The sequence below is a fragment of the Phaseolus vulgaris genome, chromosome 8 (genome assembly GCF_051622355.1).
Source record: "Phaseolus vulgaris cultivar YP4 chromosome 8, ASM5162235v1, whole genome shotgun sequence".
Classification (NCBI taxonomy): domain Eukaryota; kingdom Viridiplantae; phylum Streptophyta; class Magnoliopsida; order Fabales; family Fabaceae; genus Phaseolus; species Phaseolus vulgaris.
Window position 1 is genome coordinate 31472329 of NC_143505.1, and position 144179 is coordinate 31616507.

The following is a 144179-nucleotide window of genomic DNA, read 5'->3' on the forward strand; positions in this document are numbered from 1 at the left end:
CAAGACTTGAATGACTTGATTCAACTTTGCATTAAAGTTGAGCAACAAATTTTATGCAAAACATCAAGTCAAAAGGTGAGCCCTTACTCTAACTTTTATCCCAAGAAAGAGTTTAGAAGGGAGGGTAGTACATCAAAAGAAAAACCAAAAGAACCTACCAAACCTTTCACCAAAGAAACCTCCACCCCACCCATCCGAGCTCGAGATGTTAAGTGTTTCAAGTGCTATGGTAGAGGGCATGTGCAAGCACAATGTCCAAACCAAAGGACTTTGTTTCTTAAGGGTGTAGATGAGTACACTAGTGGCGAGGATGAGCCTAGTGAGAGAGAGGAGGGGGAGAGGATGAGAGGGTAGCTCCACTAGAGGGAGAATTGCTTATGATTAGGAGAACCCTCAACAATCACCCTAGCACATCCATTGAAACACAAAGAGAGAACATATTTCATACAAGATGCAATGTTTTAGAAAACATATGCTCTCTCATTGTGGATAGTGGATCTAGTTGCAATTGTTGTAGTGCTAGGATGGTGGAGAAGCTTAAGCTACAAGTAGTTCCTCACCCAAAACCTTATAAACTTCAATGGCTTAATGAAAATGGGGAACTGCATGTAGACAAGCAAGTGGAAATCAAGTTTTCCATAGGGAACTACAAAGATAAGGTTTTATGTGATGTAGTACCTATGGAAGCTTGTCATATCTTATTAGGGAGACCATGGCAATTTGATAAGAAAACCTTGCATGATGGTCTCACTAACGAGATTTCCTTCACCCACAAGTATAAAAAGTTTGTACTTAGTCCTTTACCACATTCTCAAGTGGTAAAAGACCAAATACAAATGAAGCAAAAGAGGGATGAGGAAAACAAAAAAAAAAGAGCGTTAGAAAAAGAGAAAATCCTTAGGGATAGGAAGGCGTGGGAGAAGAGTGTTCCTTCCCACAAGGTTGGTCAACAAGAAAAGCCTCTTGAAAACGTTTTTGAAAATTTGCTTCTTGTTGAACAACCAAGCCTTATCTTTTGTAAAGGAGCACTTACATGCACTGCCACTAGTAGTGAACTTGTGAATTTACCTCCTCAAATAGAAAACCTTTTAAGTGAATTTGAAGATCTATTCTCTAATGAGGGTCCCATTGGGCTTCCTCCCTTTAGAGGTATAGAACATCAAATTGACTTCATTCCGGGGGCAAGCCTACCAAATAGGCCTGCTTATAGAACCAACCCCGAGGAAACAAAGGAGATAGAATCACAAGTTCAAGACTTGTTGGAGAAGGGTTGGGTTCAAAAGAGCCTAAGCCCTTGTGCTGTACCTGTCTTGTTGGTGCCCAAAAAGGATGGAAAATGGCGCATGTGTTGTGATTGTCGAGCAATCAACAACATCACCATCAAGTATAGGCATCCAATCCCAAGGCTTGACGATATGCTTGATGAATTGCATGGGTCAACTCTATTCTCCAAAATTGACCTTAAAAGTGGATATCACCAAATTCGAATCAAGGAGGGTGATGAGTGGAAAACCGCTTTTAAGAACAAATTTGGATTATATGAGTGGTTGGTGATGCCCTTTGGGCTTACTAATGCCCCAAGTACATTCATGAGGCTTATGAATCACACCTTGAGGGATTGTATAGGTAAATATGTAGTAGTTTATTTTGATGATATCTTAGTATATAGTAAAACCCTAGAAGACCATCTAAGTCACCTTAGGGAAGTTCTTCTAGTGCTGTACCGCCCTGGTGGTCGGATCCGATGACGTGGCATCCTGTTACAGTGTAGGCGTGTTGACAAGGCGCCAGGTTGACAGTTGGGAAGGAAGTCGGGAGGCACGTGTAGTCGCTGATGGTTAAGTTGGTGTGTTCCGATCTCCAGCTTACCAGAATAGGCGATCGCCAGGTTGAGGACGAAGTCGCCAGATGCAGACTCAGGCGACCAGGCAGTCGGAGATCGCCAGAACAAGCACATCGCCGAAGTTAAAGGAGAAGCAGATTATGAAGGCGGCCGGCGAGACCACAGGGAAGGTGTATGAAGGCCCTACCTCGCCAGTTTCAGTAGAGATCGCACTCCTGAGTTAGCTATGCACTGGGCAGCACCATGCATAGGTAACTTAGCCAAAATGAGAGTAGAAGTAGCGCCAAGTCAGGGAGCCTCCAGATGATGGCACGTGTACAGTTGGATACGAGCCACGTGTCCAAGTCTGTAACTGCCAGGAGAGAGAAAACCACCAGGTATATAAGAGTTCCTAACAGATTTTCTAAGGTACGCACGTTCAGTTCATACACTTTACGCTTGCGAGTGACAGAGCTGTTTGTGAGAGAGATTTGCACGGTTCCAGTTCTTAGTATTTGGTGATACCGCCACTGACTTGAGCGTCGGAGTGCGATCGGCCGCAGCGGCGCCGTATCGTTTCTTTGCAGGTTCTTGAGATAGATCCAGAGGAGGAACGGAGGTGAGAAGCGGCGCGCACGTCGATCCTTTGACGAGGCATTCTCCAGCGCTCCGGTCAACAGGCAGGATCAAGTGCTTAGGAAAAATAGTCTTTTTGCAAATAGGGATAAGTGTACCTTTTGTGTAGATAGTGTAGTTTTCTTAGGCTTCATAGTAAACAAAAAGGGGGTGCATGTAGATCCCGAGAAAATCAAAGCCATCCGCGAGTGGCCCACTCCACAAAATGTAAGTGATGTGAGAAGTTTTCATGGGTTAGCTAGCTTCTATAGAAGGTTTGTGCCTAATTTTTCTAGTCTAGCTTCTCCTTTGAATGAACTTGTTAAAAAAGATGTTGCATTTTGTTGGAATGAAAAGCATGAGCAAGCCTTCCAAAGGCTAAAAGCTCAACTCACCAATGCACCAATTCTATCTCTCCCAAATTTTTCCAAAACTTTTGAGATAGAGTGTGATGCATCGGGGGTAGGCATAGGTGCGGTTTTGTTGCAAGGTGGACACCCCATTGCTTATTTTAGTGAAAAACTCCATGGTGCCACCCTCAACTACCCCACCTATGACAAAGAGCTTTATGCTCTTGTGCGAGCCCTAAAGACTTGGGAACACTACCTTGTGTCCAAAGAATTTGTCATCCATAGTGATCACGAGTCTTTAAAATATTTAAAGGGCCAACACAAGCTCAACAAGAGACATGCTAAATGGATGGAATTTCTTGAACAATTTCCTTATGTAATCAAATACAAGAAAGGAAGCACCAATATAGTGGCCGATGCTCTTTCAAGACGGCATACACTCTTTTCAAAATTGGGTGCCCAAATTCTTGGATTTGACCACATAAGAGAGCTTTACCAAGAAGATCAAGAACTCTCATCCATCTATGCCCAATGTCTACATAGAGCGCAAGGAGGTTACTATGTGTCCGAGGGATATCTTTTTAAAGAGGGAAAACTTTGCATTCCCCAAGGAACACATAGGAAACTCCTTGTCAAAGAATCACATGAGGGGGGACTCATGGGCCATTTTGGAGTTGATAAGACTCTAGACCTTTTAAAAGCAAAATTTTGTTGGCCACACATGAGGAAAGATGTCCAAAGACATTATTCTAGATGCATCTCATGTTTAAAAGCAAAGTCTAGAACAATGCCTCATGGACTCTACACCCCTTTGCCGATTGCAAATGCTCCTTGGGAAGACATTAGCATGGATTTCATTTTAGGACTTCCTAGGACTGCAAGAGGCCATGACTCTATCTTTGTGGTAGTGGACCGTTTTAGCAAAATGTCCCATTTTATTCCATGCCACAAGGTAGATGATGCTCAAAATATTTCTAGACTCTTCTTTAGAGAAGTGGTGAGACTTCATGGTCTCCCTAGGAGTATAGTATCCGATAGAGATCCCAAGTTTATTAGCCACTTTTGGAAAACTCTTTGGGGCAAACTTGGAACAAGACTACAATTTTCAACTTCTTGTCATCCTCAAACGGATGGTCAAACCGAAGTAGTCAATAGATCTCTTGGGACTATGCTTAGGGCTATCATGAAGGGCAACCATAAATCTTGGGATGAGTATCTTCCCCACATTGAATTTGCTTACAATCGAGTAGTTCACAAGACTACTAATGCTTCTCCTTTTGAAGTAGTATATGGTTTTAATCCTCTCACACCCATGGATTTGATACCTCTTCCTAATCCACAAGATTTTGTGCATAAGGAAGGAGTAATCAAAGCCGACTTTGTAAAGAAAATGCATGAGAAGATTAAACTCCAAATACAACAACAAAATGAGAAGTACACAAAATACAACAATAAAGGGAAGAAAGAAATAATTTTTGAGGAAGGAGACTTAGTTTGGCTTCACCTTTGCAAAGATAGATTTCCAACTCAACGGAAGTCCAAACTAAGTCCCCGAGGTAATGGACCCTTTCAAGTCCTCAAGCGAGTCAACAACAATGCATATAAATTGGACCTACCTCTTGAATATGGAGTTCATGACACTTTTAATGTAATTGATCTTTCTCCATTTGTAGGTACCAATGACGATGACGAGCTGGATTTGAGGACAAATCCTTTCCAAGGGGGAGGGGATGATGGAGGAGGGCCAAGCACATCCCACCATGAAAGCCAAGACCCAAAGCTAGACCATGATGAGCGTCTAGACTCAAGGAAGGAGCGTCTAGGACGTGAAGAGGGAAGGCTACACATGGAGCGTCTAGGGGGAGACCTAGACCGTCTAGGCCCAATTACAAGATCAATGGCTAAGCACATTCACGCCCAATTGAATGAAGCCACGGATGGAAGAGAGAAAGCCTTGTACATGTTACATGGAGGCCCATTAGGGGTGCTTAGTAATTAGAGTAGTGTAGAAAGCATAATTGTGTGAACATTCTAGAATCTTTTTAGCTTTGGCCGGTCATGAGCACATGGCACATGTTCTTGGTGATTTGCATCTCATTTGTCTTTCATTTCATTAGATATTAGCTTAGTTTATACGGCCATCTAGCTTATAAATAGGAAGGCCTACACCTTGTATTTGCAAGTTTATTGTGAGTAAAGTTATGCTGCCATTTTGTGCCAAGCTTTGCTTCTCCCTAGAACTCTAGGCTTTAAACTTCACATCCTTCACCTTTCCTTGGGCTGGCCGAACCTCCCTATATTCATACCTATCATGCACCTTCAAGATCAACACCACTCTTAGGAGGATCTTGCACACACTCATACATAGCTTCCGCACCATATCTTACATGATTCAAGAAGACCTTCATGAAATTTGCCATCACCTTACATACAACTACATTATCATTTGTAATTTGTACCACATTTTATGTCCAACCTCCATAATTGCATCATGTGTTTAACAATAAAATCTTTGTCATTTATCTCACCAGATCCATCTATTAACTTTAAAAATATTGATCCACTCTTAGTGATAACCATGAAATTTATAAGTGGTCTTCTTTGAGGATCACTCCACCCATCACTAATAATTGTCAAACCTTTTTTATTCCATGGGTTTCTTATAGGTTGTAGAATTTTTTCTACGTGACTTCTTTCTTTTGAAAGTAAAGGACCTCTCAATTTATTATACATCGACATTACATATCCACTAAAATTAGAAGTATTAGCAGCATAAGAAAATGCACTACTATAATAAGTACTTCTTACTAAATTAAATGAAATGATAGTTCTAAAAACTACAACATTCTTGCAATTTCACAATTAAGAGTATCTCTAGCTTGAATATTATTTCTAGTACCAGGAGTGTTTCTTAACTTTAAAACATATCTTCATTACAAGGAGTGTTTCTTAACTTTAAAACATATCTTCCTGAAGATTTTGTTTCATTTTTTATTTGGTAGCTTGATTAGGAATATTCTTCTTAATTTTAAATCACAACATAAATTAAATATAAAAAATAACTTCAATACAAAAATTAAATATAAAAATCAAATAAATTTATTTGATAGAAACTAATTTAACTCAATATAAACAATAAAAAAATGTCACAAATTAAAAATTAATTTTAGTATAATATATCATATATTTTAAAAATAATATTAAATTGTTATTCTATTTAATATTACGCTATATTTTTAATTTTAGTATGATTATTGTAAAAAATATTATCTATAAGATTTAATTTTTTTTCTTAAGTTTAATTTATCTTTTTTGTATTACTCATCTCTAAAAATATTTTAATTCACCACTTAAAATAATAAATTCAAATTATTAAACAAACATAATTTTATGTTCGTAGCTTAAAAAAAATAAAAACATATGATTCAAATTAAAAAACACAATATATCATAATTATATAACAAGTTCCATTTAAATTTAAATTGAAAAAAACATAAATTAAATTAAAAAAGATATGATTCAAATTTTAAATTTAAATGGAAAACAAACGTCTAATGCAAATAAGAAAAACATAATCTAAATAAATTTGTAATATAAATGTAATCGAAATTCAGTAAAATAATAAATTATCAATTAATATAATAGCAACACTTTATTTCTTGTGCTGCAAAATTTCCTTTTTTTTCCTTCCTTACTTCTGCAATTTCTACAGTATATCTGTCTCTTTTTTTCTTTTAAAGCAAGATACCCGAAAATCATCAAAATCATTGATAAATAATAAATAGATTATTTGTTCATCTTTTCTTTCTTTATTTTTACTTTTTAATTAAAATGAATTTGTGTATGATTTGTGTTTGAGATACGTATGTTTAGAGAGGTTGGATCGTATCATCTTCGGTATATTTAATAATCAGACCATGCTCGACTCAAAATAGTATATCCAACAATAATTTATGTCCTAAAAATAATAATTAAATAGAAATTAATTTAATAATTAAAATAATTAGTTATTATATTAATTAAATTAAAGATTATTTTATAAACTAAAAATATTATTTATATCGAAAGTAATATTTATTACTAATAAAAAGGTTTAATTACATTTTTCGTCCCTATATTTATAGTTAATAGTCAATTTGGTACAGTGGTTTTTAAAAAATTCAATTTGGTCCCTAAGTTTTTTAAAATGTATTCAAAATGGTCATTTCTGTTAAATATCACCAAACGGCGTTAAGTGGTGCTTATGTGGCAGACACATGTAAGTTACGTGGATGGTGCTTACATTACTTTAGTGAATACTGAATTAGGGTTTAGGTTATTCAAATTGGGGATTTTGAATTTCTGATTTAGGATTTCTAATACAAGGATTGCTCCCCTGGTTGGATTTTGTGGTGCGCTTCCCTGCTTCGATTCCATTCGGAGGTGTGCTGATGTGATTCCACTAGCCATATAGAGAATGATTCTTGACATTCTTAGGAATCACCTTGAGCTGGACATTATAGAGGCACTTTTCTTAGAGTTGGATCATTGTTCTAAGACAAGAACTCACCAAAAAATAGTACCAAATCCCATACTCGTTTGGATGCTCCACATATTGTCAAATTGAATCAACAAAGAGAGATAAAATTAAAAGGACCGAACAGAATTGAATAAGCAAACATATGAACCGAACAAAAGTGTAATTAAAAGACAAGAACAGAACATAGGTGCTGGAAAAAATAGAAAAAGCCGAACCAAACAACTCAAGAACACAAGACAACATGAACAATTGAAAGAGAAGGAAGGAAGGAGAAGAGAGTGCTCATGAAGATGGAAGAATTTTGGATGATCTCGCCACTAGAAGTGTGGAATGCTCCTAGATAAGAGTGATGCCGCCACTTGAGGACTCCATTGATCCATCAAGATAAGACTAGAGAAGAAGGCTCCAAAAGCTCTCCAAAGTTCACTCAAAATTTGAGTAGAGTTTTCTTAGATTAATTCCAATCTGAATTTTACAAGGAAGGCACCTCTATTTATAGCCTAAGGTGCTGAAAATGCAAGCTAAAACAATTCAAAATTCCCTCCTAAAACTAGCTAAAACTGGCGCCTAAACCATGCATGAGGAAGGTGTGACTCTTTCCTTCACTTTGGCACCTCCTATTCTACTCCTACACCTATCTACTAATACACCCCCCCTCCTAAAGCTCCTAACTAAAGCCTAAAAGATGCTAAAACAAAAGAGGTTTCTAATGTTTCCCTCTAAGCACCTTCAACTAAAGAAATTACAAAAAGAGAAAATAAATGTCCTCTAGCTCCCAAAGCTTTGAACATGCTTCTTGTAATCCTTTGAGGTGGACTTTGACCTCCATGGGCGTCCTCCATTTGTGCCTCCACCTCGTCTTGATCTTGTTGATTGGCCTCCATGTCCTCTTGAGCTTGATCTCCATCATGTGCTCCCCTCATTCGATTTTGTGGTGCGATCATGAGTTACGATGGTGAGATGCGTTCCCATGGTCGATTTGGAGGAGCAATTATGTGGTGCGGTCCAGAGCTGGTGAAGGGGCAGCGATTGCGATCCAGACCGTGGTGTCGTTTTGTGGTTACTCCTTTATAAGGTTAGTAATTTTTTACTTAGTTTCAGAGTGGTTCTGTTTTTTATTACTTTTAGAGAACATATACAGAGTTGTTTATGATGTAGGGGATCACAGAATCGAATGAGGGGAGCACACCTCCGAATGGAATCGAAGCAGGGAAGCGCACCATAGAATCCAACCAGGGGAGCAATCCTCGTATCAGAAACCCTAAATCAGAAATTCGAAATCCCCAATTTGAATAACCTAAACCCTAATTCAGTATTCACCAAAGTAATGTAAGCACAATCCACGTAACTTACATGTGTCTGCCACATAAGCACCACTTAACGCCGTTTGGTGATATTTAACAGAAAGGACCATTTTGAATACATTTTAAAAAACTTAGGAACCAAATTGAATTTTTTAAAAATCACTGTACCAAATTGACTATTGGCTATAAATATACGGACGAAAAAGGTAATTAAACCCTAATAAAAATTTATAGAGTAGTTTTTATATTGGTATCTAACCATTAGCTATCAAGGTTTTAGCTACTAACAACTTTATATTCTAAATTAGTATGTTAGTCTTTTAGAGATGAATTTAAGATATAAATTATTAGTAGTTAAAATCTTGGTAGCTAATTTAGATACTAATTTAAAAAATATTTTACAAAATTTTATTAATAATAGAAACTACTTTAGATACCAATAAGATTTTAGTCTCTAAAATAGTATCTAATTTAGTCAATATAGTGACTAATTATTTTTTGTCTTTAAATTTGGTTGTTATTTAATGATTTTCTTGTAGTGATGCAAACACTGCTTATTTATGTCAACAATGTGTCTGAAGTTTGGAAACACGGTTTCCAAGCCGTCAAAGCTTAATAGTGGTAATTCATTGTGTGATTGAAGTTCTAATTAGAACTCACTATAATGATTTGTTTGGATTAGACAGTGAATGTGTGAAGATTTGAGGGAATGGATTTGAAGTGATTTGAGAGAAAAAATAAGAAAGTAAGGTTGTTTGGATTAAGGTATGTAGAGTGAATTTGTGAGAAAAGTTTATTCAAGTTTTTGAGTGATGTGATGGTTGTGGGAGAATTTTAAGTTTACAAATTTACCCATGTCTTTAAAAATATTTGAAATATGAAATATTTTTGTGTAAAATTTAGCTAATTAAAACTTTGTATATTAAGATTATGGTTAGGATTTAAGCCTTGGAGTTTAGAGTTAAGACTATGATTAATATTAGTGTTTGGATTAGGGTTAAAAGTATGTGTACAATTAGGATCAGGGTTTAGGGCTAATAAAACTAAACGTAAAAAGAAATGTATAACTAATATTACAAATTCATATGTAAATGTAATTATATTACACAAATGTTCTTCATATAAACATAAAAACACATTGAATAGAAACATAAAAGTATACTATGAAAAAGACTTTTTTTTCATTACATAAATTTTTTAACGTTTGGATAATCAATTATGTTACTCATACAAGAGTATCCACAATCAATTATGGCTTAAAAACATTTGCATAATCAATTATGCTAGTAATAAAATGTTGTCCAACATCACTTATGTTTTCAAAACATAGACATAATCAATTATGTTTTGCTTACATTGATTTTCAACATTGATTATCGTAAAAAAAACATAGGTATATATAATCTATTATGGCAAAACAAAGACTACAACATCGATTATGTATTACAGAAGAATGTTTGGATAATCGATTATGTTGAGAAAAATATTGCTTAATCGATTATTGGCTTAGTTCAATATTGAAGGTAATTGATTATGCTAACTTCAAAGGACACTTTACGCCATGCACCACAACTATGTCCCTCGTTCTTCCTCCAATACTTTGCTCTCCTCTCATCCAACTCATGACTTTTTATGAAAAGTGCACCGTGTTTGTCAAAAGTAATAATTGTCCCTAAGGACGGATATCGATCCCACAAGGAACAGTAAATTATCAAGTACAATATTCGCTAAATATAACAACATAACAATAAAAAGAGTTTAGAAGTGATTGTGTTGGCACTGATCAATAAGAAAACAAACAAATAATTAGTTGCTTCAATTGGAAAAATAGGGATTAGGTTTCATCTCTCCCACTCTCATGTATTTTGATTAGCATGTTAATATTGAGTTCTTTGATTGAAAATGATGCTCGTAGAAAATTCATTTATATCGATCTCTCGCATATAAAATCCTTAAGAATGTTTCCTAAATATCGATCCCTCGAATATTTATAAAAATAACTTAGAATCAAACTCAGACGTTAATGGCAATTAACATTTCAAGTCTATCCCTAGCACTCTAATATGCTAAGTATTGATGTTTAGGTCCAAACCCTAAAAATACCTCTCGGTCAGATTTAAGATTCTCAATTTGTCACGGAAAGTTAAAAGTAAAACAACAATACCAATAATCAATCAAGAACTAAATATTAATATATAAGATATGACCTCAATACATAAGAGTTTGAGCAGATTACTCTCAATCCCAAAGGGTAGCATTAGTTACGCATACTTCTAGCACCTTCCATTCTCCCAATTGGTTACAATTTGTTTTCCTCTCAATCTGGCACACTAGAGTTGAGCCTCTAGCCCTCTATTTATCCTAGTTTTTTAGGGTTAGGTTGCTTCCTATGTCGGGCTAATGGGCTAAATAATAAAACATAAAAAAGGATCAATCTTTCTTTGCATCCTTTTCCATTCTGGGACCTTCCAGCTTTCTCTTTTTGGCTCAAATTATTCTCCTTTACTCTAAATCTTCAATCCTCCCTAGAAATCTGCAATTAACACCAAATTTGGGAATAAAATACTCTTATTCAAATAAATATTATAAAAAATGTAAAAAGGTATAAATTCATAAATTAAGGATTATTTTATATGTAAATTAGCAATAAATCCTTATAGGTGTCTATACTTTAATATGAAATATTACTGAAATTAGACACTTATCACTCTCACCAACTTAGAATCTTGCTTGTCCTCAAGCAAAGTAAATGAATATATTTGAATTTAAATATCAAACAGCTCAATTCACTAAACAACAGATCAAATTAGAAACTTATGATGCTTCTAAATTCAAATATAGAAAAATATTGAGACAATCAACTTTCAGGATCAAATCAAAACAAACAAATGACAATTCATCCCGGAATATCTTCTCATATGCTCACAGGTAAGTGTTTCTCTCTATTTTCACTGAATCATAACAAATCACAGTTGCTTTTCATTTCATCTTCAAATCACAAACATATTAGAAACATGAATCTTGAGGTCTTTTCCAGGCTTGTAATGAGGCTGGGCTTCCAAAATATATTGGTTTTTCTTAGATAACAAAATGCACATCTTAAAGAAGAAGAACATACCTACAATTCAATTATAGAGAACATATATGTTATCTAAGTACCACTTTCTTTCGATGTCACCTTTTTCCTCATTTTCTTTCTTTTCATGATTTTCATGAAATTTTTTCTATCTTTCTTTTCTATTACTTTTTCTTCTTCTGTTTCTCTTTCTTTTTTTTTTCTTTTTTTTGTTTTCAATAATAGGAAAAAATTCTTCCTATTTTCAACTTTTTGAACTTTCACAATTAGAACCAACCATTCCCTTTTTCTATATGTATTGCATCTATGTTCTCCTTCCTTAGACATACTAAAGGGTAGGAAATTATATCAATAAAGGTTAAGGTGCAATATTAACAAAAAATTTCTTGGCCCAAAGGGGATATAAAAAAAATGGAATTCTAATATAAAGGTTGGCTTTTTGGCCCTGACTCCTAATTAACACAAACAAATGCCTCAATCAACTTCATGCTCTTTTATGATGCAACAAAAATAAAAATTAAGCAACCACAATTGTCAATTCATCAGTAAAACTCTCAAAACTGTTTAAGGTTCACACACTCACTTGGTTTAAATGGTATCATTCCTTTTTGTCTTGTCATTATCTGTCTTAATCAATCATCCTGTTAAATTTTCATGTATCATAATTTTAACTACATTTGAATAGGAATTCAATCTAATTTTCTTTTCTAACCTGTGTCTAATTCATCTCACTATTTAATATTTAAACACAAATTCTTTTTTCCTCAATTCAAAATTAATATTCTAGTTCTTTTTTATTTGAAAAAAAAATAAACTAGAAAACAAACAAATTAAAACTAAAATTTAGTCAAGAAAGATAATTCAAGACTTAAAACTACCAAACTAACAAAACAGGAAATTTATTTAAAATAAGCAATAAAAAAAACTAAACAAATAAGCAAATAAACAGAGAACAAAATAACCGAAAAATAAAATAAATAAAATAAGACAAAATTCAAATAAATGAAAAGAAAAGAGAATTAGAAAGATAAAACCATATTTTTGTTCAATCCTCTCTTCTTAAGAAGACATCCAGCATTTTGTTAAAATCTTTATCTACAGTCTTGCCTCATTTGCTGGATTTGCCCCCTGAATAATAGAACCTGTCCTCAGGTCAAAAATACATAACCTGCAAAATGATTAGGAGGCATATAGGATTTTTTATTTTTTTTATTATTTACTTCTTCTTCTTCTTCTTTTAAATAAAATCAGCAAAGGTAATAAAACAACATAAAACTAAAATGTGGATTGGGTTGCCTCCCAGTAAGCGCTCGTTTAACGTCATCTAGCTTGACGCCTGTTTATTTCAAGATGGACAACTCTCTTTGTTGCATCATGTTGTATGCATTCTTCCTTGTTACAAGAACATCTTCAACCACACCATAAGGATCTTTGATGGATTTGTCTACCAACTGCACCTTGGTGGATTGAACCTCCAAATCGCCTAAATACAGTGCAACCTTGTCCACAGATAAAGCACTTATAGACACAGGAAGATTAAAACCTCCTAAGTTCTTGGAATTTTGAAGCAAGTCCCTTTGAGTCATGACACTGCATCTAGCCTCCAGCTCTCTATTTCTCTCTTCAATATAGCTCTTATTCTTCAGAAATCTCTCAAATGTTGAATCTTGCATCAGATTTCCTACAAAATAATTCCTAGGGAGCAATTTGTCAAAGAATTTTCTATCATTCTCTGTTTTTGAAGGAGGATGAGGATATGATAAATCTTTTTCAAGAACACTTCTCTCCTTATTTTTAATTTTTTTCTTCCTCACTTCTTTTCATTTCTCTCTCTAACTCCTCAGTCTCATCTTCTTTTTCAACTATTACCTTATTGCAATGCTCTTTTGGGTTGGTTTGGTTGTCAACTGAAAACTGACCACTTTGTATTTCTTCAAATTGTTTCGCCACTTTTCCCATTTGGATCTCTATATTCTTGATCGTTGCCATGTTATTTTCTTCCATTATCACAAGCTTTGTTAGGGCTTCTTCAACTTTACTCATTCTTTCAAGCATAAATGGATCCTCAACTTCAGGTGAATTGTTTAGATAAGAACAATGACCATTAGGATGATCACCTCCATAAAAATCACACATGATTGATTGACTCTAGCTTTGAGATGAATGCACAACATATAACTATTGGGGCAATTTAGCCATTTGTGCAGTTAGTTGCCCAATCTGCAGAATTTTATTTTGAGCCAAGAGTGCATCTTCTAACAACCCATCCTTCTGAGTATTTTTTCTATCATGTTGGGCTTGATAATCAGCACCAATGCAACAATAATCCTTATCGCTTGTTCTACATCAAGAGCCATCATTCACTAGTGCAGAAATGTAAAACAACGACCCTTTATTTAGTGCGGCTTTGCGCTTAAACGCATTTGTAAAAAACGCGGTGGCATTTTTGAAATTAAATTGTTTTACAAATGCGGTTGTAGAGTAAGACCGCATTTGTAAATCAATTCAAATGATTTACAAATGCGGTCATATTACCCTACAACCGCATTTGTAAAACAATTTTACCCTAAAAAATTGAAGCGCGCCACTAGTTTCACTTTCACTTTCACTTTCCTCTTCTCCGCTCTTCGTTTCAACGTTTTGCGCTCAGTTCAGTTTCTTCTCTCTGCGTTTTGTAAGTTTCAGTTTCACTCATTCGTTTTCGTTTTCGTTTTCGTTTTCGTTTTCGTTTTCGCATCATTCATTATTCACTTCGTTGCCATTGTCATTTTCGTTTCCTAACTTCGTTTGTGGCACTTAGGTTACTGTTCCATTGGTGTTCGCTGCTGTTTTCCTGCTCCGCCACCGCCACAGCTTCCGCCGCCGCCTTCGCCTTTGTCTTCCACTCCGATCACCATCAAGCTTCTTCACGACGGAAAGGTTGGTTTTGTATTTAATATTTATTTAATATTTTGAATTTATATTTAATATTTTGAATTTATATTTAATACTTTGAATTTATATTTAATATTTTGAATTTATATTTAATATTTTGAATTTTTATTTAATATTTTGAATTTTTATTTTTTTGTATTATAATATATATTTAATTAATAACTAATACAACTTGGAATTTATAACTAATAACTAATTATTTATATATTTCTGTGTATTTTGAATTTTTGTTTATTATAATTTATATATAATTTAATAAATTAGTTAAGGAAACAATTAATTTATATATTATTATATATAAATTTGTATTATATAATTTGTACTTTCTTAAATTTATATTATATATATATTTAGTTAGTTGTTAATTACATTTGAATAAAAGTTTTATGTTATGTTAGTTATTGTTACTTTTAGAATAGAATTATCGTGTTTGGATTGAGTCCGGGGGTGTTCGACCCTCGGCAAATGTGTGAGATAGAATAGAATACTAATTATTAGAAAATCCTAACTATTCCAGAATATATAATGGATCGAGGTTGGATTAATGTTGTTCGTATAAGTGATGAGTACGAAAGGGGAGTAGAGGAATTTATACAATTTCCACAGCATAACGCGATTATTAGTGGTCATGATGGAGCAAAGATCAGGTGTCCGTGTGTTAACTGTTTGAATGGAAGGATACTGGATGTGAATATCATGAGGGAACACCTGCTATGTGATGGGTTTCTTCAATCTTATAAAACTTGGACATGGCATGGTGAATTATTAAATTTACCACGTGTTTCCGTAACTGAAGAATATGTGGGTTCTACCATGGATGAAGCAGTACACGATGATGGAGATGATGATCGATTGGAGGACATGATTCGTGATGTGGGAGCTGAGTGTTTTGCAAAAGCGCATGGATATGAAAGTATGTCAAAAGATGCAGAGACTCCTTTGTATCCTGGATCAATTAACTTCACACAGTTGTCGGCGGTGTTAAGATTGATGAATTTGAAGGCAATAAACGGATGGACTGATAAAAGCTTCACGGAATTGCTCCAGTTGTTGAAGGATATGCTTCCAGAGGGAAATAGTGTACCTAATCGTAATTACGAGGCCAAAAAGATTCTTTGTCCAATGGGTATGGAGTACAAAAAGATACATGCATGTCCTAATGATTATATATTATACCGGAAAGATTTTGAATTGTTGAAAAGTTGTCCGAGGTGTGGGTTATCACGTTATAAGTTGAAACAAAAAGATGATGATTCTATTGATGAAATGGAAAAGCATGGACCCCCAATGAAGGTTATGTGGTATCTTCCCATCATTCCAAGGATGAAGCGTTTGTTTGCAAACCCAGACGATGCTAAGAATCTTATATGGCATGCAGATGAGAGGAAATGCGATGGCATGTACCGACATCCAGCTGATTCTATTCAATGGAAGAAATTTGATGATGACTTTCCAGAATTTGGTAAAGAATCAAGAAATATTCGACTTGGTTTAGCTACAGACGGAATGAATCCGTTTGGTAATATGAGTACAAATCACAGTTCATGGCCTGTATTACTAGTTATTTACAACTTACCTCCTGGATTGTGCATGAAGCGAAAATACATGATGTTGTTTATGATGATATCCGGTCCGAAACAACCAGGGAATGATATTGATGTTTATCTAAGTCCCCTAATTGAAGATTTGAAGTTAATGTGGGACCAGGGTGTTGAAGTATTTGACGGATTTGCTAATGAAACTTTCAAGCTTCATGCCATGTTATTTTGCACCATCAATGACTTTCCGGCATATGGTAACTTATCAGGTTATAGTGTTAAGGGTCACAAAGCGTGTCCAATATGCGAAGAAGACACTGCTTCTCAACAATTGAAACATGGAAGGAAAACAGTATATCTTCGGCATCGGAGGTTTCTTAGAAGTCATCATCCTTACCGGAGGTTGAAAAAAGCCTTTAATGGACACCAAGAGGGTAGTGGTCCACCAACTCCATTAACCGGTGTTGAGGTTTACGAAAAGGTAAATAACATAGACCACACCTTCGCTAAGTCAAAAAAAAGTCATATGTGACAAATATTTGGAAGAAGAAATCAATCTTCTTTGATCTTCCATACTGGTCGAGGTTAGAAGTCAGACATTGTATAGATGTAATGCATGTTGAGAAGAATGTGTGTGATAGCTTAATTGGTACACTTCTTAACATTAACGGGAAGACGAAGGATGGTCTAAATGCTCGTTTAGATTTGATTGAGATGAACATACGCGACGAGTTGGCACCCATAGAAATGGGTAAGCGTACATATTTGCCCCCAGCCTGTTACACAATGTCAAAAGATGAAAAAATTAGTTTTTGTCAATGTCTAAAAGGTGTGAAAGTGCCACAAGGACATTCCTCAAATGTGAAGAGCCTAGTGTCAATGCAAGATTTGAAGTTAATTAGGTTGAAGTCTCATGATTGTCACATCTTGATGCAACAGTTGTTGCCGGTAGCTATCCGTGGGATCTTACCAAAAAATGTTAGACATACCATAACCCGTTTGTGCTCATTCTTCTCTTCCATCTGTTGTAAAGTCATTGATCCCTCAAAACTAGATGAACTTCAAAATGAAATTGTTGTTATCTTGTGTGAATTGGAGATGTTTTTTCCTCCGTCTTTTTTTTACATCATGGTTCATCTAGTTGTGCATCTGGTAAGAGAGGTTAGATTGTGTGGACCAGTGTACTTAAGATGGATGTATCCTGTTGAGCGGTATATGAAAATTTTGAAAGGTTATGTGAAAAATCATTATCGTCCAGAGGCTTCAATGATTGAAAGGTACATAGCTGAAGAAAGTATTGAATTTTGTTCAGAGTACATGACAAAAGCAAATCCAATAGGTGTTCCAGCTAATTCATGGCACCACAGGTGTTCTACAAGTAAATGTTTACGTGGTGTGAATATTGTAAGCAAATCTCGATCAGAAGTCTTGCAAGCACATTTGTACATATTGAATAACACAGATGAAGTTGTACCATACATAGAAGCTCATAAAGCCATTGTGAAGGAAAATAACCCAAGACAAGCAGAGAAATGGGTCTTGATGGAACATAATAGAACTTTCATGCCTTGGTTTAAAGACGAGGTGTTCAAGGATTCAACGGCATCAGAGACCTTGACCTGGTTGGCTGCTGGATTGAAGTTTGATGTCATCTCATGTACAGCGTACGAAGTGAATAATTGTATATTTTACACGAAGTCCATGGATGAAAAGAGTACAATTCAAAATTCTGGTGTTACTCTTGAAGCCGAGTCAATGCAGTTTTCGACTTCGAAAGATACAAATCCAGTACTTGGATCAATGGCATACTATGGGTTTATAGAAGAGATATGGGAGATTGACTACACTAAGTTTTCTGTTCCAGTTTTCAAGTGTAAATGGGTTGACAATAAAAGTGGGGTTAAAATTGATGATTCAAGATTCACACTAGTGGACTTTCGAAAGATAGGGTATCGAGATGAGCCATTTATAATGGTTCAACAAGCATCTCAAGTTTTCTACGTGAAAGATCCTACGTCAGAACATTGGTATGTCGTTTTACACGGCAAAAAACAAGGGGAGACCATAGAAGATATTGAAAATGGTGACCCCTGTTCATTCACACCAAAGATAATTAATAAAGATGACGATGTAGTTGATGATGTACATGCATCCCGTAAAGACCATAGTGAAGGAATTTACATATGAACTTTCAACCTCCATGCAACCTGTAAATAAGCATTTTTTATTTACATTTTTATGTATTATTTTTATAAGATTTTAACTCGATGCAGATTAACTAATGTTTGTTACCTAATTTTTTTAACAGAGACATGGATGATGATCAGACCCCAATCAAACCTCGATACGGACGAGGCAGTAGAGGACCTACTAGATTGAAGCGTCTCACATTGAGACGTGCTGCTGGTGAGAAGACACGTGTTGACATTGACGTCAACATTGGAGTGGCTTTTGGTCCTAAGGCAGATGAGTTTATGAGCTATCTTGGAGTTGTTTCTCGTGAGAGGCTCTCCATTCTGATTAATTCATGGGATGAGGTGTTAGAGGTCGATCGGAACATGATCTGGGAGGATGTTCTGGTAAGCTTTACATTTTGATATAATGTTTTTTAATATTCATTGATTAATTTTAATTTGCTGATGTTATTTTGCAGGCAAACTTTGAAATTCCTAATGTGGAACCGCTTCGATCAAAGATTATATCCAATATCGGACTCAAATTTCGTACCTTTAAGTCAAGACTGACTTCGAGATACATTTTTGGCGACCTTAAAGACAAAAATCCATGTTTAAAGTACCAACATATTGATGAAGAGACATGGCGTCTTTTTAGAGAAAGTCGTGAAAATGAGGCTTGGATGGTAAGTGAAGTAACTTTTTTGTTTATATAACATTAATAAGTTTATCTTATTTACTTCAGTTTGTTTATTTCAATTATGACAGGATCGTCGGAAGAAAGCTCAAGAGATAGCTTTGAAGAATCATACCCCGCACGTTATGTCTCGTTCGGGGTATCGAAAACTTGAGCAAACACTGATGTAGAACCGCTTCGATCAAAGATTATATCCAATATCGGACTCAAATTTCGTACCTTTAAGTCAAGACTGACTTCGAGATACATTTTTGGCGACCTTAAAGACAAAAATCCATGTTTAAAGTACCAACATATTGATGAAGAGACATGGCGTCTTTTTAGAGAAAGTCGTGAAAATGAGGCTTGGATGGTAAGTGAAGTAACTTTTTTGTTTATATAACATTAATAAGTTTATCTTATTTACTTCAGTTTGTTTATTTCAATTATGACAGGATCGTCGGAAGAAAGCTCAAGAGATAGCTTTGAAGAATCATACCCCGCACGTTATGTCTCGTTCGGGGTATCGAAAACTTGAGCAAACACTGATGTAGAACCGCTTCGATCAAAGATTATATCCAATATCGGACTCAAATTTCGTACCTTTAAGTCAAGACTGACTTCGAGATACATTTTTGGCGACCTTAAAGACAAAAATCCATGTTTAAAGTACCAACATATTGATGAAGAGACATGGCGTCTTTTTAGAGAAAGTCGTGAAAATGAGGCTTGGATGGTAAGTGAAGTAACTTTTTTGTTTATATAACATTAATAAGTTTATCTTATTTACTTCAGTTTGTTTATTTCAATTATGACAGGATCGTCGGAAGAAAGCTCAAGAGATAGCTTTGAAGAATCATACCCCGCACGTTATGTCTCGTTCGGGGTATCGAAAACTTGAGCAAACACTGATGTGGAACCGCTTCGATCAAAGATTATATCCAATATCGGACTCAAATTTCGTACCTTTAAGTCAAGACTGACTTCGAGATACATTTTTGGCGACCTTAAAGACAAAAATCCATGTTTAAAGTACCAACATATTGATGAAGAGACATGGCATCTTTTTAGAGAAAGCCGTGAAAATGAGGCTTGGATGGTAAGTGAAGTAACTTTTTTGTTTATATAACATTAATAAGTTTATCTTATTTACTTTAGTTTGTTTATTTCAATTATGACAGGATCTTCGGAAGAAAGCTCAAGAGATAGCTTTGAAAAATCTTACCCCGCACGTTATGTCTCGTTCGGGGTATCGAAAACTTGAGCAAACACTGATGGTGGAAAAGGAGAAATCTCAACAGGGGACGTTGTCTGAGAATGTGGAAACAGGGGTCACTTCTCCTCCATCACCACCTTTTCGTCATGTAAAATGGAAGAGGGCTCGAATTAAAAAGTCGGGTGCACCAAGTTCTGAGCAATCCGGGGTTATAATCGAAAAAATTGTAAGTTATTTTTGTTATTTTCTTTTTTTTAAAGCATTAATTATATTAAAGATTGAAAATATGATTTTTGTGTACTCTTGCAGGATTCCTTGGAATCCGATGGTAAATTTGTTGCTAAAGGTCGTCACGATATCCTGGTTGAAGCAATTGGACGACCTGAACACTCTGGTCGTGTTCGTGCAGCTGGACAAGGGGTCGGAATTAAACTATATTTTGGAGTTTCAGAACGACAGCCATCCTCCTCCTCCAAGAACGAAACTCAACTGAAGACTAAGTTACATGAAGAAATAATGGAGGAGATGAGAAAGGAGACTGATTTGATGTGGCTAGAGATGAAAAAGGAGAATGATCGAATGCGACAAGAGTTTCTATCGCACAACAAAAGGGAGTTGTGCGGCTCCTCCAACATCAGGGGATGATATCAATGGGCAGACGGAGGATTGTGAGCTACTGGTAGTGGGCGGCAAACTTCCTCAGGTGGTGGCACTTGGAAAAGTCTATAAAAACGCCACCACCTTACATAACGTTCCTCTCTCCCCTGATGTGGCGAAGGTAACAGTTGAAAAAGTACGATTTCCTGATGCTCGTGTTCCACTACCTTCAGATGAGGTAACCACTGTGGTCGATGCATTTCAGACATTCGTTGCCTGGCCCAGAGAGCTCATTCGATCTATGCCCGAACCTCATGTAATAATTTCATTTCATTATATTATTTTTTATTTATATTTATATATTACATATAATTTAATACAAATGTTGTTTATCTTGTAGAAACCTTTTCAGCCACCAAGTCCGGAAAAGAAGCGTGAGGTTCCAGTTGACGATCCTATAGCTTCCCTACGTCTCATTGCTAGTCAGATTGGCAATGATCCTTTTCCAGTTCCGTGGGATAATACATTTTTTCAAATAAACACTGAACTGCCACTGATGATTTACAACACAGATTTATCAGAATTTATATCTGGGAAACAGGAGCTCAATATAAGTATAATTCAATTTTTTATGATGTAAGTATCTTTACCTATTATTCAATTTACTTTATGTTAAATTATTATTGATTATTCTTTAACTAAAAACTTGTAGGTTTTTGCATAGAGTCTGTATCACTGAGGGGAAGGAAAATATGTATGGATTCTTAGATCCTGCATATACTAATCCCGTTGGACCAAACTCATATGAGACTCAAGCATACATCACTAACACCCTGGAAAAAGAGGGAAAACAAATTTATTTATGCCCTTATATTAATGAGTAAGTTTAATTATATGTCATCAATTATTATTATTTCATGTTTTAAATATTTACTAACTCTTTTCATTGATGATATAGGCATCATTGGCAGTTACTTGTCTTATCAATGGTTGATAAGACTGTTGTGTGGTTCTGTTCCCTACACAAGAAGATTCCCAGAAAATTTAAGGATATCATTGATACGTAAGTACATTATAAACTGAACTTTGTATATGTTACTAATTAACCATCTACTAACGAGGTTTTTTGTATTAACCAATTCATGGCGTGGATATAACATCCTAAAAGGTCGATTAAATTCAAATAATTTGAACTGGATAAGAATAAAGGTTTGTAATTTTTTTCTTTCTCTATTATCATTGTTTATCAATATACTAACATATTACTTTTTATTGAATTATAGTGTAATAAACAACCAGGAAGCTATGAGTGTGGCTATTACATTGTGCAATGGATGATTACCATTATAAGACTAGGTGTTAAAACTGGTTGGAAAGAGGTACTATATATGTTAAATCATTTTTATAATTCTTGAACATATATATATCTAAAAACTAATTTATGTCAACTTTGCAATGCAGTTATTCACAGAAGAAACACCAATGAATGAGGAAGGCATTTCATATGTTAGAGATTCTTGGTCCACATATTTCATTAATTTTTATAACTCTAGCATAGGTAAACAATAGTGGTTTTATTATATGTAATTTGATCACTTGTAAATGTACATTTTGATGATTTCAATTGATTACTATATTTCTGTATTTGTCTGGCTGGGTTTGATCATTATGCAGGTTATTAAATTATATGGTTTCTGCACAATACAAACTGCACTTTAAAAAAAAACACTATTTACAAATGCGGTCTTGGTAAATGACCGCATTTGTAAATGTGATTTATGAATGCGGTTTTTACCAAGACCGCATTCATAAATCCTAAACCCCTAACCCTCATCCCTCATTCAGAATAATATACAAATGCGGTTATTTTAAGTAACCACATTTGTAAATGTGATTTATGAATGCGGTCCTATGACCGCATTTGTAAATGCCCGATTTACGAATGCGTGCTGATCAAATGCGGTTCTATGACCGCATTTGTAAATGTAAAATAGCCGCATTTGTTTTACATTTCTGCACTAGTGATTGTCTCACCAGCTGCAGCATCTAGGAGCATCTTTATGTCAGATCTGAGACCATTCAGGAATATGCTCAGTTAAGCAATATCTTCAAACCCATGATTTGGGCATTTTCTAAGCATCATTTTAAATCTTTCTCATGTCTCACATAATGATTCATCTGCTCCTTGTCTAAACACAAAAATTTCAGACTTTGCTTTGATGTAGCGAAAGATTGTAAAAACTCTTTGCAGAAATTTTTCCTCTACATCCTTCCAACTAGTGAGACTCTGATTTGGATGTGATCTAAGCCAATCTTTAGCATTTCCTGCTAATGAAAAACGAAACAAGCGCATATAAACAATTTCAATATCAGCGCATTAAAAACCTATTGTTCCCATGAATTCATAAAATGTGTCCAAATGTGAATATGGATCCTCATGTTCCATTGCTGTGAATTGATGGGTACTGATGAGTGAGAAAATTAAGATTTATTTTCAAGGCCTTAACGGTAGCAGGTATTGCGATACTAGAATAACGTCTTGGTCCTTGGTACATGACATAATCTCCAAGTGTCCTCCTAAGGTGGTGCTTGTTCTTTTGCCATGTTGCTTCCTTCCTAAAACATATTAGTGGAGAAAAAAAAACATAGTATTTTTCTTCTTTAAAACGAATAAAATAAAATAAAATAAATTTGAAGATAAAAATAAAAACAAATATGCAAAATAAAATAAAAATAAAACAAAAACAAAAGTAAAACACTAAAATGACGTTAAGAGAAAAATAACAAAAATATTCAAAAAAAAATATAGATAAAATAAAAACTAAAATCAAAATAAAAAAAACACTAAAAACAAGAAATAACGTACTTAAAAATAAAAAATAAATACTAGAAATAAAATAAAATAAAAATAAAATAAAATAAAACTAAAAAAAAGAATAAAACTGAAAACTATAATGTAAACAACTAACTAATATTCTAACTAACTAGCTTACGTAGAAATAAAAACTAAAACTAATAATAAAATATAATTAAAACAAATAAATAACAGTTACGGAAACCTAAATAAAACTACCTAAATAATACTACGTAAACTAATCCTAAAAAACACTAAAATAAAATAAAATATAATAAAACAAAACAAAATCAAAACAAAACAAAATAAAATAAAAATAAAAATAAAAATAAAATAAAATAAATAACGTAAAGAAAAGAAAAGAAAATAATATCAAAACTAACAACTTTCTTTTTTTAAAAGAGCAAATCTATAATAAAATCAAATCAAATTTAATTTTAATAAAATCAAAAAATCAAAAAAAAAAAATATTTATAATATTTAGGAATTTATACTCAACAAATCAAATTTGTTCATCGGCAACGGCGTCAAAAACTTGATGACTTCTTACGGCGCACCGTGTTTGTCAAAAGTAATAATTGTCCCTAAGGACGAATATCGATCCATAAAGAACGGTAAATAAATTATCAAATACAATATTCACCAAATATAACAACATAACAATAAAAAGAGTTTAGAAGTGATTGTGTTGGCACTGATCAATAAGAAAACAAACAAATAATTAGTTGATTCAATTGGAAAAATAGGGATTAGGTTTTATCTCCTCCCACTCTTATGTATTTTGATTAGCATGTTAATATTTAGTTCTTTGATTGAAATTGATGCCCGTAGAAAATTCATTTATATCGATCTCTCGCATATAAAATCCTTAAGAATGTTTCCTAAATATCGATCCCTTGCATATTTATAAAAACAAATTAGAATCACACTCAGACGTTAATGGCAATTAACATTTCAAGTCTATCCCTAGCACTCAAATATGCTAAGTATTGATGTTTAGGTCCAAACCATAAAAATACCTCTCGGTCAGATTTAAGATTCTCAATTTGTCACGGAAAGTTAATAGTAAAACAACAATACCAATAATCAATCAAGAACTGAATATTAATATATAAGATATCACCTTAATACATAAAAGTTTGAGCAGATTACTCTCAATCCCAAAGGGTAGAATTAGCTACGCATACTTCTAGCACCTTCCATTCTCCTAATTGGTTAGGATTCACTCAATGGTGTTTTCCTCTCAATCTGGCACACTAGGGTTGAGCCTCTAGCCCTCTATTTATCCTAGTTTTTTAGGGTTAGGTTGCTTCCTATGTCGGGCTAATGGGCTAAATAATAAAACATAAAAAAGGCTTAATCTTTCTTTGCATCCTTTTCCATTCTGGGACTTTCCAGCTTTCTCTTTTTGGCTCAAATTATTCTCCTTTACTCTAAATCTTCAATCCTCCCTAGAAATCTGCAATTAACACCAAATTTGGGAATAAAATACTCTTATTCAAATAAAGATTATAAAAATGTAAAAATGTATAAATTCATAAATTAGGGATTATTTTATATGTAAATTAGCAATAAATCCTTATAAGTGTCTATATTTTAATATGAAATATTACTGAAATTAGACACTTATAAGTGTCTATATTTTAATATGAAATATTACTTAAATTAGACACTTATCACCAACACAACACTTATGTTTTTCTTTCCCAATGAAAATTGAAATGCTTTCATGGCAGTAGGTTTAGCACATGCAAACTACAAGCCACAACTTTACACTATGAAAGAACAGTGCATAAAGAAAAGACACTCAGGTAAATTCGTTCATGCCTACGTGACTTTCGTCTCAAATCATTGCATGTGAGAGAGAAAGATAATGGGGAGCTCACTCAAATTCGCGCTCTCACTCACCCACTATCACCCTGAAGCAAACAACCAAGTTAATCATTCTTCTATTGGTTGCCACAATAAATTGTAAAAAACAAATAGTGTTGTAAGCTTTTTGGGTTGTGTGTGTATTCCTTCATAACCATAAATGTACCATATGTGCTAACATTTTTTAGAGATAGTTGGCATTTCTGCCGAAGAGAGGATCTCCTTAACATTTTGTTTGTTACTAGACATGAGTGGAAGGTTCCATTTCTATTGTAAACATCAGTGGGTTTCCATTTCTAGATATTAGTAATAAGGGTGGGCAAAAAATCAAAATTGCCAAATCCAATCCATAATTATCCAAATCCATATTACTTTTAATCCATTTAAATGAATTTATCTCAAATCCAAATCCATATTTTTGGATTTTAAGTCCACTCCATTTAATTGATTATGGATTAGATATATATTGGATTATCCAAAATAAATTTTGGGTTGAATTTGACTTGGTCGCGGCCTAGGTTGAGTCGAGGGTCAAGGAAAGTTAGTCTGAGTCCCTGCCAAACTCGAGCGAGTCAGCTCAGGTAAAAGTCAAGCAGAGTCGGCCCAAGCCAAAGTTGAGCCGAGTAAACCCTGGTCCAAGTCGAGCTAAGTGGGCCAAAGCCCAAGTCAAGTCGGCATCTGGACCATGTCACGCCAAGTCGACCGAGGCCATGTCGAACCTAGTTGTCCTACCTCCCTCTCTAGTCAAGTCTGCCTAGGCCGATGTTGACTTAAGTCGTTGGTGTCAAGCTGAGTCAGTTCGGGCCGATGACAAGTCGAGTCGACCCGGGCCCATCTTAAGTCGATTCGGTTTAGGCTGATGTCAAGCCGTTGTCGAGCTGAGTCAGTTCTAGCCGATGTCGAGTCGAGTTGGTCAGGGCTAAAGTCAAGCCAAGTCGGGTCGGGCCCATGGCGAGCCGATTTGGCCCGGGCCCATGTCGAGTCGAGTTGGTCCAATGTCAAGCCGAACTCTCCTGGGCCCATGTCGAGCCGAGTCGATCCGGACCCATGTCAGGCTGAGTCGGCCCGTGTCCATGTCGAGCTAAGTTAGTCTTGGCTGATGTCGAGCCGAGTTCGCCATCGACCGATGTCAATCTAACTCATTTAGGCCGATATCAAGCTGAATTGACCCAACCTAATGTCGAGCCGAGTCAGTCCAGACCGATGTCGAGCTGAGTCAATATAGGCCGAAGTCGAGCTAAGTAGGTCCTTCCAAGTCGAGATCGACCTGGGCAGATCGATGTTGAACCGAGTCGACCTGGGCCTATGTCGAGTCGAGTCTGTCATGGCCGATGTCAAGTCGAGTCGGTTCTGGCTGATGTCGAGTTGAGTCAGTCTAAGCCGATGTCAAGCCGAGTTGGCCCATGTAGAGCCGAGTTTGCCCGGGCTCATGTCAAGTCGACGGGCACAGGTTGAGCCAAGTCGGGCACATGTTGAGCAGAATCGGCATATGCCCATGTCAAGCTAACTGGACTCGGGCTCAAGAAGAATGGCCACCGAGCCCAGGTCAAATTGAGTTGGCTCGAGCCAATGTCAGACTGAGTGGACCATGGCCCATGTTGACTCTGTCGAAGTAGAGTTGAGTCGGCCCAAACCCATGTCGAGTTGAGTCAGTTCATACCCATGTTGATTTGATTTGGCCCAGACCCATATTGAGTCAAGTCGACTCAGGACCATGTCGAGCTAAGCTTTATTGGTACCAAGTGGAGCCTAGTCTGCCCGAGTCCAAGTCTATGCGAGTCGCCCGAGTCCAAGTCGACTAGATTCGGCACAGGTCCAGGTCGACCCGATTCTATCCGGGTTCACGTCTAGCCAAGTGGGTTCAGGTCCAGGTCTAGCTAAGTGGGCCCGAGTATAAATCTAACCAAGTCGATCCAGATCCAGATCGAGTTGGCTTAGACCAAGGTTGAGTTAGGTTAGCCCGAAATGGATTTAATCTAATTAACAAAGTAAATTTAATCTAAATTTAATTCATTTTAAATAGACTTAAAAAAATCCAAATAAATTTGATTTAGTTAAAATAATACAAATTCTAAATCAAATCCATTTATTTAGATTTAGATTGGATATAAATTGGATTTTAAAAAAAATTTGAATTTTAAAAAAATCGAATCCATCTGCATCCTAATTGTTAAATATGTTCCCGATCTTTCCTTCCTCTTCAAAAATGTTATATGAAGTTTGATTTTAGTCCCATATTATATAATATTGAGATATATTGTTTTATATATTGTTATATAAATAATACATTGCAATTAAAGGTTTTAAATACATCAAAATTAAATATTTTGTAGTATTTTCATGTAGATCTTAACTATATTTTCATACGATATAGCTTTATACGTGTGTGGAGAAGGTCACTTTCAGCCTACATTTTTACCCTATGTGGGTCTGCTATCAGTTGGTATTCTTCATTTCAAGCCATTGCGGCTTTGTCCACCACTGAAGCAGAACATATCGCTGCTACAGAAGGTATGAAAGAGGCTATATGGCTTCGAGGCTTGGTAAGTGAACTTGGTTTTCAACAAGATGTTCTTGTTATATTTTGTGATAGTCAGAGTGATGTCCACTTAACCAGGAACAGCAAGTACCACTCAAGGACCAAGCACATCGAAATTAAACACCATTTTATCCGAGACATTGTTGATACAGGAGATATAATTGTTGAAAAAATTTATACGGCCGAAAATCCTGCAGACATGTTGACCAAGCCACTTCCATCGGCTAAGTTCGATCATTGCCTGAACTTAACTGATATTATCCATACTTAATCAAGGTCTCATGGCGAGAGAGTGTTCCAGTCAAAGGCAAGTCAAGGTGAAGATTTGTGGGTTATGACTCACCTTTCCATTTTCTTGTCATAATTGGGAGGTTACTTGCCACAATTAATTGTAATCAAATGGAGGTTTCTTACTACAATTAATTGTCATCAAAGGGAGGTTAATTACCATTAATTGTCTTTATTATTGTTGTCTCCTAGAACCACTATATATAGTGACTTCCTTCAAGCAATGTATAACACAACAAACAGCAACATACTCTTGCTTCCTCCCTCTTTTCCTATACTCTCTATTTCTTCACTTGGGTGTAAGTGTTTAACCCATATAGAGAGAATTTGTTTTGGGGCTATTTATCTATTAGCCTGAAATTATTACGCTTCCGCACACCATATCCCTACACTTTATACGTGTGTTGTTTACCTTGAAAACCTAATGCAGGTTTTAGCAACTCTTACTAGTGCTTTTGCCATCCTTTTCTTTTACAGTGTTAACGTTGCTCCCTCTTGTGCTTAAGAATGTTAACAAACATTTTTATTCACAATGACTATCTTGTCAACTTAATTTCATGCCCTTCAACTTTTACATCCTTAAAACTAACAACTCTCTTCCTCCTCTTAGAGATAAAACTCTTCCAAACTTGCTTCCACTGTAAAAGATCTTCGAGTAGTTTTGAATGCCTCTAAAAATCTGAAGAAGAATTTAGAAATGTCTTTGTTGATCCTGTTCCTTTTTCTATCACTCCACTTCTCATGCTCTATTAAAATTTTTACAGTATCACATAAATCATGACTCATGTTGTACCTTTTTTTTTAAAGAACAAGTTAGATCGATAACCATTTTGGAATCATATACTCGTAAATTTATTTCAAATTTGTTAGTTTCATACTTATATATAAATTTCTGTTTATTAAAAGATCTATTAAACATAATTAAAATATGTATTTAAAATCAAACTTTTGAAAAGTAAAAAGTACATTATTAAAGATTTTCATCGGCATTCTTGACATTTCCTGATACTGCACAAATCTTTCCTTTTTTTTTATTCTATTTTCACACGGCCTTTTTAATATCAAACTAATGTTCTTTATGTATTACATTTATTTTCCTTAGTTTTTAAAACATCATATTATATCTTTTTTATAAAAGAGTTTCTTATAAACGTTAAAAATTAATAATAATGTATACAATCTCACAAAACTTCTATAAATTAATTTACTTAACTCCAATTATTTCAGCCCTACAAGTCACTTTTCACATCAACCCATAAACCTGGCTGGAAAGCACAACCACATATATATAATTGTCAAACTGAGAATTCAGAAAAGGAATGGGCAAAAAAGTGGGTAACACCAAGTGCATTATTTAGATCTGAGTGAGAGCAACACCAACTAGAATATTTTAGATGAGGTAGCTTGAGTCTAAATATGTGTAGATAACATTATTTTCCTTTAAAAAAACAAAAAGGGACCAGTAAACCACTAAAAGAGTGACATAATTCATTCAATGTTCTATATTCTACATGTGGGCTGAGTCTACAACTTCGTATTTCTCTTTTCAATTTTGACATATAATTTTTCATTTTAGAATGTTTATTTGCTTTGTTGTTGTGTAAAATCTCTTACTTGCTTATTTATGTTTTTATGATGTTATTAAAACATGATTCTTGTCATCATACAAAAAATGGAGATTGTTAAGATAATAGACGGTAGTGACTTTTAAACGGTCAAACACCCCATTAAACAGTCTTATGCGTATAAGTAAGTCTATGAAATTATGATAATAACAAAACTTGTAAGATGAGTAAACGTTTCTATCAAATTAAGGCATTATCTGGAAGAGAGGGCGGACAATTTTCTGGAGTGCTGCAATGTTTCTCTGAGCCTCTTGCTGCTGATATCGAATTGGATGTGAAATCAAATGGCAAAGTTTGTGAAGGCTCAGTGGTTAGTTGGAAGGAAGCTGGAAAGAGTATTGTCATGAGCATCAAACTCTAGAATCTAACGTCACAAGCTTGTGTAAGGTTGATGGATGGCCACATGGTGGAGAAGTAGATATAGTCACACAAGTATATATTATATACTGCTTATGCAGGTAGTTTTTTGGTTTGAACCTGTATTGTAAGTAAAACAGGTATAAGGAGTAAAGCTGGATGGTTAAGTGCGGGTTGTATCAGGTATATGAAGTCCAATTGGGGGGCTGCCGGGGCTCGGGGACTAGGCACGGGTGGGTTCAGCTACATAATAACTTAATAACTTGAGCCAAGGATCAGAGTATCCATATATTTTTTGTTGCATTGGTTTGGTGGGCAGCCATTCTAAAATGATGGGTTATTGGGCAAGAAATGTTGGACCAAGTGGATGATAAGTAGGAGTGGGTGGAATAGAACTTTTGAAACCCATTTCTTTGTTATCTGATAAGAAAAACATGATGTTGTATCATGTTTTGTACCTCTGCAGGTTTTAAGATTGGAGCAATTTTGTGGTTGTTAACTTTACTTTCTGTCATGCTTTGGAAAAGTGAAGCTCAGTATGAACTACAAATACCAGTGGTAGAGGTCAAGCCTCAAGCAGCTAGTATTTTTGGTGTCTGGAGGAGCAGTTTTGCAGGAACGAGTTTAGTAACTACAGGGTGCAGGTTTAGGGGTGTCTTAGGGGCATGTTTTAGTTCAGATGAAAAATTCTTTGTGCTGATTCAAACCCCTATGGTGTTCTGGGAAGGAGCTGATGCAATTTTGAAACACAAATCATGTGTTTGTCATGTCTAAATGAGAATATCTTATCAGTTGGAGGTTGTTGTGGAGGTAGGATCGGTACAATGTGAAGTATAGAAGAGGTGGTTTTGAAGAGTGGATGCTTTTATCAACCTTTTTCAAAAAATTCTGGTTTGGTGTGTTGCTGTCAGAATATCAATACTTTCTGCTTTTGGTATCTTGGAAACTGATTATGGTGAATTGCTTTCTCTTCCATCCAGTTTTGAGGCCACCAGAATTGTGCTTTACTATTTGATAATGGTCATTTGTCTAGCTAAATGGCACTTTGTTGGAAAGTGCGCTTTTTCTCATAGTAGCTTTTTAGGATATGTTCATGCATTGTTCAGCAGGTTTTGTGAGCCTCGAATGTGCTATCTGGTATTCAAGAATCAAATTTGATGTATACGGGGATGGGACACCCTGAAGTGCCCATTTTAATTTTATGAATTCTTTGCTGATAATAAAAGATCAAATTTTATTTTCATATATGCAGTGCTAAGATAAATGTATGAGACGGTGTACGTATTAACATGTTAGACGATCTAACAATGTTAAATGTCTAAGACTTTCTCACTGTACTAAATGTGTTAGACTATCTCAGAAGTGTTAAACATGATAAATACTCTTATATGTTAAACTCTATAGACAGCCTCACAATTCTAAAAGTTTTAAACACTCTAGCCTTTATTTTCGCGATAGATGAACTTTCTGAATTTAATTCTTTTGTTTTGAAAAATATTTCTAAGCTCTTCAATATTTTAATCCTTGACAAAAATAGTAACAATCATGATTAATCACTTGAATCAAAGATATGCTTCAACATTTAAAATTATACAAGGGTGGAAAGTTTTCAAATTCCATCATCCACTTTCTCTTGAGAAGGATTTGTCCTCATATCTACATTGTTTTTTCAGGACAACAACCTTATTATCATTTAGATTCATGTTTTTCCTCCAAGATCAAATATCATCCTATAAAAGCAACAAATAGTAAAATAAACAATATATGTACAAAAATAAAAATATAAGGCAGGGCCTTTCTTCCAAGGTCAATGTAAGACAAGACCTTTCTTCCAAGGTCAATGTAAGACAAGACCTTTTTTCAAGGAAAATGTACCCCTTTCCGGTTGAAAGATAGATATAAAGTACCCCAAGGAGTACTTTTATTTTAATCTTTATTTTTCTGCTTTTCTACCTTATGAAGTTGCCTAATATTTTGATCTTGTTTCATTTCAGATAATTATTCACAAGGTTTTTCTCTAGACGAATTTATGTCGGGTTCAAATCTAGACAGAGGTTTTTCTTCAAAAAAACTCCTCACATAATTTTTCTAAAGAAGAAGAATTTATGTAAATGTCAAGTTCAACTCCAGAAAAAGGATTTTCCTTTATTTTTTTTCTTTTGTCTCTTCTTTCCTACATCTTTCCTTCTTTAAAAGCTTGTAATTTTTCCCTAAATTGTTTTTCTCTTCTAACATGTTCTTTTTCTCTAAATTATTTTTCTCTTGTAATATTCTTTTTCTCCATTTATAAATTTTCTTCATTTTTTTGCAAGCTCTTATCTCTTCTTTTTACCTTAAAATTCAAAGTTTATCATCAATAATGGAAGTTTAACATCTCTTTCTTTCAAATTTTCCCCTTTCCTTTTATGAAATTTAGCATCCAAAAGTGTGAAACATTTTTCTAAAGATCCTAAGTTACTTACTCTATGGTTAGAAGTATGCCTAGACATCTTAAGTTTTGTATTAAAAGATTTTTCAAAAGAAGAAAAATGAGTTTAGCACACAAGGTAAATTCCCAAGAAAGAGAGGTGGGGTCACAGTGGACAATTTTAAGTACCAAATCTTTTATGGCTAGAACCTATCCCAATACACTTCACAAATCTCTTTCGAACGAAAACTTCTTTAACACAAACAAAGAGTTTTCTAAAAAAAGAAACTAAAAGAAAATCTTAAAAACTAAGAATTTAAATTGCAAAAATTAAACTAGACGACTCGTAATGGTGAGGCTTGTTAGCACATATGAACCTTCAAGACACACTCACAGTCTAAAAGTGTTTATCTAATAAGCAAGTTAAAGAAAACGGATAACTTCTAAGAGATGGAAGAACATCAAAGGCTCTTCCAAGATACCTAAAGAAAAGATAATGGCCAAATTACAAAAATTGAAATATCACAAAAATTTTAAAAAAAAATCTTCAAAATTATTTTTTCTCCCTCACAAGTGTTTCTCTCCAAGTCTCTACTTGTTTGTCCTCCAAAGGTGGGTACTCCTTGCAAAGTCCTTTGTTTTCTCTTAGGACTTAACTCAATTTTCACAAAGAACAAATCTAAGATATATTTCATTTCAATAGGTCAATAATAAAAACAGTAAAAACTCATTTTGGAGAGTCAAACTCAAAGAAGATTAGAAATAACAAACACAAAGATTATCTAAAACTTAAAACAAACAAAAAATAAAGATAATAAAAGAAAATAAACAATCAAAAAATAAACACCTAAAGCCAGACACTACAATGAATTATAAAATTAAAATAAATAATGACCAAATTTCTGATGAGACCCAGAATGTTGTTGGCCCAATATGGATTGGCCCAATTGCTTCACTACAGCCAATTAAATTCTGCTGCCACGTTTTATTCCAATTAAAATTTCTTCAATTGTAAACTGCCTGAGCTTTTGTTTTAGGATAAAACAAACTCACATTTCACTGTACACCAATTCCATTGATCAAAGAATTCTATTCAACAAGCCATGGACCCCACGGTAAATCAAATGCTTGTTTCAATTTTATCAATGAAATACTCCAAATCAACAATTGGTCCTACTGTGGAATGGCCAAATTCCAGCAGCTCACAAAACAACTTCCACCAATTCCAGCTGCACCAAGATATGCACGTAGTAGTCATCAATCAAATTTAAAGTGCCATTCAATTGCCAATTCACCAATTTCATTGGGTCCCAAAGCTTTGCCTTCTACCTTTAATATTTCACTTTCCTCAGAAATTAAAACTTCACTGCACCAAATCACTTGCACCAGCTGCTCACGGAAAAAATTTCAAATTCACATTCCAATGCTGCAATGAAACTCAACACGGTAATTTGAAACCAAATATTTGTAACAGAAACAGCAAAATTGAATCACAATATTCAGTAAAAATAACAGCCACCAAAACCAGTAAAACAATGTTAATTGACTCCAAATGAACTATCCAGTGTACGGCTTGGAGAAATATGCAACAATTCACCCACAGGTTCTGAAATTGTATGTCACTGTGTACTTAATTATTGTCAATTCTTGTTGAAACAGTTCAGCACCAATTCATGAGCAGCACTCTTATGAATTGCACCAGAAAATTCATTCACCGAAAATGCTTTAATTAAATTCGGTTCTGCACTGAAAAAGCTTCATGTTCTCATTTAATTTTTCACCAAACAGCACCACTTCTCGCTTCACTCAAAACTGCACTAAAAATTCATCGAATTAAAACCAGAATTAAATTTACTGATTTGTAATTGCGTCCACACAGCACCCCTTTCAGCAATTTCCAGCCAACGCCAAATTGAAATTGAAAACTGCACACCAACTGCTTGATGAAACGTTTAAGCCAATCTTGATTACCAAGATTGACCATTTGCAATGTGATATTTTTGGAGTTATTATTTTTTATAGATGCATGTTTCTCTTTAATATTCAAATTCATTGGGTCTGGTAGTGTGTTTAATGTTCAATGGTGAGGAACGAGCATTGATTGTCCATAGGGCATGAATGTTTGGAAGGCGATTTCATGTTTATGAACCCTATTCAACCAGCCATAGAATTCAATGGTGATAGAGCATGGAGCTCAGACTATGGTGGACTGTTCCATCTTAATGCAAAGGTAAGCCATAACAATGGCTTATTGCTCTAGATAACCATGAACGAGGAATCACCTTGGTTTAGCCAAAATAGAAACATGGATTTTGAATAAACATTGCATTTATAAATAATAGTAGCAAAATAAATTCACAAAGTTATTTCAATCCCAACTTATATTATTACTTCCTTGCTTTAGTGATTTGTCTAAACTTCACCTCTCAATCTAATATTTAGAAGTTTTATCATTACTAATAGTTAGTTTATTTATAAAAGTTATATGCAAACTATCTCCAACTTTCGTATCACTTCATCTTGAAAGATAATTATACTTTAATATCGTTAATTCTTTGTGGATACGACAATCCTCAACTGTACCACAATTGATTTGGTCTGCTTAATGAGTAAAAGAAGTGGCATTCAATTAAACTTAAATTGATTTAACATAATCCACCACCAAAACTCTACCTAATGAGTTGAGGGAATCACAAAACAGTGAGATCTTGTAAGTGACTACAATTGTATTCTCAAGTGATTTTGTGTAGAATTTAGATCCATGGTGAACATATAATGCATCGACAGGATCAAGGAAAATTTGTTCTTAAAACGAATTGAATATTGAGTTATTTGAAGAAGTACTTGTAAACATAACTAAAGTCCCCATCATCAGACTGAGGCTTCATGCACACTCGATCGCCCTTAGCACAAGGTTTGACCATAATGAACTCGACCATTGTGTTAGAATATACACTAAAAAACTATATAAACTCTTCCATCTTAACCTTTGAAGTAAAATCAAAGGCATAATAAGAAACCTTACCGAGTACCCAAGAGTATTTAGGGTCGAAGATCGGAAGGAATTTATCCTTCCTTGCCTTCTTGGACAAATTTGGCCCAGAGGCTTCTTCAACATCTTAAGAGGAGGCTTTTCTCCTAGTCAGGGGTGGCACTAGCCTTATTCTTCCCTAACATGGTGGTAGTGGCCACCATGACAATCGTCTTTGTCATGACAGGGATAACCTAAGGAACGATTTCCTCTAGAGCATCCCCTTCAATGGAAAATGTGTCGATACGACTCATGGAGAGATCTTCTTAACAACCTCTCTACTCACGAGAGGGTTATTCCTAAAGGAGGAGAAAAGATTAGAAAAAGAGGAAGTAGACATTGAACATACCTAGGAGGGATCAAACAACAAATGTAATAAGGAACAAAAGTGATTGAGGAAGAATTAAAGCAGGTCGCACACCAAGATAAGTAAGCAAGCAAAAGAAGATGAAGCAATTGTATTATGTTTAATTTTATATATCTTTTAAAATGTTTCATTTAAAATCCTAACATTTGAAAAGTAGTTTGAAGAGAGACAAACGCCAAAAATGAAGCATTACATCCACTTAGGACAATGTGTCCCCCGAGGTAGCTTTTTGGTGAAACGTCAACTACCAAACTAACGAGACACCTTGAAGCCATATAACTTGTCACTAGAAATTAAAAAAAAAAAAACCTCAGTAATATTCATGAGTTTTTTTTCCTCATTATGACATGTCATTATTACTATTTTAATTATCATTTAATGACAATAATTACCACCTTAATTGGCCTTTAACTATCTTAAGCTCAGACCAACGAGCTATATAAATGGTTGTGCAATCCAATCTGTGACTAGTCTTGAAAATACGACCCGCTTCTAAGAGCTCGACAAAGATGTAAATAGACTAAAATCCAAAAAGCTTGATTACCCTAAAATCAGTTCCCAAGCTTGGGATCTTATGTACTATCTAATACCAAAAAAATACTGGGTAGATAATACCCACTTGAGATAGTAGGAATTAACCACCTGCAAATCCGTATAACTCGGTTACACTGGAATAACTGACTTTCGTTGTCACTCCGATAATAGGTATCGGTTAACGAGATAGTTTAGTAGGACCAAAAGCCTATAAATACCATTTTAGGAAGTACTCAACCCATCTCATATACTCACTTGAATATTGTTATATCTCTCTAAAATTTTACTAACTTGAGTGTTGAAATTTTTTTTGCAGGTGAATCACCACTAAATCATTATCAAAGCTCGACAACCCTTCAATGAATAGATCATTCAACTCATACAACTCACACATTCATCTCACTTTTAGTAACACTAAATTACCATAGTAAAATTAAAAATTAAAATACTATCATAAAAATTTCATACCTTTAAAATATTTATATAATAAAAGTTAAATTTATAAAAATTAAAAGTGAGTTACCAATGTGATGGTACCATCACCGTCTTCATTAATATATTAAATGTATACTTGTTATATATTATATTACTATATTACATCATTATTTAAAGTACTTAACTATAATACAATATGAACAAGAATATATATTTAAAATTAAATAATGTAATATATATCTCATAACATATTTTATTAAAACAAACAAAATATTTAGACCAAAGATATATTTAAATTTAAATAAAAATATATATATTTTCTAAAATATTTTGTTAATATACTTTTTACGAAACCAATCATTTTGAATCTATTTAAGATAACTTTTTTTATATCATACACACACAAAATTATTTGTTAAATGTTTTTGTAATGGTAAATTGATGATTAATATTAGTACACGGGAAAAAACAACAATTGAGATAGATAAGAAACCTGATTATGATTATGCAATTATTAAATTACTTTCATTATTCTTCTATTGTAGGTTAGTTCTTTTCTCTTTTAGATAAAAAATTAGAGAAATACTTGAAATTTTGATTTTGTACCGACATCATAGAATTTAGGGTTCTTCGTCATCACTCCTAAAACATTATATTAGGTTTTCCAATAAAAGAAAGGGTGCTAAAAAATGTTTCACTGACCCATGATGGACGTCAATGCTCAAATTATAACATTCAAGAAACTCCCCCTACTGGGAAGTATATTTTATATTATAATAAGTCTTAATTGGTGAGTTATCCTTTGAAATTTGAACTAATATTATCTTAAAGTTTATTCTTCAAGCGACATCAAGTACCACAAACAAATATCTTTTTCTTTATTAGTAGTCTTATTAAATTTATATGTTAATGATTAATAGATTATATATGACTCTTTAGATAACTTGTGTTCCCTCTTAAAAAATTATTAGACCAACTAATTGTAGAATAGAAATATTGTTATTATTAAAAACTAAATTTTGTATTAAAAAGTTAAATTTTATATTACACAACTTACAACAAATAAATAACATTTAAAAAGTTCATAAAATATATATTTCAAATTTTACCTGTTAATATAAAATATGTATGTCGAATTTTACTAACATCTTATGATTTAGGGTTTAGGGTTCTTCATCATTCCTCCTGAAACATTATATTAGGTTTTCCAATAAAAGAAAGAGTGTTCAAAAATGTTTCGCTGACCCATGATGGACGTCAATGCTCAAACTATAACATTCAGGAAACTCCCTACTGAGGAGTGTATTTTATATTATAAGCCTTAGTTACTTATCTATTATCCTTTGAAATTTAAACTAATATTATCTTAAAGTTTGTTCTTCAACCGATATCAAATACCACAAACAGATATCTCCTTATCTATTGCTAAGATTTTGAGTAGTCTTATTAAATTTCTATGTTAATGATTTATAGATTATATACGACTTTTTAGATAACTTGTATTCACACTTAAAAAAATATATTAAACCAACTAACAGTAGAATAGAAATATTGTTATTATTAAAAAATAAATTTTGTATTAAAAGGTTAAATTTTATAGTACACAACTTACAACAAATAAATAACATTTAAAAAGTTCATAAAATATATATTTCAAATTTTACGAATTTTATTTCCAAATGTATAGTCAAGAATATAAATTTTTAAAGAATAAAATTAAAATTTCAAATTTTATGGAGAGCATCAAAATATAGGGTTACAAAATGCCATTACCTTTGTGTAATTTTCTTTTAATGAAACATCTTTTATAAAATTAGAATTAAAAAATAATATCCGAATTAAATTCTTCTATCAACATATATAATTTGTAATCTCTAAAAAGAGTAATCGTTTTGTAGCTTCAATCCATTCAAATTAAAAATGTTTAGAAGTTGTTGGACAAAATAAAAAACCATTAATTTATTTAATTTTTTATCATAAATTTGTTTTCTATTTCAATCACAACAAATTAATTTTCGATCAGAAATTCATTGCCCAAAAACTATTTATTCGAGGATCTGCTAAAAGGTCTGTTGTGCATATCTATCCCCTTCATGCAGCATGTGCAAAAGACACACCTCCCCATCACTTTAGAAGATCAACTGAATATCACCCGTAATATTGCTATAAGTGTGGGATGATGGTAAGCATTCAGTATAAGATTTAAGAGAGCTTTTCAATTTCACATCTTTTGCGCAAATTCTCCCCATTTAGTTGTGAAACCGGAGAAGTCAGAGTCCAACGCTGCACAGTTAGTGACAAAAAGGAGAACAGTTCTCAATGGACACAGCGCTGTTTGCATATTAGTACATTTAAATCAGTAATATAACCGACATAGCTATAAAAATCAATGAAATCTACAACACCTAGAGTTTTGAGGTTCAGTGTGGCCAGTTGAACATACCCTCAAACCATTTGGAGAATCTTAGATTGGGTAATGAATTGGATACCATATACTCACACTTAATATGGTTCCTTAAATTTTTCATTTTTTTAGTGAGAAAGAAGACTCATAATACACAGGGAAAATGGCCCAAGAATGGTCAAGTGCAGTATGTACGAGGTGAATGCATCTTGGTGGCTCAACTAATGCTACTCAGACAACTCTATTTTACAAACCAAAAAATAATAAACTGGCCAGGTATAAACATGGAACCAGTCAACATCAAACACCTTATCAAGAATCAAAACCAATCAAATAATATATCACAGGTCCCATGAGGTGTAAACGTCTTCCTGCCAATCATCATCTGAATCTGCTATATCCTACTCAATATGAGAATTCATGACCCCGAAGAGAAATATATTTCTTCACCCATATGGCTATGTCCTCAGCACAAACCTGGGCCTGAGGGCTTTTGAGAAGGACATCAAGCGTTGCAAATTCATGTACAGCATCCTTATACTCAAGAACAGGTGCATCCACATTCACCTTCCGGAGCTCCTCTGAGTATGCAATGGCACGATCCCTCATCCAGTCATGTTCGGCCACAACTGTCAATGTTGGAGGCATCAACTTTAAAGGAGGACCTCGGTCCGGGACAAGGGGATTAGCAGCTGGATGGTCCAAACTAAATTCCTCCTCAGGTAGGAAGAGTTTCCATGAAAGCGTACACATGGCCTTGTCATAAAAGTAAGAGTTTGCCAACTTTATTTCAGACCGTGTGGGAACACTTCCTACGAAAAATGGATACATTAGAACCTGCGCTACCACCTTGACAGGGTCCAGAAGTTTGCCTCCTTCCACCGCTTTACGAGCTACGTAGTCTGCAATATTGGCACCACAACTTGATCCAAGAAGAACACATCTGTTTCAACATTAAAAAAAACAAATATTAACTGAAAATGGTGAAATACATTACTCCATGAGGACTATCTGACAGCTGGAACCAAAGGAAGCATATCAGGAAGAAATTAGTGTGACCAACAATACAAAAGAACATTTATGAATTTGTTAACTCCCAATGCACACATGCAAGTGCCCTTGTAGAGGAGATTCTTAGTTACTCTCAGAATTACAGCACTCCACTCAGAATGTAACAATTGGAAATGGAGCCATATAACCGTACAAATAAAAGCCACTGCGTAAAAAATGAAATATTACCAAATTATATATGAATTGTTATAAAGCTACCTAGAGTATTACATAGAGAGAATATTAGAATTTTCCCTTTAACCGTATCATCTTTAACGATGGTCAAATATTCCTTCTGATCAGTTCTGATTATTATTTGAAAAGAACTATTTTGAAGAAACAAAATTATGATATTTGATTATAAATATTGTCAAAGATTCCATAACCAAGCTTCATCATTTAATATTGGGATTTATCAGAAGAAGATACATAATCGTTTAGTGTAGAAGAAATGGTTTAGATCGGGTGGCCACAACTGAAAGATTAGTTTAGAAGAGTGTCTTAGTGCATGAGGCTTCCATCATTGTAGGAAAACGGAAATCCAATACTGACAATAACAAACCATCAGAAGGCAAGAAAGAACAAAAGAAATTTTAGGAGAAAAACATCCATAAAATTTTGCTTAAGCGATACATGTCTACAAGTCCAATTCTAACAAAACAAAAGTCTCCCTCTAATTCCTTTAACAGTTGTGCAGAATGACTGGTTTCAGCCAACAAGTAACCTCTCCATAATATGAATACTTGTCATGCCATCATCAGGCATCACCTTGTCACCTCTCTTTCAATGTGTTGTACTTTTCATAATACGTATTATAAGTGACCTATGGACACATAATGCTTAACATAAACGTACAAACAATATTAGAGAAATTCATTCTCTCTAGTATGTTTCAGCCAACCAGATCTATAAGTTTGTAACCGGAATGTGCACCAAAATGTGATTTACGCACAACTAAAGTTAGATATAGACCACATTTGAGATGGAAATTCGGGAATTATTGAATCGGTAAAAAAAGTTAACAGCTATTTTCCCCAAATCTAAAACTTCCATACAATGTGACCTTGTCAAATATATCAAACATTGTCACAAGAAAACTCTCATCTTGAGTCCTAGATTTTATCCAAGCATATATAATTTATGATTCAGATGAATCAAATCCATTGCCACTGAGTAATTAACATAAAATTTGGAGTTCAGCTTAAACTAGTCCCTACCTACTTTCATTAGAAAACTCTCCCTCCCCAATTCAGGATCCTTGACCTACCTGATTCACTATCTCTATACAAAAGAGGCAATGGAAATGTTTACACACACACTAAACAACAACAAAATGCAGTCCAATAACAAGTCAAGAACAAGGACCATGAAAGATCAAATTTCAACCTAAATTCATAAATCATTGATCAGACAACCATTAACTCCACATAATAGTAACCAAATAAATAAAACACAATCATCATGAAATAGTAACAACCTTGAAGGATCAGCGTGAGCAGCCAGCCAAGGCTCAACCACAGAAGCCCCAAAGGAATCAACAATATGCTTATGAGCATCCGATTTCTTGAACTCCCCACCACCATTACCACCACCATGCCCTCCACTCCTCCCACCTCCCATCGACCTGCTACATTCCGCCAAATTCGCCTGCTTCGCCAGCCAATTCAGCACCTTCACGCCGTCCTCAAACGCCGCCGGGTACCGGTTCTCCGGTGCCAGCCGGTACCCCACCGCAATCACTATCACATCACATAACTCCGTGATCCGCCGGCAAAAAACATCGTTCGCCGCCGAATCGCTCCCTCCGCTAACCCACCCCCCGCCGTGGAACTGCAGGACCACGGGCAGCCTCCGCCGCTCCCCCTTCGCCCCCGCCGGCGGCGAGTAACCCCTGTACGCACCGTCTGTCATCAGGTTCAAACCCTCCACGCTGGAGCCCCCTCCGCAGCTGTTGCTCCGGCGCTCCTCTAGGAGCGGCGGCCCGTAGCTCTTCCTGCGTGCAATCGAATCGAGGCGCGCGGATCGAGGCTGAGGCTGAGGCTCGTGATTGGGGCGATTATTAGGTTTGGAATGTAGCTCGGGAGCGGTGAGGGCCGATTCGGGGAGGAAGATTCGGATGGAGAGAGAGGTTAAGGGGTCGATGTGGATGTCTTTGGTGGCGACGCCGTCGGCGAAGGAGGGATTAGCGGCGGCGACAGACTCTTCGGGTCGGGTGGTAATACCAAACGGGTCGGAGTGTTGGGAAGAGGTTTGGATCCGGTTCTGCAAACGGTGCTTCAAGAGGAACTTGAAGAACACGCTGTAGAGCTTGACAGCCACACTTGGCATTTCTCTCTCACCACTACTTCCTCCACTGTAACACTCTCTCTTCCTTTCTCAATTTCTTTCTAATTCTTCCAAAAATTATTTCTATGTTTCGCTGAACCTTCAAAATGCGAATTTTGTTTGAGATTGGGATCGATTATGGTTTATGGGGCAAGAAAATTTATGATTCTGTGACGGTGGTTGAGTTGGATGAAGGGTCTCTTGGTGATTGCAAAGGATACATACATACACATACGTGCAGCTCTACGCCCCTCGCTGAAAACTGCTTATGTTTTCCGTGACTTTTCTTTCTAGTGTTCCCATTTTTTGGACTTTTTCTCTTTTTACCATTTTTATTCAGCAATCCTACTTTGAACTTTATTCATTCTCATCATCCAACTTATAATCTTATTATGTTTCTAGATTAATATAGCTTTTCAAACCCATCAAATTTATTTTACCAATATATACATGCTATCTTTAAATAATATCAAAAAACATAAATTCTAACAATTATTTAAATATAACACAACGTACACATATGATTTAATTCTCCTATAACACTATTTATACTTTTATTTTCTTATACCATTTTAAAATTAAAAAAATAAATAAATTAATAAATTTTAAAAAATTAATAATTTTAATTTTGAATACATTAAAAAAAATATTTGTAACTATTAAAATAGTTAGAAATATAATTAATAAATAAAGAAATAAGTTTTTACAAAATAAAAATAAAAAAGTAATAAATTAAAAATGTTTAGTTTAAATTTTTTTTAAGAATGAAGAAAATAAAACATTAAACCCTACAACAACATAAAATTTAAATCTATAAACAAAAATTAGTATTTATTTTTATTATTATTGATGACATAATCATGTTAATTTCAAATAAAAAATACAGAACATAATTATAAAAAAAACCAAAGTCAATTAGTATTAATTAGTAATGGACACAAATAATATTGAAGTGTCTATCCTAAATGTAAAATCCTAAAAAAAAAACTAATGCAAATGCTACACTTAATACTTAAAAATGAGAAGAAAAAAATGCAAAAATAAATAAATGTAGAAAATAAAAACAACAACAATAAAAATAAAATAAAAACAGAAATAAATAAAGAATGGCAGAAAAAAATAATAACTTAAAACATAAAATATATAAAATAAAGACAAAACAAAATAAAATAAAGATAAAATATATAAAAATCAAAACAAGATAAAAATAAAAGATATAGGGCGATATTAAAAAAAGTATATCTTGAACATAAAAAAGGAAAATAAATTAGAGATGATCATTCATTTAATATTTTATTCAATGGTACATTAAATAGTTTGTACAAAATGAAACATAATTAATGACGAGAAGTAAACGATCTAATAATGTTGGACACATTTTTTCTTGTGTCCTCATGTTTGACAATATAAACATTTTTTGTTCGACCATGTTGTTCTCTTATCTCCATATCAATCCTTATGTTTATAGATTTAACTTTTATGTTGTTGTAAGGTTTAATTTTTTATTTTCTTCATTCTTACAAAAAAAAGTAAACTAAACATTTTTAATTTATTAATCTTTTATTTTTATTTAATAAAAAATAATTTCTTTATTATTAATAATTAAAAATATTTATTTTTTAATGCATTCAAAATTAAAATTATTACTTTTTTTAATTTATTTACTTTATTTTATTTTTACTTTTGAAGTGGTGCTAGATAGAGAAGTAAAAACAAAAGAGTGTTAGATAGGAAAATAAAAACAAAATGGTGCTGAAAAAATAAAAGTGTAAATAATGATATATGAGGAATTGAGTATATATATATAAATTTCAATTATCAAGTTTAATATAAATAATTTTATAATAACTTGCAAAAATACGGTTAGGTGCCATGAATTCAATAAAGAAAAGGGACAAAAAAATCATCAATTATCTCTATAAAAAAAGTTAAAGGATTTAGATTTTGAAAATATAATGGTTTTAAAGAATTGAAAAATAAATAAATAAAATATATATATATATATATATATATATATATATCCTTCTTATTTAAAACATACTTATAATTTTTAAACTATGTTTTAACACTAACGAAAACACAAGCCCCTTACAATTCATATTACTTTTATATTTCAATTATTATTTATACATTTTATTAATATATGTATTTTTTAATTTTCATTTATATTCATAGAAAACTTTAAACAAATTAATAGACCTAACCTAAACCAATCCATTATTAATTAAGTTTATTTAAAAAATTATGCACAAACCGAATTCATACCCAAGGCCCAAACTACACTATGAAAAATGTAGATTTTATATCCAAAACTTATATATGTGTTTAGTCCCGTTAATTTGATTCCAGTTCTTAACTCTTTTTCTACTTTTAGTCTCTCCAATAGCCACTACTATTCATCTCGGTATGAGATTTCAAGGGACGTATTGAATAAAAGGTCAATAGACCATTTCAAATGATGTCAACAATATTTTGTAATATAATCGTAACATTTCACACTTTTTGACAAGTTTGAAGAAATGTCAAATCAATGTTAATTATTTATTTTAAAATTAATATTAGGAACTAAAAAAGTAGTGATTTTAATATTTGGAAGGATGAAAATTAGAGAAAAATATTTTGCAATGATTAAGAGAAAACTCTTACATTTTACAAGGAATAAAATTAATTGATCACCAAAATTTTAAGGATAAAAAATAAAAATTTATTTTATGAAAATTATTCCAATCTTAAATTTGTTAGCATAGTATCATTAGGGATAATTAGGATATTTGTCGGTCTTGTTTCAATACGTCTAATATAGTCTGACATCACTTAATGTTAATTATTTATCTTAAATTTAATGTTAGGGATTAAAAAAGTAGTTGTACATCCCGACCCAAATTCGTGAAATATCGTCTTGGCCCAAAACATATGAATATCTCTCTGGCCCAAATATGTGTCTATGGCTCATAACAAAGTAAAATGATCGGTGGACGAGTTTGCAAAAAGACCCACATTTACTTCCTAGCATAATCTCTTGAAATTAACCAAGATATCAGATATTTTCTTTAAAAATCATACGGATTTATCACCACGTAATAAACTTAAAATTGCACAAGTATATCATATTTTGTCAATCAATCTTATTATCACACAATTTACATAATTCTTTGATATTTGATTTTATTACATGATACTTCAATTTTATTAAATGATACTCTGATTTTATTACATGTTACTCTGATTTCGTTACATGATACTCTGATTTTATTATATAATACGTTGATTTTATTACATGATATTATCCTTAAATCTAATTATCCCTCACGAAGGCTATTGAAAGTCAATATTAGTTGTTTAGGCCTATGGAGACTTATAAATAAGCCACCACACTCAAGGAGTAGATTTAACTCATATTTTGACACTATACTCACTTTATACACTAATGGGTGACCAACTGGAAAGACTCGTAATGGGCCTCTGAAAAGGGTCATGGCTAGAAGATTGGAAGAAGAAGGAGCTCAGAAGACTCTCTTTTTGGAGAGAAGTAATTATTGTTTGCTCTTCCAAATTCTCTAGTTTTGTAAAAATTGTACAAAGTAGATAAACTTAATTTTGGGCTTGTATTTGGGCCATTTTTCATGAGTCGTGTATTGGCCAATTAGAGTAGGGTGTAAATAGGAAAAGAGAGTTCAACTAGAGTTACAATTGGGCCTCCTTGGACCCAATGCAACTTTAGTCCATCTAGGGTACATAAATAAATGACTAAAGTGCAAATAGAAAGCATGGAATGACATGGAAGGTATGAAGGTTCACATGTCATCCCCTCAATGGAGAGGATTTCCACCAACTAAGAATGGTCACTTGTCAACCTCTAATTTAAGAGGATTTACTCCAATGAGAGAAAGTTTATTGTCATCATGGGAATGAAGAGAATTTTATCCAATTGGAGTAGAACACTCGTGAAGTTAGGAGTGAAGTGTTTTTAGGGTTAAAAATTGTACATTAATTGCCCTAAGCACTATAAATATAAGTGTTAGTCATCTTATAAGTTTAACTTAGAATTGATAAGGAAATGATGCCTAAGTTTGTGCACAATTTGTCTTCTTTGCTCACTCTTTGTTAGCACTAGTTTTGTGTCTAACTTATAATCACTTAGGAGTTGACCTCACCTCTTATAAGTCTCTATATTGACCAACCAAATTCATCTTCACCATTCAATTTTATTCATCCATTTAACCCACTTAATGCATTCATCAAACCGCAACATATCAAAAATTACAAAAAGCTACGTGGATTTATGCTCTCACTGGCTTGAGCGTCGGAGAATTTTCAGTAGGTGGAACCCCCTCCTCTCCTTATATTCAATCCAGAAAGATTATGATCCGGTGATCATCTCGGAAGTCACCCAACTTTATCTTGGCTAGAACATTTGACACCCAAAGTGGGGCGTGTAAAACTAGTCATACTTTCACAAACCCACCGTGGGTTAAGACTTATGAGAGATAAAATGGCTAAAAGTATAAAGCAAATATTTTTTTTTTCCTCTGATGATGATTATCAATTATTAATTTTTTTAGAAGTTACGTTGTTTCAATGCTTTCTATTTGTCTTATTTTTTTTAGTACAATTGTTCCTTCTATGTTAACTTTATTTTGGTATGCCTAGTCATAATTTTGAAATGTATATCATTTATAAAATGAAATGTAACAAAATAGAAAGGTTGTGACTCACTTGTTGGAAATGAATTGCTTGTATTTTTATTACCACATGATTTTGCATATTAAAAAAAATATTTTTGGCAAGAAAAAGGAGGTGAAAATAGACCAACTTCTTTATCATTTCTTTTGCACTAAATTAAAATTTTTACCTTAGATTTTCTTTTAGTTAAATTTATACTGCTAATTTCATGATGAACAATTTATTTTGAAAGGCATGATACGACACTATTTTTCCTTGATTTTTTTTTTGATTTTTTTTCTCAATAGTTTTTAGTAAGGTTGTCTTCAATAAAATTGCATTTTCCATATTTTAGAATTTGTGTTTTACTTTTGGAAACATGTCGAAATAGTCAACTCGAATCTACTTCTTCAATAAAAAAAACTTAAATTTATTTTGATTGAAATTATATTTGAATCTATTTTTTTTACCAAAACAACTTGGATCCATTTCACTTGAAATGATATTCAGATATACTTTTTCGACCAAAAAAACTCAAATCTATTATGGTTGAAATGATATTTGAATCTACTTTTCCAACCAAAACAACTCATATTTATTCTGTTGAAATGATATTCGGATCTATTTTTCCGATCAAAACAACTTAGATCTATTTTGGTTGAAATGGTATTTGGATATACTTTTCTGAACAAAACAACTCAAATATATATTCTATTTGAAATGATATTCAGATATACTTTTTCTACCAGAACAACTCAGATTATAGTTGAAATGATATTCGGATCTATTTTTCTGACCAAAACAACTCAGATATATTTTGGTTGAAATGATATTCGGATATACTTTTTTGACCAAAACAACTCAAATATATTGGGGTTGAAATCATATTTGGATTTACTTTTCTGACCATAATAACTCATCTATTCTGGTTGAAATGATATTTGGATCTACTTTTCCGGCCGAAAAAACTCATATTTTCTGATTGAAATGATATTCGAATATACTTTTCTAACCAAAACAACTCGGATCCATTCCAGTTGAAATAATATTTGAATCTACTTTTCCGACCAAAACAACTTGGATTCATTTCGATTGAAATGATATTCAGATCTACTTTTTCGACTATAATAACTCGGATCCATTCTAATTAAAATGATATTCAGATATAATTTTCCAACCAAAACAATTCATATCTATTCTGGTTGAAATGATATTCAAATCTACTTTTCTGACCAAAATAACTCAAATTCATTCCGTTTGAAATAATTTAGATCTACTTTTCCGACCAAGACAACTTGGATCTTCTATTGATTGAAATGATATTCGAATATACCTTTATGATCAACTCCGAATGAATTCATCAACTTACTCACATCTGTTTGCCAATCAAAATTAGGTTTATTTCCCTAACTTAACTATTTCACTTAAAGTAATCTTCTTCATTACAATTTGTACGCCGGACATATATAACATACAAATTAGTTTTAATTTTTGCCTACTAAGAACAATATTACTTTAACTTTCCCTTAGTTACTAAAGGTTAAAAAAAAGTTCAACTATTCTAAAGAATACAAATATGATTTATAATAAATGCACAACTGACAATTCATAAACCCAAAAATTAGAAACAACGAAAATAAAAAATATCTGAAGCAAATACATTACATTTCTAAATAAAAATATATAGTTAAAATAAAGAGAAAATTAGTCTTAGAGGTTCCTAACTATCCTTCCATCCACCACCACATTATAAGAGTTCAGTTTGGAGAAATCAATGGTAGGATGGATAATAACAACTTGCTTAACTATATCCTCAAAACTCACACCATAGAAACCAACTATCTCATTCTTTAAGCCTTCAACGGTCATGTTCCAGTTAACCTCCTTTTGAGTTAGCTTTCCTTCCTCAAACGAACTTCTTCGTCTCTTGACTTCATGTCTCTTTCTTGGTAATGAATCTAGAGGTAAAGGTCAACCTTCTTCTGAGCCCATCGGGTCGTCTCAGAATGGAGCCAACCAACCTCCATAACTTTGGCCTAAAGTCTCTCTACTTCCTTTTGGAGGTTGGATATGTGTTATTGTTGGTCGTTCATCATTTTTATATTCTTTTTTACTCTACTATTAACCAAACTCACCAAGGTAGTAACCTTACTGAGAAGATTCTCAGCATCACCACAAATAAAATCTACATTTGCATCTTGCAAACGAGAAACATCTACTTTCAAAAGGTTATGCGACGTGTTGTGTTTGAGCATGTAATATGAAGGATTTCAAAAGCTCGCCTTCACTCTCGAGTTGGATTCAGGATTCTGGTTCTTGGTCATTATTATTTCAACTTCATGAGCACACTTGTCTGAGTGAGAGTGGGCGGATGGAACGAGGTTCTCGACCCCCCTCTTCTTGATTCTCAAATTCGAGGCCATTTGTGCGCCCTTGTCGGAATGAAAGCGAACGTCACTCAAGCCAACCTCCCCAACAACCAGAGATGGTTTTGGAGTTTGGATCTCCTTGAGGTGTCATGCTAATTCCACCTTTAACAAATAAATAATTAGGTTCTCTACAAAAATAAAGTATCCACTTAGAACATTTAAAGGCGAACATAAACAACACACTATGCAAAAATCACTTAAAAATGGGTTATACCAATGTATGCTTTTAAATCTATGACTCAGAACTCATGATTAAGAATGGTGGGAGTATAAAATATTATATCCACTTTCAAATTTAGAATTCCGTCACGTTTTTGTTTTTATCTTCAAAAATTACAGATTAAATAAGGAAAGTGCATATAAACTATGGTCTCTATTCTTAAAAAATGTAAATGTGAGCTTGAGAGTACGAAACAAATATTAAAATCAAAACCTTTTCATTTTACCATAATTAAAAATATATTTAAGGTGAGTTTGTTTAAGCCTAAATTTTTTTTTTGGAAAAAGTGATAATTATTAAGTGATTCTTACAAAAGAAAGCATAAATCAATTATAAAAAATATTTTTCAATTAAAAGTGTTTCTCTTTGTTTTTTTTAAAAACAACTCGCATACCAATTTATTTGGATAAACTACTCTGAATAATTTATCAAAAGTAAGGTGTTTTTAATTTGTAATTTTCTCTTAAAGTAAACAAATATCTACAAGATTATAATAATTACTTTTCTATTAAAATAAGTGAGACCCATTACGTTCACGCATGTATTCTATAACTATAACTATAATCCTATTTTTTGAGTTCTTGAGAGTCACTGACTAGAATACAAATTCACAAGAACATCGATTCCACCCACCTCGTCCAGAGACATGGTTTGTTTTTCTTGGTTTTAATTGAACATTTTTAAGTTTCAAATTTTAATTTTGAAGTATGAACATTTGGGATATTATTATTGTGCATGTTTGATTCCAGGCTACGCTTGCTGATTCTTTTCTCGCCGACCTCGATGAACTCTCTGATAACGAGGCTGAAATTCCGGTAAGCTTCTTCTTCTTCTTCTTCTTCTTCTTCATCATCTTTTTAATTTTTTACCTAACCTGCCAGGTTTGAAAGAATTCCGGAAAAGTTTTGTTACGAAGAAGGTGGTTGGTTCCTTTTGTTTCAGGAGGATAACGATGTCGATACTGCAGACATGGAAGAGGATGTTGATGGTGATCTGGCTGACCTAGAAAACCTCAACTATGATGACTTGGACAGTGTTTCCAAGTTGCAGAAAACCCAGAGGTACATTGGTATTATACAGGTTAGTTGCTCCTCATTTCTTTATGAGCGATTATAAATTGCCCACAGTCGAGCATTTAAATTGTGGACGCCGTCTCCTTGATATTACGCCAAATTTGGGACAGATGCTGTTGATGCAGCTACCATTGTGATATTGTTACAGTTGCAGACAGTCTAAAAACTTGATGTTGCAGCCAAAATCATGGTCACGTACTGTTGCTTAAAACCTTTCTCTCAGTTGTTGTTGGTGGGACCTCCAATATCATTACTACTATCGTTACAAATTAAAACCAGGCTTGTCTGTGAATGGCCATTGTTATTGCTATTGTTGTTGGGTGCTTTATTGACTTTCATAGAATCTAGAATCAGTTTGACTGAGCTGGGAATTAAGGTTTCTTTCATTGTTTTATGTTGTCATGGTGTTGTTCTGCCTTTTTAGTTTCATTTTTTTTTCTGATACCTAGGGTGTTTTATTTATTGAGGCATATATATTGACATGGGTCTCTGAACTATGTATAATGTTACTTTTTATTGCAGAAAGTGGAGGAGGCCCTGAAAATGGGGTCAGATGTCTCGACTCAGGGAGGGGATCTAGAAGATGATCCTGAATATCAATTGATTGTGGATTGCAATGCGCTGTCAGTTGACATTGAGAATGAAATTATTATAATCCACAATTTTATTCGTGAAAAGTTTCGATTAAAATTTCCTGAGCTTGAGTCATTGGTGCATCACCCAATCGATTATGCACGTGTTGTCAAGAAGATAGGAAATGAAATGGATTTGACTCTTGTTGATTTAGAAGGGCTTTTACCTTCAGCAATTATAATGGTTGTGTCTGTTACTGCTTCAACTACAACTGGCAAGCCTCTTCCAGAAGAAGTCCTTAGTAAGACAGTTGAGGCCTGTGATCGAGCACTTGTTCTTGATTCAGCAAAGAAGAAAGTTCTAGATTTTGTTGAGAGTAGAATGGGCTACATTGCACCTAATCTCTCTGCTATAGTTGGGAGTGCTGTTGCTGCTAAACTCATGGGCACAGCTGGTGGTCTGGCATCTCTAGCAAAAATGCCTGCTTGTAATGTTCAGCTTCTTGGTGCCAAGAAAAAGAATCTTGCTGGGTTCTCCACAGCAACATCTCAATTTCGTGTAGGTTACCTTGAGCAAACAGAGATATTTCAGACTACTCCTCCATCTCTAAGGATGCGAGCATGTCGACTCCTGGCTGCGAAGTCTACACTTGCAGCACGTGTAGATTCCATACGTGGGGATCCATCTGGAAACACTGGAAGGGCTTTCAAGGATGAGATTCACAAAAAAATTGAGAAGTGGCAGGAGCCCCCTCCTGCAAAGCAACCAAAACCACTTCCAGTTCCTGATTCTGAGCCTAAAAAGAAGAGAGGTGGTCGACGCCTAAGAAAGATGAAGGAAAGGTCAGCACAGTCTTAAATTTTTGTTTGTACTGGATTTTTAGGTTGCTGGTTGAAGGTATGCTGCCTTATTACTTTTCTTTTGTTTTTTAATTTATGACCTGTTGATTCTAATTACAGGTATGCAATAACAGACATGAGGAAGTTAGCAAATAGGATGCAGTTTGGAGTCTCAGAAGAGAGTTCATCAGGTAATCTTACCAGTTTGCTCGTCCAGATCTGATTTACATTTGCATAGCAATTTCTTTGCTTTTGATTTTTTAATTTGATACGTGAATTTATGTTTATTATATTTTGAAATATAGGGAATTAAGGATTATATAGATGAAATAAAAAGGAGAATGGGAAGTAATTAGACTTTGAATAATTAAGTTGTGATAGTGATACAAAACCCTATGATAAGAACCAATAATGATCACATAAGAAATGTGAAGGATTAGAGGGAAAAATAAGGGAGGGGATTGAAAAATATATTCACCTGCCAATGTAGTTAGTGGTAGTGGGAAAAAAGGAATGGGATATTCTGTTAGGCTATTAGTGAAAAAGAAGATTGAAGAGAAAAGTACGCAAGAATTGAGTTTGGAAATTGGTGGGCGACAGGACTTTCTCTATTTCTTTAGTCCAGTGTGTTCTGCTGTATTACAAATGAGAGATTCCAAATAGCTAGTTTTTTTCTATCTGTTTGTTATGGCAATTCTGATCTAATTCCTAACAATTATTAATCCAATTATACAAATGATTGATGCAGCGACTATCCGTGAATCACATGTTGATGAAATTCTGATGTTTTTTAATTCAAAATTTCTAAACAGACAGAGTATGAAGGCATCCCGAGGTTGGGCATGGAAATAGTGAAACTGAAAAATAAGGTGAAAATTAGAAAATAGCTTGAAATAGAATTTTGTGAGTTTGGTACTTGAGATCAATGTTGTGAAACTCAAGGATTGGAAAAGGGGATAAAAAATCGTAACTCGAGAATGGTAACCCAACTCGTAAGAGTTACGAGTATATGAAAAATTATATTCATTAAAATGTCCATCAATTAAAAATAATATAGCTGATAGAAATAACTGATAGATACCAATAAAATAAGTCTTAAGTAGGAAGATCCCATTCACAACAGAACTAAGGTTCATAATTCATAAAATCTTCATGCATAAAACAACTAATAAATTCATAAATGTTTAATACAAACAAACTATCCAAGGAAATCCTTCATATTGAAAGCAGGATAATCATCCTCCTCCTCCACATGATCTTTATTTTCATTAATGTCATCTCCATGACCTTCATCATTATCAAAAATTGGAGGAACCTCCCAGTCATCCATAGGTGCAACACCACCACCACTAGCATCTTCATCTTCAGCTAAGATGTCTTCATCTTAAATAATTATAAAACAAATTTGAATTCTTACACTCTCTAAAGCACACCAATTACGCTCACAACCGGATAAACTACAAGTCAAACTCAATATTTTAATTGCAAATCTTTGTAACTCTGGATGTTCATCACCATATGATTCCCACTGTTGTGATGGATTTTTGGTTTTGAGTGCATGTTAAGGTATTATTCTCAATATCTTTAGGTGCATGGGAAGAGCACCCCCTCATGCAATTCAAATTGTATTTCCAAAATCCCTTATCCAATATCAAATTTTCAAGAAATTCCCCATCTCTGGTCTTTACAAACTGACTAGATTGCCACTCCTTGGATGTGAACATCTCAATAAGTGATCATTTATTTTCATTTAAGCATCTCATAGTCAAATAAGAAGTGGCAAAACGAGTATTGGATAGTCTTATCAAATTTGTCCCTTTAGTAAATTTGTGCAACAAGGAAATAAGACTAGATGTGTATTGAAATTTTCTTAACATCTCAAAATCTTCCAATATTAAATCAATGTAGTAGGCTGCACAATGTGTCCAATAAAACTGTCTCATTTGCATTAACAATTCTACAACTGCTTTGTAATTTGCTGTATTATCGGTTACAATTTGGATCACACAACTGTCTTACATATGTGAAAAGCTTCAATAGGGTTCAAAATGACAATAGTCCCCTTAGGACTATTTACTAGAAAATTCACTATAGTCCTTCTCCTATTAATCTATCCATATGTCATTATTGTGCATGTTTTTCTTTCAAAACAATTTTTCTTCTTCCAAGATCAAATCGACACCGGTTGCTTCCAATATTTCACCCTAATTTCATGATACGATTCAATGAGGATCATCGCGTACTCGCTCAAATCAACACCTCCTCCTATCCATTATCCACATTAGCTTGTGGTGTCCTCCATACTTGTAGGATTGTGCGAGTTTAACAATATTGCTTGAGATATTGAGAAGAAAAGGCTGAGTTGCTCACTTTGGCACTTAGGTGTATATAAATTATTTATATATTTTATATACATATATGCATAAATATATACTTATGTACATACTTGCATGCATACATAGATACATAAATATGAACACACACAAATACACACACATGTATACATATGTACACACACATATATATATATATATATGTGTGTGTGTGTGTGTGTACATACATATACATACATATCTATCAAAAAAGGAGCAATGAGTACACTAATAGAAAAGAAAGCAAAGGAGATTGTGCGTATAGATGGCAATAGGCTACAATTTAGAATGGGTAGAAAAAAGACAACTTCTTACAATTACAAAATGTACATATAATATATTATGTTATGTTTCAATCTAAAACTCCCTTTAGGCTTTGTTCAGATTGATGGTAGAGTGGAAAAGGAAAGAAATGAAGGGAAAGTAAGTGAAAAGTGAGAGGAAAATTTGTAGTAGATGTGATAGAATAAATTTGGTTGTATATTAACATATTTAGAAAATAATTTATAAAATAAAATTTTAAAAATAATTTAATGTAAAAAATAAATTTTCAAAAATGTAAATTAAAGGTAATATAAAATTTAAATTAATAAACAAAATTATTATAAAATTTTAGTAAATAAAAAATTATATTTCATAATAAAAATATATTAAAATAAACTATCAAATTTAAATAGATTTATTTTATTTTATATATTATTTTAATTATTTATTTAAAACATAATTAGAAATAACATGTTAACATAAATAATTGATTATGGTTTTATCCATTATTGATTATATATGTGACTTCATCTCAAATCTTCTCATTTTTCATAATTATTCTATCTCGTTTTTGGTTCTTTTTGTTTATTTCTTTGTACACAGTATATGCATGCATATCCATAGTTTGAAACAAGTAGGCTATTAAGCTGGAGCATATGTATTATATGGAATTGAATTTGATACCCTCTCATAGACTTTGTCAGGACATTTGCAAGTTGGTAATTTAAGTTGAAAAATTTAGTGGATATTTCCTTGGCCAACAACTTCTGTTGAATAAAATGACATTTAATTCCTAGATGTTTGGTTCTTTGATTGAAAATTGGGTTAGAGGAAAAGTGAAGAACTTCCTAGTTGTCACAATATAACTTCATTTGTTGAATATCACAAAATCTTGACTCTTGAAGAAGTTGTTTAATCCATATCTATTCACAAGTGACTATGGCCATTGCTTTGGATTTTGCATCTGCACTACCGTGCAACATTCTTTTTTTTACTCTTCCAATCCAAGAGATAATATTACCACGAATGGATATATATACCCAATAGTAGATCTCCTGTCTATTGGATATCCTGCCTGATCAACATTATAATACCTTGAGATTTGTCCCTTTATCCTCGTACAATAGACCTTGAGCTATAGTCTCTTAATATACCTTAGAATAATAGGGATCACAACATTCTAATAATGGGGAGCTTGCATAAATTGACTAACAACATCGATTGCAAAAGAAATAATAGATCTTGTGATTGCAAGATAAATGAGTTTTTCCATAAGTCTTCTATATTTCTCTGCATTAGAATATGGTTCACACTATTCTGCCATTGACTCCTGATTTGGACCTATAGGACTATCCATTGGTCTGCAACTAGTTATGCTTGTTTCCTCCAAATACTTAAAACATACTTCCTCTGTTAGATATTATTAGATATAATTAGATATTATTAGATATAATTAGATATTATTTGATATTATGAGATATTATAGATATTGTTAGATATCTCATATTTATGTAATGGGCTTAGCCCATATGTTTCTTTTTCCTATATAAACATAACCCTATGTGTTCAATATACACAAGGGATTTACCCTATTCTTTCTTTTCCTTTAATATGGTATCAGAGCCATTTCGAGTCTATCCTAGCGAGTATTTGTTGGGCTTATCGTGCCACCCGCTATCGGGCCACTATCGGACCACCCATAATATATAGTCCCACGCACGAGCTTCTATCTATCACTCTCGGCGTGAGGGGGGTGTGTTGGAGATCCCACATCGACTAGAGATGAGAGCCTTTCATTGTATATAAGTGGGTGCAAACCTCAACCCTATGAGCCGGTTTTATGGGGTTGAGTTAGGCTTAAAGTCCACTCCTTCGTAATATGGTATCAGAGCTGGTCCTGATGGTACTATTGATCGTCTCAAAGCTCGTCTTGTGGCTAAGGGTTATACCCAAATATTTGGTTTAGACTATGGTGATACTTTTTCTCCAGTAGCAAAGATGGCCTCTGTTCGCTTATTCATAGCTATGGCTGCTCTTCAACAATGGCCTCTTTATCAACTGGATGTTAAAAATGCTTTTCTTAATGGGGATTTGCAGGAAGAAATTTATATGGAGCAACCTCCCGGTTTTGTTGCTCAGGGGGAGTCTTCTGGATTGGTATGTCGTCTTCGCAAATCCTTATATGGCCTCAAGCAGTCTCCTAGGGCTTGGTTTGGAAAATTTAGCAATGTTGTTCAACAATTTGGTATGACTCGCAGTGAAGGCGATCATTCAGTTTTTTATCGTCACTCGAGTGCTGGGTGTATCTATCTTGTAGTATATGTTGATGACATTGTTCTTACAGGCAGTGATCACCATGGCATCTCACAAGTAAAACAACACCTTTGTCAACACTTTCAGACCAAAGATCTTGGCAAACTCAGATATTTCTTGGGGATTGAGGTAGCACAATCCAATACTGGTATTGTTATCTCTCAAAGAAAATACGCATTAGATATTTTGGAGGAAATTGGGTTGATGAATTCGAAATCTGTTGATACTCCCATGGATCCCAACGTCAAGCTTCTACCCAATCAGGGGGAGCCTCTTTCAGATCCTGAGAAGTACAGGAGATTAGTTGGAAGATTGAACTATCTCACTGTTACTCGTCCTGATATTTCCTTTGCAGTCAGTGTGGTGAGTCAATTTCTTAATTCTCCATGTGAAGATCATTGGAATGCAGTCATTCGTATAGTGAAGTACATTAAAGGCTCTCCTGGAAAAGGTTTGTTATATGGTCATAATAACCATACTAAAGTCGTTTGTTATTCAGATGCTGATTGGGCAGGATCTCCATCTGATAGAAGGTCAACTTCTGGTTATTGTGTCTCCATTGGTGATAACTTGATCTCTTGGAAGAGCAAGAAACAAAGTGTTGTGGCAAGATCTAGTGCAGAAGCAGAATATAGAGCTATGGCCTCGGCTACTTGTGAGCTTATTTGGCTTAAACAGTTACTTAAAGAATTGCAATTTGGAGAGGTTACTCAAATGACACTGATATGTGATAATCAGGCTGCTCTTCATATTAGCTCAAATCCAGTTTTTCATGAATGGACAAAACATATTGAGATTGATTGCCATTTCATTCGAGAAAAGATTATATCAGGAGATATCAAGACTGAGTTTGTTAATTCAAATAATCAATTAGCAGATATTTTTACTAAACCCTTACGAGGACCTAGGATTGATTACATTTGTAACAAGCTGGGTACATATGATCTATATGCACCAGCTTGAGGGGGAGTGTTAGATATTATTAGATATAATTAGATATTATTAGATATAATTAGATATTATTTGATATTATGAGATATTATAGATATTGTTAGATATCTCATATTTATGTAATGGGCTTAGCCCATATGTTTCTTTTTCCTATATAAACATAACCCTATGTGTTCAATATACACAAGGGATTTACCCTATTCTTTCTTTTCCTTTAATATCCTCTATCAAACTTCACTACCTTCCTTTGATTGAGCTACTTCTATCCTAAGGAAGTATTTCAGACATCCCAGATCTTGGTTTATAAGTGACTTAGTTGAAAGAAATAGATGAAATATATTTCTAAGATATTTTACAAATGTGATTACAGTCTCTATTTATAGACTGTTTTACAACCTAATTAAGAAAAAAAAATAATAGGTAATGAAAGCCAGAAATAATGGGTGTTTAAAGATGGACAAATCAAATAAAATCAAATCACTAACAAATTTGTCCTAATAAATATAGAATGGAATCTGCACTTAATTATAACATAATTCTCCTAATTATGCAACACTCCCCCTCAAGTTGGTGAATGTATATCTATCATTCCCAACTTGCAAGTAAGATCTTCGAATTGTTTTGTGGGAAGTCCCTTAGTAAACATATCTGCCAATTGGAGTCTTGAAGGGATGTACTCAGTGGCTATAAGACCATCATCCAACTTCTCTTTAATAAAGTGTTGGTCTATCTCTACGTGCTTTGTTCGATCATGTTGAACCGTATTGTGTGCAATACTGATAGCGGACTTATTATCATATGCCAAGCCCACAGGAGCTTCATATTTTATATTTAGGTCATCAAGTATGATCTTCATCCATAAGAGTTCACTCACCCCTTGAGCCATGGCTCTAAATTCTGCCTCTGCACTTGATCTTGGAAATACATTTTGCTTCTTGCTCCTCCATGTCACTAGATTTTCACCCAAGAACATGCAGTAGCCTGTGGTGGATCTCCTATCAACAATTGATCCTGCATAGTCAGCATCAATATATACTTTCATGGATAAGTTTTTCCCCTTTTTGAATAACAATCCTTTTCCTGGAGAGGCTTTTAAGTACTGAAGAATTCTATCTACTGCCTGTGAGTGTCTTTCCCTTGGATCATGCATAAATTGGCTAACTACACTAACTGCATAGGCTATGTCTGGCCTAGTATGTGATAGATAAATGAGTTTTCCCACAAGTCTTTGATATTGTGTCTTCTCCACTATTGGGTTTTCTTCATCATTCCCAATCCTATGATTTTGCTCTATTAGCACTCTAGTGGTCTTACAACCCAACTTACTAGTCTCTTTGAGAAGATCAAGGATGTATTTCCTTTGAGAAATAAAGATGCCCGGTCTCGAGTAAGCAACCTCTATTTCAAGGAAATACTTCAGCTTCCCAAGATCCTTCATCTCAAATTGAGCAGCTAGTCTCTCCTTCAATTTTATTTTTTCAATCTCATCATCACCTGTAATAATCATATCATCTACATAGACCAAAAGTAGAGTGAGTTTACCATTCTGAGAATGTTTTATAAACAGAGTATGGTCACCTTGGCTTTGTCGGTACCCCAAAGATACCATAGCTTTAGTAAACCTTCCAAACCAAGCACGAGGTGATTGTTTAAGACCATACAGAGCCTTCTTAAGTCTACACACCTTATTTTCTTCATTAACATTACCATAACCAGGTGGAATCTCCATGTATACTTCTTCCTCCAAGCTTCCATGCAAGAAGGCATTCTTAACATCAAATTGATGCATCTCCCAACCAAAGTGCGCTGCCAAGGAGAGAATAATTCTGACTGTATTCATTTTTGCTACTGGAGCAAAAGTTTCCTCATAATCGCCCATGGGTTTGAGTGTACCCTTTTGCAACCAACCTTGCCTTATATCGATCCAATGTGCCATTAGATTGATACTTCACTGTGTATATCCACCGAAAACCCACAGCTTTCTTATCCTGTGGTCTCTCTACAATCTCCCAAGTCTCATTCTTTTCTAATGCCTTCATTTCTTCATTCATGGCTCGAACCTAGTTCTCATCCTTTAAGGCTTCTTGTAATGATGTAGGGATTCTAATAGAAAGTTTTTCTGCAGACACAAATTGAGATATAGGGTATTTGGCAGAAGATCTTTTTTCTTTTCTCAAGGCAATAGGTAAATAATCTAGGTTAGTTTCATTTAAGGTGTCCTAAAAAATCTCATAGGTATGAGTTCTTACCTCCGGTTCGGACAATTGAAGTTGCTGTTCGATCAGAACGGGTTCTTGTTGCCTTCGTTGATATTGTTTCCCAAAGTATCTGTCCTCATTATTCTTCTGTGGTAATGATGTTGGCATAGGGTCTTTGTCATTCTCCCTAAGAACGAAATCCTGCAACAAAGGAAAAGGTGGCAACTCAAGGTCCTCAACTTCTTGAATACTCTTTCCCTGAAGCTGAGAACTTGGAAAGAAAGACTTTGTTTCATGGAAGGTGATATCTTTGGAAATATAAACTTTACGACTTTGAGGATGATAACATTTGTACCCCTTTTTGTTGGGGGCATAACCGATGAAGACACTTTTGATGGCGTGAGGATCTAACTTACCCTGATAAGGACTATGAACATGGACAAAAGCAGGATAACCAAAGACACAATTCTGAAGACTATTCAACATGGGAATAGAAGGATAGAATGTGGTCATAAGCTGAATAGGAGTAACACCCTCTAGAACTCGATAGGGTAATCTGTTAATCAAATAAGTGGCAGTCAGGACTGCAAGAAGATCTAGGAACAAATGTTTGGAAAAGTAAAGCTCGAGTAACCTCAAGGAGATGACGATTTTTCCTTTCAGCAACCCCATTTTGTTGAGGAGTGTTCACACAAGTTAATTCATGAACAACTCCATTTTCCTGAAGGAACTTGGAAAGGTCTTGGTTCACATATTCTCTTCCATTATCAGAACGCAATCTCTTAATTGGACTTTCAAATTGTGTTAGAATCATTCTGTAAAACTTTACAAACAGGTGGAAAACTTCAGACTTATCTTTCATGAGGAATATCCAGGTAACTCGATTACAATCATCAATAAATGAAATAAACCATTTTGCACCCGAGATATTAGGAATAGGTGAAGGTCCCTATACATCTAAATGAATAAGATCAAAAGGTTTATAACTTTTATTACCATTGGGAGGAAAAGTTGTCCGATAGTGTTTAGCAAACTGACAAACATCACAATAAAATGACTCAGCAGACACTTTTGTAAATAAAACAGGAAATAAGGACTTTAGGATATTAAATGGAGGATGACCAAGACGTCTGTGTTGAAGCCATATTTGAGAGGATGACCAAGATTCACGACCTTGTTGAAGATTAGAAGTGTGTGCCTGTAGTCTAGCACACTTTATTTTCTTCATGTTGTAAATAATATGGAGAAAAGATAAGGAAAATAAAAACTTGCAGCAATGAAGGCTGTTAAAAATAAAATAAAATTGCAGCAATGAAGGATGCCAAGGAAAATGATTACATCAATGAAGGCTGCTAAAAAAAAAATTGCAGAAGCAGAGTCTCCCAGATCAGGAGCTCTGATACCATATTAAGAAGTGGACTTTAAGCCTAGCTCAACCCCATAAAACCGGGTCATGGGGTGAGGTTTGCACCCATTTATATACAATGAAATGTCCTTATCTCTAGTCGATGTGGGATCTCCAATACACCTCCTCACGCTGAGAGTCACAGCTCGTACGTGGGACAACATATTATGGGTGGTCCGATAACGGTCCGATAGCGGGTGGCCCGATAAGCCCAACAAACACTCGTAGGATAGACTCAAAATGACTCTGATACCAAGTTGAAAGAAATAAATGAAATATATTTCTAAGATATTTTACAAATGTGATTACAGTCTATATTTATAGACTGTTTTACAACCTAATTAAGGAAAGAAATAATAGGTAATGAAAGTCAGAAATAAAGGGTGTTTAAAGCTATACAAATAAAATAAAATAAAATCACTAACAAATCTGTCCTAATAAATATAGAATGAAATCTACACTTAATTATAACATGTTTTTTAGAGATTGTTTAAGGCCTTAGAGAGGTTGACAAAGTTTGTAAACTAGACCAAACTCCTTTTGAGCTACTAACCTAGGATGTTGCTCCATCCAATTCACCATGAAAAAATGATGCATTTTTATTGTGAAGTTGATGAAGGGGCTAATGACAATTAGCAGCTATAGTTAGAAAGAGATGAACTGTAGTGATTTGGCAACTGGCAATAGGGGAAAGAGTATCTCCATGAAAAAATGATGCATTTTTAATGTGAAGTTGATGGAGGGGCTAATGACAATTAGAAACCATAGATAGAAAGAGATGATTGTAGTGATTTGGAAACTGGCAATAGGGGAAAGAGTATCTCCGTAATCAATATCATATATTTGTAGTAAAATATAGTTAATAACATTAACAATAGGTCATCTTTAGGCATGGTTGAGCATTGTCCTTAAGGACTTATTTGTGGTGTATCGCACAAGCCCAATAACATACAATAGGAACCTCTCGTGTACTATAACGAGGCTATAAAACTGAAAAAATTGTAAGAAGACCCAGGATAAGAAGTGTACTTGAAGGTGTTTCAAAAGAGAGGTATTTATAGAAGTTCAGATGTGACCAATAGTCACATCACATGATCCCATTCACACGAGAATGCAAGGGTAACATTACGAGAAAGAAGGAAGTAATGTTAACATAGTTCCTAACAGTCATATTTGTGCATGACAAATACCACAGGAAGCAAGTATAGCATAAAACAAGGAAGTAAGAAAACCCAACAATCATATAATAAACACTAAATATTGATTGGACTATAGGAATAAATGATATAAAGAAGATAAATACAATTTATGACAAAAAAAGCCTTGGTAGCCTATTTTCTCCCGTGCAGAGGTTGGGGGTGGAATTAACAGGTTTTTAAGTTGAGTCATGCATTAAGGCCCAATCTCATGCCTCAAGATCATGTTTGCGAGCCTTACATCTCTTACTACTCACTTTGAAGTCATAAGAAACATGTTGGTGTGTAAACACTTGAAATATGATTGAACTAGGCAATTTGGAGCTCAGTCATATTTCAAGTGTTTATATTCCAATATGTTTCTTATAAATTCAAAATGGGTAGTAAGAGGTGTGAGGCTTGTGCGAGGCATGAGATTGGGCCTCATAGGCATAACTCATTTAAAAAACATGTCAATTGCCCTTGTGCTCGATAATGGGCTATCAAGGTCTTTTTATCATAAACGTTGCTTTTTCCTTTTTATCATTTGTTCCCATCCTTATCTGATACTTATTATATGACTGATGAGTTTTCTTACTTTCTTATGCTATACTTGCTTCCTATAGTCGTTGCCTTGCACATGTATGACTGTTTGAGACAATGTGAATATTACTTCCTTTTCCTCATAGTGTTACTTCTGCATGCTCATGTGAGTGAGTCATGTGTCCGTATTGGTCACAACCGAAGTTGTATAAATAGGAATATCCCCTTTCCTCCAAAACACACTTTTGATTACTCTTCGCTTCTTATCTGGGGTCTTATACCTTGTTAGTTCCTGTAACCTATATCACACTAGAGGTTCCTGTTATATCGTGGGTGGCTTGTGCAACATATAGAGAATAAGTCTTTAAGGGAAGTGCCTAACCACACCTTAGGTGTTCAGCTATTGAGCATTATTCTTCAAATTATATTTTACTTTCCTCCTCTAGTTGTTAATATCCTTGACCAAGAAATCAAAGCTCTATTGATGCAGATAATGAAAAGTAGTTCTTTCCATTGAGTTTTCCAATAGTAATGGTAGGTGTTCCATGAAAAGACAACTGGACCAGCAAATATGTTTGGGAACAAACATGAAACAAATCTCCTTCAAGTAAGGACTAAAAGGAGATGAGTGAAGAGCCAGTGCCTCTCAATGACATAAAAAGATAACATCTAATTGTGAGTTCGCAACAAACATTAGCCATAAAAAAATTTGACAGCAGCTGACAACAATGGACACTGGCAGCAAGCAGCAGGGTGGGACAGTGATGTCCAGTGGCGCGGTGGCGGCTGGTGGTGGATGACGGCCGACATTGACAGAGGCAGCAGAGTGAAGAACACTTGCCCTGATACCAACTTGAGATATTGAGATGTTGCACACTTTGGCACTCAGCTGTAAATTATATATGCATGTATATATATATATATATACATATATGCATGTATATATATACATATATGCATGTATATATATACATATGTGCCTATATATATGTATACACATATTCTTAGAAAGTGAACTGTAAATCTAACTCAATCTTATAAAAATGGCTTATAAAATGAAGTTTGAATCCATTTGTATATTATATATATATATATATATATATAAATATGTATATAAAAGAAAGGAGCATTGAGTACACTGACTGAAAAGAAAGCAGAGCAGCTTGCCTACTATAGATGGCAGCAGTGTACAATTCGGAATAGGGGAGAAGAAAACAACTTTTTACAATTACAAGAAGTACATATAATATAATATATTATCTAAAGTTTAAATCTATCACGAACTAGTAAAACAAATAGTACTTACAAGCCATAGGCAGAATATTATACCTCTAATGTTCCATGTTTGCAATCCACGTCAAAGTACAATGGTAATAAAACGGTAAAGCTATTACATGCTTAGCCAAATTGCTCTTATAACACAATAAGTCCCTTAAGTCCTAACATGGCATTAATGACTTTATCTGAAATCCTTTGGAAATTTAAAATGTAAAATTGTCAATCTCTCCTTATATTCTTATACTTTTATGCATGCGAATTACAGGAGATGGTCTGGGTGAGGGCTATGGAATGCTTGGTCAGGCTGGAAGTGGCAAACTGCGTGTGTCTGTTGGTCAAAGCAAACTTGCTGCAAAAGTTGCTAAAAGGTAAGTGCTTCTCATTGCTCAAGTTCTATATTATGTTCTAGTTACTTAATATTCTGATTTTGTTGCAAGATGATAAATTATCATCCATGTCTCTTGTACATTATTTATCTAAATGACCACGATGACAATTCTGGTGGACTATTTTCATTTGTCAGATTCAAGGAAAAGAATTATGGTAGCAGTGGTGCTACATCTGGTTTGACATCAAGTCTTGCATTCACACCTGTTCAGGTTTGCTCATCTTGTGTTGTTTTTGTATATTTTCTCCTGCTCACTAGAACCTAACTAGAACGAAAGTAGTGAATTTTGAAAATGGTTGAGAAGTTGTAACTGGAAACAGTATTTAGCATTTAAATTATTTAGCCTATACCTATAGTCTTTGGAGTAGCAGTCGTCCTGCTATCACTCTAAAATTAGTGAATTTATCCCAAATTGGTTGTTGGAAGCTTTGATTGAAAACATTGTTTAGCATTGTAATTATTTGGCTTGTATCTATCCATAGCGCTTGTGGTAGTGATCATCCTGCTGTCTCACTAACACTACTGTTCTTGGGACTGACCAAGGTAGTTGAAACAGGATACTACTTGTGAATCGGAAAGCCAATTTTCTGACTCGTGAATCAAAATGTATTGTGATTCACTTATTAATATAACAAGTAGAACATACTTGGAAAACTGGGGAGAAAATCTGATTCAATTCCTTGATTGTAAACCAGTACAAGAGGGTACATTATATAAAGCTCTACCACCCTAGAAATAATTACAATAAATAATAACACTTTGTATACCTACTATTTATTTTTGGTAATAATTACAATAATTAATAATATCTCCTTGTAACTCAACACTCACCTGGAAGTTGGCAAATTGATATTTATATTCTCAGTTTGCATGTAAGATCATGAGACCGTTCTGTAGAAAGTCCTTTGTAAACAAAGGTGAAGTCCTTATGGGACATAGGATGTAGATATATATGTGTAGGGATTTTCTTTGCATTGTCAATGGCATTATGGAATATCAAGACAATGTGCTGTACAAGGGACCAAAATAATTTGGTTCTCTTCTCAATTAAAGATTTTCTTGCTGCCACAAGATTTGATGCCCCTTCTGTCACAATTTGGACTACATTCTCCTCCCCAATTTCTTCAACAATGTTGTTTAACAACTCAAACATTTGTTTGCCATCCTTATCACATGATATTATCTAAGACTTCAAGAAAACACTCCCACTTGGATTGTAAACAAGAAAATTATTAAGTGATCTCCTTTTTCCATATATTCAATTTTTACAAAGTTCATTCATAGTCTTTTGCTTGAGAATGTTTGATGTCCCCTCCTTTCCTTCTTCCAAAGAGTCAAGCTTACCTTTGCTTTTTCTTTACTAGCTTTATGAATATTTTCCTTAAGGTCATCCGAAAAACTTATACAAGAACTTACTTTTTTTAATTTTGTATATGTTTTATTTTCACCACTCAACCCCAACAAACATGAGAACAAAATTTGCATTTCACTTGAAGTTTATGAGTAGGGACACTTATACATTATTGCCAAGTAATATCGACCACTTTCACTTTAGCTGGTCTCTAATAAAATACAACAACAAACAACAAAAAGGAACTAGGAAGCCAACAATATAGTAGCAGCAGAAACAGGGGCCAGTAAAACACAAATAGGTCTCCAAGTTCACTCAGAAAAAGAGAGGACAGAGGATGAAGAGAGGAGACTACCATAGAAGAGACTTATTCAAGAATTGTTGCCATAATCAAAGAGATTAGCAAAGAATGTTATCGACCCTAAGACAAAAATCCTGATAGTAGAACCAAGTGTCACACGGAAAGGTTAAAGCAATGAACACCAAACAACTATGTGATATAGGTGTCTCAAATGGAGGAGACATGTTCGGTCCAAAAGGGGAAATCAATACTTTAGCCCTTTTTATATAAACAATTTGAATAATAAAAAGCTTTTTACTTAGGTTTTCTTAAAACTGGGTCATGCAACCTCGTCCTTTTATGAGTGACACATTTTGGCCAGATCCGGGCTAATACAAGAGACATCACAATCCTTATCAAATTCATGCAACACGGGATGCAATTCAATAGCAGAATATAGTCTACATGCCAATGAATGTATAATAGAATATAAGATTTAATGAAGTTACAATGAAGTTATATATCTCGTTTAAGAGTGGATATATCTTGTGAATTAATTCATATCCATAATTTAACTGATATTTATGATGGACGATGGAATACTTGATTTTGATAGCAATTTTAGCACAATAACTGTTCTCGCCAGTTGACCTCGGACGAATTGAATGGGCAAGCTCCTATTTTGATTTGTCTCCAATTAGTGCTTTGAGGTGTTGGGTGCTCCACTGAGATAAAGGGGGTTCTACCTGTTGATCACACTCCGACGATTAAGTCAGTGAGAGCATTCAAAAATATCAAATCAGTTTCAGTCTCAAGTATTCAGAAACAACATATCTTTACTTGGGGTCTTAAGCCCCTTTTATAGATATCCCTTCAACGGTTTTCTCCAATCTCTACAGAGCAAGATTTCAATAGGGAGAATATAATCTCAACAAAAATCATATAATTATAATAGAAAAACATACTGCTTACGTGCACCTTTATTCTCGGGTGCTTAATAAGAATAAAACATTTTGTTCCATGCACCTTTATTTTCGGGTGCTAACTACTTTATTTCCAACAAGTTTTATCGATATTTAATTAGTGTATGTATTATAAACAATCAGAATATTTTTTTATTTTAATTATTTTTTTCGAGCTGTCTACCCGCATCTGGGCCGAGCTCATGGCCTACCCTTTGGGCCCATACTCGCCCAAAACAAAAAAATCCTGATAGTAGAACCAAGTGTCACACGGAAAGGTTAAAGCAATGAACACCAAACAACTATGTGATATAGGTGTCTCAAATGGAGGAGACATGTTCGGTCCAAAAGGGGAAATCAATACTTTAGCCCTTTTTATATAAACAATTTGAATAATAAAAAGCTTTTTACTTAGGTTTTCTTAAAACTGGGTCATGCAACCTCGTCCTTTTATGAGTGACACATTTTGTCCAGATCCGGGCTAATACAAGAGACATCACAATCCTTATCAAATTCATGCAACACGGGATGCAATTCAATAGCAGAATATAGTCTACATGCCAATGAATGTATAATAGAATATAAGATTTAATGAAGTTACAATGAAGTTATATATCTCGTTTAAGAGTGGATATATCTTGTGAATTAATTCATATCCATAATTTAACTGATATTTATGATGGACGATGGAATACTTGATTTTGATAGCAATTTTAGCACAATAACTGTTCTCGCCAGTTGACCTCGGACGAATTGAATGGGCAAGCTCCTATTTTGATTTGTCTCCAATTAGTGCTTTGAGGTGTTGGGTGCTCCACTGAGATAAAGGGGGTTCTACCTGTTGATCACACTCCGACGATTAAGTCAGTGAGAGCATTCAAAAATATCAAATCAGTTTCAGTCTCAAGTATTCAGAAACAACATATCTTTACTTGGGGTCTTAAGCCCCTTTTATAGATATCCCTTCAACGGTTTTCTCCAATCTCTACAGAGCAAGATTTCAATAGGGAGAATATAATCTCAACAAAAATCATATAATTATAATAGAAAAACATACTGCTTACGTGCACCTTTATTCTCGGGTGCTTAATAAGAATAAAACATTTTGTTCCATGCACCTTTATTTTCGGGTGCTAACTACTTTATTTCCAACAAGTTTTATCGATATTTAATTAGTGTATGTATTATAAACAATCAGAATATTTTTTTATTTTAATTATTTTTTTCGAGCTGTCTACCCGCATCTGGGCCGAGCTCATGGCCTACCCTTTGGGCCCATACTCGCCCAAAACAAAAAAATCCTGATAGTAGAACCAAGTGTCACACGGAAAGGTTAAAGCAATGAACACCAAACAACTATGTGATATAGGTGTCTCAAATGGAGGAGACATGTTCGGTCCAAAAGGGGAAATCAATACTTTAGCCCTTTTTATATAAACAATTTGAATAATAAAAAGCTTTTTACTTAGGTTTTCTTAAAACTGGGTCATGCAACCTCGTCCTTTTATGAGTGACACATTTTGGCCAGATCCGGGCTAATACAAGAGACATCACAATCCTTATCAAATTCATGCAACACGGGATGCAATTCAATAGCAGAATATAGTCTACATGCCAATGAATGTATAATAGAATATAAGATTTAATGAAGTTACAATGAAGTTATATATCTCGTTTAAGAGTGGATATATCTTGTGAATTAATTCATATCCATAATTTAACTGATATTTATGATGGACGATGGAATACTTGATTTTGATAGCAATTTTAGCACAATAACTGTTCTCGCCAGTTGACCTCGGACGAATTGAATGGGCAAGCTCCTATTTTGATTTGTCTCCAATTAGTGCTTTGAGGTGTTGGGTGCTCCACTGAGATAAAGGGGGTTCTACCTGTTGATCACACTCCGACGATTAAGTCAGTGAGAGCATTCAAAAATATCAAATCAGTTTCAGTCTCAAGTATTCAGAAACAACATATCTTTACTTGGGGTCTTAAGCCCCTTTTATAGATATCCCTTCAACGGTTTTCTCCAATCTCTACAGAGCAAGATTTCAATAGGGAGAATATAATCTCAACAAAAATCATATAATTATAATAGAAAAACATACTGCTTACGTGCACCTTTATTCTCGGGTGCTTAATAAGAATAAAACATTTTGTTCCATGCACCTTTATTTTCGGGTGCTAACTACTTTATTTCCAACAAGTTTTATCGATATTTAATTAGTGTATGTATTATAAACAATCAGAATATTTTTTTATTTTAATTATTTTTTTCGAGCTGTCTACCCGCATCTGGGCCGAGCTCATGGCCTACCCTTTGGGCCCATACTCGCCCAAAACAAAAAAATCCTGATAGTAGAACCAAGTGTCACACGGAAAGGTTAAAGCAATGAACACCAAACAACTATGTGATATAGGTGTCTCAAATGGAGGAGACATGTTCGGTCCAAAAGGGGAAATCAATACTTTAGCCCTTTTTATATAAACAATTTGAATAATAAAAAGCTTTTTACTTAGGTTTTCTTAAAACTGGGTCATGCAACCTCGTCCTTTTATGAGTGACACATTTTGGCCAGATCCGGGCTAATACAAGAGACATCACAATCCTTATCAAATTCATGCAACACGGGATGCAATTCAATAGCAGAATATAGTCTACATGCCAATGAATGTATAATAGAATATAAGATTTAATGAAGTTACAATGAAGTTATATATCTCGTTTAAGAGTGGATATATCTTGTGAATTAATTCATATCCATAATTTAACTGATATTTATGATGGACGATGGAATACTTGATTTTGATAGCAATTTTAGCACAATAACTGTTCTCGCCAGTTGACCTCGGACGAATTGAATGGGCAAGCTCCTATTTTGATTTGTCTCCAATTAGTGCTTTGAGGTGTTGGGTGCTCCACTGAGATAAAGGGGGTTCTACCTGTTGATCACACTCCGACGATTAAGTCAGTGAGAGCATTCAAAAATATCAAATCAGTTTCAGTCTCAAGTATTCAGAAACAACATATCTTTACTTGGGGTCTTAAGCCCCTTTTATAGATATCCCTTCAACGGTTTTCTCCAATCTCTACAGAGCAAGATTTCAATAGGGAGAATATAATCTCAACAAAAATCATATAATTATAATAGAAAAACATACTGCTTACGTGCACCTTTATTCTCGGGTGCTTAATAAGAATAAAACATTTTGTTCCATGCACCTTTATTTTCGGGTGCTAACTACTTTATTTCCAACAAGTTTTATCGATATTTAATTAGTGTATGTATTATAAACAATCAGAATATTTTTTTATTTTAATTATTTTTTTCGAGCTGTCTACCCGCATCTGGGCCGAGCTCATGGCCTACCCTTTGGGCCCATACTCGCCCAAAACAAAAAAATCCTGATAGTAGAACCAAGTGTCACACGGAAAGGTTAAAGCAATGAACACCAAACAACTATGTGATATAGGTGTCTCAAATGGAGGAGACATGTTCGGTCCAAAAGGGGAAATCAATACTTTAGCCCTTTTTATATAAACAATTTGAATAATAAAAAGCTTTTTACTTAGGTTTTCTTAAAACTGGGTCATGCAACCTCGTCCTTTTATGAGTGACACATTTTGGCCAGATCCGATCTAATACAAGAGACATCACAATCCTTATCAAATTCATGCAACACGGGATGCAATTCAATAGCAGAATATAGTCTACATGCCAATGAATGTATAATAGAATATAAGATTTAATGAAGTTACAATGAAGTTATATATCTCGTTTAAGAGTGGATATATCTTGTGAATTAATTCATATCCATAATTTAACTGATATTTATGATGGACGATGGAATACTTGATTTTGATAGCAATTTTAGCACAATAACTGTTCTCGCCAGTTGACCTCGGACGAATTGAATGGGCAAGCTCCTATTTTGATTTGTCTCCAATTAGTGCTTTGAGGTGTTGGGTGCTCCACTGAGATAAAGGGGGTTCTACCTGTTGATCACACTCCGACGATTAAGTCAGTGAGAGCATTCAAAAATATCAAATCAGTTTCAGTCTCAAGTATTCAGAAACAACATATCTTTACTTGGGGTCTTAAGCCCCTTTTATAGATATCCCTTCAACGGTTTTCTCCAATCTCTACAGAGCAAGATTTCAATAGGGAGAATATAATCTCAACAAAAATCATATAATTATAATAGAAAAACATACTGCTTACGTGCACCTTTATTCTCGGGTGCTTAATAAGAATAAAACATTTTGTTCCATGCACCTTTATTTTCGGGTGCTAACTACTTTATTTCCAACAAGTTTTATCGATATTTAATTAGTGTATGTATTATAAACAATCAGAATATTTTTTTATTTTAATTATTTTTTTCGAGCTGTCTACCCGCATCTGGGCCGAGCTCATGGCCTACCCTTTGGGCCCATACTCGCCCAAAACAAAAAAATCCTGATAGTAGAACCAAGTGTCACACGGAAAGGTTAAAGCAATGAACACCAAACAACTATGTGATATAGGTGTCTCAAATGGAGGAGACATGTTCGGTCCAAAAGGGGAAATCAATACTTTAGCCCTTTTTATATAAACAATTTGAATAATAAAAAGCTTTTTACTTAGGTTTTCTTAAAACTGGGTCATGCAACCTCGTCCTTTTATGAGTGACACATTTTGGCCAGATCCGGGCTAATACAAGAGACATCACAATCCTTATCAAATTCATGCAACACGGGATGCAATTCAATAGCAGAATATAGTCTACATGCCAATGAATGTATAATAGAATATAAGATTTAATGAAGTTACAATGAAGTTATATATCTCGTTTAAGAGTGGATATATCTTGTGAATTAATTCATATCCATAATTTAACTGATATTTATGATGGACGATGGAATACTTGATTTTGATAGCAATTTTAGCACAATAACTGTTCTCGCCAGTTGACCTCGGACGAATTGAATGGGCAAGCTCCTATTTTGATTTGTCTCCAATTAGTGCTTTGAGGTGTTGGGTGCTCCACTGAGATAAAGGGGGTTCTACCTGTTGATCACACTCCGACGATTAAGTCAGTGAGAGCATTCAAAAATATCAAATCAGTTTCAGTCTCAAGTATTCAGAAACAACATATCTTTACTTGGGGTCTTAAGCCCCTTTTATAGATATCCCTTCAACGGTTTTCTCCAATCTCTACAGAGCAAGATTTCAATAGGGAGAATATAATCTCAACAAAAATCATATAATTATAATAGAAAAACATACTGCTTACGTGCACCTTTATTCTCGGGTGCTTAATAAGAATAAAACATTTTGTTCCATGCACCTTTATTTTCGGGTGCTAACTACTTTATTTCCAACAAGTTTTATCGATATTTAATTAGTGTATGTATTATAAACAATCAGAATATTTTTTTATTTTAATTATTTTTTTCGAGCTGTCTACCCGCATCTGGGCCGAGCTCATGGCCTACCCTTTGGGCCCATACTCGCCCAAAACAAAAAAATCCTGATAGTAGAACCAAGTGTCACACGGAAAGGTTAAAGCAATGAACACCAAACAACTATGTGATATAGGTGTCTCAAATGGAGGAGACATGTTCGGTCCAAAAGGGGAAATCAATACTTTAGCCCTTTTTATATAAACAATTTGAATAATAAAAAGCTTTTTACTTAGGTTTTCTTAAAACTGGGTCATGCAACCTCGTCCTTTTATGAGTGACACATTTTGGCCAGATCCGATCTAATACAAGAGACATCACAATCCTTATCAAATTCATGCAACACGGGATGCAATTCAATAGCAGAATATAGTCTACATGCCAATGAATGTATAATAGAATATAAGATTTAATGAAGTTACAATGAAGTTATATATCTCGTTTAAGAGTGGATATATCTTGTGAATTAATTCATATCCATAATTTAACTGATATTTATGATGGACGATGGAATACTTGATTTTGATAGCAATTTTAGCACAATAACTGTTCTCGCCAGTTGACCTCGGACGAATTGAATGGGCAAGCTCCTATTTTGATTTGTCTCCAATTAGTGCTTTGAGGTGTTGGGTGCTCCACTGAGATAAAGGGGGTTCTACCTGTTGATCACACTCCGACGATTAAGTCAGTGAGAGCATTCAAAAATATCAAATCAGTTTCAGTCTCAAGTATTCAGAAACAACATATCTTTACTTGGGGTCTTAAGCCCCTTTTATAGATATCCCTTCAACGGTTTTCTCCAATCTCTACAGAGCAAGATTTCAATAGGGAGAATATAATCTCAACAAAAATCATATAATTATAATAGAAAAACATACTGCTTACGTGCACCTTTATTCTCGGGTGCTTAATAAGAATAAAACATTTTGTTCCATGCACCTTTATTTTCGGGTGCTAACTACTTTATTTCCAACAAGTTTTATCGATATTTAATTAGTGTATGTATTATAAACAATCAGAATATTTTTTTATTTTAATTATTTTTTTCGAGCTGTCTACCCGCATCTGGGCCGAGCTCATGGCCTACCCTTTGGGCCCATACTCGCCCAAAACAAAAAAATCCTGATAGTAGAACCAAGTGTCACACGGAAAGGTTAAAGCAATGAACACCAAACAACTATGTGATATAGGTGTCTCAAATGGAGGAGACATGTTCGGTCCAAAAGGGGAAATCAATACTTTAGCCCTTTTTATATAAACAATTTGAATAATAAAAAGCTTTTTACTTAGGTTTTCTTAAAACTGGGTCATGCAACCTCGTCCTTTTATGAGTGACACATTTTGGCCAGATCCGGGCTAATACAAGAGACATCACAATCCTTATCAAATTCATGCAACACGGGATGCAATTCAATAGCAGAATATAGTCTACATGCCAATGAATGTATAATAGAATATAAGATTTAATGAAGTTACAATGAAGTTATATATCTCGTTTAAGAGTGGATATATCTTGTGAATTAATTCATATCCATAATTTAACTGATATTTATGATGGACGATGGAATACTTGATTTTGATAGCAATTTTAGCACAATAACTGTTCTCGCCAGTTGACCTCGGACGAATTGAATGGGCAAGCTCCTATTTTGATTTGTCTCCAATTAGTGCTTTGAGGTGTTGGGTGCTCCACTGAGATAAAGGGGGTTCTACCTGTTGATCACACTCCGACGATTAAGTCAGTGAGAGCATTCAAAAATATCAAATCAGTTTCAGTCTCAAGTATTCAGAAACAACATATCTTTACTTGGGGTCTTAAGCCCCTTTTATAGATATCCCTTCAACGGTTTTCTCCAATCTCTACAGAGCAAGATTTCAATAGGGAGAATATAATCTCAACAAAAATCATATAATTATAATAGAAAAACATACTGCTTACGTGCACCTTTATTCTCGGGTGCTTAATAAGAATAAAACATTTTGTTCCATGCACCTTTATTTTCGGGTGCTAACTACTTTATTTCCAACAAGTTTTATCGATATTTAATTAGTGTATGTATTATAAACAATCAGAATATTTTTTTATTTTAATTATTTTTTTCGAGCTGTCTACCCGCATCTGGGCCGAGCTCATGGCCTACCCTTTGGGCCCATACTCGCCCAAAACAAAAAAATCCTGATAGTAGAACCAAGTGTCACACGGAAAGGTTAAAGCAATGAACACCAAACAACTATGTGATATAGGTGTCTCAAATGGAGGAGACATGTTCGGTCCAAAAGGGGAAATCAATACTTTAGCCCTTTTTATATAAACAATTTGAATAATAAAAAGCTTTTTACTTAGGTTTTCTTAAAACTGGGTCATGCAACCTCGTCCTTTTATGAGTGACACATTTTGGCCAGATCCGATCTAATACAAGAGACATCACAATCCTTATCAAATTCATGCAACACGGGATGCAATTCAATAGCAGAATATAGTCTACATGCCAATGAATGTATAATAGAATATAAGATTTAATGAAGTTACAATGAAGTTATATATCTCGTTTAAGAGTGGATATATCTTGTGAATTAATTCATATCCATAATTTAACTGATATTTATGATGGACGATGGAATACTTGATTTTGATAGCAATTTTAGCACAATAACTGTTCTCGCCAGTTGACCTCGGACGAATTGAATGGGCAAGCTCCTATTTTGATTTGTCTCCAATTAGTGCTTTGAGGTGTTGGGTGCTCCACTGAGATAAAGGGGGTTCTACCTGTTGATCACACTCCGACGATTAAGTCAGTGAGAGCATTCAAAAATATCAAATCAGTTTCAGTCTCAAGTATTCAGAAACAACATATCTTTACTTGGGGTCTTAAGCCCCTTTTATAGATATCCCTTCAACGGTTTTCTCCAATCTCTACAGAGCAAGATTTCAATAGGGAGAATATAATCTCAACAAAAATCATATAATTATAATAGAAAAACATACTGCTTACGTGCACCTTTATTCTCGGGTGCTTAATAAGAATAAAACATTTTGTTCCATGCACCTTTATTTTCGGGTGCTAACTACTTTATTTCCAACAAGTTTTATCGATATTTAATTAGTGTATGTATTATAAACAATCAGAATATTTTTTTATTTTAATTATTTTTTTCGAGCTGTCTACCCGCATCTGGGCCGAGCTCATGGCCTACCCTTTGGGCCCATACTCGCCCAAAACATACCTAAACACTTGGACTGAGGTCCCAAACACTCCTGGCCAATACAATAACCATAATTACTTTTTCTTTGGTTTTAAGTTTTGCATTAATGTTGAGTTACTTATTGTTTTTCAGGGGATTGAGCTGACAAATCTAGAGGCTCATGCTCACCAATTTGGTAGTGGGACTCAAAGCACCTACTTCTCTGAAATAGGAACATTTTCGAAGATTAAGAGGACATGAAACTGTGCATAAATTTAAATTCTCATGTCCCTTGGTTGACATCACTCTAAACTATTGACGCTGATGGATATTTCTTGACAGGTTTATGGTAGATTTCTTAAGAGTAGCCGAGTTGTCGATTATGTTGTTGATAAGTTGGCTAGTATATGACTTCTGCTATGCCTTATACCAGGTTCCTTTTCGTAATAACATAAATGATGATTGATATACTGACCATTTTCACGGGTTAGCTTGAGAACAAAAAAAGCATTGTCATTGGAATCGACCAAGTTTTGGGTATTTCATGCTCCCTATAGAAACTCAAGCCAACACACTTTTATCATCAACAGGGTAATCCGGAATCCCATAGAAACTCAAGCCAACACACTTTTATCATCAAGAGGGTAATTCAGAATGTAGTTTTTGATTACCTTTCTGGAATGAAAGTGTGTTGTGTTTTTTGTTCCCAATATGTGTCAATTGAGACACATATTTCTTTGCTAGCCATTTAGGACTGCTTCTTCTTGTACCTCCATACATTATTCTTTTATCACCTTCATACTTTCTTTCTGCACTCGTGTAGATATAAAGGTTCACTCGTGTAGATATAAAGGTTCAAATTATCCGGAGGTTTACATTTTGGATTATTCAATCTAAAACTCAAATGTATATCAAACTAGTATGTTGACCCGTGCAACGCACATGAATATTTTCATTATTTGATATTTAAATAATAATATTATAATAAAAAATCTATACATAAAAATTAAGAATGATGCTAGACTCAATCAAAATTACATCAATTATTCAATTATTAGTAAACAATTAAGAATACATCAAATACACAAAAAAAATAAAAATTTATGATCCAAATTAGAAATAAGTGTTTGATCATGTCTTATATTTATCGTGATAACAAATTATAAATATATTGAGATTTATCTTTTCTCAAATTTAAAAGACAGACTTGATCCATAAATAGTAAAGTTTTATTGTGAAACTTTCAGCTTGAGCATTTTGTTTTTCATCAAATTGCAAGGGGTGTTTTGTAGCTGCAAAAGTTAAAGCATAGAGAATATTTAAATACAATCTCTATGAGGAAAATATTCATGAGGTAGTAATAAAGAAAGTAATTTTATAAATCATATATTCATGTAGTTGCCTTATACATGTTAATCACATAAAAAATGGTAAACACATTGTTCCAAAAATAGCAAGCCAGAATTTAAATGTATACTCCTACATGTATGCATAGTATTGTAAATCACTGTATTATGTTTTCATATTATTAAATAAAGACTTTTGACATAGTAATTGTGACCTAAAGCAATGTCATGAATTATAGGAAATACTATTATAAAATAAATAACAACTTCATTACTTGTGACCAAGTCTATTTAACGCTGAATTCATACAACAAATTTGCAATAATTTCATGGGAAATGTAAAATAAATTCCATAACAAAAGAAGTAAGATGTATTGTTAAATTCAAAGCTTTATAACAGAAAAAAAGTACTCAGTAAAAGAACAAAACATACTAAAAACAATACAAAATGGACTATATAGTTGTTTTTCTTTAGGTGCTATAGTATGAGCATTGATCAATATTGTATTTAATGTCAACAAATATCAATTCGTACCACATGTTAATTGTATCATTGCAAAATGTAATAAATAAAAGAGAAACCTCAATATAAGAATGGACAATTAATAGAATCATGAAAATATTATAAATTATTAAGAATGATTGAGTACTTGTCATAGGTTTTGTCTCAATAGTTTAAAGCTGAAGTTAATAGTTATGAAACAAATAAGATAGAATAATATGATACAATAAATTTAATTAACAAAAGTTTTATTAATTTTTGGTGACTATGCTGCTTGTTTTTGTAAAATAAGAACCATATACCTGCTGAATACAACTGAAGTTTGATCACTTTATTTAGGGAGCATTATGTAACAACACATGTGTAAAATATTATAATACATAACCTGATGGAAACCATCCAGCCACATACATCCACATAATGATGATGAAGAAGAAGCATTGGATTTGAGGACAAATCCTTTTCAAGAGGAAGGGGATGATGGAAGAGGCCCAAGCCCATGATAGAAAAAGCCCAAGCCCAAGCCCAAATACAAGTTCAAGCTTCATCTCAAGCCCAACAAATAGAAGATATTGGCCAACTAAGCATCATTGGATGTGTTTCTTTTGTAATTACTTTTGAGTATTTTTAGTAGAACATAAAGGGAGGTGTAGATATAAATATAAGAGGTGCAAATGTATAAAGCTAAGCCACACCTTCCATGTGACATAAAAAGAAGGTGTAGGTGTAGATTTAGGAGGTGCCAAAAAAATGAAACCAAGTCACACTTTCCACGTGACTAGGAATTGGCTCCAAATTCAAATGCTTTTCATTTGAATTTTCCTTTCTTTTTAATTTCCAGCCCTCTAAACACTATAAATAAGAGGGCTTGGCTCATGTATTTGGAAGACTATTTTGAGTAATAAAATGCTGCCCAAGTGCCATTCAAATTGCTCCCTTGCCAAATTCTCTCTAGAATTAGGTTTTTAGTCTTCAATCTTCACCCTCAAATGGAGATGGCCGAACCACTCCAACCCTCACTACTCCTCATGCACCTTCAAGGCACCCACACTTCCTAGGAAGGCCTTGTTCCAGTCTCCTCCACTAAGCTTCCGCACCCATCATCATCAAAATCAAAGAAGAGCTCATAGGAATGCCATCATTTGGTATCATGAGCTATGGTCTTCAAAGATGAGCATCTCTTTGTGTTTTCTTTTTGAGTTCTTCTTATTTCCTAGTTGTTCATCTTGATTCCAAGTTGTCTTGCTGTTTTTATGTTTTTAATATGATTTGAATGTTTATCTATTCATTTCAATCGGTAGATTTTGTTCAAATTCTGCTTGAGCATCTTATTTCAATTTTGTGTAGGATTCTTGATACATTGTGTTGCTGTTTTTGATTTTTTTAGGTTTCTTGAGTCTTGATTGAAATTTTATTCGGTTCATATTAATATGTTTGAGTCACTTTATTTTCTGAATCTATAAGTTTTGTCAAGTCTTGTGTTTCCATATTTGTCATCAAATCCTAGTAGTACTTTTCTTGGTTTATTTTGTTTCTTGTTTTTGGTTTGAATGCTTGATCTAAAATCTGTTGCGTTTTGATCCTTTGGTGCTTTTTATTTTTAGTTTGAGTTCATATTTGTGTGTTAGATCCACACAAATTCTATTACACCATTTCCATTGTGTTTTCATTGGTATATCATTCTGTTTTTTGTTTCCAGATTTGCAGAATCCTCTGTTTTCCACCATTCTATTTTGGCTGATTTTGCTTATGGAAATTAAATGCCACATAAGAAAATTCTGAGACTCTGGATTTTGCTAGATTGAGGTGTTAGAAATAGGAAAAAAAAAAGAATCAGTTGAAAAAAAGAAATAGAAAAAAAGATAAATATTACAAAAGCAGTGTGCAATCCTGATGCTACAACTGGCGGTTCTGAGCACTGATTTTAGAAAAATTATTAAAATTAAATGGTGCATGCGTTTGAATATAAATTTTCAGAAGCAAATATTAAAATGCCAGCTCAGCATAAATCTGTGAAAATCACGCTTTCTGGACCACAACAATTTGTTTCAGTGGTGCTCTTTTTGGTTTTTAAATCAAATCTAGTGCTATTCCATAGGTTCCTTTTTGTGTGCCATCCTTTCTTTGAGTACCTTTTTATTTGCTTGTCTAATTTCATTTGAACTCTTTCTAAGTTGTGTCACATTTAATTCCATTTGTGTGGTACTGTTTTTCAAATTAATTTGTTTCTTGCTTTATTTCTTTGACCTCTAAGCTTGGTGGTGGATTAAATATCAATTGGTACTTGTTGAGTGGGAATTGACTTGAGGTGAGTCTAGTTTTGCTTAATAGGTGCTAGATTGAAGAATTTAATTACCTAATCCCAAGAGGATCAAAGGCAAGGGGCAGCAACAAACACATACTAAATATACCACACACCTTGGGAAGACCCAACAAAGAAGAAACAACAAAGGGAGTGCAATTAGAAAATCAACAAAGGGAGTGCCATTTAATTTCTTTGCAATTTAACTCTTGTTAATTACTTGTTAATCATGCAATTAGATGGTGAGTATGTGATATGATTCCACTAGCAAGATATAGATGATTCTTTGACATTTTATGGAATCCACTTGAGTTGGAGAATGAATAGGCACTTTTAATAGAAATGGATCAATGTTCTATGTTTCAAGAACTCACCAAAACTTGCACCAAACACCAAACTCACATAGAAGACCCATTTCTTGCCAATTGAACCGATTAAAAGAGGTAAGAATACAAAAGCACCGATTAAAAAGCTTAGAAACTGAAATGCACCGAAAAAATTAAGAGGAAATGAAGAAGAACCAAATGAAACCAGCCAAAGAGAAGAAGAACCGAACCATAACTAGAATTCAGCTAAAGCACCGAATGAAATTGCAAGAATAGGAACCTAAGACATGTTTAAGCTTCGTATGAACAAGGAGATGAAATGAAAAGATGGAGAAGAGAGGAACTTATGTGAATGAAGAGCTTGGTTGATGGACACGCCACTTGAAATGTGAGAGCTCCAAGATAAGTGTGCAATGCCGCCACTTGAGAGAACCAAGGCACTTAAGATGAGACTAGGAAGAGGAGAAGACAACTTCTCACACACTCAATCACCAATTTGGGAGAGTTTTGCTACTTCAATTATCAAATCTGAATTATGAAGGACCTAAGCCCTCCTTTTATAGGAGCAAGGGCCGGTCATTTACAAAGCTTATTCTATAAGCTACCCAAAAGACTCCTACACTCACACCCTTACTAAGCTCACTCCCCAAGTTTCTAGAATTTTCTAAACTAAAGCCTAAAGATGCTTTTACAAAAGAGGTGTCTAATGTTTCCCTCTAAGAACCTTTTAAAACACAAGATATTATAAAAAGAGAAAACAACCTTCCACTATTTCCTAATTCCTTGAACTTGCTCCTTGTAAGCCTATGAGGTGGGCTAATGACTTCTTGAGCGTCTACAACTTGGGCCTCTACTTCTTATTGTCCTTGATTATTGGCTTCTATTTCTTCTTGATCTTGATCTCCATCAGTGTGTCTTCAAGGGCTCCAAGTGTCCAAGAAGCCTCACCTAGGGCCGACTAGCTTAAACTTTCTAGCTTAGCATTTGTTAATTGCTTTAATTTCGCCAATTGCCTTTAGTTAGCTACGCTTAATTGCTTTTGTTTTTGTCTAGTTTAAAGCTTTGATAATTTGCTAGATAGCTTGCATTGTTTTATGCATTAAAAATTTGATTTCTACATCCTCATTGTGTTTTAAGTGATTTACCTAAAGAAAGATTTGTGTGAAGATCTTGAGGGATAGTTTTTGGCTAAGGCAAAGACTTGGTATTTAAGTAGTCCATTGTGACTCACCTCTCTTACCTGGAAAACTACCTTCATTAACTTCCCTCATCTTTCTTAAAGTAAAACATTTCTAAACACAAAGTTTTAGTCATGTCTTCTCACTCCTCTAAATCTCTTAAAAGTGATGTGAAATCCTTGAAATCTCTTTTAAAACAACTTTCCAAGGATATTCAATCAATTTCATCTAAACAATTGGAGAATGAGACCAAAACTAATGAATTGACTAAAGCAAAGGATGAGAAGTCTCAAATTTCAAAAAAATTACCTTCTCATGCATCTATCTCTAAAGATCATGATTCTTTTGGGGAGGGAAGCCTTAGAATAAAAGATTATTATCAAGCACCCCCTAGAAGATATAGAAGAGATAGAAGAGAACAAGAAAGCCTAAGAGAGGCTAGGGTAGACCTATCCCATTTCCATGGAAAAGAAAATGTAGAAGCTTGCTTAGATTGGGAAATGAGGGTAGAAAAATTGTTTGCTTCCCATAAAGAAAAGAAGGAAAGAAAGATACAAAAGAAAAGAGAGGAACACGAAAGGGAAGCTAAAGAAAAAGAAAAAGAAAAACCAAGTGAGGGGTGGTGTGAATCTAGAAAGAATGAGGAATATCTTATAACACCCCTTACAAGCATATTAAAAATAGAAAATCAAGAGAAAACCCTTGAAGAACAAAAGGCCTGGGAAAAGAGTGTGCCTTCCCACAAGGTCATTCAACAAGAAGTAAAAGTTGAAAATACCTTTGAAAATATGCTTCTTGTTGAACAACCTAGCCTTACCTTTTGTAAAGGAACACTTGCAAGCCTAGTAAAAAAAGAAGAATCCTTGAAAGAGGCTTGCATAGATAAAGATGAAGTAGATTATTTCTCATATGTGCTAAGATATCACAAAGTGAAGGACAAGTTATCTATAGGCATCTACAAAGACAAATTTTTATGTGAGCTAGTGCCTAAAGAAACTTGTCATGTCTTATTGAGACAACCATCGCAAAATGTACAAATTCTCATAAACAATGGTTGTAACAACAGGACTACCTTTACACATAAGAAAAAAATTCTTCATGAAGGAGAACTCATGGGCTAAATTAGAGTTGATAAAACTCTAGAGCTTTTAAAAGGAAAACTTTTGTCACCCATGAGAAAGGAGGTTCAAAGACATTACCCTAGATGCATTTCTTGTTTTAAAACTACACCTAAGGCAATGTCTCATGAACTCTATACTCCTTCACCTTTTGCAAATGTTCCTTGGGAAGACACAAGCCTAAATTTCATATTAGAGCTTCCTAGGACAACAAAAGGTTTTTGATTCCATTTTTATGGATATGGATAAACTCTTCTCTAGAGAAGTGATACATCTTCATGGTTTATCCTCAAGCATAGTGTTGGATAGAGCTCCAAATTTCGCAAACCATGATTTGAGGATTCTCGTGGGAAAACTTGCAGCTAAATTGTTCTCTTCAAATTTTTATCATCCTCAAAAGAATGGTCAAAATAAAATTGAAAACATAGCTCTTTCTACTATGCTTCGAGAAATCATGAGAGACAACCACAATTCTTGGGATGAGTATCCTTTTCCTATTGAGCATGCATACAATGGAGTAGTCCACAAGATTACTCATATTTTTACATTTGAAGTTGTATGTGAACATAGTCCTCTTTCCCTTTTAAAGTTGTTACCACCTCCTAAAGGAATTATGCCTAAGGGAAAAGTAACTACTATTGGAAATTTTATAAAACATAAGAGGATTAGAGGATACATACAACCATCAAAAAGGAAATATTGTGAAAAGTTGCAAAAAACAAAAGAAAAACAAAAATGGCAACTTTATACAATTAAGTTTTCTCCAATTGCTCACACTAACTCCTTTGCTTTGTTTCAGGATTCCCATAGATGGACATTTGATCCTGGAGGACGAGCCTAGTTTTCAAAATAAGAATAAGGCTGTTGTTCGAGATCAAACCTGTAGATCTGAGGACAGATTCTCTCAAGAAGGAGGGGATGATGGAAACCATCCAACCACATACATCCTGATAATGATGATGAAGAAGAAGCATTGGATTTGAGGACAAATCCTTTTCAAGAGGGAGGGGATGATGGAAGAGGCCCAAGCCCATGATAGAAAAAGCTCAAGCCCAAGCCCAAATACAAGTTCAAGCTTCAGCTCAAGCCCAACAAATAGAAGATATTGGCCAACTAAGCATCATTGGATGTGTTTCTTTTGTAATTACTTTTGAGTATTTTTAGTAGAACATAAAGGGAGGTGTAGATATAAATATAAGAGGTGCAAATGTATAAAGCTAAGCCACACCTTCCATGTGACATAAAAAGAAGGTGTAGGTGTAGATTTAGGAGGTGCCAAAAAAATGAAACCAAGTCACACTTTCCTTGTTAGGAATTGGCTCCAAATTCAAATGCTTTTCATTTGAATTTCCCTCCACTTTCTTTTTAATTTCCAGCCTTCTAAACACTATAAATAAGAGGGCTTGGCTCATGTATTTGGAAGACTATTTTGAGTAATGAAATGCTGCCCAAGTGCCATTCAAATTGCTCCCTTGTCAAATTCTCTTTAGAATTAGGTTTTTAGTCTTCAATCTTCACCCTCAAATGGAGATGGCCGAACCACTCCAACCCTCACTAAGTACCGAATATCCCCTTGTTTCTCACTAAGTACAATGAAGTTCCTGTATTAAAACCCTTCAAAAGAAACAAATTTATAAAACCAAAATTATAAAGAATTTAAATTATGAAATTTATTAAGAAGTTATAGATAAATACCATTCTTTGTAATGCAATATAGTCATGTTGAAAGATATACTATGGAAAATAGAAGAAACCTGTAAATACAAAATGTACCGCCCTGGTAGTCGGAAGTGATGACGTGGCATCGAGTTATTATATAGGCGTATTGGATGGGACACCTGGCTGGCAGAAGGGAAGGAAGTCGGGGGGTTCGTGTAGTCGCCAATTATTAAGTTGGCGTGCTCCGATCTCCAGCATACCTAAACCGGCGGTCACCGGGTTGAAGATGAAGTCGCCAGATGTGAACCCAGGCGACCAAGTAATTAGAGATCGCCGAAACAAGGACATCGCCGAAGATGAAGGCAGATAGTCATTTCCCAGCTGGCCAGAGGATGAGGTCGGGAGACAGCTTACTTGAACATACACGGTGAAGCAGGTAGGGCAGATCATGAAGGCGGCCGGCGAGACCACAGGGAAGGTGTGTACGAAGGCACCCGAACTCGCCACCCAGAAGAGATCACGCTCCAAGGCAGCTATGCACTGAGTTGTATCATGCATAAGTAACTTAGCCAAAAAACCTGAAGAGTAAGAAGTAGCGCCCAAGTCAAGGATGCTCCAGATGATGGCACGTGTACAGCTGGATGCGAGCCACGTGTCCAGATGTGTAACTGCCAGGAGGGAGAAAGTGCCCAGGTATATAAGAGTTTCTAACGAACTTCTGAGGTACGCACGTTTAGATTGTTTCTTTACACTTGCGAGTCTTGAGTACGCTGAGAGAGAATTTGTGCACGGTTCCTTAGAGTTCTTGAGTTTTCTCTTAGTATTTGGTGGTTCAGTCGCTGACTTGGGCGTCGGAGCGTGATCGGCCGCAGCGGCGCCGTTCTGTCTTTTGCAGGTTCTTGAGGTGGATCGCGGTGAAGGACGGAGGCTAACACGGCGCAGAAGTTGATCCAGGTTTGACGAGGTAAGGCTCCAGCGTTTCGGTCAACAGGCAGGATCACAAAAAATATGGGTTTATTGTTGATATATTAGAAGATATATTGGAAGAAATATATGAGACATATAAATAGTTTTCGATTAAAGAATTTTCATACCTGATAAGTATGGGTTAACAATATGTTTCAAACATTTTTAAATATTTCTTTGTAAACCACATTAGTAGTTGAATTAGTGGTATTTCCATCATCATCCAAAATTAATATTTTCAACCCTTTCTTGGATTTTACTTTGGAAACAACACTCCATGTGTAAACATTGGACGTGGTAGATATAAACCAACTTTATTAAGTGTTTGACCTTGAATTTTGTTTATAGTCATAGCAAAGCACAAAGATATTGGGAATTGTCTTCTTTGGAACTTAAAAGGCATGCCTGATTCAGAAGGAGTCAAATTCATTCTAGGAATAAATATGTTATCACCAATATTTTATCCGGTAATAACTTTGGCACCAATGACATTCTTCCCCAAGTGAATTACTAGTAATCTGGTTCCATTACAAAGTCCTTGGCTTGATCAATGTTCCTTAGAAACATTATTGGAACTCCAACTTTTAATTTAACACCATGACTAGGAATTCCGGAACATTTGATATCATTCAAAAATTCAGTTGTAAACCACTCAGCTTGAGCATTTTCTTGTTGATCAGATTGGCAAGGAGAGTCTGAACTTAAATAAGTAACTTCTTCTCCGGGGATTAAAGATAGAATGAAGTTATTCACTTGGTCCACACATTCTGTAATAGGACACAATATTGCACCATCATAAAAAAGTCCATCAGAGTTCAGATTCTGCATGTACCCTGGATAAACAAATCCAACCAAGCGTAATAAAGGTTGTTCAACATTTAGAATTAGAATGTCTTGTGGTATTTCAATAGTTGCTTGTCCCAACTCATTTAAGTCCATATCTTCATCTTCAATGTGAAGTATCCAATCTGCAAACTCTTTTATTTCTGATGCAGTTTACTTTGATTTTTCATTGTTTAATCTCATATTTTCTATAAGTTTGAAGACTTTGCAATGTTTCCACAATTCTGAGTAGTTCATTGTTGCCTTCACAATGTCATATCTTGACCTCTTTTTTACAACAAACAATATCTGCCTAAAATCACCTCCCAATACAATGACTTTGCCACCAAAAGGTTTAAGAGCATTTTCTTCACTTACAGCTCTCATGACATCCCTTAGAGTTCTATCAAGAGCTTATAAACAGAATCTATTCATCATTGGAGTTTCATCCCATATAATTAATTTAGTTTAAATCATCAATCTGGCACGAAAACTTCCTTGAGGTGTGTTGCAGGTTGAATGTTCATTTATTAACAAAGGAATGCAAAACGTAGAATGAGTTGTTTTTCCTCCAGGTAGTAACAAAGAAGCTATACTGCTGGAAGCTACATTTAACACAATCAACCCTTTTGATCTAATTGTAGTAGACAAAGTTTTCCACATAAAGGTTTTTCCTGTTCCACCATACCCGTATAGGAAAAAAAACTGCCAACTTGTGACAGTACTACTGTCATTATATTCTCATACACCAACAATTGCTCCACAGTTAGAGATTGACAAAGAGAAGAATGCATTTCAGACATTTGTAACTTGTCATAATTTAATTCATTAATAATGAATCTATTATCATAAATAAAAGAATCTGAATGAATAGGTTGTGGAAGACTGTTAAAGTCTTTTAAAGATTTACATTTAGAAATTAATAAGTCTTTTAGTTGTAGAAGACAAAGGTTTTGTATTTGATCATCTTCAATTGTAAGACCTAGCAAAACAACATGTCATACCTTGAGCAAAATAATATGTTATAAAGTTTGAGGAAAACAGAAAGTTATACCTGGTAGGTTAAACTCTTTTCTGTTTTGGTATACAATGTCATCTGATAACAATTTCCAAGTTTTGTTCCAAACTTCCTCAGGTCTAGACATAGTATTCATGAGTAGCAGTGTAACAAACAATCTTCTCAAGAGCTCCTGAAGCAAGGTTGCTGGCCTCTATAATGGCATCAATAAATTCTTTATCCTCTGCCAATAGCCCCATGGCATAACAAACCTCTTTATACGTTTTGTAAATTACACCATTAATAGTCCTGATGTTATCATAATTACAATAACCTGAGATAATATAATTCCCCTGACCCAGGAAGAGAATATGTAAGCCTTCCAATACTAACACCCCTCTTCCTTGGTTTCCATTCTCTTTGTTCTGCCATCCACACAAAATGGTTAGGGTATTAAGAATAAGTCAAAAGTTCCCCCTCTGGATAGATTTTATTAGCCTCAAACCAAGCTAAAAGCATTGTTCTTTTATGATCATTTGTATGCAATATTTCATCAATATATTCATTGTCTTTAAATAGAATGGGTTGCTCGTATAACAAATAGAAAATCAACCTTTGAACTGAAGGCCATCTATGATGAATGTCAAAGGCAAATATTCTCCACACAGCTTCACAGGGAGATATATATCTACAATCATAATATTGTTTAATTTCATCTATGACTGGTGTTTCAGTAGAGTATTTCTGAGGATTAGTAATTTTCAAATTTTCTCTATCTGGATCTTTGTTGACATATTTAAACAAATACTTGATTGAATTGGATTTGTTGCAATATTCCGTGTTAACATGAGTCTGGTACCTCAATAGTAGCAATGGGTTATATGGGACAACATTTGTATTGTCTAACTTAATTCATGTTTTAAGAATGAATATTCCTTTATCCTGACGTCTGTAACAAGGATATCCATCCTCATCAATAGTAGTCAACAATTTAAATTTCTTTGGGTAAAATTTTGAACATGTACCGTTAGGAAAACTGAGCGGCTCGCATGGTCCATGTATCATGTATGTTGCAACTGCCTTTGACAATTTAGGATATAAATATGCATGCGGTAATTTTGCTGAAATTACTCCATCAATGTCTGTTGGAGTTCTTAAATTTTTCTTTCCATCCAACCACAATAATACGTGGGCATGACGCAAACCCCTTTTTTGAAATTTCACAGTGTACATACCTATTAGAAGATAGAAATTGTTTGAATTATAATGCATAAAACCTCAATGAAATTTTAAAATATGGATTAATGTCATTACCTGCATTAACTTTGCCAAAATATTCATCTTTTTTGAAGTCAACCATCATTTGATCTAATTTCATCTTGAATAATTTGCAAACTATGTCTGGCCTATCAACAGCAGTTAATCCTCTTGATGTAACAAACTCACGTATTTCAGACCAGTTTACATTGTAGGTAATAGTGATAAATATTAAATGATATTGTAATGGGATGAAGGCTGTATGTGTCTCATGCAACCTAAACAATTGTCCAGAATATTTTTTCACTATGATATCTCGTCCTACATCCAAGTTGCTCATATCACCCACAATTAACGCTGTTATCTCATCAGTTATAGGGGTATTGTACACTCTAGGATCTTTTAACCGATGTCTAAATAACCTCAATCCAAAATCTGAATGTACACTAGAATTTACAAAATCTTTGACCCTTCTAAAACTTTTTGCTAGAACATTGTTATCATCAATCATTTTGGTAAGATCTTGAATCAATGATTTATCAAACTTCAACTTTTTCAAATTGTACCTACATAAAATTTAAATAAATAATTAATTCAAAATGATTTTATAAATGAATTTTTTGAAAATAAACTAACCTAATGTAACACATACCCAAAGTGAGATACTCTGTTTGAGACTTCATTTTGAGTATCATATATGTGCGAACTTGGGCATTTCTCCATTGTCAGGGAGTAAGCTTCCAATCCTATGATAGTTTTATCCATGCAGAATAAATTGAGGAGGCCCAAACTCATCATTTACCGAAGAGTGAACTTTTCCTCCAATTGAAGTATGAAAACATACTATTGTAACTTCTGATATGTTGTAAATAATGTTGGCTTTGTGGATCTTGACCATTTAATAACTCTAGCATCAATTTATGAGGTTGTTGTAGGAAAGGTAGCTGTACTTTTCCTTTTTGTCAACATATAGAAAAATCAACCTTTAGGTAAGTCTTTGCTTTCAGGGATCTTTCTTCATACCACACCTCGGCCAAACAATATTGACATTGAATATTCGGTTGTCCAAATGAAACAATATCTATATTGAAATGTTAAATAAGGTTATGTATTACCTTTACATTAATGCATTTAATTTTAAAACATAAGTTAAAGTTAGAGACATGCACCTTCATTTTCAGCTTTTGAATATAGTTCAGAAGTGTAAACTTCTATGCTCGAATCTGAACACAAAACACAGTAAATCAAAGTGCTTTTGAAGCAATTAACTAAATTAAAATTAACATTTAATTCTTTTTTATTACAGTTATTTGCTTCATTTTGCTCATCCTCTTCAAAATTCAAGGTCTTAGTTTTGCAGGATTTGAGCATTGTATGTACTGGACCTGTTATCTAACCACATTGTGTTATTACCATTATTTGCTTCATTTTGCACATCTTCAAAATTCAAGCTCTTAGTCATTGATTGCAGGATTTCAACACTGTATTTACTGGATCTGTTATCTAAGCTTATTGTGTTATTAACTACACTTCCTCGATTGTAATTACCTTTACAAAATATGTTCAAAAGTGCAGTTAACAAGTACTAAAATATTTGGTAAGTTACAATTAACAGTTCTTTGTTGGGAATGACATGTTCTGCAAATAGCAATACATTCTATTATATACATATATGTGAAATATAAAATAAGATATCATAGATTCAATTCAAGTTGAAATGGTTATCTGAGCTAATGGTATTCCATTTGGAATGACTTGTGATGAAAAATTCTGATGCTACAATTAAAAAAAAAGTTGGATTTCTTTGGTGGAAACAGAAAAAAAAGAATATTTCACGTATTTTGTATCATAAACTGTTTTCTCATTATTTTGGCTAAAATAAATAATATTTACGAATAAAAACTACACTGATGTGTATGTTCAGAAAGACAATGAAGAACATATATGACTAAAGAAACGTAAATATAATTGTAGTTGTATTCCTTGATACATTACCGTTTACCTGAGAATGGGAACCAACCCCGTTTCTTGTAGTAAACTTTGGCCTTAGTTCCTCCATAACTTCAGAGAGTATTGTACTCAGAACAAACTATTTTCAGGTATACAAATCCTATTGTTGTTAGGTTGAATACAGAACAAATTTAAAATGGCAATTATTTGTAAAGCATAACCTTAAAGAATGTTCAAGTTAGTTGTCAAAAAGATGAAAGCACAACATTTTAAACATGGATATCATTATTTTGAGAATCGTAGTAAGCAAAAAAATGAAAACTTTATGTATGTTTGTTCTGGACAATTCAAAAAGCGCTCTTATATTTAACCCAAAAAAAGAACCCTTGCAAGAAACCCTAAAATTTGTCAATGACCCACAAAAGCTCTCCTTTTCTTACATTGTTGGTTTCAATAAATGTGTTGTACTGCCTAATTCCAGGAAAAGATAAATGAGCAAACAAAAATCATGGATAAGTAAATTGTAAATAAAATTGGGTTGATTTTTGAATGAAGTGCTTTAACCTTAAATATGTCAACTAAATGCATGTAAAAAATAGAACTTTAATTAATATTTGTATGCATAATAAAAAAAGAACGAAAATTGTTGAACCAAGTGGTGTTCAAGCTTTGAAGAATCCAAACTCTTTGAAGGATGTCGAAGGCTTGACTGTGCTTGCTGTTGCTGAGCTGTCCTAATTAGGATCTGGGGTAGTTTGAGTTTTGTAATCCACTCTAGATTGAATCCAAAGCATAGGCATTCTCAATCTTTTAAAAGAAAAAATGTTTTTCAAAATAAGTGAAAAACAATCGATTGTTTTGTCGAAACACCCGATTGTTTTATACTTAGATGTTTTGAGAAAAGATTGAAAACTGTTTTTCAAATGGTTGAGCTGTTAAAACCAAAACAACCGATTGTTTGTTTTGGTACCATAACAGAAAAACTGTTTTAGCTTTAACTGAGTTTTAAATTCTTTAACTGTTTACGCTCTAGTCTTTAAATGCTTTGACCAATCATTAAATGCAATGAATAAGTTTGTTAAGATTTGATAACAAACAATATCTTTGAATAAATTCAGAAAAACAGATTTGAGTAACAATCTTTTGAATACAAGTTTTTTGAGTTTTTCAAAGAGTTGAGATTGCTTAGAGATTGTGATTGATCAAAGAGTGTGAGATAGGATTTCGGCTTGTATTGATTTTAGATTTGCTTATGTAACAAGTGTAATCCTTGTATTCTGTAGAACAAGTTTGTTTGTGTGTTTGCTGAGAAATGCTCTGTGTTCTTGAGGGGATCAAGATCAGCATTCTTAGTGTTGGTGTTTTGGCCAAGAGAAGTGTGTGTCTTGAGGGGATCAATGTCACTTTCTTGGTTGTGTTGTAAGTGATGTAGGTTTGATTGGTTAGTGGATTTCCTCAGTGGTTTCTGAGAAGACTGGATGTAGCTCTGGGTTTGGAGTGAATCAGTATAAACATCTGTGTGCATTCTCTCTATCCTTAAACTCTTTAAATTCAGTTTTGATATTTGCAAACTGGTATAAACAACCGATTGTTTTTCTGGTGCTGTTGTTTTTGGTTGTTAATTTGGCAAACTGAATTCCTTAACAATTGTTTCTTGAAGTAATTTCATTCTTGACTTAAAAGTTTGCGAAAACCCTCTTTAAACCATTCACCCCCCCTCTAGTTTAAAGCCATCCATTCTAACAATTGGCATCAAGAGCTTGGTTCTTGAAATTTATTCAAGTTGATCCTAAAACTGTTTTTAAATGGCTGATAGACTACCTTTTGGGGAAGGTGCTTCAATCAACAGACCACCTCTGTTTTGTGGTTTGAACTATCAATTTTGGAAAGTGAGAATGAAAATCTTTATGGAATCACTTGACAAAGGAATTTGGGATGCAATTGAAAATGGTCATTTTGTCCCAAAGTTTGAAAAAGATGGATCTTTCATTGAAAAGCCTTGGTCTCAATGGACTTATTCAGAAAGCAAGAAAGCCAAATTCAATTGCATTGCCAAAAATATAATAACCTCTGCTTTAAATTCTGATGAGTTTTTCAGGGTATCTCAATGCAAATCGTCAAAAGAAATGTGGGACACCTTAGAAGTAACTCATGAAGGTACAAATGAGGTAAAGAGAGCTAGGAAACATGCTCTAATCCAAGAGTATGAGATGTTCAGAATGCTCAAAGGTGAAACAATTGCTGAGGTGCAGAAAAGATTCACGCACATCATCAATCATCTCATGAGCCTTGACAAGACCTTTGAAAAGGAAGAGCTAAACATCAAAATCTTGAAATTTCTTGATAGAGCATGGGAACCCAAGGTAACTGCTATTTCTGAATCTAAAGATCTAACATCCTTGAGTATGGCTTTTGTTCTCAAACTAGTTTGGGGACTGGGAGAACTACTGTCTTCAGATGCCACTCGGTCGGCCGTGTCTCACGTGTCGTATTCGACTGGTTAGAATACTGTAGATAATGACGTACTTTCTTCCTTGGAATGCGTGATATTTATATTACCTTGATGGGCCCTTATTGTTGGGTCAGATTAGGGGGTTGTTTAGCTATTAGGGTTGGATTAGGTTGTTTCCTAACCATGGGTTAGCCTTTGCTAATCGGGTCAGCCTTTGACTTGGGCTTCTTATGTCGGTAGGCCACATGTGCCACGTGGTCGACCTCATACCTTAAGGTGGGGTCTAGTTGCGTAGATTGACCGGGTCCATAGACCGGTCGGTCGTCCCAGTACAACTTCTTTGTTTGGTAAGCTTAGGGAACATGAGTTAGAGATGATTCGACTCAATTTTCAAGAAAGCAAAGACAAACACGTAAGGAGCATAGCCTTAAAAGCTTCCAAGCACAAAGGAAAACAAGAATCCAGTGATGAGGAAAACCTTAGCTTGCTGTCAAGAAAGTTCAGCAAATTCTTGAAGAGGAACCGCAACAAGGACAACAACAAAGATAGGTATGGAAACAAGAAATGAAATGATTTTAATTCCAATAACTATACTTGTTTTGGTTGTGGTGAGCAAGGTCATATAAAGGCAGATTATCCAAATAAGAGCAAGGAGAAAAAGCCTAGCAATAAGGAAAATAAAGGCAAGACAAAGAGAGCCTACATAGCTTGGGATGAAAATGGGGTATCATCATCAAGTTCTTAATCAAGTGAAGATGAGAAAGCAAACATCTGCTTGATAGCTGAAGAAGATGATGAATCTTGTAGCTCAAGTGAGGTACGTTCATGTGCTTCTTTAAATGAACAAAATTATAGTGAATTGCTTGAAGCTTTTCAAGAAACTCATGATGAAGCTAATCGATTGGTTCTTTCAAACAACTGATTGAAAGAACTTAACAGCTGGCTGGAAAAGAGAGTGAAATCAGTTGAAGATGAGATTGAAAAATCTAAAAATGATTTCAAAAATCTGGAAAATCATTTCAAAAATTCTTCTTGCAAGTGTGACACTCTCATTTGCGAAAATTGTGAAAATCTTGAGAAAAAGGTTCATTATCTGGTTGACACTGTGGACAAGCTTTCAAAAGGGAAATCTAACTTTGAGAATGTCTTGGCATCTCAAAGCTGTGTTTTTGGAAAGGCTGGTTTAGGTTTCAATCCACAGAACCATCAAGAGAAGTTTTCAAATTTTTTTTAAGAAAGCCAGTAAAACAACCGATTGTTAATTCGAAACAACCGGTTGTTACATGCTTTTATTGCATGAAGAAGGGCCATTCGGTTAGATTTTGGAAAATAAGAAAGTTTTTTGTTCCCAAGGGCTTCATGAAATGGATTCCTAAAGGATGTGAGGTTCCAAATGAGAAAAAGAAATCAATTGGACCCACATTTGTAAAGGGGCCAAATCTTGTTGCTTGAACTCATGCTTGTGTAGGAATTCTGAAAGAAGTGTGAAAGACTGAGTCATCTGATCAAGTTCTTGGAAGGAACAGACCGACATTGAAGCTGAATCAATGTTTTATCTGTCCACAATCCCTCAACAGTCAAATTAAAACTTCTTGATCACAAAGCACATGGCTCATTGAAAGAACAACATAAAGGATAAGACCTTCCTTTCTCTGTTCTTAATTTCTGTTTTTAAGTTCTTTCTCATGCTTAAATATCTTCTTTAAAATGCTTAACTTCATCTGCTTTGAACTCTTTCTGCTCATGGTTAAAATTCAAAATCAGTTTAACTGTTGCAGAAAAACAACCGATTATTTCTTCGAAACAACCGATTATTTTGAGCCTGACAACACTATGATGAAATGAATTTAATTTTTATTTTGAATTTATATCCATTGCAAATCAATTTAAAGAGAGAATCCTTGGTCAATGAACCTGTATTGAAAGCTGATCACGTTCAGAAAGAAGTTACAACATTCATAAAGGAATATATTCCAAAATCTTGGAAATTCAAGAGCCTTAATGACTAGTCAAAGATCACATGTGAAGACCATGTGATTTTCAGATTTTTCTGACATTTTTTGTGCTGGGCAGGGTCAAGTCCTCTCTCTCTGAAAATCTGGTACCCACTCACAACATTGAATGCTTTTTTATTCTATTACTGCTATAAAATCTGTTGCAGCTGATCTCTTCCACAAGAACAACCAATTGCAATATCTCTTGTAAAATCTGTGAGTGAGCTTTTCTCTGTTTTCTTCTCTGCCATCATGGACTCAACTCCTCCCACCTCAAAGAGAGTCAAAACCAGAGCTGTAAGGTCTGGAGGAAGGCTAGAAGAATGTTTTTCTGGAGACAATGATCTAATTGAGAGGTATAGGTTTGAAACAAGCACCAAAATGATAAACAACCCCAAGGTTGTGTGCTTTGATTGGCTGAAAAGCCAAAAGCTTGACAATGTAAGGAGGCTACTCAAAGATCAATCTCTCAGAAAGTTCCTGGAGATGAAGGGAAACATCTACCCATATTTGATAAGGGTGTTCTACACAAATCTCAAGTTTGAGGGAAACAACCTAGTTTCTCATGTAAAAGGTGTAGAAATGGAGATAACCCATGAGGTATGGGCTGCTGTTGCTGGTCTTAAGTTTTATGGTCTCAGGATTAATAAGGGAAACCTTGGAGTAGTGGAGGATTTCAACAAAATCCAATACTACAAAAGTTGCTTGAAGAACCAACATGCTCAAGTTAGGACATGCTCTGTTGGAGGCCTAAAGCTTGATTAAAGGTTGCTAGCCCTCATTGTGACTTGGATTCTAACACCAAGGGGGAGCAATCCTTCTGTTCTTACTGAGGAAGATCTGATGTACATCTTCTGCATCATGAAGAAGATCAAAGTCAATTGGATTCACATCATCAAAGAGCACATGCAAAAGGCAATGAGGTTAAGTGATTATCGCTATCCATATGCTGTTTTGGTATCTAAATTTCTACTCTATTTTTAAGTGAACCTAGAAGATGAAACATCTGAGTTGGTCAAGTCAACTCAAGAGTTGAACAATGGATCACTCAACAAAATGGGTTTTACCAAAGTAGGTGGCAAGTGGATTAGCAAAGATGGTGACTTTGGTGCCTCATCTAGTGCTGCTGCTGATCATGAACAAGATGAACTTGCTGATATGGATTTTCAACATGAAGATCTACCTGAAGCACATCAAGATGCTGGACCTAGTGCTGGTGTTGGGAATCAAGAAGAAAGGATGCAAACCATGTCTTCTTTTGAGAGACTCATGATCAATAGGCTTGATAGCTTTGAAGAGAATCAAAGAAATCTCCATGATCTTTGTGTCAGCAATTTCCAGAGGATTGACAACAGGTTTGACAACAGGGATGCACGCTTCATGACTCTAGATGAACAGATTGAGGCTGTCCAGAACCAAATCTTTGACCTTCAGTTTGCTGATGATGATGAATAAAGAAAAACAACTGGTTGATGTATCGAAACAACCGATTGTTTTTGTTGGCTATATCAGTTTTTTGTTTTTGCTGCTTTTGCTGTTTAATTCTGATGTAATCAAAACAATTATCTTGTTTATCTCTTCTCTTTGTCTATTTGTGAAGACAAATAGGGGGAGACATATGCTGTGTTTAAATTTCAGTTTTTAATTTTCTACAAAACAGTTTGGATGAGTGAAACCTTATAGGTTTTTGCTCCTATATATGCTTATGGTTTACTATGATATTATGCTCTGAATATCTGTATTTGTTTCTGTGCTAACCAATTATCAGAAGTTCTATGCTTTGCTTAAAACTATATCTTGCAGGAACTGCTTCAGATTCAATCAAGTACAACACAAGCATAAGGGATTTGTCTTCATCAAATAGGGGGAGATTGTTGAACCAAGTGGTGTTTAAGCTTTGAAGAATCCAAACCCTTTGAAGCATGTTGAAGGCTTAGCTGTGCTTAATGTTGCTGAGCTGTCTTAGTTAGGATCTGCGGTAGTTTGAGTTTTGTAATCCACTCTAGATTGAATCCAAAGCATAGGCATTCTCAATCTTTTAAAAGAAAAAGTGTTTTTCAAACTAAGTGAAAAACAACCGATTGTTTTATACTTAGATGTTTTGAGAAAAGATTGAAAACTGTTTTTCAAATGGTTGAGCTGTTAAAACCAAAACAACCGATTGATTCGAGGAAACAACCGATTGTTTGTTTTGGTACCATAACAGAAAAACTGTTTTAGCTTTGACTGAGTTTTAAATGCTTTAACTGTTTACGCTTCAGTCTTTAAATGCTTTGACCAATCATTAAATGCAATGAATAAGTTTGTTAAGATTTGATAACAAACAATATCTTTGAATAAATTCAGAAAAACAGATTTGAGTAACAATCTTTCGAATACAAGTTTTTTGAGTTTTTCAAAGAGTTGAGATTGCTTAGAGATTGTGATTGATCAAAGAGTGTGAGATATGATTTCTGCTTGTATTGATTTTAGATTTGCTTATGTAACAAGTGTAATCCTTGTATTCTGTAGAACAAGTTTGTTTGTGTGTTTGCTGAGAATTGCTCTGTGTTCTTGAGGGGATCAAGATCAGCATTCTTAGTGTTGGTGTGTTGGCCAAGAGAAGTGTGTGTCTTGAGGGGATCAAGGTCACTTTCTTGGTTGTGTTGTAAGTGATCTAGATTTGATTGCTTAATGGATTTCCTCAGTAGTTTCTGAGAAGACTGGATGTAGCTCTGGGTTTGGAGTGAACCAGTATAAACATTTGTGTGCATTCTCTCTATCCTTAAACTTTTTAAATTCAGTTTTGATATTTGCAAACTGGTATAAACAACCGATTGTTTCTGCGAAACAACCGATTGTTTTTCTGGTGCTGTTGTTTTTGCTTGTTGATTTGGCAAACTGAATTCCTTATCAATTGTTTCTTGAAGTAATTTCATTCTTGACTTAAAAGTTTGCGAAAACCGTCTTTAAACCATTCACCCCCTCTAGTTTAAAGCCATCCATTCTAACAAAAATTACTTTCACTTCCGAAACCACGCATACCTCTAAAGTGGGTATGTCAAAATTAAAGAGAAATAGGGTCTTATGTTGTAGAGCTCAAGAATAAAGCATTAACAAATTAGCAATGTAAAATACAAAACCCACCAGATTCTGCTAAGATGGAGAGAGGAAGTAAGCCAATCTGAAACAAAGGTTGGAAACACAGACGTTTGCCACAAAGGTTGTTTCTCTGCTGGAAAAAACATAACTTTGCTTTCAATATAGAAATTCCAAGAGATGAAAAGTGAATAATGAATTGGAAAGTAAGGTTAGGAAACCCAATGGTTTATTTGGTGTTTCCAGAAAGTTCCAATGTCTATTTTTTTATTTATCATTATTATTTTAAGTAAAATACTTTTCAAATTAATTTAATTTTATTTTGAAAATTTGAAAATTGTATTCATTTTGATTTTGATGATTAATTTTGTTACTTTTTAAAGTGTCTGTAATATTATTATAATTTTTGGAAATAAATTTAAAAAGTAATTTGTTCAAGTAATTCGAAATTTCAAGTCGATGGTATATAAAATTTCATAGATAAAAAAAATTTAACCTAAAACTTCATACACAATTTACTATATTTAATTATCATTATTATAATTATAATAATTAATATAAATTAGAAATTTTTTATAAAGACAAATTTATTTCAAATGTGAATAATTCAAATTCAAATTAAGTATTAAATATAGTAGATAAACATTTAAACAAATCATGATCAGATTACATTAGTTTACATTGTAAATAGTACAGGAATTATAAAAGAAAAAGAGGAACTAATTAATTGTCTCCATAACATTTACATTACAATTATTTGCTAATTTGAGATTTCAATAAAAATGATATATGTAAATTTGATTGTTGGCCACTAACTTCATCATGTAGGTACATTTTTAAAAAGATCTTGCACTAATTTCTGCAATTAAAAAAAATTATGTAAAAAGTACAATTAATTACATTATAGAAACACATTTAAAGTAGAACAGATAAAAGAGAAATGTTTTTTCCTTAACAGAACATGTTTTAGGTGAAAAGCATATTAAATTATGCGACCACCTTCTTTGATATAAATTGAAATCAAATATATGAAATATATAATGACAAATGATCAAATATTAATAAAAACATATAGTGCTCATAGAACAAAAAAAATAAATTAAAAGTCCATATAACAAAAGTGAAAATGTATGCCAAAACACGTAAAAACAATCAAAGGATTTAATACATCACTGAGTGATTAATAATGAACAATATAATAACAATCACAATTGCACAATATATTAAAATCTATTGAATACCAGGTAAAAAAATAATGAAAAGAAATGAAAGATTTCTGAGTTTAATGTACTGACAACTGTTATAGTCTTAAACATATGTAACAATGCTAAGACATTATAGACACGCCTGATAATGAATGAAAGTTAGAAGTAAAGCATAAAACAAATAAAATCAAATGAAATCAGATAAACATTAAACATAATAACAATAAAATAAACATAAACATGAATAATAATACATTGTTTTGGTTTCCAACAAAGGGAAACTTAAGTAAACCACAAAAAGTAAATAGTTTTTCTCCTTTCAACACAATAGAAAGGATTATAAAAAAACATTAAGAAATCTAATTCTAGAGTTTGGCCTGTCTTTTATAGTGACTTTTCATGAGTAGCAGAACCCTGATATCAGAAGAAGGCATCATCATATGACATGCAAATATAATTTTGTCGTCTTCAAGGAAGGATTGGAGACTACAAAATTTTTTCTAGCCCCTACCAAGCTTGAAGTTTGTTGAAGGAAACCTTGCTCTTAACACTTTGCATTGAACATCATGTAACAGTCCATGTAGCGTAACGTTTCTGAATTTCGTTTTCAGAAGATATTCCGCAAATGCACTGCGCAGATCCTTCAACAAAATGAGAGTAAGTATTGATGAAAAGCAATACATTATAAACCAAAGCATTTAAATGAAAGCATTCTTAAACTGATTAGATAATTTCCTTTGATATGAAAAGAAGACAAAGTAATGTCAAAATGTTCAAAGGGACCCTTGGTCAGCGATTCCCTTCCTTGAGCTTTCTTCAAATAACGATTAACACCAATTTCAAAGATCACTCCCATAAAAACAGTTATATTGAAACAACTTAGACCGCCGTAACGGAAGAGTATAGAGTGGTCGCCTTTAAAGCCATAAAAGGAACTCAAAGTCGACCATCCATCCAAAATTTGGGGAGACAATAGATCTTGGTTATAATATATTGTATGGACGTTCCCTGCACTATCTGCGAGGGTCCACTCCTTAGCAAGTTCTCCTTGAAACTCAACAGCGAATGCACGATCAACATAACCATTCTATCCATTGTGAAAAATAAAAGTAGTCTACAAAATGCATTGATGAAAAAAGTAGGTATTGAAGAAAAATAAAATAAACTACATACTTGCCCGCGAATGTACATTGAACAGAAAAGACCTCGTGTATCAAGTTCATGAATTTCTTTAGCAGTATAAGCCATCTAAGTGAATAATAAACAGTGGAGAGTGAAGGAATTAGGCAACAGTAATATAGAAACGTAGATAGAAGAAAAGAGTAGGATTTTGAGTAATGAAAAGCCAAGTTTCTTATGTATTTATAGCCAAATATCAGTTATGACCCTTTGATATCCATTGTCTCAAACAACATGTCATTTCAGTTCAAGAAAATCAATACATAATTAATAATGAATAATAAGATTAAATAAAAAATTATTATTTAAAAATTAATAAATAATAAAATAGTCAATCATGAATAGAAGATAAGATAAGTATGTTAACTGTAATTATTGCTACACCATTGTATTTTATGACCTTTCAATTTTCCACTACCTTATACAACATAATACTTGCCGTTGAAGTATCTTATTAAACAATAATAAAATAATAATTATTACAATTATTCTAATTTTTATAACAAATGATAATAATATTAGTCAATAGTGTAATTTTATTTACTAATAATTAGTATTTATATGAAAAAACAAACAATTAACATAATTGAAAATAATAATATATCTATATAATTTTTACCTATCTAATAATTTAATAATAAAACAAATAGACTTAGAATTTTTACCTACTTTATCTATATATTGAAATGATTACTTGCTGCCAATATCTAAGAGAAATACCTAGGAAGACTAAAAGTCTACGTTGAAAAGAGTGTATAAGGGATAAAGAACCACCACAATTCTGATAGCTATTTAATGCACATTATTGATTAAAAATAACTTAGTTTACATAAAAAGGTGAGTACAATCAGAAATATAAAATAAGAATTAAAAAGAGTAAAATGATTATGACTTCTCCCAAAAAAAATTATTAAAAACACATAAAAGATAAATGTGAAAAATAATTGAACAGGCACAATAATTTTGAAGCACGTATAAATAACTGTTGTAAGCAAATATACATACCTGTAATAATACTTCCTCTAAAAGCAAAATATTATTGTAATAATCTTCAAAAAAAAATGGAAGAACAGATAAGTTATAAAAATTGATAAGTAATATTTGGAATAATTATAACATTATAACATAATTGACAAACCTGTAAGATTATGTGCCTAACATTCTTCCAAAAAATAAGCCATTATATTAATTACACAAAAACTAAATGAAATTCTTAAGTAGAAGGCCAAAATTAATTATAAAGTAATTACGTACCTTAAAGATAAGGTCCAATGATGAAATCAACAATATTAAATAAACAGACTTTAAAAAGTAATTGTACTGATACATCATAAAATATTGCGAATAGAAATTAGAAAGAGTAAACAAAATTACAAATACAAACTAAAAATGTCCAAGAGTGACAGAAATACATAAAAAATCATATTTCATAGTACTCCCTTTTCGATCTTGATATTTTTCCTTAATACGCTTAATGGAACATCATCATCGGCTGCGTGCGAGGGTGAAACAAAATATCTTTTAAGCCCTAGATGAACCCCTTCAGCACTTAACTGATTGTCACTCGCTAAGTCAATAGTTTCAGAATGCAATTCAACAACTTCATTGGAAATTTTTTTAAACAAATCCTGCAACATGAAGTAGAAATATTAGTAAAATTTTTTTAAACTAATCATTTAAATATAAAATACTTGAGGATCTTTTACAGAGGAATCGTCTTGTTCGACATCTTTAATACTGCAAAGTCTTTTCTTCTGAGTATGAGGTTCCTTGACAACATAAAAATTAAATTAAAAGATATACATAATTAGTATAGAAATAAAATGCAACACAAAATATAATAAAATAAAATAAAAATACATACCACACTTTCAGAACCACCATGAGAAAATCTTTGGATAGTACTCTCATCAGTACAAATTTTTGTGACACGGAATGATTGGTCAAACCTGTTAGATTGATCTTTAACACAACCAACTTAAACAACACGACTTTGTCTATCAAAAGACCAAATTCTTTGGGTAGTACACCAGAGTCAGCGTTTTAGAAATTAAATAAAAAATTAAAATATTAGTATATTAATTTATACAATAACCTTTTCATATATGCATCAATAGACATATGCACTATTGGAAAATTACCTTGTCATTACTTTCAAATAATTCCGCACAAGATTTATTGATCAATGTAGTTGCATCCATGTCAAAAAGAACAAAAGTGGTGGAGTCTGTCTCATCCATTACTCGTACCTTCAGCTTATACCTGAAATATAAAATATAAATAAAAGACTAATAAATATAATATAATAGATTTTACTAATATAAAAAGTAATGAAAAAAAATGATGGCGTTTACTAAGAATACCTTGGTTGCACTTTCATAACATGCTTATTACATTTATCACAAAAAAAAAAAATTTCGAATCTGGGTAAACGACTTTATTGCATAAGCAAGCCGTGTACCACCATTCATCATCAACTACAATATGTTTTATAGTAGCTAAAACAACAAAAGTGCTTTCCTGAAAACAAAAAGAGGTTCTGCAGTTAAAGCATACATAATTGATTTAATTAAATTTTGATAAAAAAAATATAATGATACATCCTTGCAATCTTTCAGGCCTTGAATAGTGTTTCTTGGAATCAAGTGGATAAATTCATCATCAACATTTTGTTTTATGAATCACACAACTGACTGAGTCCTTGAGTAGGAGAATCTGTATTTTCCATCATCCTACAAATGTTAAATTTGTAGTTAGAATGTGTCATAATTTTCAATTACTGAATGACGAAGTACGTATTGAAGTAACCCTTTCTTAAGTTTGTTTGCCTTTTTAGACTGTAAGTTATATATTAATTTCGTACAATCCAAGCAGTTTTGTAGACAAACCTTGTCTACAATCAAAATAAAATACATTATGTTATAAGTACAGAAATTTAAGTAGAATAATAAAAAAATAAGTTACAGTTTCATGAGTAAACATATCCTGGAAAATCTTGACTTTAGCAAATTGCACACTAATGACCACATTTTGCAACTCTCCAGATGAGAAAAATGCGTTGAGCTCATCAACATAATTGCCAAATAATGTACACTCCATGCGTAAGTTGTTGTAAATAAAATTTGAATTGTGTCAAACAAATTTTGGAATGGTTGTACTACGAAATTTTAGCTTATCCATCAGCTTCGATGGAAATCACATTTAACTTTGTTGATGAGCCTGTTCTATTAATCTCTCTCAGTGCCTACACTGGTCAGTAAACCAATAAAATCTAGAAGAAGAAAATTATGTAAGCACATATGGAAACAAATATGTTGAACCAAAACCATTATAAGTAAACTTACCAACTAAATAATCAGTATCAAAACCACAGGCTCTTATCATAGACATTGGGGTGTACTGAGGTATTGCACATGATACTAGATCATTACCTACACAACTTACCTTAGTTTCAAATTGGAAATTAATCTTGTACTTGTGACGGGTTGTTCTATAAGATCCTGAATTAGTTTTCACACTAAAGAAATTGAAAGAATAAACCTTATCCTAAAAAATATGATTTTGAAATTTATAAATTAGTGTTTTTCTAATAGAAACATGAATTCTATCACCCTGGAAAAGAAGATTCAAGATTAACCATGATTAGAATAATTGATATTAATATTTAGTACAAAACAATAAGAAAGGAAATGATAAAACAATTCACCTCTTTATCTTGAATCACCATTTCCATTGAGAATGGAGACTTGCTTTTCTTGAAGTCCGACACAAACCACAATCGAATTACTCTTGCTATAAGAATCCAATTTTCAGTCTCCGGATTTATATCTTTGATTGAATTTGTATTTTGTCTTAACAAATACATGGTAAGCCTGACTTTTTAAGTAAAAGGAAAATGCAGACTGCAAATGTTGATGCTAAATGCGACTCCAAAGAACATACCACACATCTATTTATATAGAAGAATTGGTTCTTATTTATTTTGAAAAAGTAAAAACAATTAAAATTTAGATTTCAAAATGAGTACGAATAGTAAGAAAAACAATGAGTATTGTGACACAAAGAAGAACTAAATAAAGAAAATCATTAACAATAAATGATGATTGATTTATACAATGTTTCATGAAAAGGAAAAGATTTTTGAAAGAATCAAACCATAAAATGGTCTAATACATACAGTAACGTTAACATTGTCATAAAATTCTTAACTTTTAGGTTGTGGAAACAAAATTGCTTTTCCATTCCAAAGAACATCATTCTACTTTAAGCATTACCATTAATGAAAATGTTGTTTGACTTTAGAAAGAGAAAAATATCACGTTATAGATGTTGGGTTCAATAGTGTCAAAGTTCAAGAGGGGGGGAGGGGGGGGGGGGGTGAATTGAGCTTTTAAAACTTTCGCACAGATTCAACTTTTATCACAATACACAGAAAATAAATCGATTTATTTAGTAATGAACAAATTTATTTTTATATTGTTTATGTACTTCAAGGCGTTTATCTTAGTTGAATGACTTCTGATTTTGAGATTGAGTTATATGATTTGTAGGCAAAGATCAAATTGATTTTCACAGAATAAAACCGAGAGCTCCAGCAGTTAATCACACTCTTTGAATACAAAATCAATGCTTGTTTTAAAACACTTAACAAATTGAATTAACTTTCATAGAACATGAATTTCAATTATGTTTCACAGCTCATACATATCTACACAAATTCTTCAGAGGGTTTTTCCAGAAACACAAGAACAGTATAAACGTACCCAGAAAGAACATATTCAAATACAATTGAATAGATTTATTTCTTGACAGATCAGTTTATTCAACAATTATTGAGTGCAGGGATTAAGAAAGAATGGACACAAAACAATTACAAAACAATTACTGGTTCACTCAAATGAGCTACATCCAGTCTTCACCTAATCCAAGGTGAAATTCACTAAACCACAATTCAAAACAATTACAAAAACCAATGTTCTTGAACCCTACAAGAACATGGCACACCTTGCTGAAAAACACTATTCCAGCACACACAACTCTTCAAGAAACCCTATCAAGAAGAGTTTACAACCATACTTTACAATGAATTGAAGTATGAAACGAATACACCTGATAGAGGATGCAGAAATCTGCCTTAGACCAGTAGAACAGATAGCTCACACAGTGAAAACACCTCTAACCAAGCCTTAGAACCAACCAAGAACAAGCACACTTTGTGATTTGGAAAATATTTCAAGAACACATGCAAATCCTCTGAAATCTCTTATTTCTCTGTTGTAAAAACTAGTTTTATCGATTATTTGAACTACATCTGAGAGCCAGGACAAACTCTCTTTATATAGGAAAACATTTTATAACAAACTTTCAAAAAACAGTTAAAGCTGTTATAAAAAGAACATATTGAAAATAAAATGAACAAAATTATTTTTAAAGGCTGTTAGAGAATTTGTTATATGTAGGAGACTTAGTCAAACACCCTGGTGCAAGGATAAAAACGTGAAAAGCCATTTAAAAGAAACATGGCACTAGACTAAAAAGAATCTATTCATTTACAGAAGAACAGATTCATTTTCAAAACGATAACAGAAACATTTTAACAAGTGAAACACAGTCGTTTTGATGGAATGAAAACTTAGTTAAGATACTTGATGCATAAAACCTGATTTTCGAAAGCACTTTATCAAAGCATCAGTTTAAGAAAAGAATCTATTTATTTAGAAAAGAACAGATTCATTTTCTATGCAGTAAAGGATATTTTTTGCAAAACATGTGAAAAACATTTTCATAAAACTTGTGCTTGCTCTTATCTCATGGTCAGGGGTTAAGAGGTGAATTACCTAGCAAAAAGCCCACTTTAAGCAACCTCTTATCTAACCTAAGACATCCTTAAAGCAAATGCAAACACTAAGGAAAAAATTACACATTTGGCTTCATCAAACACATGTTTTGAAGGGGCAGCATCCATCTTCAACAATAGAAACTGATGTCCATGCAATATGTAAAAGAGATGAAAACCAAAGTAAAAAAATTGGTAAATTTACAAAAAGATGTTCCAAAAATGAAAACTTGACATGAGTTTTTTTGCAGAATTGCAAAATATCCTTTCTGCTTTACTAAAAAAAGGAACCCTTACTTTGAAAACCTATCTATAAAACGTAGATTGCAAGCTTACAAACTTGACCTAATAAAGTTAAATTTTCAAATTTAGAATCAAGGACGAACCCTGTTTAGGAAATGACGAAGATCATGATAAAGGTAAAATATCATAAATATACATAAAAAGGTTTAACACAGTTTGGGAAAAAAATCAATATGCTAAGCAAAACATTCCGAGTCAAACATCCAACAAAAGTAATGTGGTGTTTAGGAAATGACAAAGTTCTTACCACTTTCATTTCATGATACAGTATTGCTTTCCCATGCATACAAAAGAACGAAAAAATTGTACCTTGGGGGTTGATATTCCGTGGATTCAGTTTCACAAACATGGAAAAAAAGGGAAACCTATGAAAAGGTTTAACATAGTTTGGGAAAAAATACTATGCTAAGCAAAACATTCCGAGACAAACTTCCAACAAAAGGTAATGTGGGGTTTAGGAAATGACGAAGTTCTTACCACTTTCATTTCATGATATAGTATTGCTTTCTCATGCATACAAAAGAACGAAAAAAATCGTACCTTGGGGGTTGATATACAGTGGATTCAGTTTCACAAACATGGAAAAAAAAGGAAAACCTATGAAAGTAGCGGTGGCTGGGACATAGCAAATGTGATAAACAAAGAACACAAAGTCATATTCATCAGGTAAGGTAATAAAACCAACAAAAAAAAAAATGGAAGAGAGGCGGTGAAGGAAGAAAATTAGGTGTAAGTTTAGATACAGTAGAAATTGGCAGATGTGACAGAGTACGGACTCTGCAACAATAGTCAAATCCCTAAGAAGGCAGGAAAGTAAATGCATCTTTTAAGAAAAGCTTTGTATGAGTTGAAAAAAAAAATGAATTTCTTTAATTGATTGTTGATGGACTTTAAACAAAATTGATTTGAAACTGAAAAAAATGAATTTCTTTAATTGATTGTTGATTGACTTTAAACAAAATTGATTGGACACCATCTATACAAACCTAATCCTCCATTTGCTTAAATAGCATTACAATTACATTATAATCTTTTGTATTTTTCATTATAAGTTTAATATTCTTATGTTCATATTATATGATATTATTACATTATTATACTTAATTTTTCATTAATTTAAAAAATGGAATCTTTGCTATTTTCAAAGTTGATAAATAATTATTTTATACTATTCAACATTTTTCAATTTGTATTATTTATTATTAAAGTACAGAAATTATAAATCTCCACCAAATCTTTTCTATTTGAATTCATTTTCAAGTTTAATATTCTTATGTTCATATTATTTGATATTATTATATTATTATACTTAATTTTTCATTATTTTAAATTTTAAAAAATGGAATCTTTCTATTTTCAAAGTTGATAAATAATTATTTTATGCTTTTCAACATTTTTCAATTTGTATTATTTTTTAATAAAGTACAAAAATTATAGATATCCACATAATCTTTTGTATTTCAATTCATTTTCAATATTAATATTCTTATACTTAATTTTACATTATTTCAAAAAATGAAACCTTTCTATTTTCAAAGTTCTTAAAAAAAATATTTTATGCTATTTAATATTTTTCAGTTTGTATTATTTTTAAGTAAAGTACAAAAATTTATAAATGTATCGATTGAAAGAAATTATAAAATCTATACATATTTTAAAATGTATTTACTCAAAAGTTCATAACTAAAAAACACTAAGCAACACTAAGCAGAATAAATTTTATCCACAAAATGGACATTAGAATAAAAATTCTAGAATTATATTGGTTTCCTGGACAACATGTAATTTACAATATTTGACTCTTATGCGTTCTGATGAAAAAAGTTGTGATGAGTCCTTTCCATTTCTATTACAGATGAGACGTGTTTAAACTTATCTGAGAGTACTGTAAATTTGTTTTACAGATGACGTGTTTAAACTGTTTCAGATAATGAATGAACAATCTAAGACGTTATGTATGCATACTGTAGGGAACAAATACAATGAAAAACAGAGTAAATTCACAAAATTTAAGTAATAGTTAGCAAATAACCACCAAAATTAAATATTTGTCTTCGTTTAAAAACAATGATTGGAAAAGATTAGCCCAAACCCATAAAAAAAAACTTAAAGACTTGGTTAACATAAAAAATTGTCCTCAAAACTTGTCATCAACAACAAAACTCTGATATGAGAAGATGGGTTCCTGCTATCGCATTCAAAGATAATTTTGTGGCCTTGACGAAAAGAATGACGACGACAAAAATTATTCCAGCCCCTACCAATTTTAATGGTTCTATAAGGAAACCTTCCTTTTAAAACCTTGCATTCGACATCCTTCAATAGTCCATGCAGCATAACCGTTTTGAATCTACCTTGGCAGAGATATTCAGAAAATGCAGGAGGTATACCCTTCAATAACATCAAAATAATAAGTAAACAAAAGGAATACAATGTAGCAGTCGTATTTTTTTAAAAAATCAATGATAAACTCACTAGAGAACTTGCATTTACGTCTAGCGGAGACATCTTAATGGAAAAATCGTGAAAGGGACCAATGTTCAACAATTTCCTTCCTTCAACTTCATCCAAATAGGGATTGAAATAACTTTTAGGGACATCTTCCATATAAACAATTATATGGAAAGCGTTTTCGCCAACGTAACGAAATAAGATAGTGTGATCCCCTTCAAACCCATAAAAATAAGCCAAAGTCCACCACCCTGTCATGATTTCTGGCGACAACAAATCTTGGTTATATTCTACTATATGTACATTGCCTGCGCTATCTGCAAGGGTCCACTCTTCACCAAGTTCTTTTTGAAACTCAATAGCAAATGCACGATCAACATACCCAAGCTATAAATTTTGAAATAAAGAATAAAAGTAAGAAACTACAGAAATTGTATAAAAGTATAAATTTAAGAAAATACAGAAAAAAATACATACTTCACCGCGAATGTTCATTGAACAAAATAAACCTCGTTTGTCAAGTTTAACAATTTCTTCAGCAGGGGGCGCCATGACAGTGAATAATAGAACAACAAAAGTAAAGAAAGTAGGAGTCTGAATAATAAATGAATGTGTTGAAATCAGGGTTTAAAAAATAGAAAAAGGATACAGTATATAATATAATATATAATGATTACTTGCTGCACTAAATCTGGAAAGAAGAAATAATGATCTTGGAAGTCGTGTATAAAGCACAGAGTACTGTCATAATATATGGGAAAACAAAAAAAATAAAGAATATATAAACAAAGAGTAAAGAATACAAAACGGGCACAATATAAAGTAATATATAAAAAATTTAAATTCCTCAAAATCCCAATAGTTTAATGTTCTCATAATGATTTCTTGCTGCAACAAATATCTAAAAAATCTGCATTGGAAAAATAAATTAATATGCTGAAGACAGTGTATAAAGAATAGAGAACATCCATAGTATAATTAATAATAATAATAATAATATATGATAATGATTAATTGCTTAAGTAAATATGATATGATTCCAATAGCAAGATATAGATGTTTCATAGACATTATATGGAATCAACTTGAGTTGGAATATGATTAGGCACTTTTATAGAATTTGATCAATGTTCTTTCATTCAAGAACTCACCAAAACTTAAGTAACCAAGCCAAAACTCATATAGAAATCCATTTCTTGTCAAAATGAACCAATTAAATTGAACAAGAAAGTAAATGAACCGATTGAAACTCTAAAGAAAGCAATTGAATTCTAAAGAAGACTTATGTGGTTGGAGTTCTTGGAGATGAACACGCCACTTGAAGGATGCAAGACTTCAAGATGAGTGTAGATGCTGCCACTTGAGGTTCCAAGATGCACTCAAGATGAGACTAGAAGAGGAGAAGACAAATCTCACTCACTCAATCACCAATTTGGGAGAGTTTCGGTAGTTCAATATCAAATTCTGCATTTAGAAGGACCCAAGCCCTCCTTATATAGGAGAAGGACCGGTCATGAAGTTTACAACGCTTACACAACAAGCTAACCAAAAGTCTCTTGCATGCTACCCACTTCTAGCGCCTATAGTGAGACATGAAGGGTCAACTTCTAGAAAGTTCTAAACTAATGTCTAAAGATGTTTTACAAAAGAGGTATCTTTAGGTTTCCCTCTAAGCACCTTCCTAAAAACTATATATTTAAACATTGTACATTTTATACAAAAGATACTACAATAAGAGAAAACATTTTACCACTACTTCCTAATACTATCTTGAACCCACCCTTTAACAATCAATTCATCAATTTGTTGGCGAATTTCCCTAGTCTCACTTGGGTTGGTCCTATAAGCCGGACGATTGGGTAAAGAAGAGCCCGAAATTAAATCAATTTGGTGCTCAATCCCTCTCAAAGGTGGAAGGCCTTTAGGAGGATCTTGAAACTCCTTTACCAAATTATCCAAACAATGGGGACTATCCACAAGTGGTTCTAACTTAAGAGGTCTAGGAATAGCTAAGAAGATAGGATTGTGAACAAGTATATCCCTTTGAACCGCATGTCTAGAAATAAGAAGCGTATGCTTAGGACTTTTATCTTTTTCATTCTTCCTCTTTTTCTTCATAAGAATTTGGTCCTCATGGACTTCTCTTGGAGAGAGAGATTTTAAAATGACCTTGTGACCATGGAAATCAAAAGAGATTTTATTGGTAAAGCCATCATGAAAAACTTTTCTATCAAATTGCCATGGCCTTCCTAAAAGAACATGTGTAGCTTCCATGGGCACAAAATCACACAAGACCTCATCTTTGTATTTGCGAATAGAGAAATTAATGAGGACTTGCTTGTTCACAATGATTTCGCCTACTTCACTTAACCATTGTAATTTGTAGGGCTTTGTATGAGGGAAAATGTTGTTTGAACAACCGGTGCTCATGTTGCTCCAGGATACAACTAATAGAGTTGGCAAAAATATTAATATTATATTTGTCATGTGGGGCCCAGGAAACATTTTGAAAAGTTTAAAACTTTTTACGATTGTGAAATTAGGTTTAGATTTGTTTTCTTTCACTTTCGTCTTTCGTCTTTCCCTTTCCTCTTTCACTTTTCTCTTTCACTTTCCTATTGCCGGTCTCCTGGTTCCATTCTCTTCTCCTTGAGTTTTCCAGTGGCTTGGTGTTGTCGTTCAGTTAGTGCCTTGGTGCTCTCCTCAAGTTCTCCAATGTCGTTGTCGGTGTTTGCAAGGAGACCTGTCCATCTTTTTTCACAGTGGTTGGGTGATAAAGGTAATACAGTTTTTATTCATTGGTTTATAAAGTGAAACATTGATGTTGTGTGATTTTCTGTTATTTGTGTTATTTTGATGGTGGTGTAGACCGTTAAGTAGTATTGTCATGTTCTAAAAATTCCTTGCGAAGAGTTGGTTTGTCAGGGCATGAGAAAAATGAATTAGACCATGTAGTATGCTTTCACGACAAAAGGTATGTGGTTATTTCACCCGATGTTTACACTTAAATTTGAATTTTTACATGAAACGACCACAAAATGAAGAGAAAAAGAAAGACTGGTCGATTACTAGATATGCTGATATAAAATTGATATATTTATTTGACACTCCTGAAGCTCGAGCATATAAATTGTATGCTTTAAGCATTGAACAAAGGAGTTTGGTAATTCTTGGTAATTGTTAAGGCAAATGAGTATTCCAATCGTTTCCCAATACATTTTAGGATTTGAATATGTCTGACCTTGCTTTGCTAACTTTTGATTTGTACCCATGTGGTTGTCAATGAGCTTACAATCCATTAAGCTTGCTTTTTTCTAGGATATTGAAGGCATAAGTTCTCAATTTTTTCCTTGGATTAAGCCACCTCTATTTCCAGGAAGTATTTTAGATAGCAAATATCCTTGGTCTAAGAGAGATTGAATAAATGTTGTCTCAATTGGGAGTTTGGTCCATCTAAATGTCATTGTCCAACTCATTGTGAAGATAGACACTTTTAGTGTGTAATTGATGATGAGGCCAAAACAACCAAGTCAAGGAAGAGGTCATCAAAATTAATCTTAGGTAAAGGGGAAAATGTATGTGATAATCGAAGACCGTATAATTAGTGTATGCTTTTGCGACTAATTGGGCCATAAAACAATAAAGTCATCCTTGGGCCATTACACTTCCTGCACATACCAGTGAAACTTTTTGTGAAAATCTGAAGTGAGTGTTTGCGTTGGGCATGATGTGGGGAAAAAGTGTGTTAGATCAGGTCTTTAGAGGCCATGAGTGTAAGGCACTATCAAGTGAGCACAAAATTCACTCAACTTAGATAGTAACAGTATGTGGTGACCCTAATAAGAATATGTGGTGACCCACATTAGACTTCCTACACAGAGGTAGGGAAACTGTTTTTGGAAATTTGAAGTGAGTTTTTGTGTTGGTTGGGGTGAGGCATGAGGTGGGGAGAAAGTGAGTTAAATTAGGTGTTCCTGCACACACATTTACATAATACATTCTTTCTTCACTGGTTTATTTTTTTCATGGTTTATGGTTGAAAAGAAGTTAGTGAATTGTTGTTGTATTCGATGAATTGGTTGATATATTTTGTTTTGGACAGTTTTGAAATGGCTTCATCCGGTTTGATGGGAAAATATGGAAGTCAAAGGCGTACTAGGACAACCGATTGACCTATGGACCCGGTCAATCTACGCAACCAGACCCCACCTTAAGGTACGAGGTCGACCACGTGGCGCATGTGGCTGACCGACATAAGTAGCTCAAGTCAAAGGCTGACCCGATTAGCAAAGGCTAACCCATGGTTAGGAAACAACCTAATCCAACCCTAATAGCTAAACAACCCCCTAATCCGGCCCAACAACAAGGGCCGATCAAGGTAATATAAATATCACGCATTCCAAGGAAGAAGGTACGTCATTATCTACAGTATTCTAACTAGCCGAATACGATACCCCGCTGACTTGAGCGTTGGAGTGCCATCTGCAGGTACCCCACCAGTCTGAAGAGCCGTTCGGCGAAGAAGTTGGAAGGAGGAACGTGAGACACGGCCGACCGAGTGGCATCTGAAGACAGTAGTTCTCCCAATCCCCAAACTAGTTCGAGAACAATTGGCGCCCACCGTGGGGCCGAGGAGAACCAGAAGAAGCCATATCAGTAGATGGTATTGACCCGCAACATGGCAAGTATGACCGAGGCAGATCAAACGGCAATGATGATGGCCCTTCAAAAGGAGTTAGCAGAGATGAAGAAGGCGCATGAGGAGGCCACTAAGAAGAACGAGGAGGAAATCAAAAACCTCCAAGAAGAAAATAAACGAATGAAGAAGTTGGTCGAAGGGGTGCCGTCCCTCGCCATGACCAACCAGGCCGGCAAGTCTTATGCCACCGGCGCAGGCCTCCATGCCGAGAAAGAGACGAAAAATGACTTCACTCTGGAGATGGATGGGGAGTCCCATCCTAGCAAAACGGCCAACACTACTGGCATGGCGAGCCCGAATCGGCGCCATCCCTTTACTGACCGCGTCATGGATACCCCCTGCCGGACAGATGGAAAGGCTTCAACAGGGATCGGTATGATGGGACGACCGACCCCGACGAGCACGTGGACGCGTACACAACACAGATGAGCCTGTACACCACGGACGACGCGGTCTTTTGCCGAGTCTTCCCCACCTCCCTAAAGGGAGGGGCTCTGAGCTGGTTCACCAAACTCCCCGCAAATTCGATAGATTGTTTCGAGACCCTGATAGCAAAATTTGACGTCCAGTTTGCAACAAGCCGCCCCCACCATCTAACATCCATAGCGCTAGTCAGCATTCGCCAAGAGAAGGGAGAATCCCTGAGAACGTTCATCGATCGGTTCAGCAAGACCGCTATGAGCATTCGCAACCTCAGCCCCGAGGTGGCAATGCACCACATGCTGACCGCCCTTAGACCCGGTCCGTTTGCCGATAGCCTGTGTATGCAGCCCGCAACTAACCTCGATGACCTTAGAGGTCGAGCGGCGAAATTCATGCAGATAGAAGAACTCCGCGAATTCAGGAACAACGCTCGGGCCGAGGCAAGTGGAGAAAAGAAGGAGGACAGGGAACGACAAGGAAGGTCACAGACTGGCCGGGACCAAAAAAGGGACAACCGAGGACCCCGCTTCTCCCGCTACACACCTCTGAACGCTGATAGGAGCAAAATTTTGCAAGAGGCCCTAAGTGCCGAATTGATACCACCACCCCGGAGGGCCTTGAGCCCAGAAAACGCCGACCGCAGTAAAAGGTGCCGATACCACAAGAATACCGGCCACTCCACCGAGGAATGCCAAGCCCTGAAAGACAAAATAGAAGAGCTCATTAAGGTCGGACACCTCAGACGCTTTGTGCGTAGTACCCGGGAAACGCGTCGTTCCCCATGCAAAGAGAAAACGCCTAGGAGAAGAGACCGAACCCCTCGGGCCCACGAGAGGGTGATAGGCGTGGAGACCGACGGGGACGAAGAGACGACCCCCCACAAGCCGACACTCGTAGGGGCCGAGAGGTAATCAACACCATAGCTGGAGGGTTCGCTGGGGGAGGCAGCTCCAACAGTCCACGCAAAAAACACCTGTGGGCCATCCACCAAGTAAACCTCGTCTCTGCCCGGCCGAGGATGCCACCGATTACGTTCACAGATGAAGATTTCAAGGGGATAGACCCCACACAAGACGACCCCATGGTGATATCGGTGGATATCGACAACTTTACAATCAAGAAAACCCTCGTGGACCAAGGAAGTTCGGTCGACATATTATACTGGAAGACCTTCAAAGCCATGAGAATCCTGGAAGAGGAAATGATGCCCTACAACGACCACGTGGTCGGTTTCTCTGGGGAACGCGTAGGCATGAAGGGTTACATAGAACTGTACACAACGTTCGGCCTTGAAGGGGCAAGCAAAACCCTCAAGATCAGATACCTGGTCATAAACGCCAACACGTCATACAACACCCTCCTCGGTCGGTCGTCCCTCAACAAGCTTGGAGCGATCGTCTCAATGCCTCACCTGGCGATGAAATTTCCGTCCTCCTCGGGCGACATCCTGACGGTCCACGTCGACCAAAAGATCGCCAGGGAATGCTATGCAGAAAGCCTACGAGTTGAGCCAACACGGCAAAAACCCACAAGCAGCCACTCGCCCAAACGAAAGATGGCCGGCCGAGGTAGAAGCCCTCGGAAACACTCCCCACAACCCAGAAACGCTGTCGCAATGGCAGACTTGGACCCAAGAGAAATCGAACCAAGACTCGAGGCCAAAGATGAATTACGCCGAGTAGAACTCGGCGAAGGTGAACGATACACTAGCATCGGTACGGCAATGGCCGCCGCCGACGCATAATTTATCCACCGAACGCTAAAAAAGAACGTAGACCTCTTTGCCTGGACAACGGCCGACGTGCCGGGTGTCCACCCGGACATCATCACTCATCGCCTCTCTGTGTACAAAGAGGCACGCCCGATAGCCCAAAAGAAGAGAAACTACGGAGAGGACAAGCGACTGGCGGCCAGAAGCGAGACCGAGAAACTCCTAAAAGCTGGCTTCATCGCCGAGGCACGATACTCCACCTAGCTGGCCAACGTGGTGATGGTCAAAAAGGCAAGCGGCAAATGGTGAAAATGTGTAGATTACAAAGACCTCAACAAAGCATGCCCTAAAGAATCCTACCCCCTTCCCAACATCGACCGGCTGGTGGACGGAGCGGCCGGTCATAAAATACTGAGCTTTCTAGACGCCTACTCCGGCTACAACCAGATAAGCATGCACCATAGTGACAGAGGCAAAACGGCTTTTACGACGGACGGCGCCAACTACTTTTACAAGGTGATGTCGTTCGGCCTAAAGAACGCCGGAGCCACCTACCAGAGGCTCATGGACAAGATCTTCAAAGGGATGATCGGCAGAAGCGTGGAGGTGTACGTAGACGACATCGTGGTAAAATCCGACTCATGCGGCCAACACATCAAAGACTTACAAGAAGTCTTCGACGCCCTGAGAAGGGTCAACATGCGCCTCAACCCCGAGAAGTGTGCGTTCAGCGTAGAAGGTGGCAAATTCCTCGGCTTCATGCTAACCCACAGAGGGATTGAAGCGAACCCTGACAAATGCAAGGCCATAACGGAAATGAGGAGCCCGAATAATTTAAAAGAAATTCAGCAGCTGATCGGCCGGCTGACAGCACTGTCCAGATTCGTTCCTCGCCTCGTCGAACGGATCAGGCCGATAGCCAAAATGCTTCGCAAAACTTCGAAATTCAGTTGGAACGAGGAATGCAAACAAATCTTTGGCCGACTCAAAACATTCCTATCATCGCCGGCCGTCATCAAAAAGCCACGGCTGGACCTTCCCATCGTGGTATACCTGGCCGTATCAGAGGAAGCGGTCAGCGCAGCCCTGGTCCAGGAAGTGGACCACGAAGAATACCCGGTATACTTCGTCAACTTGTGGCGCCGGGGTCGTCCTCGAGGGGCCTGGGGACCTGTTGATCGAGCAAGCCTTCAAGTTCTCCTTCAAAGCAACGAACAATCAAGCAGAATACGAGGCCATACTGGCCGGCCTCAACCTAGCAAACGACCTAGGTGCACGAGAGGTCACATGTAAAAGCGACTCCCAGCTGGTCGTCGGCCAAATTAAAGGAGAATTCGAACTCAAGGAGCCCCTCCTCCAACGATACTACCACACGGTTAGCAATGTCATAGCCAAGTTCGACACGGTCGTAGTTGAGCACATACCACGGCAGGAAAACGAGCGTGCCGACGCACTTTCACGCCTGGCATCTTCTAAAAAACAAAGTCATTACCGATCGGTCGTCCAAATGCGACTAGCACAACCGAGCGTAGGTGACGCCGAATGCATGACGGTCACCGAAACTCACACATGGATGACCCCGATCACCAAGTACCTAGAACACGGAACGTGCCAACCGGGAGAAGAAAAAAGCATTCGATGGCAGTGCGAACGGTACACAATGATCGACCAAGACCAATACCGTAGAGGGTACTCAACACCACTCTTAAAGTGCCTCACCAAAGAACAATCCCAATACGTGCTGTAAGAGATCCACGAGGGAGCGTGCGGGAGCCACTCCGGGGCCCGAACGATGACGACCAAGGTCATCCGTGCGGGGTACTATTGGCCGACCGTTCATGGAGACAGCGCTGACTATGTCAAGAAATGCCAAGAATTCGGCCCCCTCCATAGCATGACATCACCCTGGCCGTTCGCCATGTGAGGGATGAACATCATCGGCCCGTTCTCACCGGGGAAAGGATAAACGAAGCATTTGCTAGTCGCAGTAGACTACTTCACCAAGTGGATTGAGGCCGAACCCCTAGCCACCATTACTGCTCGAAATGTTCAAAATTTCGTGTGGAAGAACATAGTGTGCCGATTTGGCATACCGCACTCAATAGTCTCCGATAACAGTCGGCAGTTCATCGACCAAGGTCTCATGACTCTCTACAACAACCTCGGCATCAAATCCCTCACAAGCTCCGTCGAACACCCTCAAACGAACGGACAAGCCGAAGTAGCCAACAAGGTCTTGCTAAACAAACTAAGGAAGAGGCTCGACACCGCAAAAGGAAGATGGACAGAAGAACTGCCCGAGGTCCTGTGGGCGTACCGCTGCACCCCCCAATCCACCACGCAAGAAACCCCCTACAGCCTCACATACGGCACCGAGGCCATGATACCGGTGGAGGTCAGGGAGCCAACCATCCATCCGATGCCAACTCTTCGACTTATCCCTTAACAAAGAAAACTTGGCGGTTGGCCTAGACCTCCTGAACGAACTCCGAGACAAAAGCAAAATACGAGAGGCGGCATGCAAGCTCCGAGCGTCAAGAAGGTACAACTCGAAGGTCCAGCCCAGAAAATTCCACCAAGGCGACCTCGTCTGGAGAATGTGCAGCAATGCTAGGAAGTCGGACGGCAAGTTCTCATCAAACTGGGAAGGACCATTCCGAATTCGAGAAGTAGGAGAGGGAGGGGCTTAACACTTGGAACAGCTATCGGGAAAAATTGTACCTAGGACGTGGAATGCCACGCACCTAAAATTTTATTTCAGCTAAACATGAATAAAATACACGCACTCTTTCCTCGCCCGGCCAACCCATCGGTCGGAGAGGTTTTAACGAGGCATTTTCTACATAATGTACACAACGAATGACACACACGGATCGGCCAGGATGTAGCCCTAATCGACATACCCTCCCGGATCTCGCACGGTTCGGCCAGGATGTAGCCCTAACCGGCATACCCTTCCGAAACCCGTACTTAGCTCGGCCAGGACGTAGCCCTAACCGGCATACCCTCCCGATGCACACACAACGTTCGACAAGGACTCCAATTCACTTAGAGACTTGTCCAATAAAATTCCTTTAAATCAAATTCGCCAAAGAACGACCGACTGATCAAGTTCGTTACAATCACCTGGTTGATTTTAATTATCACAAGTCATTCAGTTGATTTCACATACCGACCGATTACTTAGTTCCTTTTACTTAGTTAATTTTACCCCGGTTTAAGATTAATTATTCCAACCAACTCGGCTCGTCAAGGCTCGTTCGTCCAAAAACAACGTAAAGCAATTGAAGGAAAAATATTTCTATTAAACAAAAAAGGTGGGGGCCACACCTCAGCCCCAAGGAAACGAAAAACAACTACAAACTGACCGCCCTAGTCTACAATATTTAAAATGGCGTCGGAGGGATCAACTTCATCGGCAGGCTGGCTAGCCACTGCGGGAACCAAACGGCCATCGACGACCTCCATGTCTTGGTCAAATTGACCAGAAGGTGGAGGGCCACCATACAGCACCGCGGCTTGGCGGACGGCAAGGTCAAAGCTCTGGTTAATAAGAACCATGTTATCTTCCATGGTCTTCAAAACTTCGGCCTCGGCCGCCTTCTTCCCTTCGCGCTCGGCGGCAGCTTCCTCTTCCATCAGAGTGGCCTGATGGTCGGCCGCTTCCAACGCCTTACGGAGAAGCACAACCTTCGCGGCTTTGTCGGCGTCGGCCTTCTCCAGCTCAGCCAGCCGATTCTGACACAGCTCCAGCTCGGCAGCTTGCGCACACAACTGTTTTTCATAAGTTGTGTTGGCCTCCACGGCCTGCTTCAGGTTCTGGCCCGCCTCTTGCAGCTCATGCTCGAGACGGGAAAGCTCCTCCACTCGGCCCTTCCGAGCGTCCGCGCCTCGCCGGGCCAGCACCAACCCCGACATATCATCTCAATGCCACCATTGAGAAGGTCGTCCTCGGGGATCGACTTGATTTCCCCCTCAAGGCCAGGGGGCAACCGAAAGGAGACAGCCCGACTAAAGGATCGGTCGCCCCCCAGCAAGGCCAACGTCGACCCACCAGAAGCTGGCACAGGCACCGCAACCGCCGTGGGATCGGACGGTTGAAGTCGTCGGTGGGCGGGGAAGCATTCCTCGCGGACCGGCTAGGAGGAGGCGTCGGCATTTGTCCCGCCTCCCGCACGGTGCGGGCGATATTACCGCCCTCGCGGCCGCGTTTCTTCGAGGGGCCCGCCCGGGCGCCCTCCTCGGCACGGGGCTTGGCGCTAGTAGCCCCCCTCTTCTCATTCAGCTTATTCTTAAATGAATGCAACATGCCGACAGCCTGGGGTATTTTTCTCTTCGCGATTTCTGCAAACAAACAACAAAGGGCCGGTCAGCATAAGCATAACAGGTAAAACAAACCAAGTGTTAAAAAACATACCCTTGAAAGCCTCCGCGCGGTCGGTCGCATTGTACAGCGACATGAGCGGCCGGGCGGGGAGCTTCCTGGGGAGGTATCGAACAAAGAAAAAATAAGCCGCTCATGATCGCTTGGATAGGCTGGTCTCGACCAATGCGTTATCTTTGTGGGACTCCGAGACCAAAACAAGGGAAAACGAGGCTAACCGACCTCGTCGAAGAAGTAACGTGTTCCCGCCGGCTCCACAAACACTTTAAAGAAATTCTCTTTGAAGTTCTTGTAAGAGGCCGTGAAAGGTTTAAATAACACGCTACCCGCCCGACTGACCAGAGATTGCCAGCTAATAAGTTTAGCCGAGTACGATGAATAGAAATGGAGAAAGCAAGAAGGTAAAGGATGCAACCCGAACGTCCGACAAACAACGCGAAATGCTTGCATGGACGCCCACGAGTTGGGGTGAAGCTGAGTTGGAGCCATGTTGAGCTCCTTAAGGACCCCGACCGTAAAGGCATCAAAGGGAAGTGATGGCATTCTCATGTGTTCTTCTTGAATCAAAGTAGAAAAATAAGGTGCGGAAGCAATGGGTGAGAAGATCAAGACCCTCCTAGGAGTTGTGTTGGCCTTGTAGGTGCATGATGAGTATGGTGTTTGAGTGGTTCGGCCAGCTCAAGGGAGAAGGTGAAAGGATTGAAGTTTAGAGCCTAGATTTCTAGGAGAAGTAAAGCTTGTGCACAAAAATGGCAGCATAACCTTACTCAATTAAACTTGAAAATACAAGGTGTAGGCTCCTCCTTTTATAGGCTAAGGAGGACCATAATGCAACCCTAATGCTAGCCAAATGAAATGTAAATGTGAAGCACATGGGTGCACATGGCACATGGGTGCACAAATGAGCACATGGGGGGGGGGGGGGGTGTCTAGTTTTTATGCTCACCCCCTCCATGGGCTTTCTAGACCGGCCTTGGTAAATTTAGAGGTTTTTTTAGAAACTCTAAGTTTACCTAGGTTGGTGTTTTAGGTGCCGAAATTAATTCTAAGAAAATTACAAATAAAGTTCCTATGCTAATTTTGACAAGAAATTAAAGTCTACTCTACACTAGAGTTTATGGCATTTGAACATGTAAAAGAACGTCTTCTTGGATCCTCTTGGCCATAACTCTATGGTTGGCCCAAATCTACCCTTTGGTGGGCTTGCATGTGGGCTTGTGCTTGGGCCTCTTCCATCATCCCCTCCCTCTTGAAAAGGATTTGTCCTCAAATCCATTGCTTCTTCTTCTTCATGGCTAGGGGAATGGATGTGGCTGGATGGTGTCCATCATCTCCTCCTTCTTGAGAAGATCTATCCTCAGATCTACAGACTTGATCTCGGATAGCAACCTTTTGCTTCGCCAAAGCTTGTCCTCCTGGATCAAACGTCCACCTATAGAAATAATCAAATAAGGCATAGGTGTTAGTTTGCAAATTAATTTTACTAGGTTTCCATTTTTGTTTTTCTTTTGGTTTTGGCAACCTTGGACAAAGTTTCTCTTTTAATGGTTGTGTGTGGTCTCTAATCATCTTATGTATTTTAAAATGTTCATTTGTGGTTACTTTCTCTTTAGGCATAAATCCTATAGAAGATGGTAACAACTTAAAAGGAGAAAGATGATTGAACCCACACATAACTTTAAAAGTAGAAATATAAGTAGTTTTGTGAACTACTTTATGGTATGTTTGCTCACCTCTAGAGTTGTGTGTGCACTTCATGATTATTCTAGGCTTAGTAGAAAGAGCTAGATTTTCAAATATATTTTGACCATGCGTTTGAGGATGATAAGAATTTAAAGTGTGCAATTTAGTTGCAAGTTTTCCAAAGGAAATCCTCAAATCAAGGTTTGCGTAATTTGGAACTCTATTCAACACTATGCTTGAAGATAAACCATGAAGATGTATCACTTCTCTAGAGAAGAGTTTATCCATAACCATGAAGATTGAATCACAACCTTTTGTTGTCCTAGGGAGTTTTAATATGAAATTTATATCTTTCCAAGGATCATTTGCAAAAGGTGAAAGAGTATAGAGTTTATGAGACATTGCCTTGGGCGTAGTTTGAAAACAAGAATTGTACCTAAGGTAATGTCTTTGAACTTCTTTTCTCATGGGGGACAAAAGTTTTCCTTTTAAAAGCTCTAGAGTTTTATCAACTCTAATTTGTCCCATGAATTCTCCTTCATGAAGACTTTTTCTCTTATGTGTAAGGATAGTCTCGTTGTGACAACCATTGTTTATAAAGATTTGTACACTTTGCAATGGTTGTCTCAATAAGACATGACAAGTTTCTTTAGGCACTACTTCACATAAAAAATTGTTTTTGTAGATGCTTATAAAAAACTTGACATTCACTTGGTGATATCCTAGCACATATGAGAAATAATCTATTTCATTTTTATCTATGCAAGCTTCTTTTAAAGACTCTTCTTTTTCACTTAGGCTTGCAAGTGTTCCTTTACAAAAGGTAAGGCTTTGAGGTTGTTCAACAAGACACATATTTTCAAAGGTATTTTTAAATCTTTGGTCTTGTTGAATGACCTTGTGGGAAGGAACACTCTTCTCCCACGCCTTTTGTTCTTCAAGGGTCTTTTCATGCTTTTCTTTTTCTTCTTTTTCTTTAGCTTCCCTTTCGACTTCCCCTCTCTTCTTTTGTGTTTTTCTTTCCTTTCTTTCTTTATGGGAAGCAAACAATTTTTCTACCCTCATTTCCCAATCTACGCATGCTTCTATATTTTCTTTTCCATGGAAATGGGGTTGGTCTACCCTAACCCCTCTTGGGTTTTCTTGTTCTTTTCTATCTCTTCTATGTCTTCTAGGGGGTGCTTGATAATAATCATTTACTCTAATGCTTCCCTCCCCAAAAGAATCATGATCTTTAGAGATATATGCATGAGAAGGTAATTTTTTTAGAATGTGAGACTTCTCATCCTTTGCTTTAGTCAAAACATTAAGTTTAGTCTCACTCTCCAATTGTCTATAAGCAATTGATTGCAGAGTTTGTGAAACTTCTTTCAAAAGAGTTTTTAAAGATTTTAATTCACTTCCAATAGACTTTGTAGAATGAGAAGAAGAAGACATGGCTAAAGCTTTGTGTATACAAGTATTTTACCTTGAGAAAACTTAGGAAAGTCAAAGAAGGTAGTTTTCCAGGTAAGGGAGGTGAGTCACAAAGGACTACTTAAATACCAAGCCTTTGCCTTAGCCAAAAACTATCCCTCAATGTCTTCACACAAAACTTTCTCTTAGTAAACCACTTAGAACACAATTAAGTTGAGAAAACAAATTTTCAATGAAAGAAAACAATGCAAGCTACTAATCAACAAAGCTAGTCGGTTTAACACAAACTTAACAAAATAACCATGCAAAGCGTCACTAACTAAGCAAAAGAAAAGGCAATTACAAACAAGTAACAATTACTAATCAAGAATGCTATACTATTCGGCCCTAGGTGAGGCTTCTTGGACACTTTGAGCCCTTGAAGACACACTCACCGTCTAAACGTAATTAACAAGGTAATTAACAATAAACCAAGTTGCAAAGGAAATAAGAGAACTCCCTTTGTTGATCCTCTTTTGGTTAGTGCACTTCCTTGTTGTCTTTGCTTGTTGATCTTCCAAGTGTTTGTAGTGTTTTCTCAAGAATGCTTGTTTCGGCTTTGGCCTTGTCTTCTCCTTAGAATGATGGCCTTTAATCCTCCAATTTCCAGCACCTAGCAAAGGGCTAAACCTTAACCAAATCAAGTTCCCATTCACATAAGCACCAAAGAAGAATTAAATTCCAGCACCCAAATTAGAGGTCAAAGAACAAAAGCAAGAAACAAATTTAATTGAATAAAACAGTACCACCAAAAGGATTTAGATTGTGACAACTAGAAAGAGAGTCAAGTAATTAAAGCAAACAAATAAAGGTACTCAATTAAAGGTTGGCACACAAAAAGAATTCCTAAAGAAAAGCACTAGATTAGATGACCAAATAAAAAAAAAACAGCACCACTGGAAAATGTTGTGGGCCAGAAAACGTGTTTGTTCCCCGATTTATGCTGATCTGTATTTTTGGAATTTGGCTCTGAAATTTGTTATGCAAGATATTCAAGATCTTAGCTAAATCCTGGCTTTGGAATCACTCAAAACGCATGCACCAAGTTTTTTTAATAAATTTTGCAATTTTGGTGTTCAGTTACGCCAGCTGTAGCGCCTCAGGTTTGCACACTGATTTTAAAAGATTTATCATTTTTTTTCTGTTGCTTCTTTTGGACTAATTATTTTTTTGTCCTTTCTATAACACTTCAAACTTGCAAATTCCAGAGAATGAAAATTTTCCTATGAGTGGAAATATTTTTCTGGATCAAAACAGTCAGCACAGAAAATCTGAAACAGGGGATTCTGAAAACTGGAAACAAAAACAGCAAGATACCAAAGTTTAGACACAATGGAAATTTGTGAAATAGAATTGTGTATGATCTAAACACAATATGAACTCAAACTAAAAATTAAAAAGGCACCAAAGGAGCAAAGAACAGCAGATTCAAGCAAATAAAGAGACCCAAAATCAAGAAACAATTAAGCCAAATAAAAGGACTACTATGAAATGTTGACAATATGGATGAACATGACTTGACAAAACATGTATAGATTCAGAAAATTAAAGACTCAAAGCATAATATGAACCAAATAAGGAAAGCAATAAAGACTCAAAGCCTAAAAGAAAATAGCAACACAAAGGTGTATGGAATCCTATCACAAATTGCACAAGAACTTGTTCAAGATCAAATGAACAAGAGTGCTTCGGTTGGATCTTCCACAAAGCACACCAAGAACAAATTAAAATGTAAAAAATAGCAAGACAAGTAAGGAAAGTAAATGACAATATGAAATAAAGAAGAACTAAAATTTAAAAGACAAGGAGCTACTCATCTTGAAGAACCAAAGCTCATGATACCAAATGATGGCATTCTCATGTGTTCTTCTTGAATCAAAGTAGAAAAATAAGGTGCGGAAGCAATGGGTGAGATGATCAAGACCCTCCTAGGAGTTGTGTTGGCCTTGTAGGTGCATGATGAGTATGGTGTTTGAGTGGTTCTGCCAGCTCAAGGGAGAAGGTGAAAGGATTGAAGTTTAGAGCCTAGATTTCTAGGAGAAGTAAAGCTTGTGCACAAAAATGGCAGCATAACCTTACTCAATTAAACTTGAAAATACAAGGTGTAGGCTCCTCCTTTTATAGGCTAAGGAGGACCATAATGCAACCCTAATGCTAGCCAAATGAAATGTAAATGTGAAGCACATGGGTGCACATGGCACATGGGTGCACAAATGAGCACATGGGGGGGGTGTGTCTAGTTTTTATGCTCACCCCCTCCATGGGCTTTCTAGACCGGCCTTGGTAAATTTAGAGGTTTTTTTAGAAACTCTAAGTTTACCTAGGTTGGTGTTTTAGGTGCCGAAATTAATTCTAAGAAAATTACAAATAAAGTTCCTATGCTAATTTTGACAAGAAATTAAAGTCTACTCTACACTAGAGTTTATGGCATTTGAACATGTAAAAGAACGTCTTCTTGGATCCTCTTGGCCATAACTCTATGGTTGGCCCAAATCTACCCTTTGGTGGGCTTGCATGTGGGCTTGTGCTTGGGCCTCTTCCATCAGGAAGGGACACATGGAGGTCCGCAAAAAGACAACTATACATAAAAAAGAAGGGGGGCTCGGTAGATGACCGCTCCCTATACACACGGTCCTCCAAAGAACAAGGACCGAACGCCAACAAAGATTCCTCGGCCGAAGCCTTCAAAACAGGAACCTCGTTCAAGAAATCAACAACAGAGGTGTCGGTGTAGACGAAAGACGACACCTCACACACCCGGGGATCAACCCAGGCAGGCCCAACGTGAAGACGCGGCCGGTCCGACGCGTTGCCGGTGTCATCCCTCACCAAAGAAGAAGAAGAAGAGGAAGAGGACGACGACGACGAACAAGAAGGGGGAGATATAGAGGGGGAAGCCGGACGGGAATGAGTAGACATGACTAACCTTTAGACGAACGAAGAAGGCAACGGGGATCGGACGGATTGTTTCAGAGTATCGGAGCTCAAAAAAAGATAACGTGTGAAGCACCACTGTTCCCAGCCCCTATTTATAGCCCGGGAGGACCTCGAAATTCCAAACGTCGCAAAAATCTCAACCGTTAAATTCACTTGATCGGACGGCCCATGCCACTTGGCGCCCTAAAAACCCCTCATAAATGCGCGTCACGTCAATCGCTCAGGCACCCCCAAAACATCACTTCACCCATCATTACACAAGCCGCCCGAGGCCCATTCTTCAGACTCTTCAGCTGTACCACCTCTCGAGCCTGGGAGGCAACTGTACTGGGACGATCGACCGGTCTATGGACCCGGTCAATCTACGCAACCAGACCCCACCTTAAGGTACGAGGTCGACCACGTGGCGCATGTGGCTGACCGACATAAGAAGCTAAAGTCAAAGGCTGACCCGATTAGCAAAGGCTAACCCATGGTTAGGAAACAACCTAACCCAACCCTAATAGCTAAACAACCCCCTAATCCGGCCCAACAACAAGGGCCCATCAAGGTAATATAAATATCACGCATTCCAAGGAAGAAGGTACGTCATTATCTACAGTATTCTAACCAGTCGAATACGATACCCCGCTGACTTGAGCGTTGGAGTGCCATCTGCAGGTACCCCACCAGTCTGAGGAGTCGTTTGGCGAAGAAGTTGGAAGGAGGAACGTGAGACACGGCCGACCGAGTGGCATCTGAAGACAGTAGTTCTCCCAGTCCCCAAACTAGTTCGAGAATAAAAGTTTTGATCATGAAGGAAGGAGAATGAAGGTTTCATTTATATTATTACTATGTTGCTAATATTTAATTTTGAAAATATGAAATTATATTCAATTTAAACATTTCCCTTTCATGGTTATTTTGTAGATTCGAGTAAGGCACAAAGTGCAGACTAAACATATTATTCAAATCAATAGAAATTTGACATCGTTGCAATGCCAAAGAATAGAGGCAACCCCTTTTAAGTGGATGTTGCAGTTACTAGAAGAGTTGGACATATCAAGTCCCGTTCTTCGGGAACTGATTAGTAGGTGGAGTGTCAATGATAATTGTTTTAGGATAAGACAACATTTAATGCCTTTTAAGGTTTTTGATGTGTGTTTTGCTGTGGGGTTGCTAGTGGTGGGTCAACAATTATCTTTGGAGGATGATGATGGTGGGTTGGTGAATAAAGTGTTTGGAGGAGACATAAAGTTATATATTCTTATGGACTAGTGCATGATATTTAGTAAAAAATGAATCCATGAATTTGATATTTCCTTTGTAATGTTCTTGTATTGTATGTTGCAGGTTGTTCAAGTTGACCATTTGTACAAAATTCTTCAGAAGTTCGGTGAAATAAATAGTCCCCCTATAAAAGTAGTGAAAGAAAAAGTTCCTATGCAGCCAAACGGGTTAGTATTTCAATGAAAACTATTCTTATTTTGATGCATATGAATATGTAATTTATTTTCATGTGCTTCATTTATGCAGTTATGATTGTGGAGTTTTGGTTTTGAAATATATTGAGCTTTAGAATAGTATGGTTGACTATCAGGGGAAGACGATGCCTGAATACAACACTGTACGTATTTGTTCCCTTTACTATTGGACTAAAAGTTGTTAGTTTTATTGTTAATTGAAATTTTATTTTGATAATTTTCCAGGACGAACTTCAACAATTCCGTCAAGAAATGGTTTGCAATTGGGTGCTAGATGCAGAACACGAAAGTGTCTTGAAGCAATTCAACTTTCGTGGTAGTTCAAAATGATGATGGTTCAGAGTTCGCTGGATCTGAAGTTTCATGTCGTGCAATTGTGTACTTATTTGTTAGATGTCTTAGAGGATTTCAACAAGTTCTTACATGTACTTTGTAATGAAATGTGTATGCAGTTGTTCAATGAATTTTTGTAAATGTTGTATGAAGTACATATTAAAAGATGTAGTAAGGGTCCCATGATCATTCAGAAATGTACAAACACAATGCCTTATATAGACTTGCATTCATTTTAACAATGTTACAAATTTTTAATGCCAAAAATGAAGACCAATATTGTTATAGCATCACATGCAGCAGGGCTTCTAATTACAGTTAATTTAATTTCCATCATTTTCGATTATGATGACATGGTTTTCCACAAGTGGTTTTATTTGTATTGAACCCAAAGGGTGCATTAGCAGGTGTCATATACTTTGGAAGGTAACTGTTATGACCGTCCCTGATGAAGGATGTCTTGGTTCTGACATCATTGGACTGAGTGAAAAGAAACTTATAAATATTTACATTTCCCCATTTTGGTGCACTAAAATAATTGTAAAGTGAAGAATATTAAGTTAAGGTAGAAAATTTGGTCCCTTTTTTATGAACTCTTTGGCTAAGATATATAAAACATGGATCCAAGCGAGAAAGAAAAAAGTTATTGATACTATGCATAAGCAACATTGGATCCAAAAGTTGAACTTAATGTTTCTGAAAAATTAATCATATTTACAATTTAAAATAACAAACAGAACTAAATTGTTGTCAGGTGGTAGGAAATTAGTGGTGACCTCTGAAAGAAAATGTGGTGACCTGTTACAATGTTTCTGCACACACACTACATTCTCGTATTTTGACCCACTATCAAAAGTGTAGTGCTTGAAAAGGGCGAAGCATGAACATGATGTGGGTGTCAAGTGAGGGAGGAGTGGGCCACCTATATGGATGTGAACAATTAAAATCACAAATGAACTTGGCTCATGTTAGACTTGGTGGTGACTTGGTAGGAAATAAGTGGTGACCTATGAAGGAAAATGTGGTCACCTGTGACAACGTTTCTGCACACACACTACATTTTTGTATTTTGACCCACTATGAAAAATTGAGTGCTTTAGAAGGGTGATGCATGAGCATGATGTGGGTGTGAAGTGAGGGAGGATGGGCCCACCTATATGGATGTGAAGAAGTGCAATCACAGATGGACTTGGCTCATGTCAGACATGGTGGTGACCTGGTAGGAAATAAGTGGTGACCTCTAAAGGAAAATGTGGTGACCTGTGCCAAAGTTTTTTGACCACACACTACATTTTTGTATTTTGATCCATTGTGAAAAGTTGAGTGCTTTAGAAGGGTGATGCATGAGCACGATGTGGGTGTGAAATGAGGGAGGATTTGGCCACCGATATGGATTTGAAGAAGTGCAATCACAGATGGACTTGGCTCATGTCAGACTTGGTGGTGACCTGGAAGGAAATAAGTGGTGACCTCTGAGGGAAAATGTGTTGACCTGAGACAAGATTTCTGCACACACACTACATTTCCGTATTTTGACGTACTGTGAAAAGTGCAGTGCTTGAGAAGGGTGATGCATGAGCATGATGTGGGTGTGAAGTAATCAAAATTAGTTCGTGCAAGCTAAATTGGACCTCTTGAGCACTAGATCATTTTCGCTTAATCCAAATTATTTCGTGCAAGCTAAATTAGACCCCTTCAGCACTGAGCCGTTTTCGCTTAAACTAAATTATTTCGTGCAAGCTAAGTTGGACCTCTTCAGCACTTGACCATTTTCGCTTAATCCAAATTATTTCGTGCAAGCTAAATTGGACCTCTTCAGCATTGGACCATTTTCGCTTAATCCAAATTATTTCGTGCAAGCTAAATTGGATCTCTTCAGCACTGCACCTTTTTCGCTTAATCCAAATTATTTCGTGCAAGTTAAATTGGACCTCTTCAGCACTGGACCATTTTCGCTTAATCCAAATTATTTCGTGCAAGCTAAGTTGGACCTCTTAAGCACTTGACCATTTTCGCTTAATCCAAATTATTTCGTGCAAGCTAAAATGGACCCCTTCAGCACTGGACCGTTTTCGCTTAATCTAAATTATTTCGTGCAAGCTAAATTGGACCTCTTCAGCACTGGACCATTTTCGCTTAATCCAAATTGTTTCGTGCAAGCTGAATTGGACCTCTTCAGCACTGGACAATTTTCGCTTAACGCAAATTATTTCGTGCAAGCTAAATTGAACCCCTTCAACACTGGACCGTTTTCGCTTGATCCAAATTATTTCGTGCAAGCTAAATTGGACCTCTTCAGCACTGGACCGTTTTCGCTTAATCCAAATATTTTTGTGCAAGCTAAATCGGACCCCTTCAACACCGGACCATTTTCGCTTAATCTAAATTATTTAGTGCATGCCAAAAATCATTAGTGCTTAAATACAAGTAATGCATCATTAGTACTCAAATTAGGTGTCTCAAGGGAAAATGCATCATTGCTAAGACTACACACATAATACATTGATTTACAATAAATTTACCTCATTTTGGGGATAACTATGTACATTGTAATCTTACAAAATATTTTGAATACGGTCAAAAAAATTCATACAAACATATACAACCATTCATTGCATGTGGGTGGTTGAACATCTACCACAATTGTTCAAGATTACATAACAAAAATGTACATGTGTCATTCATAAACTTCATCCTTAATACATTGTCACATCCGTCAAAATTTACTGAGTGCGTTGTTTTTTACCTGCAACGAAATAACAAACATGACTTCAAAACATCTTCATGTATAACAAATTTACTGAATAACACATTGGAATAAGTTATAGTACAAATAACCAAATGACCTGATGCGCACTTCAGTGGTGTCAAATATTCAAATTACTATATAGTCCAAACCTCATGCCCCATTACAACCAACATGGACACTCACTTCCCATTTTCATTAAAAAGTATCCCCACATTATGCCCATCCGAACAAACATGAACACTCACTTCATATTTCCATAACAAGTTTCACTGGGTTTGTACAGGAAGTGTAAAGTGTTCACTGAAGGGTCACTACATACTATCACTCTCTAACTGACTGAATTTTGTGGTTAATTCACAGGATCCTACTCTCACAGCCTCTAAATAACTCATTTAACCCACTTTCTCGCCACCTTGTGTCCATCCCTAACCAACACGAACACAATTGACATTTCAAGAAAAAGTTCCTTTGTTAGGTCTGTGCAAGAAGTGTAATGTGGGTCACCACATACTGCTACTGAGGTCACCGCATACTGCAACCCTATAAGTTTACTGGATTTCTGCTCACTTCACACTGCCTTACACTCATGCCCTCTAAAGTTCTGATCTAACACACTTTCTCCCCACATCATGCCCATCCCAACAAACATGAACACTCACTTCATATTTCCATAACAAGTTTCACTGGGTTTGTGCAAGAAGTGTAAAGTGTGTCACCACATATTCCCTGAAGGGTCACCACATATTATCACTCTCTAACTTGACTAAATTTTGTGGTTAATTCACAAGGTCCTACTCTCACAGCCTCTAAATAACTCATTTAACCCACTTTCTCCCCACCTCGTATCCCTCCCTAACCAACACGAACATAATTGACATTTAAAAAAAAAAAAGTTCCCCTTTAGGTCTGTGCAGGAATTGTAATGTGGGTCACCACATACTCCTACTAGGGTCACCACATACTGCAACCTTCTAAATTCAGTGAACATTGTGGTTACTTTACACTATCCTACTTTGATGGCCTATAAAAAACTGATTTAAACCACTTTCTCTCCACCTCGTGCGCTTCCCCAACCAACATCAACAATAACACTAACACTCTCTTTTAACCTTTTTTTATCCATGTCAACATTACAGAATTTCCTTAAAAATTTTGGTACCTCATGAACCTAACATTCCAAACAATCACTCTGCATTATTTATACACCAAGACACATATTTCCAACAACAATATTTTTCACAAAAAATCAAGTCATACTCCAGAAAAATGGGTAACGATTTTTGGACAACTCTAATTGAGTTTCTCCACCAATCCCTTTTCTTTGTGTATCCTAACATGCTACTATGAAATAAAATACTACAATAATAGTGAAATACAGACCCACAAAGACCCACAAAGTAAACCCAACATGAAATACGAATATACATTTATCTTAACAGTTTGTGGAAAAAATCAGTTTTGGCTCACACAATGGTCACCACAGGACAAATAACAGGAATGACCCAACAACAAAAATCACACAACATCAAGGTTTCACTTAATAAACAAATGAAAAAAAAAATGTATTACCTTTGAAAAGAGGATGTCTAAGAGGAGAACGCCACCCAACCACCGTGAAAACAGGATGCTGAAGACGACACCGCCACCCAAACACCGTGAAAGGAGGATGTCGAAGACGACACCACCGCCAAACCACCCTCAAAACACATGCACCTAGGACGACAACGAATGCCATTGCACATAAAGGTTGCGGACAACTTCAAACAAATAGCTTGCGGAGAACTGGAAGACGATGTGGTGGAGAAGAAGAAACCTAAACTCAACCCCTTTCTTAAAACCTAGAACTGGAAGACGATGTGGTGGAGAAGAAGAAACCTAAACTCAATCCCTTTCATAAAACCTAATTTCACATTCTACCGCACCCTAAACACTAAATGATCAGATTTTTTCTGGGCCCCACAATCTAAATAAAATAATATTTTTTTGTGCCACGTTGGCAGTATTATGCTAGAGCAACTCATTTAGAGTTGTCCAAAAATCGGGACCCTTGTATGAGAGATAGTAGGCAAACCAAGCTTATCTACTACTCTTGTACTAGCCACATTAGCACAACTTCCTCCATCCACTATTAAAGAACAAATGTTGTTTTGAATAAGACATCTTGTATGAAAAATATTTTCCCTTTGACTTTCATCAAAAGGTTGTAAAACTTGACCAAGAAGTCTTCTCATAACCAACAAATCTTCTTCAAGTGGACTCTCACTCTCATGCTCACTAGATGCTCTAGAATGGGAAGAATGCTTAGATGAATCCGAATCATGCTCACTAACTACAATGCCATTATGCACAAACATATTCCTTTTAGAAGGACAATTAGCCGCAATGTGACCATAACCCATACACTTAAAGCATTTCTTACTAGACGATTTGATTGGAAATTTAGGAGTAGAAGTGGAAGGCCTAGAATCTTTAGGTTTGAAAGAATCCTTGGAAGGAGGTTTTGAAAAAGACTTTTTATTTTTCCAAGAGTTGTTATAGTAACCATCATTGGGAGAGTTTTTAAAAGAATTTCTCTTAAAAAGTTGGGCTTCAAACTTCATTGCAAGGTGAACCAAAGATCCCAAAGATGAATACTCTTGAAGTTCAACAACATCTTGAATATCCCTTCTTAGGCCACTTACAAACCTAGCAATCATAGCTTCCTCACTTTCTTGCAATTTAACTTGAAGCAAAAGCGTTTCTAACTCTTTAAAGTATGCATCCACACTTAGCGTGCCTTGTTGAAACCGTTGGAGCTTCAACATGAGGTCTTTCCTAAAGTGTGGTGGTACGAATCTAAAGTGCATACACTCTTTTAAATCGTCCCAAGAGACCACAGGAGGTCTCTTTTTATAGCCAATGTCCATTACAATACTATGCCACCATCTGATGGCATAATCTATGAATTTTAAAGAGGCTATATTCACTTTTTGATCCTCTTCTACCTTATAAGCTGTAAAAATTTGTTCACATTTAGCCTCCCATTCTAAATACAAAGTAGGATCGCTATCCTCACTAAAACTAGGGACTTTAACAAAAGGAACTTGAGGCTTTGGCTCTTGATGATGTCTTTGGTCACGGTGGTGGCTGCTTCCATGGGAATGAGGACGATGCCTCCTTCATCTAGACTCCTCTCCATGGTTGTGAGAAGAAGAACCCTTATAAGAATGCCGAGGTGAATGATGCCTATCATGCCGAGGAGAAACTCTCTCTTGCTTTAATTCAAACTTGGCCAAACGCTCTTCCAATCTTTGTAAAGCATCATCTTTTTCAGCAATAACCTTCCTTGCTTCTTTCAACTCATTAAGAACATAGGCTCTATGAGTGGAGTGTGGTTTTGAAGATTCAGCACTAGAATATGTATCCATGATAAAAGAAAAACAGCAAACACAAAAAACAAACAAGGTTAAGAAAATAATGTGAGCAACAAAGAAGATAACAAGGTGTCGAAGGTTGAGTCACTTAAATCACTCCAAGAAAGAATACTTCCCTTAACCAATTTGCTCTTGAGGCCTTAGTAACCTCAAATGAAAGATGTTAAAGCAAAAGCACTCAAACTAAAAGCCAAGCACCACAAAACCAAGGAACAATCAAAGACAAACAAGAAAAGGTGATATGATTCCAATAACAAGATATAGATGTTTCATAGACATTATATGGAATCAACTTGAGTTGGAATATGATTAGGCACTTTTATAGAATTGGATAAATGTTCTTTCATTCAAGAACTCACCAAAACTTAAGTAACCAAGCCAAAAATCATATAGAAATCCATTTCTTGTCAAATGAACCGATTAAATTGAACAAGAAAGTAAATGAACCGATTGAAACTCTAAAGAAAGCAATTGAACCGAACAAAACATGAAAATAAGCTACTGAACCGATTAAAACAGTAAGTAATTGAAAAGAACCGAACAAAAGTGCAAGAAAAGGAAGATGAACCGATTAAAAGAAACTAGAACGGTATAAAACTTGTTTTGGAGTTCATATGGACATGGCAATGGAGGAATAAGATGGAAAGAGAAGAAGACTTATGTGGTTGGAGTTCTTGGAGATGAACACGCCACTTGAAGGATGCAAGACTTCAAGATGAGTGTAGATGCTGCCACTTGAGGTTCCAAGAAGCACTCAAGATGAGACTAGAAGAGGAGAAGACAAATCTCACTCACTCAATCACCAATTTGGGAGAGTTTCGGTAGTTCAATATCAAATTCTGCATTTAGAAGGACCCAAGCCCTCCTTATATAGGAGAAGGACCGGTCATGAAGTTTACAATGCTTACACAACAAGCTAACCAAAAGTCTCTTGCATGCTACCCACTTCTAGCGCCTATAGTGAGACATGAAGGGTCAACTTCTAGAAAGTTCTAAACTAATGTCTAAAGATGCTTTACAAAAGAGGTATCTTTAGGTTTCCCTCTAAGCACCTTCCTAAAAACTATATATTTAAACATTCTACATTTTATACATAAGATACTACAAAAAGAGAAAACATTTTACCATTACTTCCTAATTCTTTAAATTTGCTCCTTGTAATTCTTTGAGGAAAGCTAATATCCTTTTGAGCACCTTCAACTTCGACTTCTACCTCTTCTTGATCTTGATCTCCATCAAAATATCTGAGAAATCTGAAATAGAAGATGAAATCCTTCCTATCTAAGAAACCTTCATATCAACAAAACTGAAAAAATAATAAGAAACAGAGAACAAAGACTATGGTAGTAGTTGAATGCATCGAGTAAGCAAAAAAGAAATTGTCATCCCATAAGCATATAACATTCTTACCATAATCAATATGAAAGAGCACAAAATCAGAATGAACATCAATATGAAATTAAATGAACAATGGAATGAGAATAGCAGGCAACAAACCTAGAAATTTTGAACAGAGAAGCCTAGAAAGAAAAAAAGAAAACAAAAAATGCCTTGGCATAAATATTAGTTTACCAAAAACTGTTGATGAACATCAATATGAAAGAGGACAAAATAAAAATAAAAATAAATATGAACATCAATATGAAATGAAATGAACCATGTGGAATGAGAATACCACGAAACAAACAATTAAATGGGATGAACATGAATATCAAATGCATCCAAAGAGGAGGTAAAAAATCATTACCTTTTACGTGCTCTGTTAATCTTCACGTTTTCAACCCTAAAACCATATACTCAAAAACCAACAACGCCATTAACGAGTAAACCCTCGAAAACCCTAGAATGCAAAAAAGGAAAAATATCTTCAATCGGTGACTGAATATACGGTGGATTTGGAAATATATCAAAATAAAAATTAACCGTAAAAAGGAGATATCTTTTAATGTTCACCATAAAAATGAACCATGGAATGAGAAGAGGACGCAACAAACAATTAAATGGGTTGAAGATGAATATCAAATGCATCCAAAAGAGGAGGTCAAAATCAATACATTTTACGTGCTCTGTTAGTCTTCATGTTTTCAACCCTAAAACCATATACTAAAAAACCAACAACGTCATTAATGATTAAACCCTCGAAAACCCTAGAATGCAAAAGAGGAAAAAAATCTTCAATCGGTGACTGAATATACGGTGGATTTGCATTCAAATAAAAATTAACCGTAAAAAGGAGATATCTTTAATTAGAAAACCCTAAAAACACAACATAGATGTGATAATGAGATGAACAAACGATATAAAACATTACCTGGAGAATGAACGGAAGAAAATTGAACAAAAATGAAAAAGCGTTTGATACAACACAATTTATAGTGAAAAAAATTGTCATTACCATTTTAAATTTCAAAAGAAGGTGCCATTTCTGCAGATGGGTAATGGTGTTTTTAGGAAAAAGTACTTTCCAATAGAGCAGCTTTGCAGTTGCCGAAACGATGAAAAGAGTAAAGGAAAAAAGGAGAGAAGGGGGCAAAGGATTGAGAGGAGTTTAGGGTTTCAGAGAAAAACAGGATGAGAGAGAAAAAAAAGTGTTAAAGAGAGAGAACCGAGAAAGCGAAATGAGGGAGAATGGGGAAACCAAACGACAAAGTGAGTTTTAAAACGTGGCACGTGGCACGTTTTCATTTGCCTAGGTGTGTTGTGTTGATTGGTGGAAGTTTTTCAACTTTTAGTATTAAGTCTTTTTGTTTTTTTTTTTCAAAATTTTGTGGAGAGGACACGTGTTTAAACTTATCCTGAGAGTACTCTCCATTTCTATTATGTATAAATTGAACAATTTGAAAATATATTATGAATTATATAATTTTAAAATATTTTAGAAATTTTACAATTTATAATATACTTTTGATTTTTTTTAATATGCATTTAGGATTGCATAACTTCTAAATATATTTTGGATTGTAATATTGAAAATGTATTTTGGATTAGGAAATTTATTCTAAATTACACAATTTAGAATGTCTTGCCTATGTAAAATCTAGAAATGTATTTCAGATTTGGAATACATTTTTGGATTACGTAATTCAATTCAGAAATTTGAAAATGATTTTAAATTGAATTATGGAATATATTTCTAAAATTCCACATGTTTTTGAATTCTAGAGATAAATGATTAACATCTCATGAATGTATAGGAAGTAACCTGATGGAAGAGGCCCCAACACAACCTTTCATAAAGGGCACCCACAAGAGTGTCTAGGACAACCATTGCATGAAGGCAACCCAAAAGGAGTGATATGATTCCAATAACAAGATGTAGATGATTCTTTGACATTTTATGGAATCAACTTGAGTTGGAGATTGAATAGGCACTTTTATAGAAATGGATCAATGTTCTATGTTTCAAGAACTCACCAAAACTTGCGCCAATACACCAAAACTCACATGGAAGTCCATTTCTTGCCAATTGAATCGATTAAATTCCTTAAGAATGTAAATGAACCGATTAAAATGCTTGACAATTGAAATGCACCAAACAAAAGCAAGTAAGAATGAAGATGAACCGATTAAACTCAGCAAGGAAGAAGATGAACCGAACAAAATAGCAAAAGAAGCTAAAATACCGAATAGAAATGCAAGAAAAGTCCTAAGACATGTTTAAGGAGTTCATATGGACATGGAAATGGAAGAAGTAGATGGAGAAGAAAGAAGACTTATGTGGTTGTAGTTCTTGGTTGATGAACACGCCACATGAAGTGTGATTGCTCCAAGAAAAGTGTGAATTGCCGCCACTTGCAGAACCAAGGCACTCAAGATGAGACTAGGAAGAGGAGAAAACAATTCTCACTCACTCAATCACCAATTTGGGAGAGTTTTGTTACTTCAAAATTCAATTCTATTATTTGAAGGACCCAAACCCTCCTTTTATAGGAGCAAGGGTCGGTCATGAAGCTTACAAAGCTTGCACCACAAGCTAACCAAAAGTCCCCTAAGCTAACGCCTATAATAACTCATGAAGAGTCACCTTCTAGAAAATTCTAAACTAAAAGCCTATAGATGCTTTACAAAAGGGGTATCTAATGTTTCCCTCTAAGCACCTTCCTAAAACCTATATATTTAAACATTCTACTTTTTATACAAAACACACTATAAAAAGAGAAAATAATCTACCACTACTTCCTAATTCTTTAAACTTGCTCCTTGTAAGCCTTTGAGGTAAGCTAATGTCTCCTTGAGCTTCTTCAACTTCGGCCTCTACCTTCTCTTGACCTTGATCTTCGACCTCTATTTCTTCTCGATCTTGATCTCCATCATACTCCCCGAGTTGGAGAGAATTCGGTCACGAATTCTGGAGACCTACAAAAAAAGGAGTTAGATCACTGATATTAAATGTATGACTACCAAGGTATGTATCAGGCATATCTAACTCATAAGCATTATCATTAATCCTCTTTAGGACTTGGAAAGGTTCATCTCCACGAGGCATTAGTTTGGACTTCCTTTGATTAGGAAAACGATCTTTCCTCAAATGATGCCAAACCCAATCACCTTCATCAAATAACAATGCTTTTCTCCTTTTGTTGGCAAGTTCAGCATACTTGCCAACCTTCTTCTCAATTCTCAACTTGATATCTTTATGCAAATTTTTCACAAAAGAAGCCTTTTCATCCCCATCTTTGCACAAGATATCATCAAGTATGGGAATAGGAAGAAGATCAAGAGGTGTTAAGGGATTAAACCCATAGACAACCTCAAAAGGAGAATGTGAGGTGGTAGAATTTACTACACGATTAAAAGCAAATTCAACATGTGGTAGTAAATTCTCCCAAACTCTAGGATTCCCGGAAATAAAGCATCGCAACATTTGTCCCAAAGTTCTATTTACCACTTCGGTTTGACCATCGGTTTGTGGGTGACAAGTGGTAGAAAATAAAAGCTTAGTACAAAGCTTACCCCACAAGGTCTTCCAAAAGTGACTAAAGAACTTGGAATCTCTATCGGATACAATAGTTCTAGGAATACCATGTAAACGAACCACTTCTTGAAAGAAGAAGTTTGCAATATGACATGCATCATCCACTTTGTGGCAAGGAATAAAGTGAGCCATCTTTGAAAAATGATCCACTACCAGAAAAATGGAATCCTTTCCCTTTGATGTCTTGGGTAAGCCTAAGATGAAATCCATAGAAATGTCAACCCAAGGCATGGAAGGGATAGGAAGAGGAGTATATAAACCATGGGGTTGCAATCTAGATTTAGCTTTACGGCAAGCTATGCATTTTTCACACAAACTATGAACATGTTTATGCATATGAGGCCAAAAGAAATGTTCATGTAACACATCCAAAGTTTTTGCAACCCCAAAGTGACCCATTAATCCTCCCTCATGTGCTTCTCTAACAAGAGATAATCTAATGGAGCTTTGAGGAACACAAAGACTCTTTCCTTTAAAAAGAAAGCCATCTTGTATAAAAAAATCTTTGTGTCCTCCTTTGATACACTCTTGATAGATAAGAGAAAAATCAAAGTCATCATGATAAAGATCCTTAATGTGATCAAAGCCAAGAAATTGAGAACCCAAAAGATTTAGCAAGGCATATTGTCTAGAAAGTGCATCGGCCACAACATTATTTTTGCCTTGCTTATGCTTGATCACATAAGGAAATTGCTCAAGAAATTCCACCCACTTAGCATGCCTCTTGTTAAGTTTGTTTTGGCTTTTCAAATATTTAAGAGATTCATGATCACTATGAATCAAAAACTCTTTAGGAAAAAGATAATGTTGCCAAGTAAACAAAGCTCTAACAAGTGCATACAATTCCTTATCATAAGTGGAATAGTTGAGATGACTTCCTTTCAATTTCTCACTAAAATAAGCTATGGGGTGGCCCTCTTGAAGGAGAACAGACCCAATGCCTATACTTGAAGCATCACATTCAATCTCAAATATTTTAAAAAATTAGGAAGGGCTAAAATGGGAGCTTTAGTCAATTTTTGTTTTAAAACATCAAAAGCATTTTGTTGTGCTTCTCCCCATTTGAAAACCACATCCTTTTTCACTATATCATTGAGAGGTGCAGCTATGGTACCGAAGTTTGGTACAAATCTTCTATAAAAAGAAGCAAGACCATGGAAACTTCGAACATCATTCACATTTGTAGGCGTTGGCCAATTTTGAATGGCTACTACCTTAGATTGATCTACATGGACCCCTTTGCTACTGACAACAAACCCTATGAATTCTATATGATCAAGTGCAAACATACATTTAACAAGGTTAGCATACAAATGTTCTTTCCTAAGGCTTTCCAAGACTTGTCTAACATGCATCCTATGGTCATACAAAGACAAGCTATAAATGAGGATATCATCAAAATAAACAACAACAAACTTGCCAATGAATGGTCTTAAAACATGATGCATGAGGCGCATGAAAGTACTTGGAGCATTAGTTAAGCCAAATGGCATAACCAACCACTCATACAAACCAAAGTTGGTCTTAAAGGCCGTCTTCCATTCATCACCCGGTTTTATATGGATTTGATTGTAGCCACTTTTAAGATCAATCTTGTAAAAATTTTTGAACCATGCAATTCATCCAACAAATCATCAAGCCTAGGTATGGGATGCATATACTCAATTGTAATGTTATTTATAGCCCTACAATCCGAACACATCCTCCATGTGCCATCTTTCTTAGGGACAAGGATAATAGGCATAGCACAAGGGCTCATGCTATCTTGAACCCAACCTTTAGCAATTAATTCCTCAATTTTTTGGCGAATTTCCCTAGTTTCACTTGGATTTGTCCTATAGGTCGGATGATTGGGTAAAGAAGATGCCGGAATCAAATCAATTTGGTGTTCAATCCCTCTCAAAGGTGGAAGTCCTTTTGGAGGATCTTGAAACACATCATGAAACTCCTTTACCAAATTATCCAAACAATGAGGACTATCTACAAGTGGTTCTATCTTAAGAGGTCTAGGAATAGCTAAAAAAATAGGATTCTGAGCCACTATATCCCTTTGGACCTCATGCCTAGACACAAGAAGCGTAGGATTAGAACTCTTTACTTTTTCATTCTCCCTCTTTTTTTTCATAAGAATTTGGTCCTCATGGACTTCTCTTGGAGAGAGAGATTTCAAAATGACCTTGTGACCATGGAAATCAAAAGAGAGTTTATTGGTAAAGCCATCATGAAAAACTTTTCTATCATATTGCCAAGGCCTTCCAAAAAGAACATGTGTTGCCTCCATGGGTACAACATCACATAAAACCTCATCCTTGTATTTTCCAATAGAGAAATTAATGAGGACTTGCTTATTCACAATGATTCGCCTACTTCACTAAGCCATTGCAATTTGTAGGGCTTTGTATGAGAGATAGTAGGCAATCCAAGCTTATATACTACTCTTGTACTAGCCACATTAGCACAACTACCATCATCCACTATTAAAGAACAAATGTTGTTTTGAATAAGACATCTTGTATGAAAAATATTTTCCCTTTGACTTTCATCAAAAGGTTGTAAAACTTGTCCAAGAAGTCTTCTCACAACCAACAAATCTCCTTCAAGTGGACTCTCACTCTCATGCTCACTAGATGATCTAGAATGTGAAGAATGCTTAGGTGAATCCGAATCATGCTCACTAACTACAATGCCATTATGCACAAACATATTCCTCTTAGAAGGACAATTAGCCGCAATGTGACCATAACCCATACAGTTAAAGCATTTCTTACTAGACGATTTAATTGGAGATTTAGGGGTAGAAGTCGAAGGCCTAGATTCCTTAGGTTTGAAAGAAGACTCTTTTGCATTTCATTTGGTTTGCATTTGCTCATCATTTACATCATCATTTCAGGTCCTCCTTAGCCTATAAAAGGAGGAGTCAACCTCATGTATTTCAAGATTGAATAGAGTATTGTTATGCTGCCAAATTTGTGCCATACACTACTCCTTGCCTAGCATCTAGGTTTTAATCTTCACTTCATCACCTTCAAAGGGGCTGGCCGAACCTCCCCAATTCCCCACTCTCATGCACCTTCAAGGCACCCATACTTCCTAGAAAGGCCTTGCTTCATCTCCTCCACTAGCTTCCGCAAGTTCATCACCAAAACGCAAAGAAGAGCTCATAGGAATGCCATCATAACCATTGATAAAAAAATATTGCAAAAGTGAACAAAATGGTAGCAAAATTGGGTTACTTATCTGGTTTTTAAGAGTAAAAAACAAACGTATCGGAAAATGCCCCTTTTGAGAATTACTTAAAAAATTCTATACCAAAATAAAGCATATTTCTGTATCATAATAAAATTTCATTCAAATTGTGAAGAGTTCAATTTCATTGAGGCTTAAAGATGAATTAATGCTAAATATACAATTTTAAATATCAATTATTTGATTATAAAAGAATGAAAAAAAGTCACAATGTGTAAATAAGATGTGATCTACAACATCATGTATAAATTATATATATAAGACGAGTAATATAGCATGTCAAATGAGCATATATCTCAAACAGATATACATAGTGGTATTAAATATGTAAATGTTGAATAGTCTAATTTTAGGATTTAAATTTTATATTCCTTTCTATTGTTTTATTATATTCCTTATAAACAGAGAATCATGTGTATATCTACAACACAATTATTTCTATTTGGCATCGAGAAATTAAGGTTCTTCCCTTTGCATGAAAAGTAATGTGAATCCTTTTTTACGACTACCTTTCTGTGTGACCCTTCCACCGACACATATCCATTCTCCTACCACCTTCCAATCATACTCATCTACCTTTGACGAACCTCCTCAGCCAATATTTGTCTTCTTTCGCAATGCCTCCATCGAGAGATCTTTAGAATTTGCTTTTTGCCTTAGCCTTTTGATTCCACGTTGATCAGGTTGATTCTTGGATTGCAAATGGATCATTTCTGACTCAGTTGATGTGTAGACAATGGTGTTTGGTTTGGTTTAGGTGTATTTGATTAGTTTCTAAAAAGAAATCTTATTGAGTTATTGAAACAATACAAGAACTCAAAGACAACATCTTGTATTGTGGAGTATGAATGAGTTTTGGTGTTGTGTGATAACTCTTGAATTTTTTTTATTTATGATTTTTAGCGTAAATTTGTATCCAATCCAATTAAAATAGTTTTAGTGTAAACAGTCTAACATACTACCAGGTCGT

The 144179-nt window shown here is 35.2% G+C and overlaps 2 protein-coding genes and 1 pseudogene across 7 annotated transcripts; 1 reads left to right on the forward strand and 2 right to left on the reverse strand.

Moving 5' to 3' along the window:
• Positions 1 to 39598: 39598 nt before the first annotated feature.
• LOC137823523 (alpha/beta-Hydrolases superfamily protein) lies at positions 39599 to 43261 on the reverse strand. Its single transcript, XM_068628710.2, has 2 exons — positions 42062 to 43261; positions 39599 to 40477 (listed from the first exon to the last, which is right to left on the reverse strand). Exons 1-2 carry the CDS (start codon positions 42910 to 42912, stop codon positions 39940 to 39942), a joined length of 1389 nt encoding a protein of 462 aa, XP_068484811.1. The 5' UTR covers positions 42913 to 43261; the 3' UTR covers positions 39599 to 39939.
• A 7489-nt stretch (positions 43262 to 50750) lies between these two features.
• LOC137823522 (U4/U6 small nuclear ribonucleoprotein Prp31 homolog) lies at positions 50751 to 85053 on the forward strand. Of its 6 annotated transcripts, none has more exons than XM_068628700.2 (8): positions 50751 to 50869; positions 50970 to 51035; positions 51102 to 51300; positions 51816 to 52708; positions 52826 to 52896; positions 65470 to 65572; positions 65728 to 65803; positions 80984 to 85053. In XM_068628700.2, exons 2-8 carry the CDS (start codon positions 51004 to 51006, stop codon positions 81023 to 81025), a joined length of 1416 nt encoding a protein of 471 aa, XP_068484801.2. In that variant the 5' UTR covers positions 50751 to 50869; positions 50970 to 51003; the 3' UTR covers positions 81026 to 85053. The 6 variants fall into 6 exon arrangements, with proteins under 6 accessions (XP_068484801.2, XP_068484800.2, XP_090150109.1 ...); XM_068628699.2 differs by having other exon boundaries at positions 84389 to 85053; XM_090293983.1 differs by lacking the exon at positions 80984 to 85053 and adding an exon at positions 79005 to 79596.
• Positions 85054 to 86369: 1316 nt separating this feature from the next.
• On the reverse strand, positions 86370 to 110290 carry LOC150025551 (uncharacterized; annotated as a pseudogene).
• Between the last annotated feature and the right edge of the window lie 33889 nt (positions 110291 to 144179).

Bases quoted from the DNA above. Each gene is read 5' to 3' on its own strand.
- LOC137823523 (XM_068628710.2), bottom strand. From the start codon at position 42,912: ATGCCAAGTGTGGCTGTCAAGCTCTACAGCGTGTTCTTCAAGTTCCTC. The intron at 40,478-42,061 runs GTTGTTACTATT...ATGTTGAAACAG, and splicing joins GCTCACGCTGATCCTTCAAG to ATGTGTTCTTCTTGGATCAA.
- LOC137823522 (XM_068628697.2), top strand. From the start codon at position 51,004: ATGAACTCTCTGATAACGAGGCTGAAATTCCG. The intron at 51,036-51,101 runs GTAAGCTTCTTC...CTAACCTGCCAG, and splicing joins ATAACGAGGCTGAAATTCCG to GTTTGAAAGAATTCCGGAAA. The intron at 52,897-65,469 runs GTAATCTTACCA...TGCGAATTACAG, and splicing joins CTCAGAAGAGAGTTCATCAG to GAGATGGTCTGGGTGAGGGC.